The sequence below is a fragment of the Pelodiscus sinensis genome, chromosome 31 (genome assembly GCF_052426305.1).
Source record: "Pelodiscus sinensis isolate ZL-2025 chromosome 31, ASM5242630v1, whole genome shotgun sequence".
NCBI lineage: Eukaryota > Metazoa > Chordata > Testudines > Trionychidae > Pelodiscus > Pelodiscus sinensis.
The window spans coordinates 6,876,422-7,015,417 of record NC_143082.1 but is presented as its reverse complement, the minus strand read 5'-3'; the positions used below and the strand labels follow the sequence as shown (position 1 = coordinate 7,015,417).

The window sequence follows — 138,996 nt, the reverse complement described above, 5'->3', positions numbered from 1 at the left end:
CCTTCTCTCTTCCCCTCTCCCACTTCCTTTTCCCAGTCTCCCCAGAGGTTAATCTGCCCCCACCCCCAGTTTTGTTAAATAAAGAGAGTTTCTGTTTTTGAACACGTGTCCTTTATTTTGTACATGAGGAAGGGGGGCTAGGGAGGGGTAAGTGGAAGGAGGTGAGGGAGGAATGGGGAGTTTTTAGGTCTAGATGCACTAGTTTGAATTAGCTTAGTTCGAAATTCAAATTAAGTTAGTTCGAATTAGTGCTGTAGTGTAGACATACCCTTATTTCAAAACAGCTATTTTGAATTTGTCGTTATTCCTCGTGGAATGAGGTCTACCAAATTTGAAATAAACACTCCGCTATTTCAAATTAATTTTGAATAGTGGTTTGGCTGTGTAGACACTTGTAAAGTTATTTTGAAATAACGTTGCTGTGTAGACATACCCCAGGGGTCCTATTCTATGCTCAGGGCTAATGATTCCTTGTCTTCTTTTGCTTCTTCTCAGTTTGCTGAGTTTTCTGCGATTAGCCCGTATGCAGAGGGGAATGAGGTTTAGACAGTTATGGCCTAGCCCTTGTTCCCGTCCTGTCCCCAGCCTCAATGATCTTGGGAACTTTAATAACTGGCCGTAGGTGACGGTGCTATTGAATGGCAGGTTGGTATCCCGCAACAAAGCTAGCAGGCAAGATTCACTCCTGGATGCAGGGGCCAACCTGGCCTGTATCCCTGAGATCTGGCTGGGAAGGGAGGGAGGTGTTAACCTCTCCCAGTTCTGCCCATCTGGGTTCTTGGTCCAGCAACAGCCTGGACTTGACAGTTGGGCAGGGGGGGAAGGTGGGGGGGCAACTGTCTTTCAGGAGACCATCTCACTGGCCAGGGCCCTGGTCCAAGAGGTGCTAGATTTGAGTGTTTGTACCTGGTGTTGGGTGGCCGGGATAGGTTGGGTGTTCTGCTGGTGTACGGCCCGCCTCACTGCATGACAGATGCTCTGCTCAAGCCGAGGTGGTCTCGGATGTGGCGTTGAGGACCCCAAGGCCTTTGGTCTTGGGGGACTTTAATATTCACCAGAGTCCTGTCTGGTCTGGCTCGAGACTTGATGGCCACCATGACCACCTTAAGACTATCCCAAAAAACTGCCCCCATGCGTGTGGCAGGGCATACACTCAATCTAGTCTTTTGGACTAAGGAAAAAGCATGTGCTTGTGTATTAGAGCCAGTCACCCTTCCAGCGTGTGCTTGTGTATTACACCAAGCCAGTCACCCTTCCAGCGTGTGCTTGTGTATTACACCAAGCCAGTCACCCTTCCAGTGTGTGTTTGTGTATTAGAGCCAGTCACCCTTCCAGTGTGTGCTTGTGTATTACACCAAGCCAGGCAGCCCTCCAGTGTGTGCTTGTGTATTACACCAAGCCAGTCACCCTTCCAGTGTGTGCTTGTGTATTACACCAAGCCAGGCAGCCCTCCAGTGTGTGCTTGTGTATTACACCAAGCCAGTCACCCTTCCAGTGTGTGCTTGTGTATTACACCAAGCCAGGCAGCCCTCCAGTGTGTGCTTGTGTATTACACCAAGCCAGTCACCCTTCCAGTGTGTGCTTGTGTATTACACCAAGCCAGGCAGCCCTCCAGTGTGTGCTTTGTTGACATGGGTCAGTTTCAGCCAGTCCTGTGGTGCCTCATTCCTTCCACCCCAGGCAACTAGTGACACATGGCTCCTGCTTGGCCTCTTCTGCACCCACTGTCATTGCATGGAGGGAAACCGAGGCATGTGCAGGCATATGGAAAATTACAGAACATTCCCCTTCCTCACGAGGTTAGAGCAGGGGGCTGGGAGTCCTGGGCCCCATTTCCTGCTCGGCTGCAGGGTTCCTATTGCCACACTTCGATCTTACCTCTCGGGGCTATTTGTTTAACAGCAAGAACAGCAGTAACTAGACACCCTCTGTCAGGCCGGCAATACCTGCCCATGTGACCTGTGGAAGGCCCTGCCTCATCTTTCCTTTCCCTGTCTGGAGACAGTGTGGTCTAGTGGTTGGGACTCTGTTCCCTGTCGTGCCTCTTCCCTGCTGGGTGACCTTGCACCAGTCACTTCCCCGCTCTCTGCCTCAGTTTACCCTCTAGCCTTTTATCTCTTTGGACTGCCAGTTCTCTGGGGCTAGGTGAGGCTAGTTGCTACTGGGGGACCATCCATGATTCGTGCAGTGAGGCCTCGAGGCTGAAACCCGCAGGGTTGGGAGGGTGGCACCACAGTCCATGGCTGGTGGCTCTTGCTCCCACGTTCAGGGTTGTGAAGGAAGCTCCCCCAAGGGCTTGGCAGGGACCTTGGGGCTTTGCTTCTCCTGCAGCCTGGAGCGTGGGTCGCTGCTGGGACTCTCGGGCCTCTTCCCTGCCTTGCGGGGGCCCCGGTGGCACCTGGATGTGACCATGAGGGACACTGGGTGACGTCTGGCGGCCGGTGCTGCACAAACAGGCTGTTCTGAGGGTCCCTCTGGCTGGAGCTCAGGCCAGCACTGGTAGGGAGTGCAGAATGGTGGGCGCTGATTTCATCTGCCCTCTCTACCCAGCACCACACGGTGCCGATTCCTGCCGATGCCACGTCCCATCTCTGCCAGCTCCCTCCACACGCAGCCAGTGCAGGGACCGACTGAGCTCCCTGGCCAAGAGCCTGGGAGGTGAGATGGGCTGGCCAGGCAAATATGATCCTGTCCGGGACCCAGCGTATCCGCACGGGGCCCTCTCACCCGCTGCCCCTCCCTTGCTGTGCTGCTGTTTTTACTGTGCTCCTGACAGCAAATTAATTGCACCTCCAGCTGCAGCACAGCCTCCCCTTTGTCTCTTAATCTCCAAACCCAGGGCAGTCCTGCCTTCCAGGTGCCCCTTTACAAGCCTGGGGAATTCCCACCCGGGGGAGCCCCAGGCTGGCCAGGCCCTTGGAGACAGAGCCCATGCTGGCGTAACGCAGCCAAGATCCTGGAGTTACACCAGGGGAAATTTTGACCCTGGCACTGAGCACCTGGCAAGGGGCTGAGCAAACAGGGAAGTTGCAAAAGAAATGTTCTTTGTCAGGCGCAGCCCTGGAGTTTCCCCACACTTGTGGGCCGGGGGAGTCAACGAGCAACCTGGAGAAGCAGCCAATGGGGCGGCAGATTTTGCCACCTCACCCCCAGGAGGCTCCTATTTAACAGGGCAGCTTGTGAAGTGGGGAGCAGAATCTTGCAAGGTTGCACCGGAAGGTGAGTTTGCTCCATTGGACGGGTGGGATTCTCCAGGGCTGTGGGACAGGTTGTGCGGAACGACCGCTGTTTGTACCCAGCTCCCATGGGTGTACCCAGCTCCCTGTGACGTAACCAGCATGGCTGTGGTGGGACTGTCAGTGGCTCTCAAAACCGATGGAGTTAATCTGGTTCCAAGCACGGTGGGGAGGTTCTTAATCCAGTGGGAACGGAACTCTTGTCCGTTTAGCCAGGAATCGGCTCCGGAGAAAGTTTAAAAGAGCAACTAAGGGATCCAGGAGCCAGGGTGAGGTGCCTATGTGCAGCTCCAGATGCTTAATACCTTTGGCCATCTGGCCTTTAGGAGCCTCATCTCATTGAAAGTCAATTGGGCTACGTCTACACTGGCCCCTTCTCCGGAATAGCCATGCTAATTTAGAACTTTGGAATAGGGAAATCCGCGCGGGGATTTAAATATCCCCTGCGGGATTTAAATCAACATGGCCGCCGCTTTTTTTCCGGCTTGGGGAAAAGCCGGAAAAGAGCGTCCAGACTGGCGCGATCCTCTGGAATAAAGCCCTATTCCGGAGGATCTCTTATTCCTACTTTCTGGATGCTCTTTTCCAAGCCGGAAAAAAAGCGGCGGCCATGTTGATTTAAATCCCGCGGGGGATATTTAAATCCCCCACGGATTTCCCTATTTCAAAGTTCTAAATTAGCATGCCTATTCCGGAGAAGGGGCCAGTGTAGATGTAGCCTTGGAGTTAGAATCCTAAGTCACTTGAAAACGGATACCTGTAAAATGTATCAATGCACATTTGGTTTTAAACCTGTTCAGGGCTGGGCTAAACCCAGTTTTACACCAGTTTCACAGTATTGATGACTGAAAACTGGTCTCTCAAATGCTTTATAGCTGCATCACCCCAGGCGGGCGCGGTGCAAACTAGCTGGGTCTTTACCGGTTACCTTTGTGGGAAAACGGTGCATGTCAGTTTAGTTGAAATCGGTCCCTTAGCAAATGGTGGTTCCCTTTGAGCACGGCATGGCTTTCACCAGGCTAGTTGGTTACAGTCCTGCCCAGGGCGAAATAGCTGCAGCACGGAGCAGAGACAAGACACTGTGGGGAGGACTTCAATGTTTTGGGAAGGGTTGGGGGGAAGATCTCTAAGGAGCTAATTCAAAAGGTGTAAACCTTTCATGGGAACCCCCTCCAGGGTATGTGCGTGAACATGCACACGGTCCCCGCTGGCACTGTAAGGATGGGGGTGCCATTCCAGCCCTCCCCAAAAACCCCCCTTTCCATCCTGCCTGCCTCTCACTCACCCACCCCTGTCAGTCTCCTGCCCAAACCCTTCCTCTTTTCTCCTGTTACATTCCCCTCCCCTCTGTAGCCCTTCCAGCCTCCAACATGCCCTGCACCCTTGGGCCTGCCTGCCCCGCCTCCCCCAATTCTCACCCCCCTTCCCTGGCACTACAGTTTCCCTCGGGCCTGTGCCCCTCTGCTGCCTCGTGGCTGCTCAGTGCCTGCCCTGGGGCTCATGCGCTGGCCGGGTCTCTGCCCGCAGGTGGCTCTGCCCAGCGTGATGAAGGCTGCCGTGTTCCTGCTGCTCGCCCTCCTGGTGCCCGCATGGCACGCGGGGGCTCAGTGTATCATTGACAACGTGGTGGATCTGAAGGTGCAGGCGGCGATTAGCTCCATAGGTAACTGTCCGGGGCACCCGTGGGCGCCTCTCCCAGGGATGGGACTTTGCAGCGAAAGGTGCAGCTCTGCTCCGAGCCCCAGCCTGGGCGGGGGAGCTGGCTCCACAATGCGCCGTGTGCCGGGAGCTGCCCAAGCTGCCATTTCCCATCTAACCGGCTCCTTGACACTCTGCTGCACCTGTCTCCCCAGCCCCCTCAGCTTTGGCTTTTGGGAGTCCCTGGCGACGCTGCACGCGGACAGAGCAGCATTCTCTGTGCCCCACACTGTGTCCATGGCTCACGTGGTTTCTGCTGCCACCTCTGAGCTGGTGGCTTGGGGCTTTGATGGGAGCAGAAGAGGCTCCGGGGGTCCCAGGTTTGAGCCCTGCACCTGATGACCCACCCGGGTCAGCTCTCTCACTGCATAGTCCAGCCGGGCTCCCAGCCAGCGTGTGACTGGACCCCCTGGGGGAACGGGGCAGCTCCCACAGCTCTGCCTCTTGCCTTGCAGTGTCCACCACCCTGGCCAAAGCCAAGCTCCTCTGCCAGGATGTCTCGGCGCGTGGGGCCCTTGTCACCTGCCCAACAGGTAAGAGCACTTTCCTGGGTGCCCTGCAGGCCAAGGGGGGGCCTGGAGCACTGAGCCCCCTGGGCACCCTGGCTGGGTGTGGAGCTGGGACGGGGTGGATCACCAGCCTGCCTGGGCGGGGCCTCCTGCATGTGTTGCCCGCTGCCTGGAGCAAGGGTTCGCATGACTCCTGAGTCCCTGGGGCAGCGGATGTGCGGAGCAGGGACCCCTCGGCCAGGCCCTGGACGGCCTCCGCGGCCCCTCTCGTGTACTCAGGAGCTTGGCGCCACAGGGACATGCCCTGGGTGTGGGGGAGGAGCACAGGGCCCCACAACTCCCATCCTGCCCCAGTAACCCTCCCCACCTCTCCCCCACAGACTACAAGCCCACGGGCTGCGCCTGCGGAATGGGCTGCGGCTCCTGGGACATCCGCTCCGACTCCACCTGCCACTGCCAGTGCGGCGGCATCGACTGGACGGCCGCGCGCTGCTGCAAGATAGGGCTGCAGTGATGCCAAGCCGAGCCCCACAGGCCTGCTGCCCCATGGCGGCCTGCCCTGCCCCGAGCTCCGTCCCGTCCGTCACACCGGGAATAAACTTGAATGGGTCTGTGGAGGCTGCTCCGGCTCCGGCTCCCTTCTTCCCTGCAGGCCCTGGGACTCGGGGCCGGAACCCCGGGCAGGGGGTACAACTCCAATTCCCCAGGGAGGCCTCTGTCCCAGGCCAGGCCAGCTGCCCCTGCTGGCAGCTCCCCAATCGCTGTGGGGGTCCTGACAGGGAACTCCCCCTCCCCTCCCACGGGTGCTTCAGCTTCCCTGGCCTCAGGGGCTGCCGTGCTGGTGTGTCTCATGCCTCATTTCCCGGGCACTGGCTCCCTTACCCCTTGCCAGAAGTGGAGCCTCACGGCCCCTCCATCTTAGGCCCCAGGCCCAATACTGACCCCCAAGGGGGGGCCCTCCTTCTCCAGAGCGGCCCGACAGCATGGGCTGTCTGGGTTCCCCCGGGGCCAGGAGCGCACTGACCCTGCGCCCGGGATCCAGCCCCCTGCACCTCACTGAACAGAGCCCAGATTGGGAGCGACCAGCCCCTGCCCCGCGCTGCTCGCGATCTCACCCGTCCCATGGGAGTCGCTCGGGGCCGGTGTGAGTCCAGGGAGCTGGACCCCTCACCTCTTCGGGGCCCTTCAGCAGCTGCGGGGGGAAAGGGGGGAAAGGCCTGACCTAGATCCACCCCTGCCTCTCCCAGCCCAGCTGTCACCTGCCTCAACTGCCCTGGGCATCCCAGCCCGTGGGCCCAGCCCAGCCCTCCCCGGACAGCACCCTGGGAGCCGGGCCATTGGCTAGCGCCCGTCAGGGCCTCAGCCCTTTGCCTCGGGCCCCGAGCGTCCCTGCAGCAGAGAGTGGCGGGTCCCACCTGCCACAGGCAGCTTGCACGGAACGAGACAGCCAGTCCGTCCCCTCGTCCTGCAGCTCCCCCGCGGCTGCCCTCCCCTGCCTGGGCTCACACCGCCGGGGGTGCCTGCTGGTCACGGCCCGCGGGCCCAGGCAATGTGGGGGTGGAGCCGATTGCCCTAGGCATGGTGGGTGGGAAAGAGGCTGCATCCTTCGCTCCCCCAGAGCTCCCCCGGCAGCCACCTGGGAACCGCCTGCTCCCTGCTGGGCCAGGGCAGGGGATCTGGCCCCATTGACTCCCCAGCAGGGATCTGGTCCGTGGGTCTGCCCCACACTCTGCTATAAGGGTGTGACACACAGGGTGGGTCCCGGGGCACAGCCTGGATCAGGGTCATGAAACCCAGCTGCCCCCCATCTCCCAAGGCTGGGCCAGGACCCAAAGGCCACAGAGCCATGGGACAAGCCTGGCCCTAGCCACCTGAGCTCAGCCGGGGCCGGGCAGCAGCACAGATTGAGCTGCCTGGGGGCGGGCAGGGAGCTGGCAGGCTCAGGGACCAGACCAGAGACTCTCAAGGGCTTCACAGGAACAAGCACAAAGCAGGAGGGTGCTTGAAACCAGCACCCAGGGATATTGTGCAGACACGGCCTCCCCGCCCCCCTCCTCGCACTTGCGCTGAGCAGGGTGGCGGATTGATTTCCGAGTCTCTGTATGAGCCTTAACTACGCCAAATAGCCCATCGCCCATCTATTATCCTGCTGCCCCCCCGTACTGCCCTGTCCACCCCCTATACCCTGTACTGCCCTGTCCACCCCCCTGCACCCCGTACCACCCTGTCCAGCCTCTACACCCCGTACCGCCCTGTCCACCCCCCTGCACCCCGTACCACCCTGCCCAGCCTCTACACCCCGTACCGCCCTGTCCACCTCCCTCCACTCCATATCGTTCTGTTCATCCACCTACACCCTGTATCGCCCTATCTGCCCACTTACACCCCCATATCGCACTATACATCCCCCTACATCCTGTATCATCCTATCCGCCCCCTACACCTCATATCGCCCTATCCACCTCTCTCCACTCCATATTGTTCTATTCATCCACCTACACCCTGTATTGCCCTATCTGCCCACCTAAACCCCCCATATCGCACTATTCATTCCTCTACACCCTGTGTCACCCTATCCACCCCCTACACCCTCCGTATCGCACTATCCATTCCTCTACATCCAGTACTTCCCTATCTGCCCCCCCACATCCCGTATTGCCCTATCCGTCCCTCTACACACCCCGTATCACACTATCCATCCCCCTAAACCCCGTATCGTCCTATCCACCCTCCTACACACCCTGTATCACTTTATCTGTTCCCCTACACACCTGTATCCCTCTATCCATCACCCCTCACCACATCTATCTATCTATCTATCTATCTATCTATCTATCTATCTATCTATCTATCATCTCCATTTCTGCCCCACTCTGGCCCTTGTCCCTCCCCAGTGGTGCAGTGGTGTGTTGGGGTCAGCCCCACCCAGATCAGTGGGGTATGGACCTGGCCATTGGAACACGTCTCTGGCACCAGGCTGTGCTGTGGCTGTGCTGCTTCGCATCTGAGGCTTGGGCAGACTCCACCAACCAAGCCGGGCTGGCCCTGGTCAGCGCAGGGATGGGTGAGCTGCCTGGAGAACGGAAGCTCAGTTCAGGAGTCTGGTTCCTGCAGTGCCCAGAGGCTCGGTGCTGCAGGGGAGGGCTCAGTAGGGGCACTCTGCCTGGGCAGCCCATGCTGCCCGAATGCCCCAGCCCTAGGGGATGCAGAACTCCAGGGAGCGGAGCTGGGGGGTCGGAAGGGGGCACTTCATGCCCCTCCCAACTGCTCTCCAGGAGAACACTGCTGCGGCCCCCCGCCTGTCCTCCCCCCCTCCTACTTCAGCTTCTGCGGCACATGGACAAGGGCCAGAGTGTGGCCTGGTTCTCATCTGCCTGCACGTGCTCTGCCCAGAGATCCGGCATCCCACCCCTCTGATCTGAGGCAGCTCACACAGCTGCTTGTGGGAGAGGCGGTGTGGTGTGTGTGTCCGTGCGGTGTGTGTGTGTGTCCATGCAGTGTGTGTGTCTATGCAGGGGGTGTGTGTGTCCGTGCGGTGTGTGTGCATGTGCCCTATTCACTCCCCCTGCCCCCTGCAGAGCCCCAGCCCCCCCAGCTCTGCAGCAGCCTGGGCAGCGAATCGCGCTTTCGTAAGCGCCGTTATCTGCCAGCACAAGGCTCCGTCCTTTGTTCTGCCAGGAGCGGCTGGCAGCTGAGATGTGATTAGCCCCTCACAGCAGGAACAAAGCCTTCCCAGGAGGGGGGACCATTGTCTCTGTCCCCTCATTCATGGCTGACGCAGCAGGGCCACGTCAGCCCACTCAGCCCACAGTAATAGCCCGGTAACTGTGGGTATGTCTACACTAGAAAGTTAGTTCGAACTAACGGACGTTAGTTCGAACTAACTTTCCTATGCGCTACACTAGCGCTCCGCTAGTTCGAATTTGAATCGAACTAGCGGAGCGCTTAGTTCGAACTAGGAAAACCTCATTTTACGAGGACTAACGCCTAGTTCGAACTAGCTAGTTCGAACTAAGGGCTGTGTAGCCCTTTAGTTCGAACTAGTGGGAGGCTAGCCCTCCCCAGGTTTCCCTGGTGGCCACTCTGGCCAACACCAGGGAAACTCTATGCCCCCCTCCCGGCCCCGGACCCCTTAAAGGGGCACGGGCTGGCTACGGTGCCCGTGCCAGGTGCAAGCCTGCCAGCACCCAGCTAGCAGACCCTGCACCTGGCACGGCACAGAGCCACCCACCCGATGCCCCCCAGCCCTCCCCCTCTTGCCGGGACCAGGCTGGCGGCTCCCGGGAGCTTGCCCTGGACCGCAAGAGGCGGGCACCTTCCTGGGCTAGTGCGGACATCGTGGACCTCGTCCACGATCTCTGCACTAGGCACAGGAAAGTGGCCGTCTAGGGCAGGAGAGCTGCCAGCCTGGCCACCCAGGAGCAGGTGTGCATGAAAATCAAGGGGGTCCACTGAGACCCCCGACCCTGAGCCCTGAGCTTACAATGGCCGTCCTGGGTCAGACCAAAGGTCCATCTAGCCCAGTAGCCTGTCTGCCAACAGCGGCCAACCCTAGGGACCCTGGAGGGGATGGACCGAAGACAATGACCAAGCCATTTGTCTCGTGCCATCCCTCTCCAGCCTTCCACAAACTTTGGGCAGGGACACCACTCCTACCCTCTGGCTAATAGGACTCCATGGACCCAACCTCCATCACTTGATCTCACTTCCCTTTAAACTCTGTTCTAGTTGTAGCCTTCACAGCCTCCTGCAGCAAGGAGTTCCACAGGTTAACTATTTGCTTTGTCAAGAACAACAACTTTCTCTTACTAGTTTCAAGCCTGCTACCCAGTCCTTTCCTTTGGTGTCCTCTAGTCCTTCTTTATGGGAACTCATGAAGAACTTTTCTGAATGCACCCTCTCCACCCAACCCCTGCTTTTAGAGACCTCTATCCTGTCCCCCCTCCGTCTCCTCTTTTCTAAGCTGAACAGTCCCAGTCTCTGTAGCCTCTCTTCATCTGGGACCTGTTCCCAACCCCTGATCATGTTAGTTGCCCTCCCCTCTCCCAGCCTTTCTCTTCCCCTCTCCCACCTCCTTTTCCCAGTCTCCCCCAGTTTTTTTCAATAAAGACAGAGTCAATGTTGGAAGAAACATTAGCTTTATTTTGTACATCAATAAGAAGGGGGGCTAGGGAAGGGCAAGTGGAAGAAGGTGAGGGAGGAATGGGGCACGAGCCCCCGATGGGGAGGACTGGGCTGGCTCTGCGGGCTTCTGGGGGTGGAAGCTCTCCTGCAGCCCCCCAATTACTCCCTCTCCCCAGATGGCAGCCTGCGGCAAGTGCAGCCGGGCTGATGGCCGAGTGGTGTGATGTGCCCAGTGTGGGCACTCAGGGCACTCCAAGCCAGAACTTCTTTGCAAGCGGGGCACCCCTTAGAACTGTGTGTCCGGGGTGGGGGTCGGGACCCTTTAAGCGCAGCCCTCGGCTAGCCTGAGACAGTATCTCCATGCTCTAAGTCCTCCTTTTATGCCCTGCCAGCACTGCTTCCGGCCATCCTTAAGCCCTGTTCAGAGTCCACTCAATGTGGACTTACTAGTTCGAACTAGCAAAACGCTAGTTCGAACTAGTTTTTAGTTCTAGATGCGTTAGTTCGAACTAGCTTAGTTCGAATTAACTAATTCGAACTAAGTTAGTTCGAACTAGCGCTGTAGTGTAGACGTACCCTGTCTCTGGCCAGGCTGTGGTGGCGCTCAGCCTGCCGAAGGACAGGCGTTTGCAGCTCTCGCCTCTGCTGGGTGGAGCCCGTCTGCTGTTGGCAGGGCCTGGCTGGGCTCCTAGCAGCCCTTGGGCTGACTTTGGTCCAGGCCCCAGGCCTTGGGCTGGGCCCACGTGTCAGGCTCTGCCGACTCCAGGGGTATTTGGGACTTGGGGCGCGCTACCAGCTGCTGCAGCCCTCACTGCTCGCAGCCTCTCTCCTCCCAAAGGGGGCAGTTCTCGCCACCTCAGCCTGTGGCCATTTGCAGACCCCTTTGTCGCTATGGATACGGCCCTTTGCTGGGGACCCCTTAGACACAGGCCCACAGCTTGAGACCCGCTGCTCACAGAGACTCTCCGACAGGGCAGCGGCTCTCAAACGTTAGCAGCCTGAGGACCCCTGTTTTCATCTTCAGTTTTTTGTGGACCCCCACGTCCTGCTTCCATGCTCATTCCCACTCCACTCCTTTCCCTGTGGCACCCCCGTCGCCCTGCCTCTTCCCCGCTTCTTTCTGCCCCTCCCCTGAATGGCCCTTCGCTGACCCCCGCGTCTCCTGCACACTATAGAAAGGCAGGAGGTACTGGGAAGGCGGGAGAGGCATTGATCAGCAGGCCCGGTGGACCCCCTGGAGTACCCTCTCAGACCCCCAGGGATCCATGGACCCCAGTATGAGAAGCACTGAGACGGAGGACGCAGACTTGAACCCCAGAAACGAACCATCTCACAGTGCTCAAAACTTTCTCTTGAGCAATGCAAGCTCATGAATGCGTGCGCCCTTTTTTCAAGGGGCAGGGGACGTGCACCAGCCTTTGTAATCTGAGCAGCTTCCCCAAGGACATTAGACAGGCGCACTGGGAAGGATAAAGCATCACAGTAAGTTTAGCGCCTCTAGAAGGATGGATTTGAGGGGCTAAGTGGTCCTGGCATGGATGAGACGAGGTGATTACATAGGAAATAACAAGTAAGCCTGTAATCTAAATCCTAAATGATAGCAGCCTAAGCCGGATCGGAATCAAACTGGTTTTCTCACCTACAGGATGTTAGAGGCAGAATTTAGTTCACAGTCAGCGGCCTCCCACACAAAAGAAGTTCCCCGCCTCTGAGGTAGACAAAGCCTCAGGAATGGTTAGGAGGGGTGCACCAGGAGAGCATATTTTCCTTATTGGGCCATCAACACATGGCCGGCTAGTCCTGACTCAAATCTGTCTGGTGTGTGTGAGCTGCTCCTTTGTACCAGTGAAAGGCCAGCTGCGGCTCAGCCTTTTCCCCAGGAATTGAATTGGAGGGAGAAGGTGTACGGGGTGTGTGTGTCAAGATCAATGAGCCTGTGAGGGAAAAGGGGGTAGCACAGGGGTCTCCAACCTTTTTAAGCACGAGATCACTTTTTGAATTTAAGTGCAATCCAAGATCTACCTCAAACCCAAACACCCTTGCCTTGCCTCCTCTGTGCCACTTCTCCGACGCCCGCCCCTGCTCCCTCCCTCCTCTCTCACTTTCACCAGGCAGGGGCAGTGGGTTGGGGTGTAGGCTCTGGTCTTGGATTAAGGGATTTGCAGAGTGAGGGAGGCTCTGAGCTGATCTTAGGGCAGGTAGTTGGGGTGCCGGAGGGGGTTCTAGGTGCAGACTCTGACAGGGCATTTGGATGCAGGGGTGCTCGGGGCAAGGACGGGAGCTTGGGGCACAGGAGGGCGTTCATGACTGGGGAGGATTTCGAGATGTGGGTAACAACTGGGCCCTGCTTAGCCCAGGTGGCTCTTGGTTGGTGGTTCAGTGGGCTAAGGCAGGCTCACCCCTGCCCTGGCCCTAAAGCAGCCCGCAAACTCCCTCCCAAGTCCTGATCTGCCCCCTCTCTGCTCTGTGGAGATAGGATAGAGGGTGGGAGAGGAGGCACCTTTGACATCAGTGCCCCTCTTCTCCCTCCCCTGCCCTGCACAGAAAGCAGGAGGCTCCTGGGATTGGGGAGAGGCAGCTCCAATGCAAAGGGCAGATGTGCAGCAGTCGGGGGAGGGGCAGCTGGTGTACCTGCACTTGATCACTGGTTGGTGATCACTGGGGTAGTATAAGAAATGCAAAGCAGTGCACATTGGAAAGCACAATCTCAACGAGACATACAAAATGTTGGGGTGTAAATGAGCTGTCCCCACTCAAGAGAGAGATCTTGGCGTCACGTGGATAGTTCTCTGCAAATATCCACTCCATGTGCAGCGGCAGTCAGAAAAAGCTGTTGAGAGCTGTAAAGAAAGGCGAGACATAAGATATAATAAAACCACTATATAAATCCATGGGACACTCACATCTTGAATACTGTGCACAGTCTGCTCACTCCCGCCCCAATATATTGGAATCGGAAAAGGTCCAGAGACAGGCTGCTAAAATGATTATCGGTTTGGAACGGGGAGAGATTAAAATGACTGGGACTTCTCAGCTTGGAAAGGAGACAACTAAGTGTAGCTACAATAGAGGTCTATAAAATCTTGACTGGTGGGAAGAAAGTGAATCAGGAAATGTTATTTAATCCTTCACATAGCACAAGAACCAGGAGGAATCCTGTGGTACCTTAAAGATTAACAGCTTTATTTGGACATAAGTTTTCATGGGTGAAACTCACTTCGTCAGGCTGCAGGACTCCTTGGCTGTGTCTAGAGTGGCCAGTTTTTCCGGAAAATCAGCCGCTTTTCTGGAAAAACTTGCCAGCTATCTACACTAGCCGCTTGAATTTCTGCAAAAGCACGGACTTCCTACTGTAAGAAATCAGTGCTTCTTGCGGAAATACTATTCTGCTCCCGTTCAGGCAAAAGTCCCTTTTGCGCAAAGCTTTTGCGCAAAAGGGCCAGTGTAGACAGCTCAGATTTGATTTCTGCAAAAAAGCCCCGATTGCGAAAATTGCGATCAGGGCTTTTTTGTGGAAAAGCACATCTAGTTTGGCACAGACGCTTTTCCACAAAAAGTGCTTTTGCGGAAAAGCACCCGTGCCAATCTAGACGCTCTGTTCTGAAAATGCTTTTAACGGAAAACTTTTCAGTTAAAAGCATTTCCGGAAAATCGTGCCAATCTAGACGCAGCCCTTGTTTTTGCGGATACAGGCTAACACAGCTACCCCTGGGATCAGAACTGGGGCTCCCCAAATGAAATATCAACCACCATCCAAACCTGATCACTTGTGCAACACCATGATGTTACTAGTTGACACTTGAGGGGAGGTGTTGGGGAATTTCATGACAGGGGAGATCTGGGGAAATCCCTGCTGTGGGTATCTCCCAGGCTCACAGCAGAGGCACAGGTTCTAGCCTACCGTACAATGGCAATGTGTATAATTTTACAGGATAGTGATGGTCCGCAGATCAGGAGTTCTCAAATGATGCCTCCCAAGTCATCTTTGTCCAGAACAGATCCCTGTCCAAGGGGGAGATGTGCAAGGTGGCACTCTGAGGTACCCCTAGCTGCACTAGCTCTTCCCCACAATGTATTTCTAGAGCTGTCAGGTCTCCTCTCAGCCTTTTGCTAGGCCACACAACAGGAGCCGAGCCCTCTCAAAGCACATGGGGGTGAGGGGAGAGATTGCAGCTGGAGCTGGCGCACCCGAGTGAGCTTCCATCTAGCTTGCTCGGGTGTGGGAGCAGTGAAACCCCAGAGGTGTGGGCAGCAGCAAGGGCCAGCTGCCCGTGTGTTACCCAGGGGTCTTTACAGCTCATGTTGACACTCTCACCAGTACCCGAGCTAGCTAGGCCCAAGCTGGTGCGGGTCTGTCTACACCAGCCTGCAGTGGAGCCAGGCAGGGCGTCTCCCCCGGAGCTGGAGCTGGAGCTGAGCCGTACCCCTACAGTCCTGCTGACTCACGCCTGTTAAGGCTTTACAGTGTCCCAGCTCCAGAACACCCTTCAAGCCAGCAAACCACCCCCACAGATGGGTTTGCTTCAAATTCCTGCTGAGTTTATGACTCAAATGAGCTTGTGGGCCAGTGTTTCCGGCACAAAGGCGTTTTACACAGCAGCCTGGGAGAGACTGTATTCTCCTACCTGTTCTATCTAAATCCTAGCAACAGCTGGGACTGGGCCTGAGTGAAAGGGGGGGGGGTCTAACTGGCAGCACCAAGTGGGGGCTGTTGTGCTCAGGTCACTCATCTCCAAACAGCCGAAGTCTTGTGTTCTAAAAGCCGAAGTCTGTTCCAGTCCATCAGCTTTTAACACTTCGATTCCCCTTTGTAAAGCTCCCAGCCTTTGGCCACTGCCCTGTGCCAGCCAAGCTGGATGTCCCTGTGTCACCAACGTGCGGCAGTGAAAGGGAAAGAATTGAATTCCTGCATGAGGAGCGTGTGATATAAAAACCCTCTCCCCAAAGACAAAGTCCTAGCCAAGACACCAGCTAGTGTCGGACCAGTGGGCAGCTGTGGGGATCATTAATTAGTTGTATATGCCCACGCCCACATGCTGGGGGAGCTAGGGATGAGACCCTTACAATCTTCAGTCTCCTATCTTTACAGCCAGCCTGCTGCATAAGGAGGCATGAATGGGGGTGAAGACAATTCTGCATAGATGACAGTCCCTGTAGCAACTGCATGGGGCTTGGAGGGACAAGTCCAGGTTGCAGGAGGGAAGAGTTTGGAAGAGGCACTTGGAATTTAGTCTGGGTGCACATGGCTGGAATGTCACTGTAAATAGATCTCTCAATCCAAAGTCAGTTGAGTTTTTGGGAAACAATCCCCAGACACAATGAGCCTGCTGTGCTTAAGGTCTGTGGTGTTACTCCTGAGTGCTCTCCATGTGGAAAGCATGTCAGGTTCTGGGTCCCTTCGGTGCCCTTTGCTGGGAACCCCCTATCCATGCAGAAGCAGGCTGTTCCTGGCACTGGCTGCAAAGGAAATCACTCCATGTGATTGTTCTTGGCCCCTGGAGAGGGAGGTGTGTTTAATTAGTGCAATGTTCTCTCTTTGCTGTGGTGTGAGTGACAGCTATGCCCTTGGCTGCTGCTGTACAGGCATCCCCAGCCAGCTGTTCCCATTCCCTTGAGCCCCTTTGCACCAGGCACACTCCTCAAAAGGGGAGCCAGACAGGCTGGAGGGCAGTGTCAATCTGTCTTGTGTGGGTACCTTTCTGTTATTTCCGCAAGGACAGACTGGGGTTGGGCTTGGCTTGGGACAGCCCAGGCTGCTGCAGGGAGAGTAGAGGGGTGATGGAAGCTGCCTAAACTGTGCCCAAACCATGGCCCTGCCCCTTCACGCTGCCCCTTGCCCCCAACAGCCCAATCCTTTGTTACCCCTTCCTCCCACAGGTGCCTGGCTCCCCCGTTCTGGTGCCCAGTGCTGCACCCAGTGTCCCCAGCTGGCCCTAGGAGGTGTTGTGCTGCAGGGGAGGGGCTCTACGGGGATATGCTCCTCTTGGAACAGCGCTGATTAGAAATCTTTCTGGGCAGAGTGACAAACCATGAGCAGGGATCCAGGCTGTGGAGCATTTTGCAGCTCAGACTGGCTCTGCGTGCTCCCTTTTGGCCTTACTAGCTATGTCTGCACAGCAGCGTTATTCCGAAATAATGTTGTGCACATCTACACAGCAAGCCCATTATTTTGAAATAAATGTGAAACAACGGGCTTCTGACTCCCACTCCTGTAACCCATGTTGTACGTAAGGGAAGTCATGGAAGTCAGGGGAAAAGAGCTCTCTCTCAAAATGACTGCTGTGTAGACAGCGCCAAAAGGCAAAAGAAGCTATTTCGACTTCAGCTACACAATTAGCATAGCTCAAGTTGCATAGCATATTTTGAGTTTAGCCTTGCTGGGTAGATGGGCCCAGAGGGTCCAGTCCACATGTGGGACATACTGGTTTGAAACCAATTTAAATCAAACCAGTGCAACTTCTGCATGTAGCCAAACCAAAATTGACACCGGATTCCCGTGGAAATTCCCACTCTCCTTGGCTGCTCTGCCAGTCCCAGCAGGAAGGAACAACCCCTGGTCTATCTGGGAAGGCTGAGCCGCCTGCAACAGCTGGCCTCTGTGTTGCCTAGGACGGAGGAGGGAGACTTTCCACCTTGCTCATGATGTGGCTCTGCTGGCAGGCTGCTTCTGGGGCAGTTCCGTGGCATTCCCCGGTAGAGTTGCCCCTTCTGCACCCATAGGTGTGCTGCTTTAACTGCTAACGTGGTACCCTCTCCCCTAGTGCTGCTGAGCCTTGTGTTAGTACCTACCCTACACTGTCCCCAGTACCATCGGGCAACTCACCAGAGCCCTGCAATGAACGGGCTGGGGCTGGTGGGGAGACAGATTTGCACGCTGCTGATTTACAGAGTGTGCATGTTCCCATCTTGGCCCAGGATGAAATACTGCCAGGCGGGTGCCAGTGGAGCTGGGAATTAAAATGGGATCTGGATTGGCTGTGATTTGTGTGATTACTTTTATGGCTGGTATAATTTGTCAGAGGGGAGTGCTTGGTATCTGCCCCTGTCCATCTGTCCACATCTCCCCATGTGCGCCTGTCTCTCATACCCATCTCCTACACACCCTTCTAGCTGGGCATCTCTTGAGATTTCTTGTATTAGTACCTGTCACTGTAGCAGCTGATGGCTAAGAGGCATAAGAAAGGCTTTTCATCAGCAGAAGCCAGGACAAAAGCCTTCGAGAGCCTGCAGTGCCCATTAATTAATGAGGCAGGAGACAGAGTCAATAGGGGCCCCACAAGAGGGAGCTTCTGGACAACACACTGCAAATTGGCTATTGATAGAAGGCAGGTGACATTCACAGGCCCAGTTGGTGAGCCTCCAGGGGTGTGAATCCGCTAACAACCTCCTAGGCCTGGTGTTCTTCTTTGTGACAAAGCGAAGTGAAGTGCGGAAATGGGAAGCAGGGAGACCTGCCAGGGACGGCAGCGGGGCTGAGTACTGTCCCTAATAAAACCAAGGAACATGTTGTTTTATCAAAACAACCGGCCACGGGTAGGACATAAGGCAGGTGGATGAAGGAGTCCTGATGATGCCAGGCCATGCAGAGCCCCTCTTCTGGGATGAGGTTAAAGTGGCTGGAGATGGGAATATGACCAGGGTGAGCCATTTTGCTGTCAGCAGAGAAGTTGAATAGGTACGGCACTCCAAGCCCTAGGGAGTGCTGTGCTGCAGGGAGTGGGACGGGTGCTCAGCAGGGTGTGCTGTGGGTCAGGGAGCAGGGCGGGGGCTCTGCAGGGGGCGCTGTGGGTCAGGGAGCAGTGTGGGGGCTCTGCAGGGGGTGCTGTGGGGCAGGGAGCAGTGTGGGGGCTCTGCAGGGGGCGCTGTGGGGCAGGGAGCAGTGTGGGGGCTCTGCAGGGGGCGCTGTGGGGCAGGGAGTGGGATGGTGCTCAGCAGGGTGCGCTGTGGGGGCTCTGCAGGGGGCGCTGTGGGGCAGGGAGCAGTATGGGGGCTCTGCAGGGGGCGCTGTGGGGCAGGGAGTGGGATGGTGCTCAGCAGGGTGCGCTGTGGGGGCTCTGCAGGGGGCGCTGTGGGGCAGAGCAGGGAACAGGGTTGGGGGGAACAGCCCTGGTGCCCTGCTGCAGGAAGCTGGGTGGGGGGCCCAGCAGGGGGCCTGTGGGGCAGCGAGCAGGCGTTGCAGGCTGTTCCTCACGCTGACGAAGCTCCGAGCTGGGGGGGGATTTACGAACCGCTCCCACCCCCCATTTCTGCTCCGCTTGCTCCCCCCAGTGGAGCTGCTCGGCGAAGCCTGGCCAAGTGGCTCCTTCCGCGCTGTGGGCTCTGCCCCGCGCGGTGCCCGGCGCGTGGCTCGGTCCCCCGCGACACCCGTGGCAAGGGCCGGGGCGGGTTTTCTGCCCTGGGTCGCAAGGATTTCACCGCCTCTCTCCAGATGCCGCTCCCCCAGCGGAGCGCGCCGGCTCATTCCCAGCAAAGGCAGCAGCAGCCCTGGCTGGGAATAGAGCCCAGGAGCCCGGACACCCCCGCCGCTCTAACCACTAGTCCCCGCTCCGCTCCATACAGTTTGGCCCCAAGCTGCCACGTCTGCCGGCAGGAGCCGCGGGGAGCCCGTGGCAAAGCGCTCGTGGATCCCAGCCAGGCGAGGGGGCTCGTTCCTCCCCACTCCCGGGGGGGCCTGTGAAACCCCCGCCGGGAGGAGCCCCCCGCGCTGGCTCCCCTCCCTGTGCGGCCAGCCTCCGCCCCGCAGCCAATCAGACCTCGCCGCTCCTTCCCCCCATTAAGTTCAGCGGGAGTCAGGGAGCCGCTCCCCGCCTGGCTGCAGACCCGCGCTGGCAGCCTCGGGGATGGGAGAGCGCAGCCCAGCGCGCAGCCCGTCTGCCCGGCGCTAGCCCCCCCTTGCAGGACAGAGCAGGTGAGAGCTGCGGTGCCGGGGGGACTGGGAGCAGCTTGGGGGGAGGCTGAGCCCATCCACCCCAGCAGCAGCAGGAGTCCTGGCTCCCAGCCCCCGGCTCTAGCCACTAGACCATGTTCCCCTCCTCGAGCCAGGGATAGAATCCAGGAGACCTGGTGCCCAGCTCCTTCTACTATAACCACTAGGCCCTTTACCCCCAGAGTAGGAAATAGAACCCAGCGGCCCCTCCTCCCTCATTGCCATGAAGGGGACCCAGCAAGGGGCCAGCTCAGCACGGCACCCACTGGCTGGCCCAGGGAGCGGATGCCCTGCTGGGCTAGGAGGGGTGGCCAGGAGCTGATCACAGTGAGTGGAGTGAAGTGAATGGAGGCGGGGGTCCAACTCAGCAGGGGGGACATCTCGGGGTGATGGTTGTGGGACAAAACCAAGGCACTGGGAGCAGGCTGTTTCAGGGTGGGGGGGGAGGATGTTGCTGGGTCTGACTTCTCTGCCCCCTCTCAGCTGGATCAACTGCCATCCCCTGCCTCACTTTCCCCTGTTTACACGTTCTCCCCATAGCAAAGGAGCTGGGCAGGGCTGGCACATTCGGGTCCCAGCTCCAGTGCCCGCCTGCCCCAGGGCTCCGAGACATGGCAGACTCATTGAGGATGGACACAGAGCCCTCCCTGTCGGACAGCTGGCTGGACAACTGCTCTTGGGCACCAGTGCCCACTTCTGCCCTGCAGCTAGACATGGGAGCACTGGGGGACCCTGGCAGAAATGGGCTGTGGATCTTTAACAGCAGTGGGGAGGACATGTCCCCCCCTTTCCTGACGGATGCTTGGCTGGTGCCACTCTTCTATGCCCTTGTCATGCTGCTGGGGCTGGTGGGCAACTCGCTTGTCATCTACGTGGTGTCCAAGCACCGGCAGATGCGCACGGCCACCAACTTCTACATCGGTGAGCATCTCCCTTCCCCCGGCTGGTGCCTCAGCACCACATCCCCTGGCGCCACCCCTCTCCAGGGCTGGATGCCCCAAAACCAGCCTCCCCCATCACTGGCACCATCCCTCTCCCAGCTGGGTACCCCAGTGCCAGGCCTCCCCTCTAAGCACCATCCCTTCCCTGCCTAGGTGCCACCTTCCATTCCTGGACATCTTCCCTCCCTTGGCTGGGTGCCCCAAAGCCAGCCTCTCCCATCACCTGGCACCACCCTTCTCCCAGCTGGGTGCTCCAGTGTCAGTCGCTCCCTCGGACACCATCCTCCCCTGGCTGGGTGCCCCAGTGTCAGCCCCCATCTCTGGACACCATTCTTCATCCAGCTGGCTGCCTTTCTCCAGCCCTGGGCATCTTCTCTCCCCAGGCTGGGTGCCCCAGCTTCACCCCTCCCCCATTCTGGGCACCATTCTTCCTAGTGCTGCCCCCCCGCCACACACCTCTGGGCACCTTTCTTCCCCTGGCTGGTTGCCCCAACACCCCCCCCCCCAGTACCATCCCTCCCCTGGTGGTGTGCTCCAGCGCCAGCCTTCCAAGACTTTTGGGCACCTCCCCCCCCATCAGCTGGATGACCCAAGTGCCAGCCCCTCCTTTGGCGGCAGGCAGCATCCCTCCTACACCTAATTGCCCCAGTGCCAGCTCCACCTCACCCCCAAGCATCTTTCCTGCACTGTCTGGGTACTGCAATGCCAGTCCCCACTTTGTTCTCTATCCCCCTCCACCCCAGAGGGCCCCGCCTCAGCTCCAGCCTCCTGTTCCTGGGTGTCTCCCACCAACCCCCGAGCCTGGGTACCTCCACCCACTGCTGCCCCATGCCAGCCCCTGCACATCATTGCTGGCCTGAGCACCCCTGCCCACCCGCGATCATCACGGCGCAGCAACATGCAGTGCATGTGGTCCTGGGCTCCACCGGACAATGCACCTCAATCCTGACCCGCTGCCCCAGCCTAGGCCTCCCTCCTGGGAAGTGAGCCCCCATCCTCTGGCCATTCCACGCTTCAGCTCTGTTGCTTGATCCCAATCCCACTTCTGTTCCAGCAAACCTAGCGACCACGGACATCATCTTCCTGGTGTGCTGTGTGCCCTTCACCGCCACGCTCTACCCCCTGCCCAGCTGGGTCTTCGGCGACTTCATGTGCAAACTCGTCAACTACCTGCAGCAGGTGGGGCTGGCTGGGGAGGGGGCCGGGGGCCGGGGACCGGGGACCGGGGACCGGGGACCGGGGACCGGGTGGGAACATGTATGGGAGAGGGTGCTGGGGAGCGACGTGCAACAGCTGCTGGTCCTGGGGGTGCTGGATGGACCTGGGGCTATGCCCTGCAGGGAGGCAATGCTGGCAATGAGCCCAGGCCCCCCAACTGCCCCTTTGCCATTCGGGAGGGGGAGCCGTGGGTGGGGGTTGTGTCACTGGGTGCTTGTGTTCCCTGCAGGTGACGGCACAGGCCACCTGCATCACCCTGACAGCGATGAGCATGGACCGCTGCTACGCCACCCTCTACCCGCTGCAGTCGCTGCGCTACCGCACCCCCCGCATCGCCATGGGCGTCAGTGTGGCCATCTGGGTCGGTGAGTGGGACAGCGGGGCCGGGGGCCAGCAAAGAGCTGGGGAAGGGGCCTCCCGGGGGTGGTGAAAGGCGGGGATGGAGAACTGTGTCCCTGAACACGGGTCCAGGACACCAGCCCTCCACAGCTTTTGTAAAAGGCTTCTTAGAGATTCCTGGCCTGGCCCCAGCCAGTCCTAAACCCAGCCCCACAGCCCCATCCCAGCACAAGGGCTCCCCCAGCACCAATGAACGGAGGCAGAAGGAATTCATGGCTTTGCCTTGGGCTCTGATGGCTGATAGAAGCTTCCTCCTTCGGTTCTGATTCAACCCCCCCCCCCCCCCCCAGCACCCACAAATCTCGTAATTCACTTCAGTCTCAATCGGCAGCTCCAGCTCTGCCAGCCCTGGGCTCCCCACCTCCGCTCTGCTGGCCCCCTCAGTCTCAACCTGTGTCCCTGGGCTCCCCACCTCAGCTCTGCTTCTGCCCCTCCATTCCGACCCAGCCCCCCCGCTATTCTATGCTCGCTGAACAGCGAGGGATGCTAACTCCGGGCCCAACCATTCATGAACGGGGTGGGACGTGCCAGCCTAGTTCTCTGCCATGGCTGGGCCTCAGGTCTCCCCAGAGCACTGGCCTCGTCATGCCTTTCACCCCTTTGCCCTCCTGTCCCCAGGCTCCTTCCTCCTCTCGCTGCCCATCGCCATGTACCACCGCACTGAGGTGGGCTACTGGTACGGGCTGCGCACCTACTGCATCGAGGCCTTCACCAGCAAGAGCCAAGAGCGCAGCATCATCCTCTACACCTTCCTGGTGGTCTACCTGCTGCCCCTGCTCACCATCTGCCTCTGCTATTCTCTCATGCTCAAGCGGGTGGGGCGCCCTGTCGTGGAGCCCATTGACCACAACTACCAGGTGAGCCTGGCGCAGGAAATGGGGGTGTCTCTATATTGGGGCCCCCTCTGCCCAATACATCTGGGAGCCCCATCACCTCGCCCCAGGATTTTTCTCAATAGGGCATGGAGTCCCCCCCCACCCCCTTCCAGAGCCACGGATGGAACCCAGGAGTTCTGGCTCCAGCCCCCCTGCTTTAAACCTGGCCTTTCCGTTCCTGCTCTCCTCTCAGCAGGTGCCACACCTGTCGGAGCGCTCAGTCGCCATGAGGGCCAAGGTATCCAAGATGGTGGTGGTGATCGTGGTACTCTTCACCGTGTGCTGGGGCCCCATCCAGCTCTACCTCCTCTTCCAGGGCTTCTATGGTGGCTTCCAGGCTAACTATGAGACCTACAAGATCAAGACGTGGGCCAACTGCATGTCCTATGCCAACTCCTCCATCAACCCCATTGTCTACGCCTTCATGGGTGACAGCTTCAGGAAGTCCTTCAAGAAGGCTTTCCCCTTCCTCTTCCGGCGCCGGGTGCGAGATGGCACCGTCCTCTCCGGCTCTCGCAATGCTGAGATGAAGTTTGTCACTGAGGAGACCTAGTGCCAGCCCCGCCGGGGGTCTCTGAGGCCTCTCAGTTATGCCAGCCCTGCTCCTCCTGGCTGTGGACACTGAGGTGGTACATCCAATATGGCTGCCAGGCCACACTGACATTGCTCAGGGCAAGAGGCACCATTCAGTGGAAACTGGTGACCGGCTCTTCAGAATCTGTGGTTTGAAAGGGGCCAGTGATAGTCAGGGCCTGGGCTTCTTCCCAAAGTGCCTTCTTCTCTGAGGTCCTGCTGTGTTCAGGCTGAGGCAGCCACACAGTCCAAATACTGAGGCTACCAGAAAGGAGCAGACAATTTGGGAAATGTGGGTCCTGTTAGCCTCAAGCCAGACGCCCTCCCACCCCCCATCCTCCCGTACAGCAGACCCTGGCACATTATCGTAGCCATGAAGATCCCTTGGTGGCACCTCAGGGACCTGCCCTGAACATCTGGAAATAAAGCTCTTTGGTTTTGTAAGGAGAGACTGACCGGCTGTTTGTGGGGAGGCGTCTGGCATGGGGGGCTCCTATGCAGTGCTGGAGGATTGAGAGTGCAGCCTAGACTCTAAACAAGGGGGTACATTGCTTAATAACTCATCTGTGGGTCCCTGGCTAAGACCCTCTCCCAGATTCCTCTGCCCCATGGAGAGCAGCACCCTGTGGTCCCAAGAGCACAGGGATTGGCTGAATCTGGCCAATTTGCAGGTCCCCTTATAGCTCTTTGTTGCTCCCATCAGCTTCCCTGCTATCCCCTCCCCCCAGCTCCCTGCAGCCAATGCTGTTGAAAAACAAAGCAACTAGCCAGTGATGACAACCCTTCCAACCCTTGGGCTTGCTGGCTAATCCAAAGCTGTAGCTGAGCCAGTTGGGGTGCGGGATCTGTGTGAGGAGGGGTGGGACTGAAACAGACAATATGCACCCCCTCCCCAGTGGTCATCAAGGCCCTGGTGCTGTGGGACAGGGAGGGGTGGGCCAGATGTAGTGTGCCTGGGCCAGGAATTCTCCTTGAGCCTACTGCAGACCCTATTCCAGTGGGAGCTTCCCGTGCCACCGTCTTGGCAACATCCAAAGTTAAAGCCAGAGCTGCTGCACAGAGCGTGAGCTACAAAGGCCAGGCGGGAGCTGGCCCAGCTGCATGTCCTGTGCAGATCAAGCACAGAGAAGGCAGCCATCTTTCTGACAAAGACGCTGCAGATTGTTCCAGAGAGGAAACGCACACCCCATGCTCTCCCATCCATGTTCCGCGTCCTACAGAGCAGGGCTGGAGCCAGAGCCGGCTGCCTGACAGTTTGATCTGGCCCGTGGCCGACATCTGGCTGCTTTCTATTTATAGCCTGCTGCCCAGGCCACTGAATTTCCAGGTGGTGGTTCAGGCGGACGAGCCTACTTAAATTTTGTGGCGCTGCCCTGGTTGCGGTGCTACCCTGGCAGGGGCCAGAGCCTTGATCTCTTTAAATAGTCACAGCAACCCCAGGTGGCTGCCAGGCAGCACAGCAGGGCAGGGAGTTCCAGCTCCGCCCCTTCTGGGGGTGGAGCCGGCCCGTAACCATGTACCACAATTCAGTAAGTGGCCCCCCTGCAGAAATTACTGCTCACCCTTGCTCTAGAGTGCAAGCACCTAGCATGGGGAAACCCCACAACAGGCACACAATAAAAGCTTCCCAAATGACTCCCTTCATCCAACAGTTTCGGTGCCTGCTGGGGTGGAGATGGGATCATGGGCAGGATGGGCTGAGTGAGTAACCAGTTTGCAGTGAGCAACTGGGCCAGTTCGGTCTCCAGTCCCCTTGGGTGGCTGCTTCATATGTCCCCAGCAGTCAAAGGAGGCCTGCTGCCAGCAGAGAAACACTTGGATTGTCCTCACTTGTATTTAAACAGTGCCTGGTGTCCCCAAGCACTATGGCCCCCAGAATGCACCTGGGAGTGGGCAGTGCCAGCCCTGGTGCCGGTGAAAAGGGGCATGAAGAGGAGCCACAAGTGGGGAACAAATCTCAGAGCTGGCTGGAAAATGTTACCTGAAACAATGATCCATTAGAAAATGCCATATGGATTTTGACATTTCCCCCCGGCGTGTCTGGCGGGGGCGAGGGGAGCGGTGGAATTTAAAGGCCCAGCAACAAACCTTTTTTTTTTGCTCAACAAGTTTGGTCCCCTGGTTTTTGTTTTTTTATTGCTCAATCAATTTTTCCCCCCGTGTTTGGGATTTTTTGTGAAAGTATCTGGCAACCCTAACTTTGATTAGAACATTTGAAAATGTCGACAGTTGTGAAAATGTCAGAATTGTAACATTTTCAGGACAAAAAGCTTTGATTTTTGGTTTGGTTTTCATTTAGGATTTTATTTGGTTACATGTTAAAAAATCAAGGGTCAAAATCAAAATACAGGCAGTCCCCGGGTTACGTACAAGATAGGGACTGTAGGTTTGTTCTTAAGTTGAATTTGTATGTAAGTCGGAACTGGTACATATTGTAGGGGAAACTCTAGCCAAACATTTTTTTTAGTTTTGGATAGCATAGGGAAAGGTTAACTCCCCTCTAATGTTTGTTTTGCTGTCTGTTCCCCTGTTCAGAAGATTTCACATCTATTTCTGTCCCTGTGACAAACTCAGGACTAAAGGAGTAACTCATCAAATACCAAACAGCTCTGCACCATGCTTTGAGCTAATAGCTTTATTTCCACACACCACCCAGGGTTCTAGGAGGAGGGTCCTTTTTTTGCTAACACAATGAGGCCAGCACTTCGTTTGTTTTGGTGGAGTCTTTGTTTGCCCAGGGAGCCCAGCATGTATAGGGGGAGGAGGGGCGGAGAGGCTGCTTTTGTCTGCTGTTCGGCAGCCTGTTGCTCAGGGGAGGGGGCAGCCTGTTGCTGGCAGGGGGGGAGGGGGGAGGCGTGCAGGATGCGAGGCCGCGGGGGGTGGGGCAGCGGGCGTGGGGAGGCACTTTTCCTCTGCCCGGCAGCTCTGTGGGATCCCTGTCCCTGTGGCCAGCTGCTGCAGGCAGAGGCCAGTTGGAGCCGGCAGGCTGGAGGAGCTGGCCGAAGAGGAGGAGGAGGTGGATTCTAGGACCCAGGTGAGCGAGCCCCGGGGACGCTGCTGCGCTCCGGGAGCCCGGCATGTATAGAGGGGAGGAGGGGCAGAGAGGCTGCTTTTGTCTGTTCGGCAGCCTGTTGCTCAGGGGAGGGGGCAGCCTGTTGCTGGCAGGGGGTGGGGGGGCAGCGGGCGTGGGGAGGCACTTTTCCTCTGCCCGGCAGCTCTGCGGGACCCCAGTCGGAGCCGGCCCGAGGAGGAGGAGGAGGATCCTAGGACCCAGGTGAGCGAGCCCCGGGAATGCTGCTGCGCATGTGCGGGAGTTGCCTCACCCCGTTCGTATCTAGGGATCCGACGTAAGTCGGATCCACGTAAGTCGGGGACTGCCTGTACTTTGTATTTATCAAGATCAAAACAGTGGGATTGCTCTGAAACAAATTCCCCCCCCCCCGAGCTTCACTTAGTGAAAATTATTGAAATATCACTGTGATTCGGGACAGGTTATCTATTTATTTATTATTTTTCAGGTTGGAGAGTCCATTTTTTTTAACCATCTCTCCTCCACTGTACAGATCTACCCCATGGAAAGCCATGTGCCCTATTCCCCCATAGGGTACACCCTTCCCTTATGGCTGGGATGCTGGTACAAGATGCTGGTGCCTGCACGAGGGAGAGGTTTATTTTTAAATCAACCAGACACGCTGTGCTAACATTACAGCTGGCCTTGGCCATAGGAGGGCTTTTAGCATATTAGCAGCTACTGCACAGTTAAAATACATTTTTGCTTTCGGTGACAAGGGCAGAGGCACTGAGAGGAAGAAGGATGGTGCAAATGCACAAGTTTAGAAGCAGGACAACTTCCCTGATCTGCCACCCTGTTGGGCCTCAGTTTCATGGGGCATATGGTGTCATCCATGAATACACAATCTCATGCTAGCTTGTCCATGGGCCCCCTGCCTCATTCAGTGCACGGGATGGCCCATTCAAATGCTTGTTTTTGCCTTGATCAGTGGAGACCCCAGACTATGGACAGAACCTCATTCAAACCTTGCCCTCAAGACACAATTATTCATTTCTTCTCGGGCTTTTCTATAGTGCACATCACAATGCCCTCTGAGTGCCCCACAGCCATTAAAAGGAGGCATGGCCTCCGCCTCGCAGATGGGGGCTCTGTGGCACAAGGAGATTAAGGGCAAAAGTGTCTATTAATTGTGGGAGTCTAATGTGAGACACTTAGGACCTGGGTTTTGTTACACGGTCGAAGCTGCGTTCAAAGCACAGCCCCTACAGACTGTGGGTGCAGCTGCAAGCGCTCGGGGCAGGTGCCCACAAAATGAGGAACAGACCATCCGTGGTTGCCTGTGAAAAGGGCCACAGAACCTGCTGCTTTCAGTGCACAGGTTGGACTTGGTCTGGGGTTGTTCAGTGGGGACTGGGGACACTTCCTCCCCGGCACGCCAGAGCCGTGCAGAGACACCAACCCCCTCCCCACACACCGTTAGAACCCGGAGGTGACGCCTGCCTGCCACACGCCCTTGGAGGGAAACTGCAGCAGGAACCAGTCAGAGACTCCAGTAGCCAGGCTAGGAAACCTTCCCCCCTGTTTGCTCTGGGTTTCCCTGTTCCGTGCTGAGCAACCGCTTGCTGCACCCCACCCAGGCTCAATCCTTCAGTATCCCCCCTTGCCTTCTTCTCTGTCTGTTCCGTCCACCCCTCCTAGTTCACCTGCCCTACAAGCATGGGCTTGCTCTCCCGGTGGTCACGCTTCAGGGAGTCTGCCCCTCACCCTGCCCCTGGCTGCTGTAGATAGATTGGCAGCTCCTGCAGGCGGGAGCCAGTGGCTACTCTGTGTTTGCACAGCACAACGGGGTCACGCCTGGCTTGGCCCAAAGGCTCTACTGTAGTAAGTGTGGTTCAGAGCAACACTTTGGTTAGACGATAGGCCTGCCTTTCAGGGGCTTATGCTATGAACACTACGGAAGGAAACCGAGTCAGAGGTTTTTTCAGCAATTTCCTAACCTCAAGCAAGGTGCAAAGCCAATGGGCCCTAGCAGACTTCTCTTTCAAATGCCCTGCTAAATGCTGAGAACATTCAGTTTCTTGCCTGTTATCAGGGAGCTCTTCAACTTCCGTGGCTATGACTCATGGCAGAACGAAGCAGCATCTCGCTGTGCCCTGGGTACGTGTACACTACACGGCTTTTAGCAACAAGGCTGTTGACTTAGCCACTTCAGCCACCACATCAGAGGCTCGTCCACCTGCACATCCTGTAATGCAGGGGTTCTCAAACTTGTGATACCATGACCCCCCTCTCAGTTGCTCGTAACCCCCCTCTCCATTGCTGCAATCAGCCTCTCAGTTGCTCGTGACCCCCCTCTAAGTTGCTCGCGACCCCCCAGGGGGTTGGGACCCACAGTTTGAGAAACGCTGCTCTAATGTGATCTATGCCATCACGTGCCAGCAATGCCCCTCTGCCATGTACTTTGGCCAAACCAGACAGTCTCTGCGACAAAGGATAAATGGACACAAGTCAACATCAGAAGTGGCAACACACAGAAATCTGCAGGAGCACATTTTAACCTGCCTGGGCACTCTTTCGTGGGTCTAAAAATTGCCATTCTTCGACAAAGGAGAAAAACTGCAGAACTGGCCTTCAGATGCAAATTTGACACTATCTCTCATGGCCTGAACAGAGACATGAACTGGATGGGCCATTATATTCAATACCTAAAAGGCATCAAAAGCTAAATGTGGGACACTTCCAGTCTCAGAGCTACAGAAGATTGAGCTCATTAGCATTGGCATGACAATTGACAGGTTTTTTTCTCCCCTTCTCCCTTCTTTTTCTGTTATAAATTGGGAGGTTCCCCCTTTTTTCTCCACTCTTATCAGAGGAAGTGGGGTTTGCCCACAAAAGCTCATGATACTAGATATATTTTTGTTAGTCTCTAGGGGAATGTCTAGACTACAGGCTTTTGTCAACAGAAGTTTTGTCAACAGATATTGTCGACAAAGCTTCTGTCAACAAAGAGCATCTAGACTACAGCCAGTTCTGTCGACAAAGCAAGTCGCTTTGTCAACATGAGAGTGTAGACGCAAAGGACAGTGTAGATGCAATCATGCCTTCTATCGACAGAACTGTGTCGACAAAAGGCATTATTCCTCGTAGAATGAGGTTTACTGCCGTCAATAAAGCTGCTGAGTTCTGTCGACATTATGTATAGTTATGTAGAGGCAGGTATAGTTTTGTTGACAAAAGCCTGTAGTCTAGACACACCCTAAGGTGCTACAGGACCACTCGCTGGCTTTTTTTTGCTAAAAGTCAGCACGTGTGATCACTCTTTGTGGGCAAAATACTTCCTCCCTCTCCGAGTGGCTGGCGCTTTGTTGGCAGGAGAGCTCTCCTATCTATAAAGCTGAAGTTTGCACTTGCACCTGCTGCCGCAAAACTTTGTCATTCTTGGGGGGGAGGACGGTTAAATACCTGTGAATGACAAAAGTTTTGTCAGTCAAGTGCAAGTGTAGACCCAGCTGGGGTGGTGGTGTAGCCATGCTAGGTGTGGGAGATTAGCTCTGTTATTGAATCGACTGCTGCTGGTGAGAGAGAGACAAGCTTTCAAGCCACACAGAACCCTTCTTTAGGTCTGAGAAACTTGGGCCATGTCTACACTCCCTCAATCTTCTGTAGCTCAGGGTGTGCTCTGAGACTCAGCGCCGTGGCTTTTAAATGGAGACAAACGGAGCGTTAGTATTATCAGACAGCCGGAAGCAAGCTAAAAGAAGTGGCTGAGCTGCTGTCAGTTAATTAAGAAGAGGTCCCAGGTTCAAATCTACCTAGTGGTGGTTATACACAGTTGCCTTGTTTCTGAAATAGAGCTACCTGTGCCCAGGTTGGGAGGGATTTATCTGTCAGGCTAGGAGCTGCAGCCCTCCCAGGAAGGTAGGGGAGGGTCTTAGCTAAGTAGGGCCTGGCTGCAGTGGTGACTGGCTGCCCTGGCCTGTGGTAAGCTGACACTGGGTGTCCAGTCAGTTGCTCTGACCATACATTGCCAGCTCCTCCTTTGGAAAGTCTGGTTTAAAAATGGGGACCTGGTCACTCCAGTGGTGGGCTAGGAGTGGGGGTTTGTGGGTAGCAGGGCAGGTGCTCTGCAGTGGAGCCACCAGCCTCAGCGGGCAGGGGCAGGAGCTAACCCCAGGCTGGGAAGCGAGTCCCCAGCCATTCAAGTCTGTTTTGCCAATCATGGGGGAAGCAGCTGACCCTTCCAGTTCCTCCCTGTTCCTTGGACTGGTCTCAGGGCACAGCAGTGGCCTCTCCAGCTTCCAGGTCCTGCTCTCCCTACCCCCCACAGAGGCAGATGTGCAGTTTCCAGGGAATACTGGCTCCCAGGACGGACATGCAGGGGACAAAAACACAAATCAGCCCCCTGGATAAAAGAGGCCTCCCCTTCTCCCCCCCCCACCTGCTGTTAGGTTCTGTGGGAAGGGGCGTGTCTGCCAATGCAGGGGCCAGGGTGTATTGCTTGGAGGCGGAAGCTGCACAGAGTGCTGGGCTGCCTTAGGACAGTGTTGTTGGCAATATGAAAGAAGCAAGTGTGGGGTGATATGGGTGTAGCAATATTCCCTCTAATCATTTCCATCCAAGTGTGGATTTTTCCATCCATGTGTGGAATAAATTTGACGTTCCCTAAGTCATGTGCGAATGGGCACCATCTGGAGAAATACAAAGCTAGTTGTGGATGCTCTACTAATCAGTGGGGCAGGAGATGAATCCCTCCTGAGAGGCCACTTGAGCACCCAGCTTCCAGAGATCTCTGGGGGGCAGCGAGCCCAGGCCCTGTGGCTTTGGACTCACATGCCTCTCCTGAGGGATAAGAGCCGGCACTAGTTGACTGGCTGCAGCAAGCTCACAGCCATCTCGGTGCAGCGCCTCGGTGTGGTGGGGGCAGGGTTGCCAATCGTCAGTACATTCACGGGCAGCCTGTAGAAATGAGCTCAGATTGCACCTGTCTGTAAAATCCACCAGAACATCTCCATCTCAGAAAACAGCAGTGAGCTTGGCAGTGGCGCCGCTGCCCTTGGCCATGGGGCAAGTGCCGGGCTGCGGGGCAGCTCCAGGGATGCTCCAGTTCCCAGGGCAGGAGCAGTGAGGGGAATTCTCCGGCCAGGGGCTCCCACCAACGCGCTGCCGGCTGGCAGGGCTGCTCTTCTCTGCCTCTGGCCTGAGCCCTTCTTCAGCCTCACTAGCCTCAGCACAGCAGCAGCTTTTGCTGGACTTGCCTGCAGCACCCTCTGCAGGGCCCTGTGGCTGGGGAGGGGATGGGGACGGGGAACAGTGGGCCAGGCCTAGCAGCCTCCCATAGGCTCCCAGCTGGTAAGTTGCAGCAGGGCAGTCACTGGTGATGGCCCCCAGTCCCAGCCAGGCAAGTGGCTCCTGGGTGCCCCTCCTGAGGGCGGCGTGATGGTTTGGGCCGTAGGAGGCTGTAATAGGAATAGGATTGGGTCCTCATGCCTGGCCAACATGCTACAGGCTCAGCTGCCTGGTTGTGGACTCCCTCCATCCCCCAGTGGCCTGCCTGCCGCCCGGCTCAGTTTGCCAGCTGGGCTGGCGTTTCACAGATGCGGTGACTGTCAGCTTAGCTGAAAGGCAGGAGGGTTGTGCTGTAGGAATAAAACCATTGCCTGCTGCTCACTTTTCTCCTTCTGCGCCACTGGTACCTCACCCACGAATGTGCCCGTGCACGTTTGGAGTCTGGAATTGTTTTCTACACTGTCCGTGCAAATCGTTTTCAGCGTTTGGCAGCCTGAGTAGGGGCAGGTGGCACAAGCAATGTGGGCGACTTTCTACATTACAAAGGCATCTAGGTGCCTAAAGATGCAGATAGGCACCTCATATCTTTTACACAAGCACCTAAGTGAATTAGGCACTTAACAGGCCTTATGGAGCACATTCTGGACTGGAAGGGTGGAAATACGGCCTCTAGTCCCAGCTTTATAAGCTGATGGCAAGTCTGTTTCCTGCTCTGTGCCTTTCCTTCACCCTTTGCAAGACAGGGATAACGTTCACCTGCTTTGGAACGCACTTCAGGATTGACTGATGGCGAAGGTTATAGAACAGCTAGGAATTATTAATAGGGCTGTCAAGTGATTAAAACATTTAATTGTGATTAAACACACGATTAATCGCATGTGCCTCCCCTTTGAAACACCGCAGCAGCGTTTCAACAGGGCAGCACTGCATGGAGCCCGGGATCAGCTGGAGTCCCCAGCTGACCCTGGGCTCCATGCAGAGCTGTCCCTTGGAAGCCCAGTGGCAGCATTTCCATGCCCCGCGGCAGCACATTAGGAGCCTGGGATCAGCTGGGCACTCCAGCTGATCCCCGGCTCCACGTTGCAAAGCCCCTTTGAAGTGCTGCTCCAGCTCTTCAAAGGGGCTCCGCTTGTGCTGCCCCTTTGAAGCGCTAGAGCGTCACTTCAAAGGGGCAGTGCAGCATTAGTGCCTGAGATTAACACGTTTAAAAAATTAACACGTTAATCCTGTCCTGTGTTAATCGCAGGAGTTAACACAGGTCAATTGACAGCCCTAATTATTATTAATTAATTATTACTTTTATTCATTATTTTTAAATCTGGTGTGTTCCCCTTTGCTTGTTTCTCTGTTTGAAGGCATTGGGTGGGGTGGGGTTCTGATGTCACCTTGCACTGTCACTGAATCAGTCTTCCTGGTGTTCCTTTTGATATTGAAACAGCGCATGGTTGTCCATGTTCCATCTGCGCTGCAGCGTTTTCCTATTAACACCTCACTGCGTTGTAGCTGTCAGGGGAGAAGTTGGATGTTCCTAGCATCTGGCTGGGGCTTTTGAGATTCAGGGGGAAGCAGTTGGCAATTGTGGCATGAATAATATGGCTGAAGTTGCAATCCTTCTGGAGTTTTCCTTCCTGTAGCAGACAAAGGCAGAAAGAGATCTGACAGCTGGGACGTGAAGGGAGAGAGGCTAGAAAAAAGATGCAAGTTTCTAATGTGGGAGCTGAGCACTGGAATGGATTAGTCCAGGGTGTGTTGCATTGGATCAGTTGGGTAAAGACCACACTTTTGTAGCTCTTGGGTTTGTCTGAACCGGAAGGTTTTTCTGGCAAAAGTTCTGCTGGCCGAGTTCAACTAGCAAAACAATTTCTAGTGCAGAACCTTTTGCAAGCCAATTTCAAACACTGCTGAAAATGAGAGTGCCCCATGGAACACATTGCCTTGCTTGTCCCTTTAAAGACACGACAAACCATTTTTGTTGTGTGGGTTTTTTTAATATGTGCCAAGCTATAATCTTAAGGCGCAGGCGACTGAGGGTGAGCAGACAATAGAACTGAGCAAATAATGGATTTAAAAAAAAACCCAAGGCCCATCTGAAGTGATTGTTTTTCTAATATTGCATGAAACCTAAAAACTCAGATCCTTTTTGTTTCATAGCAACTGAAACATTTTTGAATGGATTCAACATAATTATATTTTGGTTTTTATTTATTTCAAGTGGAATGAAATGGTTTGGTCAACTGGAATTGAACCCCCCTCATTTTAATTTGATTCGTTTGGAGGTTTTCACCCCTTATTGATTTTTGTTTTAATTGTTTTGGTTTTGCCTGTTCCAAGCCGTCTTTCCCATAGCTGAAACTGCTCATGGAATTCAACCCAGATTCAATGAATAGTTTCTAAACCTCCCCACGTGGATTTTTTTTCCAAACTCCCCCTCCCCCAACAGTTTGTGGAAAAATGTGGCAAGTGACTGCAGAGGTTGCATTGTTAGAGCTATTCAGAGGACACGCCGGAGCGGGCGATTGTGCATTGAGTGTAACTCCTAAGAACAAGCTGAGCACCTAGGACAGCCAGCTGCAGCCTCACAACGTTTGGATGCCAAAGACCACACTCTTGGAGTCATGTAATGAGCTCACCCCAACCCCCAGCACTCCGCAGTGCCCAGAGGCCAGGATACAGGGTGCCCCGACTATAGAGATCCCAGTGGTGATTGCCATCTGGAACGTGCAAACCTCGCTCCCTGTCAGTCGGTGGGGGACCAAGTTCACCTTGATCAAAGGGTCCTTCTTAACTAGTACAACGTCCCAACCAAGCGAGAAGCATCGCAACTCAAACCAGGGTCCGGTTTACACTCTCACAGGGTTCAAAAAAGAGCTCGATAAATTCCTGGAGGGCAGGTCCATCAATGGCTATTAGCTGGGCTGGTGTCTGGAGCCCATAGCTTGCAGGGGGGGCTCCGGAGGGGAGCCTGTGATCTGTGTCTTTTCCACAGTCAGTCTGCAAAGAGCTAGTGTGGAGGAGGGGGGGTGGTGTCGTGCGCTTTGTCTCTTGCTGGTTTTGGCTCCTGTGTTTTATCATTTGGCAATCTAAGAAATATAGTTATGCCTCTAAGCTGGGGGAGAGGTAGATACGCTGGAGGGCAGGGATAGGGTCCAGAGTGACCTGGACAGATTAGAGGATTGGGCCAAAAGAAATCTGATGATGTTCAACAAGGACAAGTGCAGAGTCCTGCACATGGTACAGAAGAATCCCAAGCATTGTTACAGGCTGGGGACCGAATGGCTAAGTAGCAGTTCTGCAGAAAAGGACCTGGGGATTACACTGGATGAGAAGCTGGATATGAGTCAACAGTGTGCCCTTGTAGCCAAGAAGGCTAATGGCATATTAGGTTGAGTTAGGAAGAGCATTGCCAGCGGATCTAGAGAAGTGATTATTCCCCTTTATTCGGCTCCGGTGAGGCCACATCTGGAGTATTGTGTCCAGTTCTGGGCCCCCCACTATAGAAAGGATGTGGACACATTGGGGAGGGTCCAGCGGAAGGTGACCAAAATGATTAGGGGGCTATACCACATGACCTATGAGCAGGGCTCGCTGAACCGCGGCGAGCCCCGCTCGCCAGCTGCGCTATCCAGTGATCTGCACACGCACAGATCACCTGAACCCGGCTCTTCCAGGTTACACTCTATTCGCCCGTGGCGAGTAGATTGTATTATTTGTCGAGCCCTGCCTATGCAGAGAGGCTGAGGGATTTGGGTTTGTTTAGACTGCAGAAGAGAAGAGTGTGGCAGACCGGGCTGTGTCTGGGCCCAGCTGAGGGCGTCCGCTCAGGGTGAATTGCTCAAATCCGGGGCTCCTTACAGCCCCCAGACTGGTGACCTCTCCGAACAGGCCACAAACCAGTGCCACAGAGCACTTCAGCTGCCTGCCTGAAGCCTCACGAGCAAAACCCCTCTGATACCCCAGCAATATCCATGCCTCAGATGGCCCCGGGCCTCATACACAGGTGGAGGGTCATAGCACCCAATCCCACCTACCCCGAACAAGTTCTGTCCGGTTCCAAGAAACCAGCCACAGATCCCTGGTCAATTTACCCTTTGGACCGTACCCACAAATCACAATCCTTTAGCATCTACATCTAAAGGTTTATTATCACAAGAAAGAAAAGCATGAGAGTAAGGTTGTTAAAGGAATAGTACGTTACATGCACTGAATCCCCCAGTCCTCGATGCAGGCTCTAGCAGAGATGTTGCAGCTGCTGGTTTAAAAGTTCTTATTGCACATCCTAGCATCAGGATGGGTTCACAGGTCTTCCGGGCTCTTCGATCCCTGCAATGCTGCCTCTGGGATGAAGTGCTGAGCTGAGAACCAAAATGGCGTCGACCACATGGCCTCTTTATACCTCCTCTCTGGCCTCTTCTTGTATGCAGCAGGTCACCTGGTCCTCAGCCTCTCTCTGCTGGCAGCTCTTAGGTCTCCGCCCTCATGCTTTAGGTGTGTCCTTGGCCCATCAAGTGCCATTGTCCCACAGGGCCTGGCTAGTCAGCCTGTCCAAAGTAATGCTCAACCACATTCAGAGAAATATTCAGCTTCCACACAGATTACAGATTCCTACCTACACACACAGACATTATACACTCACATAAATAGTGTACACAGGATCAGCAAACAATAAGCTCCCATTCAATACCTCACATGGCCCCCTTTTATACCATTTTTGGGGCCAACACCTCCACCTATGGGTGCAGCAGCGATCTGGCTGCTACCCTCAAATTTGGTAACGTGACAAAGAATGAGGGGGGATCTGATAGCAGCCTTCAAATCCCTGAAGGGAGGTTCCAAAGAGGATGGAGAGAGGCTGTTCGCAGTGGTGGCAGGTGGCAGAACAAGGAGCAATGGTCTCAAGTTGCAGTGGGGAAGGTCTAGGTTGGATATTAGAAAAAAGCTATTTCCCTATGTGGGTGCGGAAGCGCTGGGCTGGGTTCCCTAGGGAGGGGGTGGAATCTCCATCCCTAGAGGTTTTTAAGTCTTGGCTTGACAAAGCCCTGGCTGGGATGATTGAGCTGGGATTGGTCCTGATTTGGGCAGGGGGCTGGACTTGATGACCTCCTGAGGTCTCTTTCAGCCCTATGAGTCTATGATTCAGAGGGGCAGGCGTGGTACATTGCAACAGGCTAGCACATGTTGAGTCTAAGAGGTTGGCACATGTTGCCTTGTTGATTTTTATTTGGAGGACAACCTTGATAGAATCAAATGCCTGCCAATCAGCTTTCTTTCTCCCCCTTCCTGATCAGGGCGGATGTCAATTTCTTGGCTCAGCTAAACATTTTGATCAACTTCTCTTTGCTCTCCCTTGATCATTGTTTGGGCTTTTGCCCATGCATGAGGCTGCATACATTTGGCTTTAGAGTGGCTCATTTTCAGTGTGACTTGGCTGGTTTTTGCATCGAGCTCCTGCAGCATGTTCTGTCATTAGATGGTGATTTTGGCAATCAACACGGCATTGTCTGCCAAGCTGGGGTGGTTTCATGGCTCTCCATTGACGCTGATCAATTTGGTGCTGAAAAATCAACAGGCTGTCAATGAAATCTCTGGCTCCTTTCCATCAATCAAGACTCGCTGGCTCTTTCTAAAAGCCCAGTTCTTGCTGGGCAGGAAGCTAATGGACTGACTGGACGCTGGAACGACCAGGCCCGGGAGGCTGAGCCCAGACGAACTTAATGGGACATTTGAGCCTTCAAATCAACAAGTGGCTGGTATTGGAGGGGCCACGCACCTCACAGCACAATCAGCGTGAACCCATTGGCCTCCCTGCCACGGAGCTGCCAACCGGGCCCAGCTGGCATCTCTCCACAGTTAGCAAAGGGAAAACGTGACACACATCACCAGTGGGGCCCAGGATGCAAAGCAGCTGCAGGGATTGTGGGTAGTGGTCCCGGAGCTCATTTCCATGGCGATGGGCTCAGCTGGGACTCTGCTATCGAGAAGGGCAGCAGCAATTATACTCGGGACTCGGACGCACCCGGCACTGCTGGCAGCAGACAGTGGCAGGAGCTCGGAGCTGGCAGGTCGCAGGAGGTTATGGGGAGCAGCCACAGCCCCGCTCTCAGCCTGAACAACAAGGAGTCCTGTGGCACCTTATAGACCAACAGATGTATGTATGAGAGCATAAGCTTTCGTGGGCAAAGACCCACTTCGTCAGATGCATGTAGAGGAAATTCTAGGGGCAGGTATAAATATACAGGCATCTGACAAAGTGGGTCTTTGCCCACGAAAGCTTATGCTCCAATACATCTGTTAGTCTATAAGGTGCCACAGGACTCCTTGTCGCTTTTGCAGATCCAGACTAACACGGCGACCCCTCTGATACTTGGCTCTCAGCCTGGGCGTGTCTGGGGGGGCCACAGCAGTAGCTGGGGCTGTGGGGCAGCCTCTGCCATCAGCTCCCAGATAAGGATGTCAAATCCCGTTTAATTGGTTAACTGATTAAAAGGGCACAGGCGGGGGGCCACTCCAGCCCAGCTGGGCTGACGTGGCTCCCCCACCTTCCCGCCCCCCTGCCTGCCACACGCCCCATGGCTGGGAGCAGCCTCCTGTCCATGGTGAGTGGGGAGCTGCTGCAGCCCCCACCAGTTACCTGGAACCTCTAAGCATCAGCTGCTAAGGGTGGCTAACCTGCTAACCTGTTAACCTTTCACACCCCAACCCCTGGCAGGGTGCAGGAAGAGGGGACACTGGTTCCAAGAGCTGCTAGGCTGCAAACCAAGCCCTGAGGGCCCACATCCTCTGTTTCCCTCCCCACCCCCAGCAGCCCCTCCTGCAGCTCCGTGCACCCCCCGCCCCACCAGCCCCATAGAGGGGGCACTGAGGGTAGCCAGGCAGTGCTGGGGAGAGCTCCCCCCATCACCAGTGGGCTCCTGTATCCAGCACTGAAGAGGCATAAGAGGGGTGGGGACGTAGATGCTGGAGCTGTTCCGGGGACAGTCTCTGGGGCTCTCAGCCCAGCTGCTGCAGCCGGCAGGTAATGGCCATGTGGGAACCCAGCTGGTGCAGGGTGGAAATGCTGTCACTGCAGGGGGTGGGGCACTTACTGGCCCAGGGGATTGGGGTGGGGAGGCTCAGACAGCTCCTGGGAGGGCGTGCCAGGCCAGGGGCTGCCAATCAAACCTCTGGCTCCCCAGGGTGAGTTTACTGCGGGCTGGCAATGGGGGTCAGCTGGAGGGGGATTGGGGCTGGGCGTGAAGAAGCAGGGGGAGCGCAGTGCAGCAGACACGCTCCGTACAGGACACACACATGCCCTGACCCAGGCCCGCATCCTCCTCCCCAAGGCAAATTTATTTCCAGCAGCTCCCCCAAATTTGGCTCCCCCCAAGAACATTAACTTCCCACAGGGCGCCTGAATCCCAGTACCCACCCCTGCAGCTCCACTAAGTATGGCCCCTCCGTGGGAACAATCCGTCCTGACATAGGACGGCAGGGAGCTAATGGTGAAGAGTCTCTGTGGCAGATGGAGAGCAGGGTTGGAGTGGCAAGCTGCCCCCAGGCTGTGGGGGTGAAAGAGGGGGGGGGGGGTTGGTTCTGTAGCTTGCAGGTGGGTTCCTGGAGGCGGGGGGGGGGGGGGAGCCTGTGATCTGCATCTTTTCCACAGTCAGTCAGCAATGAGCTTGCCTGTGTCTAGACTGGCCAGTTTTTCCGGAAAATCAGCTGCTTTTCCGGAAAAACTTGCCAGCTGCCTACACTGGCCGCTTGAATTTCCGCAAAAGCACTGACTTCCTACTGTAAGAAATCAGTACTTCTTGCGGAAATACTATGCTGCTCCCATTTGGGCAAAAGTCCCTTTAGCGCAAAGCTTTTGCGCAAAAGGGCCAGTGTAGACAGCTCAGATTTGTTTTCTGCAAAAAAGCCCCGATCGCGAAAATGGCGATCGGGGCTTTTTTGTGGAAAAGCGTGTCTAGATTGGCCACGGACGCTTTTCCGCAAAAAGTGCTTTTGCGGAAAAGCGTCTGTGCCAATCTAGACGCTCTGTTCCGAAAATGCTTTTAACGGAAAACTTTTCCGTTAAAAGTATTTCCGGAAAATCATTCCAGTCTAGACGTAGCCCTAGTGTGGAGGAGGGTGGGTGGTGTCATGTGCTTTGTCTCTTGCTGGTTTCGGTTCCTGTGTTTTATCATTTGGCATTCTAAGAAATCGAGTTGTGCTCCATTGCCTCAGAGGGGCAGACGTGGCACATTGCACCAGGCTAGCAAGAGGGCGTGTGTCCGTATCTGACTTCTCAGTGTGTGGCTGGGACATCCCTCCAAGTACGATCTGAGCTGCTGGACAGCAGTGTCCCCTCAGGACTGCAGCCTGGGGTGCCTTCTGCACTGCTTTGCTGTGAGAACCCCTACTCCTGGCCAAGCGGCAGCTTCTAGCTTGCAAAATCACTCCAAGCTACATTACATGAATGCTCTGGACAGGCACTCGCGAATCACATAGGCTGTATGTAGACTACACCTCGCTGTTGACAGAGAGATGTCGGCTGGGCACGTCGAAATTGCTAATGAAGCAGGGATTTAAATACCCTGCACTTCATTAGCATAAACATGGCTGCCACTTTTTTTGAAATGGAGCTTTTTCGAAACTCCCCCCCCCCCCCCCAAAAAAATCTGGCAGGCTAGACGCAGATCTGTCGAAAATAAACCCCTTTTTGACAGATCCTGTAAACCTAATTTTTTGAGGAATACAGGATCTGTCAAAAAAGGGTTTATTTTCGACAGATCCCCATCTAGACTGCCATTTTTTTAAAAAAAGCTCCATTTCGAAAAAAAGCAGCGGCCATGTTTATGCTAATGAAGCACGGGATATTTAAATCCCTGCTTCATTAGCAATGTTGATGTGCTTGATTTGCATCCCTCTGTCGACAGAAGGATTCAGTCTAGACATAGCCATACAGGGCAACCGGGTAATGCACGCTCATGGAAAGTTTGTCATTTCATCAGTGGAAAATAATCTGCACAGACTCTTTTATCTCAAATGGAGGTTCCCAAACACACTGGTCTAGATAAAACAAGAAAACAAGTTTGTTACCCACAGAAAGAGAGATTTAAATGACTATAAGCAACCAGGCCCCCCAGTCAGAATTGGTTATAAAGAAAATAAAAAAGATAAGCTGCAAACTGATTCCTAATTTAACACAATAAGTGAGGTTAAAAGCAAAGGGGATTCTCACCAAATGAGCACAGCAGTCTGGCTGGATTGATTCAGCCAGGGCCCCTCCCCCAGCTCAAAGATGTTTCCTTTGTCTCTCAAGCATTGTGACTGCTGTGAGTGGGGAGGGGTAGAGAAGTATTTTGTGTTATGTGTGTCCCTCTTTCTTATACTATTCTCCCCTCTTTGAGGATATCCTCCACCTGGGGCTCAGGTGACAGGCAGTCCGTTTACATGAGTGTCAATAAGTAAAGTTCTTTCTCACACCCTTTCTCTTGCCACCAAATGGCTACTTAACTGACCTTGTCTACACTGACACGTTTTATCACCAAAAATTGCCTTTTGGCAACAAAACAGTGAGAGCATTTACCTTGCAATGTGACTTTCGTCAAGAAAAATACCCAGTTTTGGTGACAAAAAGCTTCTACCCCTGTGAGAGACTTTTGTCTTTTCCTCTCCCTTTATTGTTGACAAAGAGCCAGAGTGGACTCTGCTGCTTGTTTTGTCCAGAAAACTTGGCTTCCACCAATATCCCACAATGCCTGCCCTGATGGCTGTGCTCAGTGTTTTGTGATCTCTGCTGCCCTGCAGGCATGCATCCCTCCCTTCTCAAAGCTCCAGGAAGCATCTGTTAGCTGAGTGAGCTGCTCTGTTTGGGGAACAAACAAAGAGCAAATCATTGGAATGCTCCTGTTCTGCTCTGCTCGGAACACAGCTGCAGGCAGACGGCTGCTGCAGGGGAAAGGCTGCTGTGCTGTTTTGGCTTTCCTCAGCATGGAGAGCTCACAGAGCTACAGGGGAATCCCAGGAAGCGCAGAGATCAGCTCTGCCTTCCCACCACACTACATTGTGGGATGCTTACCCACAATGCTTTGCTGTCTGTTAACAGGGTGCTAGCAATGTGGCCATGAAATATTGACAATGGGAGGCAGAAAAACCAGTTGGACCAGTTTTCATTTGCACGTTGACAGCACTTTCATCACCAAGACTTTCCAGTGTAGACATAGCCTGGGTGATAGTCTATCACACCTTATTATGCTGATACCTAGCTGGGGCACCAGTGTGCTCTCTATCTTGGAAAACTGGTTTGGGCCTGCCTGTCTAACTTTGGATCATTTTACAACGTTATACATTTGAATCTTATAACTGGATATATACTGTTGCCAAACATATATTAACATGACAATAATATTCAGCAGATTATGAATTTCCAAATGATACCTTACAAGGCATACAAAACTGATCATACTCTTATAAAAGCAATGGTCATAGGAATACAGTCCATTACCATGACTGCTATGAACATAGATTCTCTTGGCCTTCTGCATTTTGCATTGACAAAAACTGATTTGACAAAATCAGATTCTGTTACTCAGAGACTCATAGACTTTGAGGTCAGAAGGAACCATTATGATCATCTAGTCTGACCCCCTGCACAGTGCAGGCCACAGAATCTCACCCACCCCTCTTAGAATAATCCTCTCACCTAGATCTCAGATATTGAAGCCTTCAAATACTTTGAAGACCCCAAGATGCTGAGAATCCTCCAGCTGTGATCTGTACCCCATGCTACAGAGGAAGGTGAAAAACCTCCAGAGTCTCTGCCAATCTACCCTGGAGGAAAATTCCTTCCCGACCCCAAATATGGCGATCAGCTAAACCCTGAGCATGTGGGCAAGACTCACCAGCCAGACACCCAGAAAGTTCTCTATAGTAACTGTTGCTGGAATGTGTCAATTCTGTCAAATGTTTCTGAGGAAAAGCTAGCTCAAGTATCTCTTTTTATAACATCAGAGCCATCACCACCGATGGGGCAGTGGGGTGAGAGAAAAAGGGGGCAATTGCCCCACAGCTTGGCAATTGCAACCACCATCACTACCACAGCTGCAGCAGCAGAGCCCTGGGACCTTTGAATTGCCACCGGAGCTGGAGCCACTTGGGCCCAGGCGGTACCAGTGCACAGCTGGTGACAGCACCAAGACGGCGAGGGATGGCGCTTGGACAAGAGCAGAGCTTGCCCCTGGAGCGGGCTGGGTTCTGTGGAGGAAGGTACGTGATAGGGTTGCTTAGCCCGTGGGCTGCACAGCCTGGAGCTCAGCCAAATGGATTACCGAGCGATTTCTGCTTGGGGGAAACCACAGCAACGATACTGGAGCAGCTCTAGCTGTTTGGTGTGGGCCTCTGGGGCAGCACTGAGAGACCAGGGTTCTCCTCCGCATCCCCAAGGCAGGGGATGTACAAGGCCATAGAAAGGGCTGCCAAGCCCACAGGCTGAGCCGGTGTCAGGCTGCGGAAGCCTCTCTTCCTGGTAAAGACATTATTCGATGTTCAGTTGGGGAAGGAGTGGCCTAAAGGTTGGTCACCTGGCCGGAGGGCTGAGAGCCCAGCCAGAGTGTCAGAGCGACTATCATGAGGTGCTAGGAAGCTGTGAGACCAGGCCTGGCCTGGGCCTAGCGGTGAGTGACTCTGTTCCGAGCCTGGCTCCATTATGGAAACACCCTGGTGATGGAGAGTGGTGCAAGACCCGGCTACACGCGGCACGGAGTCCACACTAGGGGGGATTTAAAAATGGCGGCGCCCGGCAAGATGCAAATGAAGCCCGGGATATTTACATCCCGGGCTTCATTTGCAACTTCGAATGCCTACATTAGCCACCTTAGGTCGAACTAGGGTGGCAGTGTAGACATGTCTATACGTCTATAGATTGGCTATAGATTGTATCATGAGCTTTCATGGGCAAAACCCACTTCCTCAGGTGAGCAAGGCAGAGGAAAAAGGGGGAGCCCCCAATATAACAAACACAAATGAGCTGTGTTCCTGGAGCACAGGCCCTACAATGGTTACTAGCTCAGACAGTCAGGGAAACAGCCCTGTGCCTAGCCTCTGACAGCCCTGAAACATCTGGCACCAGCCCCTCTCAGAGCTGGGGTACTGGGCTGGAGGGACCATTGGGCTGACCCAGGCTGACTCTTATGCTCTTACCTGAACTGAGGGCAGCTATGGCTTCAGCCCCTGCAGAGGACAGGGATACAGGGAGGTGGGAGCCATTCTGAAAGGGAACAAAAGGGATAGGACTCTGTGCTTGTTCTTCATTCAGGAGAATCCTAAACCCCCACCCCAAAATCCCAGGCCTAGGGAGAATAGCGTGATCCAACGCGCTGGTTGGGGACGTAGGCTGCATGGGGGCAGGCAGGGGAGCACAGCCCAGAGGGGCTGGAGGAGAAGAGAGATGGGTCAGGTGGATGGTGGGGAGCAGAGGGGGTTCCAGCGAGGGGTGACTCCCAGAAACACAAACGCAGCTACTGTGGCTAGTTCCCCCGCCCGCCATGTCACTTCCCTTGCTCAGTACACAGCTCGTTGTGTAACCGGCGCTGTGCTGCTTCCTGGGCCCTTGCACCACCGTCCGCCGATGGGGCAACTGGCGCTGGCTCTTGCAAGCTGAGGGGAACCACAGACCTGCGTGAGGAGTCTGGGGAAGCTGGGGCCTCGTATGGCACCAAAAGCAGGATGTGAGGCTCTGCCTTGGGGAGAGGCACAAGGGGATGGACACAGCTTTGAAGTTCCACCCCTTCCCTGCCAGTCAGGGATGGGATTTCCAGGGGCCCGGTGAGAGCTCTGTGCTGCTATTCGACATGCGCAGGGTAGGGCCAAAGAGCCCAGGCTCCTAGCTCCAGAGCTGAAGGAGAATTCTCGTTAGCAGTACGGGGCCTCTGACACACAGCAGAGGGCAGTGGTGACATACGCCTGACAGCACATTAGGCTGGATGAACCTGCTTCCTAAGTCATGAGTCAGGAATAGATCCCAGGAGTCCTCTGCAACTCCACCAGCCCATGCCACAATGAGGCCTGCTTCTCGCAGAGGCAGGATTGTCCTGACCCCAGGCCTAGCAGACACACGGAGGCTGCGGAGAGTGTTTATGGGGGCAGGGTAGAGAGAGACAAGGCTGGGACTGAAGGGCTCCATCTGGCTTAGGACTTCCCCCAAAGCACAGTCGTGGCTGGGTCTGCTGCTCTGCTGTGTCCCAGGCGTACGGCAGCATGGCCTAGTGGTGGGGAGGCAGTGTGGCTTAGTGCCTAGAGCACTGGATTGGGACTCGGACAACTGGGTTTCCATTCTGGCTCTCCTGGCTCCTTCTGTGCCTCAGTTTCCCCAGCTGCAAAATGGGGACAACGATTCCAACCTCCTTTGTGAGGTACCGATGGGAAGTGCAGGGTGGGCACCAGGGAGTAGCGCTGCTCCCGCCCAGGTTCACTTGCTGACCGCAGTGGACTCACTCCTGGTTGCCAGGGTGTGAGCGAGGAGGGGAGCAGGCCTGAGTCCCTGCCCAGGGTGCTCAGGATCCTCGGAGGCTCTTGGAGGAGAGGCCAGGGTATTTTCTCAGCCCAGCCTGCAGGGACCCTCCTGTCCCACCCCTGAGTATCTGCCGTGGCTTTCTCTCCCGCCCCCGGTTTGAACCAGGAGAAGCTGTGGGAACCCTTTGCTCTTGGGCCCGGCCGTGGCGGCCCGGCGAGGCAGCCCCATTGGCTGCGCCTGGCTCTGATGCTGTCGGGCATTACGCCACAGGGCCCCGCGCTGTTGCAATAAGATGCTCCGTTGCGTTACCCAGATCAGAGCCGGGCAGAGAGCTGCCAGAGCGGGACCTGTGCGGGACCCACCTGCAGGACAGGCCATGGAAATGAGCAACGTCCGCATGAACCACGTGGCTGAGGAGAGGTCGCCGGGCAGGAAGGTGAAAAGCAGCAGTCCCAAGCCAGCGAGGCACGAAGGTAAAATCCAGGCCAGTCGCCAGGGTTGTCCCTACCAGTGTTGGTGCCTTATGTAGCCCAGCACTGCACTGCGGAGGGGGAGGAGGGTTGCCAGAGTCCCCGAGCTGAGCCCGTGGGGGGTGCCTGGGGGATGGTGCTGCCAGCTCTCTAAGCAGCATAGGGCACCTCTACATCTGGGACACCAACAGCAGCTGCATTTGCGGCATATGCCTAAGGACGGCCCTGCCCGTCGCTATCTCACGCTCAAGCAGCATGCAAGCAAGCAACACATAGTGCAGCGCCTGTCCCGACTACACACCACCCTCAGTAACAGCCTGTGGCTGCTACAGCTCATGTGGAAAAGGAGACGGGGCGGCCTGTCCATATAGGTGAACTAGGTGGTCGCCTAGTTAAGTGGGGTGCCAAATGGTGGCGCAATATCATTGAGGGGTTTGGAGGTGGGGGCGCCAATTGCATGGTTCACCTAGGGTGCCAGGTGCTGGCAGCTAGTCTAGGGCCACCCCTGAAAGGAGACAACAATCCTCAGACAACCGCTAGCTGTCCACAGGCCACAGCTCGGGGACTTCTGGCCTAGCTAGCTCCACAGAGCAGCACTGCAGCCAACGTTTGATCACCTTGCAGCTAGGGTTGCTAGGTGTCCGGCCTTGGCCCGGACAGTCTGGTATTAGCGGCCTCTTTCCTGTAAAAAAACCAGAAAATACTGGACATGTAAAATGTGCAGTATTTTCTGTTTTCCTCAGACAGAAGGCCACTCGGGAGACTCTTCCCCTGCTGCATCTGGCGGCATCTGGCGGGGTTGGGGAGAGTGGGGAGCATGGGGATTTAAAGGTGCAGTGACTTTTTTTTGTGGGGGGGTTTTCTCACCAACTTTGCCCCCCCCCTTTGGGGGGGGTGGTCCAACGAGTTTGGTCTCTTTTTATTTTTTTTTTTTTGCTCAACCAATTTTTTCCCTGCCATGTTCGGTATTTTTTGTGAAAGTATCTGGCAACCTAGTTGCAGGGGGCTGATGGTATCACAGTCAGGAAAAGCAACGGACAGATCCATGGCTGAGCAGCTTTGAACCAGTGCTAGCAGGGAAGCACAGAGCTCCCAGAGAGCAGCAGTCTGGATGGCAGCTCTGGCATAGAGACACCAGTCAGCTAATGACCAGATCATACCAGAAAATTATGTATTCACCCTGCAGAAAAAATTCAGCATCAATAGATTTCTTCCATCGTATTTTTTCTAAGATATTTGGGCTTCTTCAGAAAATAAACATTTCCAGTTAACCAAAACCCCCAAAATATTTTTGGCATTTTCCCACAAGGCTTTGGGTGAAAACTGAAAAAAAAGGTCCATTTTGCAACCAGGTGAATAAAATTACACACGTACACTCATAGAAAAAATATCCATTTTCAGCTTTGTCAATGACAACTCTAAAGTAGCCAAAGGCTGAATTTCTTCTGGTTTGAAATATTTTTTTTAAACCTGCCTGTTTTACAGCAGCGGCGTTTTCTGATGAAGACATGCCTGATTATGAAAATATAACAGTGACAACCGCCACGAATCACCAGCCTCCATCAGAAATGCCTCCCCCACGTAAGTCAGAACTGCGTAACATCGGCACCACCACTCTAGAAGTGGCTGCATTCTACTGCTGGGTGAAGGATCTCAAAAACACTTTATACTGCTCACATAGAAAGGGATCAGATATCCCATGCTGAAATGCAGTCACTTCTGGGGTGGGATATAGTGACCTTTTAACAGCTGCACAGCAGTGCTGCATGAAGATCACTCATGCACTGCTAAAATGCAGCCACTTCTGAGGTGGAGGCAAAGCGGCTGTTTAACAACTGCGTAGGACAGGAAGTGAAGAGGAAGCCTGCATCCTGAAGGGTGGCAAAATGGAATTGCTCCCATGGACATATGGCCTGGACCTTGGGATAAGAGGGAGTAAAATGTCTATGGGAGCTGGAGGGAGGGAAAAATCCCTTAGTCGAGCAATGACCTCCTTGCCTTCTCCATTCCTCAGGGCTTGCCTCCTGAGAGTAGCTGTGCAAGGATTCTTGCTGGGGAGCCATCTCCCTGGAAAGTTGTGAGGGGCTGGTCCCTGGGCTGAGACAGCTGCTGTCAGTTACACCAGCCCAGTGAGCTGCAGGCACCGCCAGGACTGGGGCAAACTCTGCATTCTTCCGGAACCGTTTGGGAGAGATGCTGGGGTACAGACCATTCCCACCTCTCAGGGGTGAACAGCCTTTGCCATCTGGAAAAGAAACCACAGCATGGGGATTTTAATAGCCAGGGCCTCAGATTTATGTCTCATCTGGGAGAGAGCATCTCTAGCAGCAAAGCGTCTGTAATGCCACACTGGGGCACGGAGATTAGCACTGATTGCATGGTGAGAGCGCCCCCTGCTGAGACTGACGCCCTGCTCCCTGCAGCACAGCGCCCCCTAGTGCCACACGGGGCATTGTGGTGAGCACTGTTGGCATGACGCCCCCTACTGTGCCCCCACCTTGCTCCCTGCAGCACAGTGCCCCCTAGCGCCACACGGGGCATTGTGGTGAGCACTGTTGGCATGACGCCCCCTACTGTGCCCCCACCTTGCTCCCTGCAGCACAGCGCCCCCTAGCGCCACACGGGGCATTGTGGTGAGTACTGTTGGCATGACGCCCCCTACTGTGCCCCCACCTTGCTCCCTGCAGCACAGCGCCCCCTAGCGCCACACGGGGCATTGTGGTGAGTACTGTTGGCATGACTCCCCCTACTGTACCCCCACCTTGCTCCCTGCAGCACAGCACCCCCTAGTGCCACACGGAGCATTGTGGTGAGCACTGTTGGCATGACTCCCCCTACTGTACCCCCACCTTGCTCCCTGCAGCACAGCACCCCCTAGTGCCACACGGGGCATTGTGGTGAGCACTGTTGGCATGACTCCCTCTACTGTGCCCCCACCTTGCTCCCTGCAGCACAGCGCCCCCTAGTGCCACACGGGGCATTGTGGTGAGCACTGTTGGCATGACGCCCCCTACTGTGCCCCCACCTTGCTCCCTGCAGCACAGCGCCCCCTAGTGCCACACGGAGCATTGTGGTGAGCCCTGATGGCATGGTGCCCTGTTCTCATCTCCTTCCCTGCAGCACCGCATGGAGTTCTCGCCACCGGGGAGCTTGGGTTGTTTGGGAAGGTCACCCAGCTACTTCCAGGCCCAGCTCTAGGCATGGGTAGCATGGCAGCTGGCCATGGAATCATGGAGGCAGCCAGGCCTTGGTATCTGGGGGCAGAAACCCCTGTTACTCCAGGCATTACTGTGATGTATGGTCCCAGAGGCAGACTAAGATTTACTGGGGTCCTAGGCACACAGAACATTTGGGCTCTCCACACCCTTGGGGCCCAGGGACACCTGAACTGGGGGGGGGGGGACTTTTAACAATGAGGGGCCATGCCTGAGCCCTTTTTAACATGGGCTAAGGCGCCTCAGGCAGGCATGGCTCCTCCACTATGCAGCACAGCTCCTGCTAGAAGCAACAACCCCTTTGTGGTGTGTGGGGGAGGGGGAGCCAAGATGGGCCTTAGCTCCTCCTCCCCACAGGGCCCTATCTTCTGTTGGCTCTGCCCCCTGGCCAGGCAGGAAGACAGTGCCAGCTCTGATAAGAGCTGCCCAGGGCGATGCACCCCAGGGGGCAGAGATATGGGAGGGGGCTGCTTTTGGGCCCCCTGCCCCCTGCCCCCTGCCCAGGGCAGATGGAAGGTCCAGGGTACTCCCAGCACCCTAGGCTCTCTGGGTGGCTCTTACCATGGCACAACTCTGGCTTCAAGCCTGGCCAGGGGGTAGGGCCTGGGGAGAAGGGGAAAAGCAGGGGGCATGGACCAGTTGGGCTCCCCACATTTCTACACAATTGGCTGGGCCATGTGTTGCTCCCCACTGTGTGTGGCACAGGCATTAGCACATATGGAACACACCCAGAACCTGCTCAAATGTAACAGCAGCTGTTTTCCCATCCCTGCAGCTCCGTCCATCCCCCCACCAGCCGAAGTGAGACCCCGGGAGCAGAAACACATCCCCTGGCTGTTCCTCCCGATGGCCATTTGCTTCCTCACATGGATCATTCTCCTCACGCTCATAATGCTGAATGGTGAGTCTGGCCCCAGGCGGTCGGGTGAAGGGTTCAGGCAGAGCCACCAAGTCCCGTGACTATTTGAGGTCTGGCGCCCCGACGGGCGAGTGAGACACGGGCTCTCAGAGAAGGTTAAGAGGGGTCGAGGGATCTAGGAACCGCCTCCGGGGCGAGCAGTCTCCGGGGCGAGCAGCCTCCACAGCAGGGCCAGAAAGGATCCCCCGCAAACTCAGGCTGTGCAAACACCAAACGCCATCCTGGAGCATTGCATGTAGGACTCAGGAGCTAATGGGAGTCTTGAAGGGAACCTGGAGCCCAGTTTTACATGCCACACTTTACAAAAGATGTGACCAAACTGGAGCATGCACAAGACAGCCACCCACACAGTCAGGGGTTGGCAGAATTGGGAACCATTAGCCTAGAGAAGGGAAGGTGGGCAGGGCTGGGGACACTGAGGATGGTCTCCAGGGAGAGGGATCCATTGTTCCCCGTGCCCCATCCTTGAAGGAGGCATTTAGGCTGGATATTAGTTAAGCACTGGACCAGGCGGCCAAAGGAGAGTGTGGAATCCCTGGCATTGGACGTTTCTAAGAGCAGGTTGGTCAAACCCCTGGAGGGACGCTAGGTACACAAGCCCCTGGGAGGAATGTTAGATACACAAGCTCCTGGAGGGATGCTAGATGTACATACAAGCCCCTGGAGGGACGCTGGACGCACAAGCTCTGTGGAGGGACGCTGGATGTACAAGCCCCCGGCAGTGGTTCTCAACTCGTTTCAGTCCTCAGACCACCAGGCCAATCAAAAAATTTTCATGGACTTTGGACAATGTTCCTGTGGACCACCGAAAAAGTCACCATGGACCACCAGTTGAGAACCACAGCGAGGGATGCTGGATGTACAAGCACATGGAGGGATGCTGGATGTACCGGTCCTACTTCAGAGCAGGAGGTTGGAGTAGGTCCTTTCTGCTCTGCATTTTTCTGGCAGCTGTGGGGCTCTTTAATCTGACGGGCCCTGGAGCTAGGAGCCAGTTCAGACTACTGTATAAGGTACATATTTTGGACAGAGTGGGGAATTAACCCCTGGGACAGCTGAGCTAGAGGTGGGGTCAATACTCCTGCACTTTGGCTGCTCTCAGTTCTTGCTATAAAACCCATTCCCACTCCTCTGTCAGTCCCTGGGCTCCTCTCTCTGTTCACTGTGTGGACTGCACTGGATTCTATTGGGCCTTTCTGGCACAGAACGGAGGCCTGGCCCCGTGGGCATCAGTGGCGCAACAGTCAGGATATCAAGGCACCTGTGAATCAGACGGTGACAATCAGGGGAGACCTGAGACCCTGTTGAACATAAGAAAATAGGAATGGCCCTGCTGGGTCAGAGCAAAGGTTCATCTAGCCCAGACTCCAGTCTTCTGAGGGTGGCCAATGCCAGGTGCCCCCAGAGGGAGTGAACAGAAATAGAGAATCATCAAGTGATTCCCTCCCCTGTCACCCATTTCCAGCCCCTGACAAACAGAGGCGAGGGACACCATTCCTACCCATCCTGGCTAATAAGTATCTATGGACCTAATCTCCATTATCTAGCTCTTTTTTGAACCCTGTTAAAGTTCTGGTCTTCACAACATCCTCTGGCAGGGAGTTCCACAGGCTGACTGTGTGCTGTATGAAGAATAACTTCCCTTTGTTTATTTCATTACCTATTCATTTCATATGGTGACCCCCTAGTTCTTATGTTATGCTTGGGGTCAGGCTACGGGAGCTACTGAGAGGGGGGAGTTTTACTGTGGATGTTTAGGGTGGGGGGAAAGCCCTCATCCCAGGGAAAGACCCTTCGATCCCCATACATCTCTGTTGTGGGCCTGATCATGGGAGTCTGTCCATAGACCTTGCTGAACTCTGGATCAGGCCCCAAGTCTGCCTGCACGGGATCCTAGCAGTCCAGCAGAAAGTGAGGTGCTCCTGAGACAGATACCAATGGACTGCAGAGTGCTATTGACCCCAACAGAGATCAGGGCTCCTTTGTGCCAGGCCCTGCCCCAAAGGGTGTATGAACTAAGGAGGCAAAGGATGGGAAACTGAGGCACAGACTGAGAAAATGACTTGCCCAAGATCACCCAGCAGGTCAGTGACAGAGTCAGGAACAGAATGCGGGTCTCCCAAGGACAGCGCCCTACCCACTCAATGGCAGGGATGTGAATCGTTAACCCATCAGTCGGTTAACCGGAAACCTCACCCTTAATGGTGAGACTTACCAGCTACAGTTAACCAGCAGGGGCTGGAGCAGCTCCCCACCTGTCCTAGGCAGACGGCTGCTCCAGCCCCGCGGGGCCCACCCTAGGCAGGGGCTGCTCTGGCTGGCTGGAACAGCCCCTGTCCATGGTGGGCCCATGCAACAACACCCCCCTCCTGCAGGTTACATGTTGAGTCCCCGGGAGCTGGGCTGGCAGGGCTGCTGGACCCGCTCCGCGGGAAGCGTCACTGCAGGCTCTGAGGCATAAAGCTTATTGAAGCGCATACAGCAGAGCCCGCAGGGTGTGTGGCCTGTTGCCAGTAACCGTGGTTACACTGGAAACGCCTGTCTACATCCCTCTCAATGGTGCTGTTTGCCCAGTTTTGCTGGGGCTGCCCCACTACACGCCAGCCAGACTGTCTACGCTCCATGTTTCTCAAGACATCACAGCTCAAAGCACTTTCCCAAGCAATGGCTAAAGATATTAACCAATCCTAGGCAAATCAGATAGCAAAGCCCAGGACTGTTTAGAGTCACGGCTCTGTGCTAAGATGAAATGCGAGTTTCTCTGCACTGGGACTGGTGTGTTTGTGGTTTCCCTGTGGGCTGTGCTAGGGCTTTGGAAATGTTGTGCTAGGTCAGTTCATTAGTGTCACTTCGTGACTCTTTGCTATTGTACAAAATTGGAGTTTGTGTTGGAATAGACGAGTGCAGGGAATAGGATGGCTACATAAATACGTGCTAATTCAGGTTGTACCTCAGTAACCTGGGACTCTTTTGTCCAGGAACATCCATGGTCCAATTAACCCCGGGGAAGTAGGGCCAGCAGCTGAGAGCCCCGTGCATGGTGAGGCTAGTGATAGTGGGGCCAGAGCCTCAGCAGTCTGGCAGTGGTAGCGGGGCCGTGGTAGCGGGGTAGGGGCAGCCTGGCAACCCAGCGAGGGCTAGGCCAGTCCGTGTGTGCCGGTCTAGCACTGGGGTTGTGCCACAGCAGTCTGAGTGGGATTGCGTGCCAGCCCAGCAGGGGGACAGAGCCGTGGCAGCCTGGTTGGTAGTAAGGCTGGGACGCAGCAGCCCAGCAAGGGAAGCCTGTCTGGGGCTCCGGCAGTGGAGCCACGGCAACCCAGTTGGGGCTGCGGCAGGTCAGGGCATGGGCTTCACCAGCAGAGGGGCTGCAGCAGCAGTTATGGCAGCGGGATTGGGGCAGCCGAGTCGCCCAGCCAGCAGCAGGGCCGAAGGAGCCAGTGGAGGGAAGGGGCGGCAGGCTGAATAGGTCGGTGCCAGGGGACCCTCCATGGTCCGGCAAATTCCCTCATCTGGGACGGCTCAGGTGCCAAGGGTGCTGGAGCAGGGCGGTCCAACCTGTACCAATGATGGATGAGTGCCGATGGATGGATGGACTGAAGGATGGGTATGTATGCGGACGGAGGGATGGACAGAAGGATGGTTATGTATGCGGATGGATGGATGGACAGAAGGATGGGTATGTATGCGGATGGAGGGATGGACGGAAGGATGGGTATGTATGCGGATAGATGGATAGACAGAAGGATGGGTATGTATGTGGATAGATGGATAGACAGAAGGATGGGTATGTATGCGGATAGATGGATGGACAGAAGGATGGGTATGTATGCGGATGGATGGATGGACAGAAGGATGGGTATGTATGCGGATGGAGGGATGGACAGAAGGATGGTTATGTATGCGGATGAATGGATGGACAGAAGGATGGGTATGTATGCGGATGGAGGGATGGACGGAAGGATGGGTATGTATGCGGATAGATGGATAGACAGAAGGATGGGTATGTATGCGGATAGATGGATAGACAGAAGGATGGGTATGTATGCGGATAGATGGATGGACAGAAGGATGGGTATGTATGCGGATGGATGGATGGACAGAAGGATGGGTATGTATGCGGATGGAGGGATGGACGGAAGGATGGGTATGTATGCGGATAGATGGATAGACAGAAGGATGGGTATGTATGCGGATAGATGGATAGACAGAAGGATGGGTATGTATGCGGATGGATGGATGGATGGATGGAAGGATGGGTATGTATGCGGATAGATGGATAGACAGAAGGATGGGTATGTATATGGATGGACGGAAGGATGGGTATGTATGCGGATAGATGGATAGACAGAAGGATGGGTATGTATGCGGATGGAGGGATGGACGGAAGGATGGGTATGTATGCGGATAGATGGATAGACAGAAGGATGGGTATGTATGCGGATGGAGGGATGGATGGAAGGATGGGTATGTATGCGGATGGACGGAAGGATGGGTATGTATGCGGATAGATGGATGGACGGAAGGATGGGTATGTATGCGGATGGACGGATGGACGGAAGGATGGGTATGTATGCGGATGGACGGATGTACTGAAGGATGGGTATGTATGCGGATAGATGGATGGACGGAAGGATGGGTATGTATGCGGATGGACGGATGGACGGAAGGATGGGTATGTATGCGAATAGATGGATAGACAGAAGGATGGGTATGTATGCGGATGGATGGATGGACAGAAGGATGGGTATGTATGTGGATAGAGGGATGGACAGAAGGATGGGTATGTATGCGGATGGACGGAAGGATGGGTATGTATGCGGATGGAGGGATGGACAGAAGGATGGGTATGTATGCGGATGGACGGAAGGATGGCTATGTATGCGGATGGATGGATGGACAGAAGGATGGGTATGTATGCGGATGGATGGAAGAATGGCTATGTATGCGGATGGATGGATGGACAGAACGATGGGTATGTATGCGGATAGAGGGATGGACAGAAGGATGGGTATGTATGCGGATGGAGGAATGGACAGAAGGATGGGTATGTATGCGGATGGACGGAAGGATGGCTATGTATGCGGATGGATGGATGGACAGAAGGATGGGTATGTATGCGGATGGATGGATGGACAGAAGGATGGGTATGTATGCGGATGGATGGATGGACGGAAGGATGGGTATGTATGCGGATGGATGGATGGACGGAAGGATGGGTATGTATGCGGATGAAGGGATGGATGGAAGGATGGGTATGTATGCGGATGGATGGATGGACGGATGGGTATGTATGCGGATGGATGGATGGACGGAAGGATGGGTATGTATGCGGATGGATGGATGGACGGAAGGTTGGGTATGTATGCGGATGGATGGATGGACGGAAGGATGGGTATGTATGCGGATGGATGGATGGATGGACGGAAGGATGGGTATGTATGCGGATGGAGGGATGGACAGAAGGATGGGTATGTATGCGAATAGATGGATGGACAGAAGGATGGCTATGTATGCAGATGGACAGAAGGATGGGTATGTATGCGAATAGATGGATGGACAGAAGGATGGGTATGTATGCGGATGGAGGGATGGATAGAAGGATGGGTATGTATGCGGATAGATGGATGGACTGAAGGATGGGTATGTATGCGGATGGAGGGATGGACTGAAGGATGGCTAGGTATGCGGATGGAGGGATGGACAGAAGGATGTCTATGTATGAGGATGGAGGGATGGACAGAAGGATGGGTATGTATGCGGATGGAGGGATGGACAGAAGGATGTCTATGTATGCGGATGGAGGGATGGACGGAAGGATGGGTATGTATGCGGATGGAGGGATGGACAGAAGGATGTCTATGTATGCGGATGGAGGGATGGACGGAAGGATGGGTATGTATGCGGATGGAGGGATGGACAGAAGGATGGGTATGTATGCGGATAGATGGATGGACTGAAGGATGGGTATGTATGCGGATGGAGGGATGGACTGAAGGATGGCTAGGTATGCGGATGGAGGGTGGACAGAAGGATGTCTATGTATGAGGATGGAGGGACGGACAGAAGGATGGGTATGTATGCGGATGGAGGGATGGACAGAAGGATGTCTATGTATGCGGATGGAGGGATGGACGGAAGGATGGGTATGTATGCGGATGGAGGGATGGACGGAAGGATGGGTATGTATACGAGGCGTGGATAGATGGAGCGTCTGTATGCGGATGGATGGACGGATGCCCGTGTGCACTGATGGCGCTATGTGTGTTCATGCTGGTGGGTGGAAGTGCACAGATGTTGATGGCGAGGCGGATGGGTGGCGGACGTGTATGCGGAGGGGAGAGCAGCCAGAGGAGCATGCCTGCCGAGGGAAGGGAAGGTTCGTGTGCATACTGAAGGGTAAAGGATGGTGGGAAGTTTGGGCAGAAGGTAAAGGCCCATCTGGGGAAGGCAAGCCCAAGGCCCCGCCCCTTCCCAGCCCTCACCCCAGGCTACTGCCCCTAGCCCCAGAGGGTGGCTTGGCCTCACCCTTCTCATGTGGCCAGAGTGCCTGGGGCAGCCGTGCAGCAGCCCAACCTTCCTGGCTGGCCAGAGAGCGGAGCACTGGCACCGTGGCCCCAGCTGATCCAGGCGGCCAGCAGAGGGCATAGGCCGTTTTGGGAAGGCAATGCCCTCCCTTGCCTATGCTACCCTGCGTCCATAGATGGACGTGTATATACGCCCATGGATGGCCAGATGTGTATGTCGCTGTGTGTATGCACAGAGAGATCCCTCCTCAGCTATCCCCAGCCTGCTGTGAGACTGTCCAGACTCACATCAAGGAGCGTGTCAAGCTGCATTGCGAACAAGGCCTGTTTGCCATTTTGTTGTTGTTGCTTTCAGACAAGAAGATGACTGAGAAATTAGAGAAGATGAACAATACCCTTTATGACATGATAAACGAAGGTACGTGTGTTTCCTGTCTAGACTGCAGAACCAATATTCCTAAGTCAGCAGGACTCACTGATAAAGTTGGAGCATCATCCATCACACTCGGGCTGTAAAGAGGAGTCATGGACTTCGGGGGCATGGGCATGGAGTGGGGCGCAGCTCCTGGGCATTCTCCATCGTTCTGTGAACATGAGGCCAGGAGAGTTATCCAGGCCTAAGATGCAGAGGATAGGGCTGGTGGGAAATTTTCCATCAAAACCTTTATCTAACAGAAAATTGGGCTCTTGACTGAACTAATTTGTGCAGAACGTGCCTGCCTCCTGCAAATAGTTTTGATTTTTCATCAACCCCCCCCCCCCCAAAAACCACGTAAAAAACAATTTTTTTTGGCCCAAATTGAATTTGTTGTACATTTTTGGGCAGCTTTCAGCTGCTCAACAAGAAAAATGTGTGGGTTTTCTGGTGAAAAAAATTGAATTTTGGCAGATACGATTGTACCCCACCCCTGCCGTTTTGTTGACATTCCACAGCTGGGGATCTGCGGGCTAGGAATCCTTACGGTCTGAATTACAGTAGCAGTGAAAATCCCCACCTATGGAGCTCATGTGCTGGATGCTGTGCATTATTAGATGTATTCTGGTAGTGCCTCAGAGTCCCAGACTTGGCCCAGGCCCTGTGCTGCTGGGTGTATCACAGTAAGCCTGGGAGTCCCCCTGAGCCGTGCTAGGCGCTGCACAAACAGAACAGCAAGAGGGTCCAGTCTAAGTAGGGGCCGTTACCGGTCGCTGCAGGGAGCGGCCGCCAGACTGAAATTTTCTGGCTGTGCTGAGATCAGCTGTCTCTTCCTTGTGCCGACAGTGTCTATGGAGGTGAAGAAAGCCAGTGAGGCAATGCTTGGGTGGGACCCTTCATCTGGCCCTGTCCCTGGTCACCAGCTTCTGGGAGTCCCCGTCACATACCAGGCCCCTCTTGTGGGTGGCTTTGCGGTGATGGGCCCTTCCCAGTCCCCACCGGGAGGGCTCTGGGTGGCGAGAGGAGGGGAGAGAAGAGGGTGCAGGAAGAGAAGATCTTGGCTGCCATGGGAGGGGTTGGGGAACTGGCTCCAGGCATGGGGCCCAGCTGAGCAGGGATGTTTCTGTCTCATTTCCAGCCATCCGGAGAATTAACATAACTCGAAGCTCCAGAGGCTAGCCTGGGGAGCGTGTGCTGGAGGCCAAATGGGCACCTCAGCCCAGCCAGCAGGGGCACCTTCCGGGGCGTCGACAGCCCCCATCTCCACAGTCCACTGAGCCCTAGGCATCTCTGCTAAGCTGAGACTCTCACCAGGCAGCCACCAGGCAGGCACCAAGGCCGCAACCAAAAAGTGCTCACCTGCTGTAGATGCGAAAGGCTCCAGTTCCCTCGCTGGACATCGCTGTCCAATGGAGACACAGGGAGGCACATTCCAGTGGGAAGTGTGAATCCAGCATGGCTTCCCTTGCACCTCCCCGGGGCTGGCTGAGAGCTGGCGTGCAGCTATCTCCAGGAAGAGACAGGCTCACCGACAGGAGGCGCAGATAGAGCAGGTAGAATTGACCTGCTGCATTTTTTCCAAACGCTTGAGGTGGGATTTTCAAGCCCCTCTGGGTAATATTTGTAAAAGCCCTTGCATGAGTTAAGAGTCGATAAGGATTTCTTAGTGCACAGGTGAATGCAAAAAAATCAGGGTGGGGCAGGGGAGAGCGAGAACAGTCTGGGGTTGAATACAAAATGAAATGTTCCAGATTTGTTGGTGAATCAAAGTTTTCACAAAATTGTGTTGGGCTCAATTGAAATCAAATTTGGTGGAATTTTTCAGTGAATTGAAAAACAAAATGAAACAACAACCCCTCCCCCACACCCTGATTGCATTCAATTCATTTGTAGTTCAAGCACTTTTGAGTGTGTTTGATTTTTTAAAAATTAAATTAGACGTTCAAAGCAAAACCTAGATTTGAACAAGAAAATCAAATTGTTTCCATTTCTTCTGGAGTTTTTGGAGGGGTTTTGTTTGGTTTTGGTTCAGCGAAAATCAGAGAAATCATCGTGGATCTGAGGAATGTTTCTGTGGAAAAATGGTTTTGGGTGAAAATTTTTCTCCAGCTCTTCTTAGGAGTCCAAGTCTTTGAAAATCAGTAATCCCCCCTCATTGTCAAAGAGACGTGGACTCCGAAGGGCCAGATTCTCAGAGGCTCCTAATTCCCAGTGATTCCAGTGGGAGTTAACACCTAATTCCCTTGGAGGAGTTGGGCCTGTGTAGCCCATATTCATTCTCCCACAGCCAGCAGGTATGTCTACAGTGCAGAGTTTTTTTGGAAAAATTATACTTACGTCCACGCTGCTATTGCATTCTTTTGACAGAAAGTTGAAAGAACGGAGGGTTTTTTCCGACGGTGATAAGCTTTTTCAGAAAAAGGCCAGTGTGGATGCAGAAGAGGGCGTTTTTTGAAAGAAGAGGCCACTAGGAAAAAGCACAGGTGCCCTGGTGGCCACTCCGTCCACAGTAATCACAGCTTACATGCGAAATAGCATCCAATCAATGTGGATGCTATCTTTCGAAAAAACAGATTGCTTTTTCGTTGTGCTTTGACAGCGTGGACACTCTCTTTTGGAAGAAGTTTTTCCGGAAGATCTCTTCTCGAAAAGCTTCTTCCGAAAGAAGCCTGCAGTCTAGACGGAGTCACCGCTAAACCTGCAAGAGATCCCTGCTAAACCAGCTGCCTCTAGGCCTCATGGTGCATTTCACCCGCATCCGGGACTCTGGTCTGTTGCACGGCTGCTTTGCTGCATCTCTGAGGTTGTAATGGGAATCCTCAGCAGAGTAGCTGATGAGATCTGTTCCTTCTCTTGCCTTTATGCTCCCTCCTCACCCCACCCCTAATTTAAATGCTGGCCAACCAGCCATTGGGGAAAACCCTCATTAAAGGGAAAAGATTTTCCTTGGGAAATGTGGGCTCATTTCATTTCTCTATGGCTCGTATTGGAAGCTGCCTGGGGCAGGGCCCCTAGGAAAGAGTGGGCATGGAGCTCCCGACCTCCAATTCCCACAAGACATCGTGGTACCTACTGCAGAGTCTGCTCCGCAAATTCCCAGCCTGGGTCTCCTCTCCATTGTCCTTGACTGTGCAGTCCTGGAAGATCAATCCCTCCCCCCCCCCCTTGATCTAGGCCGCTTGTCTCTTGGATCCATCAGTTGGCCCTGTCTCAGCAGGAACTTTATAAACACTTCCTGGAGTCTCCCTGTTCCTGAGAGCCCCTCCAGATGCCCAGCACAAAGCCACCTGTCTAGTCATCCCCTTGCAAATCAGTTATCAGCGGCCCATGACTTCAGTCAAGCTAGATGCACAGGCAATAAAAAAAGACGACAAAAATCTCGCCTCTTTAACAGCATCACCAGCCCCAAACATCAAAAATAATGAACCCAGCCCCTGCAAAATCAGGAGACTGGCTGAAAATCATTAACCCCCCCTCCCACTTTGGGGTCCCTTCTTCCGTTCTGGATTCTGAGCCTTGCCAAGGCCTATTTTCCAGCTGGTCTCTGCTAGGGAAGAAACAAAAAGCCAAGATTCTCCTTTAATCCCATGACTCCTGGAGCTGGGTCCTCCCTCCACAGCCCATTGTCCTCCCACTGGCCAGAGCCAGCTGTCTCCAAGTCACTAGGCCTCCAGTTGCTGGGGGCTCCAGTTCTATGTGGCTCCCTGTAACAACAAAATCCCTCCCCTCCAGCTCGGGGCTCTGGCTGGGAGAGACCAGCGGGGCTGGCCCAGCAGGACCAGGCAGTGAGAAGCCCCAGAGAGCAGGAAGTTCAGTGGCTATGTCAGCACTCGGTGAAGCCCCCGCAAGGGGTCTCCTGTGACCTCACCCCATTGCAGCTCTCTTCTGCTCCTTCCCTTGGAAGTCTCTGGCACTGGGCACTGTTGGAAGACAGGAGGCTGGGACAGAAGGACCATGGGGCTGGCTCAGTGTGGCCGTTCTTATGTTAACCTCTGAATGTTCCGCTGCGGCAGCGGAGAGGTGGCAAGGGCAGCAAAGACAGCAGCCACGGAAGTCTGGTTTGTCTGGCACCAGAGGGCGAGCGGGCCGAAAGGGGCCTGTCGGTGGGGCTGAAATAACTAGTCTGGCAGTGCGCACTGGTGACGGGTTTGCTGGACTCTTATGAGCGAGCGCACCACCAGCATGCGGCACACAGCCAGTTCCTGGCCTTCTGGCCCGAGACAGACGCTCTGTGGCAGTATGACAATAACAGGTGCATTGTGAATCCTAAACCGGCCTTATCTGCGCATGGAGGTGGGAGCGTCTCGGGGAGGTCGGCTCTGCTGTCCAATCACTTGGTAAGCAGGGCTCATCCGAGCGGCGTGTTCCAATAAAACCAGAGGCAAAGTGGTGCAGCCAGGAACAAAAAATGTACAGGAGGGACAATTGTACCTTGGCAAGCCCTGAAAGGGACATGGGTTCACGGTGGGAACCAGCTGATGGAGAGCTGGGGCTAACAAGGTTAATGCCACCCAGGTCTGTGTAAGCAGGGAGATCTCAGTCATCGGGGGGGAGGGCGGGTGTTCCTCTGGATACGGCACTAGTGAGGCCATTGTAGGATACTGGGTCCGGTTCCAGGGACTGCACTGCAAATAGGAAGGTGTCAAATTGACAAGACCTCAAAAGAGTCTAGTGTTGGGAAACCTGCTTAGGCTACGTCTACATTAAACCCCAAAGTCAGCAAAACAAAAATTGTCAGAGGGTGCTCACGCCTGCGCCCTCTGTCAACAGATTATGTCCATGCTCCGGTCGCCATCACTGACACTGTGAACAATGCACTATGGGTATGTATCCTGCAGTGCCGTGGTGTGGGAAGGCAGAGCCGAGTCCAGGGCATCGTGGGATTCTTTCCGAGTTCTCCCACAGCCTCCTCAGCTGCTGGGAACTGCATCATGAGTAGCTCTGAACTCTCCCTGCAGGGGAAAGTCAAAGCAGCACCACGTCTTTCCCAAACCCATGCAGCAGCATCCTGCCTGCCGCTGTCTTCCTAGTGCAGAACAGAGGCACTCCCGTGATTTGCTCTTTGACTGTTTCCAAAAGGGAGTAGCTTACTCAGCTGTCAGTTAGTTCCCATATTTATGAAAGGGGAGGGGCACATGCCTGCAGGGCAGCAGAGATCACAAAACACAGAGCACAGCCATTGTGGGATATCGATGGAAGCCAGTTCTGTCAACAAAACAAACTGCAGAGTCTACACTGGCTCTGTTGACAATAAAAGGAGGGGAAAAGAAAAAAAGTGTCTTCTAGGGGTGGAAGTTTTGTCACCAAAACAGGGCGTTTTCCCCAACAGAAGTCTCATTGTAGTGTGTACACTCTCGCTGTTTCGTCGAGAAAAGGCAGCCTTGGGTGACACAACTTGGTAGTCCAGATGTAGTGGAACTCAGTCGGTTCTGTTTCTCTGTGAGAAGGTTCAGAGCTGCCCAGGTCCCTGGCTGTACTCACCCCCACGGAGAGGTGGTTTCTAGGCAAACCAAGGGAGAGTGAGATGCCAGGGCCACCAGCCTTACATTCACCTACTCACCATGCTGTCCTGGGATAAGAGGGAAGGTCCTTGTGGATCAGTAACTGATTAAAGTAGGCAACAGGGGGTAGGAATAAGTGGTCGGTATTCAGAAGGGTGAGAGGTAAATAGTGTTGGGTCCAAGAGAGTCTATTGGACCAATGCTCTTCAGAATATTCATAAATGGCAGCATGCTTTTCACTCACTTTCTTGGTCAAAGTTTGCAGATGGTGCAAAGTTGCTCAAGACAGTTAAATCCAAAGCAGCCTGCAAAGAAATCTTACAAAACTGTGTGACTGGGACTCAAAATGTCAGCTGAAATTCAATGTCATTAATGCACATTGAAAAGCCTAATCCCACTTGTACACATAAAATGATGGGCTCTAAATTACCTGTTACCACTCAAAGATATTGGAGCCATCCTGGATAGTTCTCAGAACCCATCCGCTCAATGTGCAGTTATAACAGACTATCAGGCACCATTAGGAAAGGAATAGATAATAAGAGAGAAAAGATCATAAAGCCCCTTTATATATCTATGGTACGTACACTCACACCTTGACTACAGAATCCAGAGCTGATTACCCCATCTCAAAAAAGGTTCATTTAGAAATGGAAACGGTGCAGAGAAGGGGAACAGCCTTGGGAAGAGCTTCTGTATGAGGAGAGATTAAAAAGACAGGGACTATTCATTTGAGAGAAGAGATGATTACGGTGACAGAGGTTTATAATACTATGAATGGGGTGAAGAAAGTGACTAGGGGAGTGTTACTGACCCTTTCACATAACACAAGAACCAGAGTTCACCCAACAAAATTAATAAGCACCCGGTTTATTTTAAACCCAAGGAAGTTCTTCCCAGTGCAGATCTACTAGGGAGGGACCTGGAGCCGCTGGGGGTTCCTTGACCATGGTGCACAGAACGCCCCCTACCCTCCTAGGCAGAGTCCTCTGGGCTGCAGATTTAAACACCGGGGCGGCCAATTTGTGGGGCACCCTGAGGACTGCACCTAGTGGGAAGGAGGGACCCTGGGAGCAGTGGGGGCAGCAGAGGGACTGTGGGTCTCCTCTTGCCAGGGGCTGACCCTGTCCTACATTAGCAGGTTACGAAAAGAATGACGTGTGTTCCTAGAGAATAGGGCCATGACAAGTGACGATGGTTGGGGACATGCTCTGGGTGTCCCTAGACCTCAGAGGGGGTTAGAGGGGATGGCTCACTCCATGATTCCCTGGCTCTGTTGTCGACAGACAGGACCCTGAGTTAGCTGGGCCATTGCTCTGACCCCAACATGGCCATTCTTGGGTCCTTACTCGGAGTCTTTAAATGAAACATGGCCATCTCTTTCTAGAGCGATGGTCCTGTTGACCAGAAGTTCTGGCCTGGGTACCAGGACCCCTGGTGCCCACCTCTGGCCTGCCGTGCAGGACGTCGGGTGGGAGGGCCTCCCTTCTCACTCACCGAATATGGGTGATGTTGTCAATACCTGTTGACACTCCTCACAGCGTGCTCCGCCCCAGCTGCCAGTCTTCCGGTGGCTCTGTGAATGGTCTAGCACGTGGGGCTGGTGTCACAAGCTGGTGCACGATTTTTACTCCTTGTCACCTGGGCTCTGCCCCCTCAGCTGGGTGATGAGACATTAGAAAGCCTCAAAACAACCATCCCCCCGCCCCCCATCAAGAGCACCGTTTCATTAAGATTTCAGGGTTTTTTTATTGGTTTCGCATTGTTTTAAATACAGTCCAAGGACGGGTGTAACCAAAAAGTCATTTCCAACAGCCAGGACCAACCGTTTCAACTTTTGCCTCCGTCTCCCCCCTGAAGCCAGCTGTGCAGTGAAACGACTCAGATTTGCCCAATGGGCTCTTCAGTGTTGCTGGATCTTCCGTTTTGCCAGAAAAAAAAAGATTTGTCTGGAAAATGTCCCTTTGCTCCAGTTGACAGCGAAGGGGGGCAGCCTGATGTGCTAAGGGGGCCTCAGGGGTGGGATGCAAAGAGCAGCAGGCTGGGAAGATGGTTCTTCTGAAGATGAGGATTCCAGGGTCTTCAGGCCCATGTCAGGTGTGGCCCTGCTGAGCAGAGCTGGGAATTCATTCTGCAGCTGCCTCTTCTCCCCCCCCCCGCCCCCTGCCTAGCCCCACTCCTGGAGTAACAGCGCCACCATGTGGTCACTCCCTTTAACAGCGCCCTTGCTCCATTCTCCTCCACACACTGTGCTCCTCAGAGTGCCAGGTGTCGGGGGGCCTCCAGGTGCAGGCAAATGGACAGAGACAGGTGGGCTCAGCACAAGGCAAGATGTGCGAGCAGAGTCAGGCATCCTGGATTCACTCCCCAGTACGGGGAGGGGAGTGGCGTCTAGTAGTTAGAGCACGGCTGGGTATCTAGATTCACTTGCTGTGGGACTTCAGGTGGGTGATTCCCGCCGACGCCAAAGAGCCTGATCCTGTCTGTGCAGCTAGTTCTGGGCAGCCCCTGGCCGGAGGGACGTGGGGTCAGGGCCTGGCAGGTGGAGCGGAGAGGGCCCAGGATCACACACTGGAGCGGAAGAGGGATTTCTGCAGAGCTCTGAGTGCCCAGCAAGCTGAACCCAGATGTCTCTCTCCACCGGCGAGGGACGTGTGCCTGGAGCTACCGGGGGATCCCTGCCCTCCGTGCACAGAACACCCCCTACCCTCCTAGACTGAGTCCTCTGGGCGGCAGATTTAAACGCTAGGGCGGCCAATTTGTGGGCACCCTGGGGACTGCACCTAGTGGGAAGGAGGGATCCTGGGAGCAATGGGGGCAGCAGAAGGACTGTGGCAGGGCGCTGACCATGTCTGATTTCAGTGGCAGCCAATGGTGCTGCACACCTGGCCTGGATCTTACATGAGCGGGATCACACAGCTGGTGCAGAGCTCTGCACACGACCCAGGGAGTTTGTTTGGCTAGGAGGGAGGTGGACAGTTTAAAGTCCTCTAGATCTCTCCGTATTCAGTAGCTCTGACTCGGCCCGGCTCAGCGCGGGGCGCTCGCCCACAAAGGCACCCAGGGCTCTCTTGACTTTTATTGGCTGCTGAACGAAAATAAGCCTCAGAACAGCAAAATGTTTCCAAAGGTGCAAATTAGGTGCACAAAGGCCCAGCTCGTTCACAAATGTACTTATAGGGAGTGCCACACGGCTCAGCTTTCCACACGCCTCTGTCCTCGCCTGTGAGATGGGCACATTTTTTCGGAGTGCCTACACTGGGGGATCCCGCAGGCCAATATCTGAAAGAGACGAGGGGAATATCTCTGCTCCAGAAGAAACACTGGAGTCAGGAAGCAACTTATCCTGACAGCAGAGAGAGAAGACAGTGACATCTCTCCATATCATCCGTCCGTCCACCCATCACCCTGGGCACTCCCACCTCTCAGTCCTAGCACACAGGTCCCTGATCACCCCATGCACTCCCATCTGTCCCCATTCACAACTTCTCTGTGCCCACACGCTCCCCTCAACCCTGGCCACCTCAGGCCTGGGCAGTCAGGTCCCAGCCCCAAGCTCTGGGCTGCCAGCTGGAGCCAAGTCCCCGCTGGCTTCAGGGGACAGCGGGTGTGAGTAGGTGGCCTCAGAGCAGAGAGTGGGAGGGGCTGTGGCTGGGGTTAGGTTGGCCTCCCCGGCCTCTTAAACCCATTGTCCATCATCCCATCGACCTTCCATCCACCAGCTGCACCTACCAAGAACATAGAATCCTAGGGCTGGAAGAGACCTCAGGAGTCATCGAATCCAGCTCCCTGCCCAAGGCAGGACCAATCCCAACTCAATCATCCCGGCCAGGGCTTTGTCAAGCCAAGACTGAAACACCTCTAGGGATGGAGACTCCACCCCCTCCCTAGGGAACCCAGCCCAGCGCTTCCCCACCCGCCTAGAGAAATAGCGTTTCCTAATATCCAACCTAGACCTCCCCCACTGAAACTTGAGACCATCGCTCCTCATTCTGCCACCTGCCACCACTGCAAACAGCCTCGCTCCAGCCACTTTCAGGTAGAAGAGAAAAGTGACGGGGGATTTGGTAGCAGCCTTCAACTACCTGAAAGTGGCTGGAGCGAGGCTGTTCGCAGTGGTGGCAGGTGGCAGAATGAGGAGCAATGGTCTCAAGTTGCAATGGGGGAGGTCTAGGTTGGATATTATAAGACCAGTGCCCCTGCATCCCTCGTCCCCACGAGCCCTGGGAGCCTCCACACCCTCCATAACAGTATTTATGTGTTTGGAGCAGAAGAGTAAATGGGATGGTGCAGAATTCTTCCTGCACTAAAAGGCTCTTACATTGCGCTAGGTATGTATGACCATGTTCCTCCTGGCTCTGTAACTCTCCTGCTACACAGCCCTAGGAAATCCACCTCTGCGAGGGGCTTAGTCCACACAGTCCAGACATGGCAGTGGCTTGGCTTGCATTGCCTGGGGGGCTGCCAGCGGGGCGGACGGGTGGAGCCGTGACACTGAGCTGCTGTGAAATTGAGCAGGGCGGGGGCGTTCCAGCTAAGAAGGCCAGCTGGAGCCCTGCTCTCTGGCAGTGACAGCCGGGGGGGGGGACCCCACAGCTGGAGTCTGGCCACCTGCCGTGCTCCGGGTGAGGACGCTTGCGATCGGCAGAAGGCAGCGTGGACACAGGGGGCTCTACATAGACCTAGCATAGGTCCACTCGGTCTTACTCACTCGTATGACACTGGTGAGTTGTCCACCCAGGACCAATGGCTTTCCTGGTCTCTGACACTTAGGCCGATCCAGTGCTCAGTGGAATTGATCCCACCTGCCAGGAAGGCCTATGGGGGATGAGAGAGAAGCACAAAGCAGCAGTTACTTCTCTCCTACCTGGGTTCTGAAAATCGCCAGGGACCTCTGCCCCCCCCCCCCCCCCGGCCTGCCCAGCCCCCCATCACCTGCCGTTTCCAGGGGCTACGCTGAGAGCACCCCCCACCCACAGGCACAGACCAGACTGCAGGCCAAGGTGGAAGCGAGGCCGGTGCCACTGGGAAGGGGCCACGAGATGGGGTGGGACTGGGTTACGGATTTACACTGGTGTAAACGAGAGCAGGATCCGGTCACAGGGCGTTGCCTGGACCCCGGCAGGGTCTCGGGACAACAATGGGCATCAAGGCTGCTCTGTTCTGGCCACACACACCCTGCAGAGCTGGGCGGCAAGGCTGGGGGCTGGCGCTGCATCGGCAGGGCGGGAGCGATTGGTGCGGGGCCTGCAAGGGAAGCCGTGTCTCGTCTGGGCTTGCAGGGGCCGGGGCAGGGCTGGTGGGGATTTCAGTGGCCCTGGGAGGGACAGGGGCTTGCAAGGGGCGGGGGTGGGCAGGTGCTCCTGGGCTTTGTGGCAGAAATCTCTAGAGCGGGTCCCTGCTGATTTCTCTAGTGCTCGGCCTGCTCTGCCCAGGGGAGCTGAGGCAGGGAAGGAGGGTCCCTGGAGCGTTCCCACAGCGCAGGGCCCAGGGTCAAGCAGGGCAGCTGCCTGGCTGGTAGACACACTCACACTCACACTGCATGAGCATGTCTACCAGCCACGCAGGATATGCAACTGTAGAGAGGAGGGGGCGGGGCCGGGGCGGGATGGAATCCCCGGAGCTGGACTCGCCTGTGATCCTCCGGGACTGTGCGTGGGACAGGCAGCGCCCCGGGACCTGCGTGCGCCTGGATCAGCCCTGCTCCCTGCCGGCCAGTTCCCCCCCCGGCCAGCCCCCCTCTCCCCAATCCCCTCCTGGCCACCCCTGCTTCCCGCCAGCCAGTTCTCCCGCTCCCCCCATCTTCCCCGGCCAGCCCCCCTCTCCCAAATCCCCTCCTGGCCAGCCCTGCTTCCCGCCGGCCAGTTCTCCCGCTCCCCCCATCTTCCCCGGCCAGCCCCCCTCTCCCAAATCCCCTCCTGGCCAGCCCTGCTTCCCGCCGGCCAGTTCTCCCGCTCCCCCCATCTCCCCCAGCCAGCCCCCCTCTCCCAAATCCCCTCCTGGCCAGCCCTGCTTCCCGCCGGCCAGTTCTCCCGCTCCCCCCCATCTCCCCCGGCCAGCCCCCCTCTCCCCAATCCCCTTCTGGCCAGCCCTGCTTCCCGCCGGCCAGTTCTCCTGCTCCCCCCCATCTCCCCCAGCCAGCTCGGCTCTCCACCAGCCAGTTCTTCCCCGGCCAGCCCCGCTCCCCCCGACTCCCTCCCGGCCAGCCCTGCTCCCCCGTGGCCAGTTCTCCCCCCGCTCCAATCTCCCTCAGCCAGCTCCCCTCCCCCGGACTTCCTCCCGGCTAGCCCCGATCCCCTCCCAGCCGGTTCCCCCCCTGCATCTGAGATCAAGTGTGTCTGGTATTTTATTTTAAGCCACCTGGTAACCCTTGCCGTGAGTGGGCCCAGCAGGAGGGGGCAGCTGAGGGCAAGCGTGGGGATAAGAGTACAGCCTGGGCTGGGAGGAGGAGGATCCCGGGCATATGGCCTGGTCCTGGATCTTTCCCAGGGCAGGAGCAGGGGACCCACCTGCTCCCACTGGTTGCGGATGACAGCCAGGTGTGCGCTGTAGCTGATGCAGGAGTTCTGAGCTGCACCCCAGGAGGTCTTGTTGGGGGACAAAAAGTAGCATTTCTTCTGGAACTCCACCCAGCCCTGCGGGCAGCAGGGGATCCCTGCAACACAGGCTGTGGCTCAGTCCAGCACACTGTAACCCGCGCTGGTAACACCCGCCGGGCCTGCATCCTAGCCCAGGCTGGCCCTGGGGGCTGTGCTGGCCAGCTGCTCGTGCCCAGCCAAGGAGGCTGTAGGACAGGGACCGACCCTGTGGCTCTGCTGCTCCCAGTTCATGCCGCCCACTCTCACCAGCTGGGCCTCCCCCCTCCTGGCCGGATGCAGCCGATTGTGCCGCTGCGGTGCCAGGGCCAGCCGGGAAACAGGCTGCGCTGAGCGGAAAGTTTTGGCATTTGTTTTCATTCCAGTGCACAGGGAAGCCAAGGCTGGCCCCAGCAACTCAGCCCAGCCGAGAGGGCACCAGCCAGTGGCACGGGAAAGCCAGGACAAAGCCTCTAACTCTGGGAAAGCAGAGCCTGGCACCTTGGTCCCCACCACTCTGGCGTGTGCCCTGCATGCCCACTGTTCCGCTGCATGCCTGGGGGGAGGGTGGTAGGCCCATGAGTGAGTGAGGCTAAGACCTCCCCCAGCTCTCCTAAGTCTGCATCCCTGCTATGCCTGGTTTGGTCGCCTTAGAGCCGGTCCTAGGGGTGGGGAAGCTGGGCGGCAGCCCAGGACCGCCATTTTCAAGGGGCCACCGACAGAGCCGGCCTGAGGAGCCGTCGACTGCATTTCGGCCCGATCTCCTAAATCCTGCCCCCAGGTTTCCCTGGTTACTCAACCCTTCCCCCCCCCCCCTTTCTTTTGCGTAACAAATTTTTGCCGGTATTTTTTTTTAAACCATCTGACAACCCTACAGGTGAACTGGGTGGTTGCCCGGGGCCGCCAGTTGGTTAGGACTGGCCCTGGGTCTCCTGCATCACAGCTGAGCCAGAATGGGGCGGGACTTCCTGTTGCGGGTCCTGAGCAGGGCTTCCACCTCGGCTCAGACAGACTTTCCCCACGAACGATTAGTCAAAACGGACCCATTTCCTACCCCTGCCCCCGATCGCCGCCCGGACACGTTTGTTCCTGTTTTGCATCAATCGGCTCTTGAAGCAAGGAAGCAGAAAAACAAGAAGCTGACACCGTGAGAAACCGGCTCGGCTGGAGCCAAGCCAGGAAGCCTTTGTCACCCTGACCCCCAGCTCCGTCCCAAGAAGGGAAAGGGATGCCCCCGCTGTGTGCAATGGTCACAGCTGCAGTTGAACCCGCTGCCACGAGCACCCTGCTCCAGCCCTGGGAGGTAAAGAAGCAGCTCCCTTAGCTGGGGGCAGAATAGGCTGGTCTCCTCTATGCACTGTAGGTGCTGGGGCAGTGACAGTCAAGCACAAAGCAAATCAGCCTCAGTCTAAGCCCCCTGCAGGTCTGGACTATGTGAAAGTTTGGATCCGGATCTAGATCCCACTTGGGGTCCATCTCGAGGCCGCCGGTCCTCCCTCTGCAGCACCGGCTGCGGGAGGTTCTGCTCAGTCCCCTCCTGGCTCTCCCGGGTGCAGGGCTGGCTGCCTGGAGCCTCTATGCAGACCCCGGGGGCACGGGCCCTGGGCCGGCACTTACATTTCAGGAGCGTGAGCACAAAGGCGGCTGTCGACAGCAGCAGACACACCCCCAGCAGAATGCCCAAGGACTTTCTCCCGCAGCCTCTCTGCTCCGATGCCTTCTGGGTGGAGGCAGCTGCAAAGAATCACAAGGGCAGCTGCTAGAGCCCGAGCCAGCCCCGCCCGGCTGCTGACAGGAGGGTTGATCCGAGTATGAGGAGAAGGGGCTGGGTGCTACCCTGAGCTCTGGGAGGGGGTGGGGCGCAGTCGCAGGTGGGAGCCAGGACTCTGGGTTCTCTTCCCAGCTCTAGGAGGGGAGTAGAGTCCAGTGGGTGCCCAGCAGAGCCCCTAGGCCTGGGGGGAAGGAGAAGGAAACTGCTTTCTTTGTCCCCAAGACCGTCACCCTGGTGTTTGGGCTAGTTTGCCTCCCAAAGACTCCTACTCTCCACACCAGGCTCCCCCGGTGCCTCTGACCTTCTTCCCCCCAAACCAGGGTCCCTCATTTCCTCCCATGCCAGCATCCCCCACTTACACTCTGTGTGCCTTCTCCCCCCTCCTCCATTCTCCCCCACACCAGGGACCTCTTGTGCTTCCCATTTTCCCCTCCCCCCATATAAGGATCCATTCGCCCCCCCCATGCCAAGGGGTCTCTGAGCTCCCCACTCCCCTGTATCATATGGGGCAGCTGTTCCCTTTCTCCTCCTTCGGTCCCTGCAAGCCCATGGCTGACAGCTGCATTTAAGACTTGGGCATTCCGTGTGTTACCCTGGCAGCCACGACTGCAAAGGACTCCCCCGATGGATTCCTGGCGGGGCAGACCCTGGGGCGGACACACCAGCAGGGACGGAGGCCGATGTCACTGGATAAGCCCCACCTAAGGTCCAGATAATGCCACTGGCCCCGTTTGGAGATCTACGGATGAAATCTCTCCAGGTGTCCTGGGCATGAACCCTCTGGGGAGATCCCCCTCCCTCTGCAATCCATAGAGTGACACCCACCGGGGCACCGGGCACATAGGCTGGCCATGCGCTACCCTGAGGCCAGGCCCCCGGTGGTGCCCAGGTCTCTGCCTTGGCCGGCTGGGGCTGGCTGACCTGCCTGCTACAGGGATTCAGAGTGGCTGGTGCGGGGGCCACACACCCAGAGCGTGGGGGCTGGGAGTACGGGTGCAGGACATACCAGGGCTGGCCCAGCGGCTGGAACAGTAGGGCCGCGAGCACAGCTGCACACCACACCAGGGCTGGCTGCAGTGCAGTGGCCCGGCACACCAAGCTGGCAATGCTACCTGGCTGCCTGGAGCACCAGGCTGGAGCCTTGCCCCTGGCTACCCAGTGCTGGGGCCAGTGCCACGGTGGGGGGTGCTCTGGGCTCCTATGGGGAGTGAAAGAGAAAGCAGAAGGGGAGGGGCGTGGCTTTGGGCACAAGGGGAGGAGCCAGGAGCTAGCCTCCTCCAATGGCTGGGTCACCGACTCCCCGTGCACTCACCTCCACAGCCCTGGGTGTGCATTGGCTTGTTTGTCGTGTGTGCGTGTGTGTGTGTGGGGGGGGAGGGGGTCACTTTACTTCCACAGCCCTGGGTGTGCATTGGCTTGTTTGTCGTGTGTGCGTGTGTGTGGGGGGGGGGGAGGGGGTCACTTTACTTCCACAGCCCTGGGTGTGCATTGGCTTGTTTGTCGTGTGTGCGTGTGTGTGTGGGGGGGGAGGGGGTCACTTTACTTCCACAGCCCTGGGTGTGCATTGGCTTGTTTGTCGTGTGTGCGTGTGTGTGTGGGGGGGGGAGGGGGTCACTTTACTTCCACAGCCCTGGGTGTGCATTGGCTTGTTTGTTGTGTGTGTGTGAGTCATTCTAACAGGACCGTTTCCCTGGTACCAGGTTGTTTGTGTCCCGCCCTGTCGCAACCCAAATCATCTGCACTACTCTCTAGAAGCTGTGGCTGGGCCACGGCCCTTTGTACGCAGCACCCCTGGAAGTGGCGGCAGGTTTTGGCCCTGTTGCATCATGCACCAAAACCTGCAACCAAACCGCTGGGATTCCCCACGGGCACCTAATTCCCATTGGCGGTGCAGGGGGAGTCAGGCACCCGCTGCTCATGCTGCCATTGAACCAGTCCCCTTTGGTGGACCCAGGGGCTGGGTGTAACAGACGCAGGGAGGCTGCCCGAGGCTGCAGAGAGCCTGAGCCTCTTCCACTGCGGCTTCACATGAATGCGTTTCCCTTTGCCAAACCCATGCGTTAAGCCCGGCTGTGCTGAGGGCCCCTCCACCCCGCTGTGAGATGCAGCCCAAGAAAGTCTCCCACCTGGCTTTGCCTTCGCTGACCCCTGTGGCTGCAGCTGAGGCTGGGAGGGCTGCTGGCAGGGGTTGACGTTCACGTAATCTCGCTCGTCCTCCTCAAAACTGTCCATGGAACCTAGAGGCGGAGACGGGCTTTCTAGAGCAGCCATGGAGCAGGTCCATTGTCTGCTCTGGATCACAAAGGGTTACAAACTCCCACTCCTCCCCAGGCCTGGATGCTGGCGCCGGCCACTTCCCAGCCCGGCTTTGGCATCCAGTCTCCTGATGCAGCTGCACGGCTGGAGCGTCCGGGAGCCCCAGCCCAGGACCCCGAACTAAATGGATGATCCTGCCCCAAAGAGCTTCAAGTCTCAGTCACTCAAATGCTCACAATCCAGAGTCGACCACCGATTGTTGGGCGGGGCTGAGAGAGTGGCTGCAGCTGCAGGGATATTTGTGGGGATCACCAGCTAAATCCTCCTTCTCAGGGCTGAACAATTGCTCTAACGATTTACTTCCCCTCCCCCCAACCAAACCCTTCGCCGGTGCTGTCTGGAGCTTGTCATTCTAGTTGCATGAAACAGGTATTGATCTACCCATGCCCAGCCACTCTGTCCGTCTGTCCGTCCACATGCACGCTCTCTAGCTAGCTCGCTATAAGCAGGGTCTGAATGAGCCACCACTGGCATCTAGTGATGAACTAGGGGAAAGGCGGAAGGAACAGGCTGCGTTTGCATAGACATGCCTGCTCTCCGGGAGCGCTCTGCTCTCACACCATTTCACTTCTGGCTGGTGCTGGGTTGCTTTTCACTTTACTGTGGAGTGCAGGGATAATGACAGAGTTCTTCTCCTTACTGTATGAATGAAGGGCAGCCGGACTGTCCTTAGCCTGGCCTGGGCGGGCTCACCCTAAGCTGAACCTCATTTGCTAGGTGTGGGGTAGAGATGACCAAACCTTGTGAAGGGGGGTAGGAGCTGGAAGCTCTCTAGGGTTCAGAGCAGTGGCAGGCAGCCTGTGGTTTATAGGGAGTTTACTATGGTCCACCGGCCAAGCCTCTACAAATTCTCTGGGCTGCCTCAGAGCAGCGGTTCTCACACTTCCTGGCTCTGTGCCCGTTGGAGAACAAAAATATCCCTGAGCAGGATGGGGGGAGGGGAGCCTGAGCCCCACAGATCTGGGCTAAAGCCCTCACACTCCCACCCTGGGCCCCAGTGAATCTAATGCTGACCCCGGAAACCCCGTTAAAATGGGATTGTGACCCCCTTTGGGGCCCTACCTAGTTTTTTCTCATGACCCAGTTGAAGAAAATAGGTGCCGTGACCCAACAGAATTTGACTAGTGTGGGCTCCGGGTCAGGGCTGAGGACAGAGCTTTGAGGTAGGGCAGGGGACTCTGGTTTTGGTGGGGGGGTCAGGCTGGAGCGGGAGGGGTTTACCTCAAGCGGTTTCCGGTCAGTGATGCAGTAGCCCGGCTCAGGAAGCTGCCATGCTGCCCACAGAAGCGGCCCGCAGCAGGTTCCCAGCCGGTGGGAGTGCAGGGCTAGTGCTCGGGGCAGGGCAGGGCAGGGCAGTGCATGGAGCGCTGTGCGCTCTCCCCCTCCACACCCCGCCTGTGGCCGGCTGCTTCTGGGGCGCAGTGCAGTCTGAGGGGCCAGGCCAGGCAGGGAGCTGCCTTAGTGCCCCGCGGGTCCCCCACCCGTCATTCCCCACCCGTCCCAGGGCGCGACCCGTCCTTTGGGAACGGCTGCCTTCGCGGGAAGAGCTAGAAGTTACCTGGCCTCTTGTGAGACATCTTGGTCAGAGGCAGCTCCATGGAGTAGTGCTGGTACCCGCAGCGACTGACCGCTCTGCATCGCGCTGGGAAGCAGCTTCCTCCCACGTGGTGGCGTTGCCACCACGGGCTTGCAACACACCACAGCCTCTTCCTCTGCTTCAGACGTCTCCCACCCTTAACCCCTTCCCTGCCATGAGTCGGTGCCGGCCCTATAAAATGCTGGCTGGTGGCGGGGGGAGCCGTTGAACCCCCCTGGGGTCGAGACGCCCTTCTTGCAGGAGACAGGGGGAATTGTTAGGTGAGGCGGCGACATCACCCACAAGCGGAAATCATGTGCGCTTGGAGGGGGCAGCCCAGCATCCCCCCAAGAGAACAGCACTTCTCAGATTTAGGGGCTGCTGCAGCCCAGATCCCACCAAGCTCAGGGCCTGAGAGCACCAGTTACTGCCCAGCCCTCCACTGAGATCAGGGCCTCGTGTGCACATCCCCAGGCAGGGCCGGTCCTTGTCCCTCCTTCACAGGGCCACTGGAGACCAGGCAGATAAAGTGACCAGTCAAGTGACAATGCGCAGAACTGGGAACGGAACTTTTAGGCCCTGCTGTAAGCACAAAGCCAGCCAGATCCCTGAGCATTGTGTCTCCTCGCTGCAGCACGGCACCAGGGGCCGGGGAAGTGTGTGCGTTTGGGGGGGGGGGCATGTGCTGGAGCAAACAAGGCACTTCTGGAGCCTCCCTTAGTTGTGGGGACTGGCTGTGACTCTCAGTAATTGGGGAAGTGCCTGGGGTCATGGAGAAGTGCTGAGATAAAATGAAGAATTTCCTCTTCCTCAGACATTCCCTTGGTGCTTTCTTATTAACTCTGGGATCTTGGCCTGGGTGGGGGGGGGGAGAAGGGGAAGGTGGCTGTCAGGCTCTCTCAAGCAGTTCACACACAGGGCAGACCTCTCAGAGCTCTGGTCTGCTCTCTAATTAGCTTTCACCAAGTCAGTAACAACTGCTTCAAAGAGACTTTAACTCCAGACTTCAAGGAGAAGCTTCAGAATTGTCATTCATGCTTAAATTTGACACTCTATGTATGGGTTTAAACAAAGACTCTAATTATCTCACCCATTACAAAGATAGATTCCCCAGTTATCACCCCAATGTCATTATCTCACAGAAATTTCCCCTATTATCTATGTCGTTACCTCACAGACACTAACTTCCCCTCACGCCCACTCTGTTCTAAAATTTGATTTGTCAATTTCACATGCGTTTATTTTTTGGATTGTATCACTTTGGTCTATATGGTTGAGCTGAGTTTCTTCCACATATTGATCTGAGGAAGTGGGTCTGGCTCATGAAAGCTCATCACCTAATAAACCATCTTGTTAGTCTTTAAAGTGCTGCATAGTCCTGTTTTTTGTTTCAGTAACAACTGTGAACTCCTGGGTCAATAGACCAGTGTTACCATGCAGTCCCAGTCTCCCGTCTGACCTGCCACTGGTGGTGCAAGCGACATCTCCTCCCTACCAACATCACACCACATTCAGGTTGTTTCCAGGCCCAGGACACCAGCCACCTACCCCAGAGCCATCGGCACCTAGGTCCTGCATCAGAGTGGTGCCTGCAGGCAGCCCTGGCTAAGGGGTTAGTAACTAGGGGAAGGGTCCAGGTAAAGCAAGCAAACACCTGTGAGCAGGGCTGGCGGGAGAGTGGGGCTCAAAAGGGGCAGTTGTTGCAGGGCCTGGTGTTTTAAAAGGGCCTGGGGTGCTGCTACACAGGGAGCTGCAATGGCTGGAGCTCCAAGCCCTTTAAAGTGCCCCTGGAGCCCTGCCCTGCCGTGGCGTGGGCAGGACTGGACTGGACTGGGCTGGGCTGAAGGAGGCTAGTTTCCACCCTGCCCCCTGTGCCTGAGGCCTTGCCTCTTCCGGGGACCAGAGCCAACCGCTCCCTGCCCATGTCCTGGGTCCCAGCAATTCTATCAGCAGCCCTGCCACTGAGTTACCATCTAATTCCCCGGAGTGACCTGTTCAGGGACGCCCCAGCAAGCAGTCCCCGGGGATCTCTGGCTTCCTACTAGAGTCTCTGGCCCTTCCCAGTTCAAAAAAAGGTGCCATTTCTTCCTGCCAGGCATTTTCATTCCCTTCCCCCAGAGTCCAAGATGGTGGAACGAGTTCATGGCCCGTCTCCTCGTCATGGGGGCGGGATGTGAGGGGGTGGAAACAATCTGTAAAACCTTTTGTCCTTTGATCCTTTGTTGTGCCCCAACCATTTCTCTGGTGTAGGCCCTTAAAAAACAACCAGTGGTCCTGCAGCTGTAACTCCAACACTGAGTGGGTGTGGTCCACTGTCTAATGTAGTGGCACTTAGACCACTTACAGCAAGAGCTAAGAATGATTTCTACAGCCTGAACTGAGAGCCCCGGCTTTATAGCTTCAACTCTTACACTAAGCTCCAGAGGTCCCAGGTTTGAATCTTCTCTGTGGTGGTTACAGAGCACCTTAGGGTACGTCTACACTACAACGTTAATTCGAACTAAGCTAATTTGAACTAACGGATCCAGACTAAAAAACTAGTTCGAATTAGCGTTTTGCTAATTCGAACTAGCATGTCCACATTAAGTGGACCCTGAACCAGGCTTAAGGATGGCCGGAAGCAGTGCCGGCAGGGCATCAGGAGGAGGACTTAGAGCGTGGAGATGCTGTCTCAGGCTAGCCGAGGGCTGTGCTTAAAGGGTCCCAACCCCCACCCCGGACAGACAGTTCTCAGGGGTGCCCCGCTTGCAAAGCAGTCCTGGCTTGGATTGCCCGGAGTACCCACACTGGGCACATCACAGCACTCGGCCATCAGACTGGCTGCACTTGCCGCAGGCTGCCATCTGGGGAGAGCGGGCAATTGGGGGGCTGCAGGAGAGCTTCCACCCCCAGAAGTCCGCAGAGCCAGCCCAGTCCTCCCCATCGGGGGCGCGTACTCCATTCCTCCCTCACCTCCTTCCACTTACCCTTCCCTAGCCCCTCTTGTTGATGTACAAAATAAAGGACAATTGTGTTCAAAAATGGAATCTGTCTTTATTGAACAAAACTGGGGGAGACTGGGAAAAGGAGGTGGGAGAGGGGAAGAGAGAGGGTGGGAGAGGGAAGGGCAACTACAATGATCAGGGGTTGGGAACAGGTCCCATATGAAGAGAGGCTAAAGAGACTGGGACTTTTCAGCTTAGAAAAGAGGAGACGGAGGGGGGACAGGATAGAGGTCTATAAAAGCAGGAGTTGGGTGGAGAGGGTGCATACAGAAAAGTTCTTCATTAGTTCCCATAAAGAAGGATTAGAGGACACCAAAGGAAAGGAATGGGTAGCAGGCTTCAAACTAGTAACAGAAAGTTGTTCTTCACAAAGCAAAGAGTCAACCTGTGGAACTCCTTGCTGCAGGAGGCTGTGAAGGCTACAACTAGAACAGAGTTTAAAGGGACGTGAGATCAAGTCATGGAGGTTGGGTCCATGGAGTGCTATTAGCCAGGGGGTAGGAGTGGTGTCCCTGCCCAAGGTTTGTGGAAGGCTGGAGAGGGATGGCACGAGACAAATGGCTTGGTCACTGTCTTTGGTCCATCCCCTCCAGGGTCCCTAGGGTTGGCCGCTGTCGGCAGACAGGCTACTGGGCTAGATGGACCTTTGGTCTGACCCAGTACGGCCATTGTAAGCTCAGGGCTCAGGGTCGGGGGTCTCAGTGGACCACCTTGATTTTCATGCACACCTGCTCCTGAGTGGCCAGGCTGGCAGCTCTCCTGCCCTAGCCAGCCACTTTCCTGTGCCTAGTGCGGAGGTCGTGGACGAGGTCCACGATGTTTGCACTAGCCCAGGCGGGTGCCCGCCTCTTGCAGTCCCAGGAAAGCTCCCAGGAGCCGCCAGCCTGGTCCCGGGAAGAGGGGGAGGGCTGGGGGGCATCAGGTGGGTGGCTCGAGCCGTGCCAGGTGCAGGGTCTGCTAGCTGGGTGCTGGCAGGCTTGCACCTGACGCGGGCACCGTAGCCAGCCCGTGCCCCTGTAAGGGGTCCGGGGCCGGGAGGGGGGCAGTAGAGTTTCCCTGGTATTGGCCAGAGTGGCCTCCAGGGAAGCCTGGGGAGGGCTAGCCTCCCACTAGTTCGAACTAAGGGTCTACACAGCCCTTAATTCAAACTAGTAAGTTTGAACTAGGCTTAATCCTTGTGGAATGAGGATTACCTAGTTCGAACTAAGCGCTCCGTTAGTTCGAATTAAATTCGAACTAACGGAGCGCTAGTGTAGCGCCTAGGGGTACGTCTACACTACAGCGCTAGTTCGAACTAACTTAGTTCGAATTAGTTAATTCGAACTAAGCTAATTCGAACTAACGCATCTAGAACTAAAAACTAGTTCGAACTAGCATTTTGCTAGTTCGAACTAGCGCGTCCACACTGATTGGACGCAGGGGCGCATTTAAGGGCAGCTGAAACCGGTTCTGGCAGGGCATCAGGTCAGCAGTTACCTTGTGTGGCTGCTGTCTGAGGCTATCTGAGGCTCGTGCTTAAAGGGACCCCCCTGGACAGCCGGTTCTCAGCTTTTCCTGCTTGCTTGCCAACCTCGCCAAGGGACAGCAAAGCGTCGGTCTCTGTGCCCGTCTGTGTCGGTGCTTCCCTTCGGGGGGGCCGCCGCAGGTGGCAACATGGAGCCACGGCTCGCCCTGCACCTTCTGGTGCACGTTCTGGACTTGCTGCTGCAAGCCTGCCAGCAATGGCTCGAGGCTGCCTGGCACCACCTGGGGAACGTCAGCCCCCTGCCTCTCCGCCTGGCCGCCCTGGGGGCCGTGGAGGAGCCGCGGCGGCGCCCCGGCACCGGCGTGCCCCGCCGCGTCTGGCGTCTGGACACCAGCAGCGACTGGTGGGACCGCATCGTCCTGGAGCGCTGGGACGACCGACAGTGGACCCACAACTTCAGGATGAGGAGGGACACCTTCCTGGAGCTCTGCGAGTGGCTCGCCCCTGCCCTGCAAAGAAGGGACACTCGCATGAGACCCGCCATCCCCCTCCAGAAGCGGGTGGCCATCGCCCTCTGGAAGCTCTCCACACCGGACAGCTACCGATCCGTCGGGAACCAGTTCGGCGTGGGGAGATCCACCGTCGGAGCGGTGCTCATGCAGGTACGGCGCTCGTCGGCCACCGAGCCGGGGGGGAGGGGGGCTGCGAGGAGGGGATGGGCCGCCCCAGGGACAAAGGGGGGGGCGGGAGGAGGCGAAAGCGCCCCGCACCGGAGGGGTCGGTCTGTCCCGGCCGTACTACACGCCGCCAGGGGGGTTGCTTCCGGGAGTGGGGCGCGGGGCACTGCCAGGGCACGCACGCTCCCAGCCACCCGGGCGCCCCACTGATTGGCGCTTTGCTGTGTCTCTCTCCGCAGGTGGTCAAGGCCATCAACCGGGTGCTGCTCCGCAGGGTGGTCCGCCTCGCTGACCCGGACGCCGTCATCCGGGGATTCGGCGCCCTCGGCTTCCCCAACTGCGGGGGGGCCATCGACGGGACGCACATCCCCATCCGTGCCCCGGAACACCAGGCATCCCGGTACGTCAACAGAAAGGGGTACTTCTCCGTCATCCTGCAGGCCGTGTGTGACCACCGGGGACAGTTCACGGACATAAATGTGGGCTGGTCCGGCAAAGCACACGACGCACGGGTGTACCGGAACTCCTCCGTGTGCCAGCGGCTGCAGGACGGGACCTTCTTCCGCGACCGCCACATCAGGGTCGGGGACATGGACATGCCCGTCTGCCTGGTGGGGGATGCCGCCTACCCACTGCAGCCGTGGCTCATGAAGCCCTACACGGGGCACCTCAATCCCTCCCGCCAGGCCTTCAATGCCAGGCTCACCAGGGCCCGCATTGTGGTGGAGGGGGCCTTCGGGCGACTGAAAGCCCGCTTTCGATGCCTCCTCACCCGTCTGGACCTGGCCGATCACAACATCCCTCCCGTGGTGGCGGCATGTTGTGTGCTCCACAATTTGTGTGAGCGGAAGGGGGAGGCTTTCCTGCCAGCCTGGATGGCTGAGGCTGACCGCATGGCTGGACACTACGGTCAGCCCCGCACCACCGCCATCCGGGAAGCCCAGCGGGGGGCCATCCGGATCCGGGAAGCCCTGCGGGAGAGCTTCCAGGTGGAGGAGGAGGAGGACTGACCTCTCCCTGCATGCCCCACCGGGGCCTTCTTCCACCCTACCCCCCTTCCCCTTTCCCCTCCCTACCTACTGTCAAATAAAGACACCTGTTATTCAAACATAAACGTCTGTTTATTTCACAGAACTGGGGTGGGGGGAGGGAGGAATGAAGGTGGGAGAAGGGAGGGGGAAACCTGGGATGAGGGAGCTGGAAGGGAAGGGGAGGGAAGGGAGGAAGGGAAAGGAAAGCTCAGGGGTGGGAGTCCGGCTGCCTCTCCCGTCTCGCCACACTGCGGGTCCGGGGGCGTCGGTGGGGAATGGTTGTGGGGGGGGGCAGAGGGGACAGGGGGTGTGGAGGAAGCAGGAGCGGAAGCAGGAGCGGAAGCAGGAGGAGCAGGGGGAGCAAGAGGGGGAGCAAGAGGGTGAGCAGGGGGAGGAGGAAATGGAAAGCGGTCCAGCAGGCTCTGGAGGTGGCCTCGCAGGGCACGGCCCTGCTCCTCCAGGGCCTCCAGATTCCTCCCGCGCAGCCTGAGGTCCTCCTGGACCCAGTGGTCCTGGAGACGGAGCTGTCGGTCCAGGAACCGGAGGTGCCGCCTCTGGTAGTCCTCCTGGTTCCTGGCTGTCCTGCTTGCCCGGGCGCGGGCGGCTGCTGCAGGCGGGGTGGTGCGTCCTGCAGGCCCAGGTGCTGCAGCTGTGGTGCAAGAAGACCAGTGGTCAATTTCCCCAGGGGCCCAGGTGTGTGAAACCCAGCTCCCCTCTGCAAGGCCAGGGCCCCTGCAGGATCCCCAGCTGCTGCTCCGTGGTGGGCAAGGCCCAGGCGCACGGTCCCTGGGCTCCCTCTCGCCCCAGCCCCCCGTACACATAAGGGGAACATGAGGGTACTCACAGGTGGACGCCTCCCCGGCCTCAGACGACACAGGCGAGCGGGTCTGTGGCGTGCCTCGGGGGTCCCGGGTCCTGGGCAGGCTGGCGGCAGGCTCCTGGCTCTCAGAGCCCTCTTCCTCCTCCTCCGTGTCCAGGAGCGGTCCCTCTGCCCCGGGGTCAATCACGTCCCGGGGGGCAGGGATGGCATGAGGCCCCAGGATGTGGTCCAGGGCATGGAAGTGGGGGCAGGCCTCCGGGTCGGCCCCTGGCAGGCAAGCCCGGGAGTAGGACTGCCGCAAGTCCTTAATTTTGCAGCACACCTGCTCCCGGCTGTGCTGGTGGCCCCTGGCGGCCAGGCTGGCAGCCATGCGTCCGTAGACGGCTGCGTTCCGGTGGCTAGTGCGGAGATCGTGGACATTGGAGGCTTCCCCCCAAACCTCGATGAGGTCCACGATCTCCGCACTTGACCAGGCGGGCGCCCGCCTTTTGCGCCCCCGGGCAGGCTCCCGGGAGCCGCCAGGCTGGTCCTGGGGAGCAGTGGAGGGCTGGGAGCCCTCGGATGGCTGGTTCATTGTGTGGCAGGTGCAGGCTGTGCAGGCACGGGTGCTTGCAGCCTTGCAACTGGCACAAAGTGAGTAGCCAGCCCGTGGCCCTTTAAGGGGTCCGGGGCCGGGAGGGGGGCAATAGAGTTTCCCTGGTGTTGGCCAGAGTGGCCACCAGGGAAACCTGGGAAGACTTAGCCTCCCACTAGTTCGAACTAAAGGGCTACACAGCCCTTAGTTCGAACTAGCTAGTTCGAACTAGGCGTTAGTCCTCGTAAAATGAGGTTTACCTAGTTCGAACTAAGCGCTCCGTTAGTTCGAATTAAGTTCGAACTAACGGAGCGCTAGTGTAGCGCATAGGAAAGTTAGTTCGAACTAACGGAGCGCTAGTGTAGCGCCTATGAAAGTTAGTTCGAACTAACGTCTGTTAGTTCGAACTAACTTTGTAGTGTAGACGTACCCTTAAAGAGTTCATGATTCTAAAGAATGGTGGAAGGGAGAATAGCAAAATAGAGACAATGGATTTCAGAGAAGCAGATTTTGGTAAGCTCAGAGAGCTGGTAGGTAAGGTCCCATGGGAAGCAAGACTAAAGGGAAAAATAACTGAAGGGAGTTGGCAGTTTTTCAAAGGGACATTATTAAAGGCCCAAAAGCAAGCTATCCCGCTGTGTAGGAAAGATAGAAAGAATGGCAAAATACTGCCTTGGCTTAACCAGAAGATCTTGCATCATCTAAAAATCAAAAAGGAGTCATAATAAAAAGTGGAAAGTAGGACAAATTACAAAGGATGAATATAATCAAACAATACAGGTCTGCAGGGGCAAGATTAGAAAGGCAAAGGCACAAAATGAGCTCAAACTAGCTACAGACATAAAGGGAAACAAGAAGACATTCTATAAATATATTAAAAGCAAGAGGAAGACCAAGGACAGTGTGACGGGGCCCCACAACCCTGCACTAAAACCCCTGCAGCGAAAGCCCTATTCGGGCGGCGGGGAAGCGCGCACCGATGTTGTGTTGGGTGTGCCCGTGCCGCGGACCAGCTGACAGCCTCAGGCGCGGCGGCTGCGGCATGGACGCTGCGGGAGGGGTGGAGCTAGCCGGTGACGTCAGGATGATGTCCCCCTCCGGCTCCGGGTGCAGCGGGAGTTTTAAATGCTGCCCCGGGCTGTGAGAGGAGGGGAGGGGTGTGGAGGAAGACAAACGGTGGGGATTGGAGCCGGCGAGGGCAAGCGCCAGCAGCTGCGGAAGGCGAGACATCACGGGCACCCGTGGAGCAATGGGGTCCAGAAGGTCATCTGGAGCGACGAGCGGCTGGCCCACAGAGGGCTGGGTAAGAGGCAGCAGGGGAAGGAGATGGAACGGAGAGGAACTAGCCCAGGGAAGGGCCATGTCAAAACTCCGCAGATTGGCAGGTTTCGGCAGGACACCCCTGTCAGGAGGACCCGGACCAAAACCGGTCCGTGTCCTTCAGGGCCCTGGGCTGGGGCCCGGAAGTGAGGGTGGGCCCGGGCCCCCCTCTCCTCTCTCTACCCTTCCCCCCCCTCTCGGACCAGCTACAAAAGAAACTCCCAGGGAAGCAACCAAAGGGCGTTTTAGACTTGTGCCGCCGGGAACAGGCAGGAAAAGCACGTCATAGGGAGAAACGATAAGGGCGTGGAACAAGGGGGCCCCAGACTATTCCGCCCGCACTCGGATGCCCCGAACTATCCCCGGAAGGGGTAAAGCCCAGGCTGTGTGGGCACTGTCGGAGGACAGTGGCCTGAATAGAATAGTGCCACCGCTGTCAAAGTCAATTCCCCCAAAACCGATGACGGGCAGTGCTATAGGGGGAGTCAGAATCCCTACAGACAGGATAGGTCCAATGCTCAGTGAGGAGAGAGAAACCATAACAGGAAACTTGGAAATGGCAGAGGTGCTTAATGACTTCTTTGTTTCGGTCTTCACCAAGAAGTCTGATGATGAAGGAATACCTAACATAGTGAATGCTAGTGGGAAGGAGGTAGGTTTAAAAGATAAATAAAAAAAGAACAAGTTAAAAATCACTTAGAAAAATTAGATGTCTGCAAATCATCAGGCTTGATGAAATGCATCCTAGAATACTCAAGGAGTTGATAGAGGAGGTATCCGAGCCTTTAGCTATCATCTTTGAAAAATCATGAAAGACAGGAGAGATTCCAGAAGACTGGAAAAGGGCAAATATAGTGCCCATCTATAAAAAGGGAAGTAAGAACAATTCAGGAAACTACAGACCAGTTAGTTTAACTTCTGTGCCAGGAAAGATAATGGAACAAGTAATTAAGGAATTAATCTGCAAACACCTGGAAGATAATAAAGTGAGAGGTAACAGCCAGCATGGATTTGTAAAAAACAAATCATGTCATACCAATCTGATAGCTGTCTTTGATAGGGTAACGAGCCTTATAGATAAGGGAGAAGTGGTGGGTGTGGCATACCTAGACTTTAAAAGGCATTTGATACGGTCTCACATGATATTTTTACCAATAAACTACGCAAATACAACTTACATGGGGCTACTATAAGGTGGATGCATAACTGGCTGGATAACCATTCTCAAAGAGTAGTTATTGACGGTTCACAATCCTGCTGGAAGGGCATAACAAGTGGGGTTCTGCAGGGGTCTGTTTTGGGACCCGTTCTGTTCAATATCTTCATCAACTATTTAGATGTTGGCAGAGAGAGAACGCTCATTAAGTTTGCAGATGATATCAAGCTGGGAGAGGTCGCATCTGCTTTGGAGGATAGGGTCATAATTCAAAATGATCATCAAAATGATCAGCTGCTAGAAGTGGGCCTCATCCTCCCTGATTGAAATTACCTTGATATCTCTAGCCTGATTCTTGCCTGCGTATTTATACTTGCCTCTGGAAATTTCCACTACATGCATCTAACGAAGTGGGTCTTTGCCCACGAAAGCTTATGCTCCAATACATCTGTTAGTCAAAAAGGTGCTACAGGACTCCTTGTCGCTTTTGCAGATCCAGACTAACACAGCTACCCCTCTGGTACATGTTCCCCTTGTTCACATGCATAATTTCCCTTTACAGAAACCAAGTTGACTTTTCCTCAACAAATTAATTTCATCTACATGTCTGACAATTTTATTCTTTACTATAGTTTCAACTAATTTGCCCGGTACTGATGTTAGACTTACTGGTCTGTAATTGCCAAGATCATCTCTAGAGCCCTTTTTAAATATTGGTGTCACATTAGCTATCTTCCAGTCATGAGGCACACAAGCTGATTTAAAGGACAGGTTACAAACCACAGTTGTTAGTTTCACAATTTCCCATTTGAGTTCTTTCAGAACTCTTGGATGAATGCCATCTGGTCCCGGGGACTTATTACTGTTCAGTTTATCAATTTTTTCCAAAGCCTCCTCTAATGACACCTCGATCTGAGACAATTTCTCAGATTTGTCACCTGCAAAGAATGGCTCAGTTTGGGAATTTCCCTCACATCCTCAGCTGTGAAGACCAAAGCAAAGAATTTATTTAGCTTCTCCACAATAACCTTATCATCTTTGAGTGCTCCTTTAGCATCTCGATCATCGTTTAGCAGGCTTCCTGTTTCTGGTGTACTTAAAAACATTTTGCTTTTACTTTTTGAGTTTTTGATTAGCTCTTCTTCAAACTCCTTTTTGGCTTTCCTTATTATATTTTTACACTTAATTTGTCAGACTGATCATATTTTGTAACTACAGAGCTTTGGGCAGCAACTTTCCTGGAAATATGTACTGAGCTGGACCCTACACTGTGTTGCAAGGACACCCGAATGAGAGCTGCTCTCTGGGTAGGGAAGCGTGTTGCCATTGCTTTGTTGGAGCTGGCAATTCCTGATGGACATTGCTCGGTCACAAATCAATCCGGAGTGGGGAAGTCTACCATCGGGGCAGCACTTCTGCAAGTGTGCTGCCCGACAATAAAGCACATTTTGCTGCAGAAGACGATGGCTCTGGGAAATGTGGCTGGCTTTGCTGACGTGGGCTTTCCAAATGGTGGGGGGGATGACAATGGATGGCACACATACTCCCACTCTGGTGCCACCCCACCTAGTCTCTGAGCACATCAAAGGAAAGGGTACTTCTCCATGGCACTTCAAGAGCTTCTGGATCATGGTGCATGTTTCACAGACAGAAATGGGGGGTGGTTTGGAAAGGTACATGATGCACACGCATGTTCAGGAACAGTGGCCTGTACAGGAAGCTGCAGGCTGGCACTTTCTTTCCAGACCAGAAATGTACAGTGGGGGATGTGGAAATGCCCATAGTCTTTGGGGACACAGCCTACCCCTTGTAGCCCTGGCTCATGAAGCCTGACCGGGGCAGCTGAACAGCAATAAGTAGGGTTGCTGGTGTCTGGTTTTCACCCAGACTGTCCATTATTCGGGTCCCCTGTCCAGTAAAAAAAACCCAGAAAATACCGGACATGTGAAATGTCCGTTTTTTCCTGTTTCCCTCAGACAGAAACCTGGGCTAGAACTTAGTTTCAAAGAAAAAAACCCACTTAACAAGTTCAGACATTATTTCCAAATCCACAAACAAGGAAAACAACAAATCCTGACGGACTATCTAAACTTTTCCCTACTTACACATTTTATGAAGTCCGTTCCTGGAGAGAGAAGTGTCTCCCATCTCCCTCAGTCTTGGAAGAAACTGCTCTGTCTCTCAAACACAGAAGAGAGAGAAAAACGCCTTTCTCCCATTTTGAAATGCCTACCTGCAGTGTTATTGGCTGACCACTGGATACCTGGATAGGTACAGGAGACATTAGTTAACCCTTTATTCACCAGTACTCCTGATTATGATCATCCCAGACCCCACGCCCCCTCCTGCACCCCAGTCCCCTGCCAAGAGCTCCCCCCGCACTGAAACTCCATCCCAGACCCCGCACCCGCTCCATTAATATCATAGAAAAGTGTGACCATTTACCAAAATTCTTTGTGTGGCCCGCCTGTGAAAATTATTGCCCACCCCTGTTCTAAGGGCAGGAGGGACCATTGTGATTGGCCAGTTTGAATAGCCCAGAGCAAAACAGCCATGCTTGATTTTAAAATGGCCAGAGATGGGGAATCAACCACAGGCCCTGGGTCGGTTGTTCATATATATACATACAAAGTCACCCCTGTTTGATCAGTTACATAAATTAAGCTCCTTCACTGCAAACAAACCTAGTCTCTCCTGTCCCAGTGGCTGCTGTCACAGGCAACGTGTGTGTGGGGGGCGGGGGGGGGCCGGGGTGTGTGAATCATATGGGATCATGAATCCCCTGTCCCCAATTTCTGCACTCCTCTCTGTTTTATTTCCAAACGGAAAGCAGACAAGTGGCAATGTTTACTAGACAGCAATAGTTTTGCAATGACTCCATAATCCACAAGTTCTGCCTTTGTGCTTGATGACAGTCATGGGTGTTGCAGAATTGGAGAAGCAACAGCTGAGAACAGCCACCACATAATAATCTCTTTGCTAACTCAGAAGGGCTCCTCACGGTTCACAGTCAAGTGTCTTTTCCAGGTCATCTCTAAAGGGAAGAACCAGCCCCAGTCTCTTAGGGTATGTCTACACTACAGCACTAATTCGAACTAACTTAATTCGATTTAGTTAATTGGAACTAAGCTAATTCAAATTAGTGCATCTAGACCTAAAAACTAATTCGAATTAGCGTTTTGCTAATTCGAAATAGCATGTCCACATTGAGTGGACCCTGAACCGAAGTTAAGGCTGGCCAGAACCAGTGCCGGCAGGGCATCAGGTTAGGACTTAAGAGTGTGGAGCTGCTGCCTCAGGCTAGCCAAGGGCTGTGCTTAAAGAGACCCGACCCCCACCCCGGACAGACAGTTCTCTGGGTTCCCCGCTTGCTTGTCTAACTCAATGAGGGACAGAAAAGCAGTCCTGTCTTGGAGTGCCCTGAGTGCCCACACTCGGCACATCACAGCACTCGCCCATCAGCCCAGCTGCACTTTCCGCAGGCTGCCATCCGGGGGGAACAATCGGAGGACTGTCAGGATCCAGGAGGCCCTGCAGGAGGGCTTCCACCCCGAGGAGCCCGCAGAGCCACCCCAGTCCTCCCCATCGGGGGCTTGTGTGCCATAACTCCCTCACCTCCTTCCACTTACCCCTCCCTAGCCCCCCTTCCTGATGTAAAAAATAAAGGACACATGTGTTCAAAAATAGAAACTCTCTTTATTTAACAAAACTGGGGGGGGAGATTAACCTCTGGGGAGACTGGGAAAAGGAGGTGGGAGAGGGGAAGAGAGAGGGTGGGAAAGGGGAGGGGGAAACCTGGGAGGAGGGAGCTAGAAGGAGGAAGCCAGGGGAAGAAGGAGGAGGGGAAGTATAAAACTATGGTACGCCATATCTTCAGTATTGTGTACAGATGTGGTCTCCTCACCGCAAAAAAGATATTTTGGCCTTGGAAAGGGTTCAGAAAAGGGCAACTAAAATGATCAGGGGTTTGGAACAGATCCCATATGAAGAGAGGCTAAAGAGACTGGGACTTTTCAGCTTAGAAAAGAGGAGACTGAGGGGGGATATGATAGAGGTCTATAAAATCATGAGTGGTGTGGAGAGGGTGAATAAAGAAAAGTTCTTCATTAGTTCCCATAATATAAGGACTAGAGGACACCAAATGAAATTGATGGGCAGCAGGTTTAAAACTAATAAGCGAAAGTTGTTCTTCACACAGCACATAGTCAACCTGTGGAACTCCTTGCCACAGGAGGCTGTGAAGGCTAGAACTAGAACAGAGTTTAAAGAGAAGTTAGATAAATTCATGGAGGTTGGGTCCATGGAGTGCTATTAGCCAGGGGGTAGGAACGGTGTCCCTGGCCTCTGTTTGTGGAAGGCTGGAGATGGATGGCACGAGACAAATCGCTTGGTCATTGTCTTCGATCCATCCCTTCCGGGGTACCTGGTGCTGGCCACTGTTGGCAGACAGGCTACTGGGCTAAATGGACTTTTGGTCTGACCCAGTACGGCCATTCTTATGTTCTAAGCTCAGGGCTCAGGGTTGGGGGTCTCACTGGACCAACTTGATTTTCATGCAAACCTGCTCCTGGGTTCGCATGTGGCCTTTGGTGGCCAGGCTGGCAGCTATACTGCCCTAGATGGCTGCATTCTTGTGCCTAGTGCGGAGATCGTGGACCTTAGAGGCCTCCCCCCAAATCTCGATGAGGTCCACGATCTCCGCACTAGATCAGGCGTGCGCCCGCCTCTTGTGGCCCCAGGCAGGCTCCTGGGAGCTGCCAGCCTGGTCCTGGGAAGAGGTGGAGGGCTGGGTGGCAGCAGGTGGCTCATGCTGTGCCAGGTGCAGGGTCTGCTTGCTGGGTGCTGGCAGGCTTGCAACTGGCACAAGCACTGTAGCCAGACCGTGCCCCTTTAAGGGCTCAGGGGCTGGGAGTGGGGGCAGAAGAGTTTCCCTGGTTTGGCCCAGAATGGCCACCAGGGCAACCTGGGAAGGGCTAGCCTCTAACTAGTTCGAATTAAGTGGCTACACAGCCCTTAATTCAAACTACTTAATTCGAACTAGGCATTACTGCTCGTAGAATGAGGTTTACTTAGTTCGAATTAAGCGCTCCGCTAGTTCGATTTAAATTTGAACTAGCGGTTTGTATGTGTAGCCCCTATTAAAGTTAATTCGAACTAACAGCTGTTAGTTCGAATTAACTTTGTAGTGTAGACATACCCTTAAACCGAACTATTGACCCCATTCCCTCCCACAGCTGAGAGCCCAGAAGTCATGTTTTCAAATTTGTGTGATCTAACCACTAGTATCCACTCCCATCCAAGAGCTAGACACTGAATCCTAGAGTCCTGGGCCCCTCCCATGTGTTAACTACTGAACCCCACTCCTCTCCCAGAACTGGGGCCTAAATCCCAGAGCCCTGGCTCCACTCCCATGTGTTAATCACAGCGCATGCTACTACACCCCTGACGGGTGTATAGGGCAAGAGAGAAATCAATTTTCCAATATTTTTATTCTTAAAGCAAGTTTGGTTTTTAAAAAGCCACAGCTGTGTAGCTGACTCAAGGTGTAACAATGTAGCTGAGCCATGATGTAACTGACAAACAGTGTAGGTAGGTGACACATGGCCAGTGACACATGTGGGGCTCCCTCCATGGGGACACATGGAGAAACTGACACACAATGTGTAATAGGCAGAGTTTTGCTGTTGCAGCCAGGAGAGATGCCCATTCCTCTGGCCCCTAGGGACTTCCCCAGGCTAAGGGTGCCCCTTTAACAAAGCCCCTGTGTTCTGGGTCAGCTCTTCACTGCACACTGTTGTTCCTCCCTTATGCTCCCCCAACTGGAGCCATGGCGCTGTGAGCACTGGAAGCTCTGTTCCTGCACTTCCTCCACCTGGAAGCTTGACACCCACAACTCCTCCCATGGACATAAACAAAGTAGAGGGAACACTGCACACATGGTGCAGATGACACACAGATTGTAGCTGACATACAAGTTGTAGCTGACACATGCTGTAGGTGACACACAAGTTGTAGCTGACACATGCTGTAGGTGACACACAAGGTGTAGCTGACAAAGTGTAGGTGACACACAGGGTATAGGTGACACACAGTAACTGATTCATAAAGTGTAGCTGACACATAAAGTGTAAATAACACACAATTTGTAGGTGACACACAGTACTTATGACACCCATGCAGGTGACACACAAGGGGTAGCTGACACACATGATGCAGGTGACACACAAGGTGTAGGTAACAAACAGGGTCTAGGTGATACACAGTGCAGATGACACACCTGGTGTAGCTCTCACACAAGCTGTAGCAGAAACTCAAGGTGCAGCTGATACACACTGTAGGAGACACAGAGTTCAAGTGACACACTGGTTATAGTTCTCACAGTGCAGTACAGTTCTCAAGTGACACACATAGTGCAGGTCACACACAGGGTACAGGTGACACTGTAGCTAACACACAAGGTGTAGCTGACACACAAGGGGTAGGTGATGCATAAAGTGTGGCTGACACACACACATGGCTGGTGACACACATGCTGTAGGTGACACACCCACTGTAGGTGACATATAAAGTGTAGCTGATATACACTGTGGGTAACAGTGCAGGTGACACACTGAAGTTGACACACACACAAGGTGTAGCTGACACACAGGCTGTGGGTGACACATGGTGTAGCTGACACACAGGCTGTAGGTGACACACACACACGGTGTAGCTGACACACAGGCTGTGGGTGACACACATGGTGTAGCTGACACACAGGCTGTGGGTGACACACACACACGCTGTAGCTGACACACAGGCTGTAGGTGACACACACATGGTGTAGGTGACACACACACGGTGTAGGTGACACACACACGGTGTAGCTGACACACACACGGTGTAGCTGACACACAGGCTGTGGGTGACACACACACGGTGTAGCTGACACACAGGCTGTAGGTGACACACACACACGGTGTAGCTGACACACAGGCTGTAGGTGACACACACACGGTGTAGGTGACACACACACGGTGTAGCTGACACACAGGCTATAGGTGACACACACACGGTGTAGCTGACACACAGGCTGTAGGACACACACGGTGTAGCTGACACACAGGCTGTAGGACACACACACACACGGTGTAGCTGACACACAGGCTGTGGGTGACACACATGGTGTAGCTGACACACAGGCTGTGGGTGACATACACACACACGGTGTAGCTGACACACAGGCTGTAGGTGACACACACATGGTGTAGCTGACACACACATGGTGTAGGTGACACACACACGGTGTAGCTGACACACAGGCTGTGGGTGACACACACACACGGTGTAGCTGACACACAGGCTGTAGGTGACACACACACGGTGTAGCTGACACACAGGCTGTAGGTGACACACACACACGGTGTAGCTGACACACAGGCTATAGGTGACACACACACACGGTGTAGCTGACACACAGGCTGTAGGACACACACGGTGTAGCTGACACACAGGCTGTAGGACACACACACACACACGGTGTAGCTGACACACAGGCTGTGGGTGACACACATGGTGTAGCTGACACACAGGCTGTGGGTGACACACACGGTGTAGCTGACACACAGGCTGTAGGTGACACACACACGGTGTAGCTGACACACAGGCTGTAGGACACACACACACACACGGTGTAGCTGACACACAGGCTGTGGGTGACACACATGGTGTAGCTGACACACAGGCTGTGGGTGACACAGACGGTGTAGCTGACACACAGGCTGTAGGTGACACACACACGGTGTAGCTGACACACAGGCTGTAGGTGACACACACACACGGTGTAGCTGACACACAGGCTGTGGGTGACACACACACACACGGTGTAGCTGACACACAGGCTGTAGGTGACACACACACACACGGTGTAGCTGACACACAGGCTGTAGGTGACACACACACACACGGTGTAGCTGACACACAGGCTGTAGGTGACACACACACGGTGTAGCTGACACACAGGCTGTAGGTGACACACACACACGGTGTAGCTGACACACAGGCTGTAGGTGACACACACACACGGTGTAGCTGACACACAGGCTGTAGGTGACACACACACACACACACGGTGTAGCTGACACACAGGCTGTAGGTGACACACACATGGTGTAGCTGACACACACACGGTGTAGGTGACACACACACGGTGTAGGTGACACACACACGGTGTAGGTGACACACAGGCTGTGGGTGACACACACACACGGTGTAGCTGACACACAGGCTGTAGGTGACACACACACACGGTGTAGCTGACACACAGGCTGTAGGTGACACACACACGGTGTAGCTGACACACAGGCTGTAGGACACACACGGTGTAGCTGACACACAGGCTGTAGGACACACACACACACGGTGTAGCTGACACACAGGCTGTGGGTGACACACACACACGGTGTAGCTGACACACAGGCTGTAGGTGACACACACATGGTGTAGCTGACACACACATGGTGTAGGTGACACACACACGGTGTAGCTGACACACAGGCTGTGGGTGACACACACACACGGTGTAGCTGACACACAGGCTGTAGGTGACACACACACACACGGTGTAGCTGACACACAGGCTGTAGGTGACACACACACGGTGTAGCTGACACACAGGCTGTAGGTGACACACACACACGGTGTAGCTGACACACAGGCTGTAGGTGACACACACACACGGTGTAGCTGACACACAGGCTATAGGTGACACACACACACGGTGTAGCTGACACACAGGCTGTAGGACACACACGGTGTAGCTGACACACAGGCTGTAGGACACACACACACACACGGTGTAGCTGACACACAGGCTGTGGGTGACACACATGGTGTAGCTGACACACAGGCTGTGGGTGACACACATGGTGTAGCTGACACACAGGCTGTAGGTGACACACACACGGTGTAGCTGACACACAGGCTGTGGGTGACACACACACGGTGTAGCTGACACACAGGCTGTGGGTGACACACACACACACGGTGTAGCTGACACACAGGCTGTGGGTGACACACACACACGGTGTAGCTGACACACAGGCTGTAGGTGACACACACACACGGTGTAGCTGACACACAGGCTGTAGGTGACACACACACACGGTGTAGCTGACACACAGGCTGTAGGTGACACACACACACACACGGTGTAGCTGACACACAGGCTGTAGGTCACACACACACACACACACACACACACACACACACACACACACACACGGTGTAGCTGACACACAGGCTGTAGGTGACACACACACACACACACACACACACACACACACACGAGGCGATGGCTGCCAGAGAGGACCGGGATTGGGTCCCTCAGCAGCTCCTCGAGCCACGCCCCCCGGCAGGAAGCCACCGCCCTTAGGCCACGCCTCCACGGATAGTCCCGCCTGCTCCCGGGTGCCTGGCTGCCCTCTAGGCCACGCCTCTCCCCCATCTGCTCACCCTGTTCCTACGTCACCGCTGCCCCTCCCTCACCGAGTCCCGGTTGCTGTAGTGACCAGGCCCCGCCTCCCTGCGGCCTTTTCCGCTGGCCTACAGTTGCGGCGCGTTCCTTTGCAGCAGCGGCGGCCGTAAAGCGCGGAGCGGGCCGGGGACTGCGGCGGCTCCTTGGCTTCTTCTCGCTGCTGGGGAGAAGCGCCCCGCCCCCTCCGCGCGTGAGTGGCACGCCGGACCCTGGGTCGGGAGAGTAGGGGGCGGGGTCAGGGGTCACGGCAGGGGCGGGGCGGGGCGGGGCGGCAGCCGCATCCGGTGAGCCCGGTGCTGGGCCCTGAGCCTGGCAAGGGCGTCGGCAGGGGGCGGAGGGGACACACATGGGGGGGTTGTGGGGGTAAGGGGTCAGTGAGGTGGGGGGCAGGCACTGGGGTGGGTTTATTGTGGTGGATAAGAGGGGAGGTGGGGGACACATTGGGGGGGTTGTGGGCAAGCGGGCGGAGGGGTGGGGGCACACTGGGGGGTTGTGTTGGGTAAGGGGGCGGGGGCACACTGGGGGGTTGTGTTGGGTAAGGGGGCGGGGGCACACTGGGGGGTTGTGTTGGGTAAGGGGGCAGGGGGCACACTGGGGGGTTGTGTTGGGTAAGGGGGCGGGGGCACACTGGGGGGTTGTGTTGGGTAAGGGGGCAGGGGGCACACTGGGGGGTTGTGTTGGGTAAGGGGGCGGGGGCACACTGGGGGGTTGTGTTGGGTAAGGGGGCAGGGGGCACACTGGGGGGTTGTGTTGGGTAAGGGGGCGGGGGCACACTGGGGGGTTGTGTTGGGTAAGGGGGCAGGGGGCACACTGGGGGGTTGTGTTGGGTAAGGGGGCAGGGGGCACACTGGGGGGTTGTGTTGGGTAAGGGGGCAGGGGGCACACTGGGGGGTTGTAGGTAAGGGGGCACACTGGGGGGTTGTGGGTAAGGGGGCAGGGGGCACACATTGGGGGTTGTAGGTAAGGGGGCAGGGGGCACACTGGGGGGTTGTGTTGGGTAAGGGGGCGGGGGCACACTGGGGGGTTGTTGTGGTGGGTAAGGGGGCAGGGGGCACACTGGGGGGTTGTGTTGGGTAAGGGGGCAGGGGGCACACTGGGGGGTTGTAGGTAAGGGGGCAGGGGGCACACTGGGGGGTTGTAGGTAAGGGGGCACACTGGGGGGTTGTGGGTAAGGGGGCAGGGGGCACACTGGGGGGTTGTGGGTAAGGGGGCAGGGGGCACACATTGGGGGTTGTGGGTAAGGGGGCAGGGGGCACACTGGGGGGTTGTAGGTAAGGGGGCAGGGGGCACCCTGGGGGGTTGTTGTGGTGGGTAAGGAGGCAGGGGCACACACTGGGGTGCGTTTGTGGCACCTGTGGGTGGGGTGATGGAGTTGAGTCGCAGGGAGGTTTGTGTTTTAAGCACCATGAAGCAATGTGAGGCTCTCAGCAGCCTTCCAAGATCCTTGGCAACCGTATGAATAGTAGGACAGTCCCCCTGTGTCCCAGCTGCATCCAGGCTCTAGCATTAACTTTTAGCTCCCCAAATTCAAATTCAGTTGGATTCTGGCTCCTTCATTTCTGGTGTTGCCCCACAGCCTCTGAGCCCAACCCTAAGCTTGGCTGCATCTCCGTGCTAGACTAGAAGCCCCCTGTGTTAGCAGCTGCCCCATCCCAGAGGTGATTGCATTGCCTCTCAGCACTGTACGAGGGATCCCTACTGGTATATTGTTTGTAAAGCATTCGGGAATGGAAGGTGCTATAGAAACATGATTTCTTTCTTTTATTTTAATTATTATGTGTAACCCAGTGACGCTTCACAGCCTGAGCTGTAGTCAGGACCCCAGAGTCCCAGGTGCTGCACTGATGCTTCAGGAAAGAGCGTCTCTATTCCACAGAATTGAAACTGCTTTTTTCTTTTAGGACAATGGATTCACGCTTCACTCGTGGGAAATCTGCCATCCTGGAGCGGTCTCTGACCCGACCAAAAATGGAGGTCAGCCTGAGCGCGTTCTCTCTGCTATTCTCAGAGATAGTGCAGTACTGTCAGAACCGGGTCTACTCAGTCTCCGAGCTCCAGAACAAACTCTCAGAGCTGGGCCAGCAGGTGGGAGCTCGCATCTTGGATGTGCTGGTCATGCGGGAGAAAAACGGCAAGCGGGAGACCAAGGTCATCAACATCCTCCTTTTCATCAAGGTGACGGTGTGGAAGGCCTTGTTTGGGAAGGAGGCGGACAAGCTGGAGCAGGCCAATGATGATGACAAGACCTACTACATCATCGAGAAAGAGCCACTGATCAACACCTTCATCTCGGTGCCCAAGGAGAACAGCACGCTCAACTGCGCCTCCTTCACAGCTGGCATCGTGGAGGCCATCCTCACCTACAGCGGCTTCCCCGCCAAGGTGACGGCCCACTGGCACAAGGGCACCACCCTCATGATCAAATTTGATGAGTCTGTCATAGCGCGAGACAAAGCTCTGGACGGCCGCTGAGTGCCCGGCGGGGGGAGCTGACGTGCTGCTCTTGTCCATGTGCACCGTGTAACTAAACGGACTGTACCGGAAGGGGTGGCATGGCTTGTCTGGGGCAGGCTGTCTGTAAATCAGAATGAACCTGTGTGAGGCAGAGGGGGCCTCAGCCCAGTTCCAGTGGAATGTGTCTCCCCATCATATTAATTGCCCCTTCCTTTCCCTCCCCCCATTCAATTCTTGGCTTCGGCCAAGGCTGACAACAGACATACATCTGCCCTGTAGTTGTCTTTTCCAGCTCTGGTGGGGATACACAGGCTAGGTGTGGCTGAGCTAACTCAATGTAGCGTGGTGGCTGAGACTAGTCACCCTGTAGGATCTCAGGCAGACTTGTGCTCAGGCAGCTAACTCGAGCTGCAGAACATGACCCCATCTGCGCTCCTAGGTAGGTACTCAGCTAGTCAGCCCTTGCTGCTGCTACTTCTGATATTCCAGCTTGAACAGAGCTAGTGTGTGCATTGCCCCCTGTGTGGGAACAACTCCCTGCTTTGTGTAGATGCACTCAGACTCTGAACTCACTCTGGCCTAACAGGTGGGCCTCTGCTTTGTGTAGAGCTGAAGTGTGTTGGTGGGGCAGCATGGGGAAGCTCATTTCCCATGTGCCCAACCCCCTACCCACAGAGCTGATGGGAATCAAGTCAGAAGGGCTGGCCCTGGGGCTGCAGCATCTCTGTGCTAGGCTGCTGCTTCTGCTCTGCCTCTTTCAGCAGTCACTGGTGTCTACTTTCTGTCCCCTTGTGTGTGTGAGGCTTAGTGTGGTTCTCAGTGGGACAGGTCTCCTCCCCCCCAGAACCATTCACTCAACCAGCTGCAGGTGACTGGCAGCCAGGCAGCTCTAGCCAAGCCCTTCTGCCTTCTGGAGTGGATCCCTCCAGCGCAGGTTTGAGGCACATTGATGGGGAGGGACGGGGACAGAGTCGGTGTCAGAAGCTTCCTCTTCGGCTGCTCATGAAGTAGGCTCTGAGTGGATCGCTTAGTCTGAGGGTAAAAATGAGGCTTTTTGTGAGGCCCAAACCAAGCTTCTCCTGCCAAAGCGTAGCGTGCTTGCACACTCTAACTGTGGCATGGACGTGCAGTGCCCTGTGACACTAGAAAGCAGGAGGGCTCTTTGCCATGCCAACCCAGACAGATTTAACATGCTGCTTGCCTGGAAGTGACCTGCCAGAGGGGAGAGGGATGTATTTGCTGCTGCTGCTGCTGCTGCTGCTGCTGCTGCTGCTGGTGGTTTACAGTGTATGAAGGAGATAGAAATGTGGGGGCATCTTACTCAAAAACTTGATGCTTTGTTTAATCTTACAGAACAGCTCAGAGATGATGTCTGGCAGCCCCTGCTCTTGCGAGAGGTGTGGCCCCCTAAACATTCACAGCAATGAGCTGATCTACCTTATTCCACCCCCCACAGGGCAAGCTTAATGACAGGGACGTGACCGGCTTGAAAATAAATCCCGCAAAAAAACGCTGTGTGTGATAGTTGCAAGCAACTCCTGAGATCACTCTGGTGGGAAGCCCTCAGCACATTCTTCCTTTCAGCTCCTGTCCTTTGCTGAGCTCTTCCATGCCATACGTTTCGCTGTTCTATTGTCAGGGTTGCTGAAAAAGGCATTGAAAGCAACAACTGAGAGGCAGGCTTTCCCTATCCTCGCTCCTTTTTTTTTTTTTTTTTAATAAAGAAACTCAAGTTACAATGGAAATATTCAGGATATTACACAATGGGAGGGTCTATCAAAACCTGGAATTTCAAAATCCTCCCATTGACAGTGACCCCCTTTAACCAGAGAGTTGGATCCTTTGGATCTTTTCCAAGCTGATCATTTTTCCTAGTTAAATTAAAATGTTGTGTAGTTAACTGGCCTCTTTTCATTTCTCTCTGTCAGGTTGTTACCCCTCTGCCCCCCATCTCCATTGCAAGCTAATCACTCATCCCTTTGCATCCCATGGTTCACATTCAGAATGGTTGCATTCTGTGTGGTGCTGGTTTTATGGATCACTTTTCTATTGTACATGCTCTTGGGGAATAGGTGCTGTATATAATCTTGGGAAAGCCTCATCATACTTGTCTAACTCTGCAAATAAAATCCGTTTATACCCTGCCTGCATGTGCATGTCTCTTCAAAGCTTAAATCTCAAAGTAAGGTTTTATGCCAGGCACCATTAGGTACAGTACCCAGTGGGGTCACCCACTTGCAGATTGTATGGATTGTCTCTTGAAAGTGAGAGTGTCACATTAATATTTCCTTCTATTCTAGTTCTTATTCTGACCTTATCCCCAGATAACTGAGCACCTTCTGTTCATGACTGCGTGCACTGACAGCTCCAGCCCGACCACCTGCCTTCTCTGTACACATGCCATTGCTGTGAATTGTATACATGGACACTTCATGTTAGGGATTTAGCTGTATTTTGTACAGTGTGAACCTCTGTTACAGTGCCAGTTACCAATGTCCAGAGTCTGGAAAGCAGATCCTGCTGTTGTGTAGGCAGCCCAAGGAGCACCTCAGAGTCCATTGCCTGCAGTAGATTGGGGCTGCTTTGGGCTGGGCCTGGCTGGTGTACAGAGCTTGCCTTCACTGAAATTGACACTGCTGCAGTCAATGCAGCAGTTTTGAAATAGGTTCTGCCTCTCATTGAGGTAGATAAATTATGTGGCTGGGTTTTTTATACCCGAGTGAGGTAACTTACGCAGTTTTTTAGACAAAGCCACAGTGAGAGACAGCACCTACCCCAGAAAGTTCAGGTGGAAGAGGACAGGGGAAAGGTAAGAGGGAGATGACTTTCCAAGGTCACACAGCAGCTTGGCAGCAGAGCCTGAAGAAGGATTCTGATTGCCTGATTCCTATCCCAGCTGCACACTGGAGTTAGGAGGTAGTTAGCCACCTGCCCCAGGGTGTTCTGTTCAACCACAGAGAGGAGTGGATTGATCAGGCAGCATAAACTGCTTACAGCTTGGGTTTAGGCACCTAGGTTCTAGTTTCTGGCTTTGCCAATCCACAAAATGGCTGACCTGTGAGGTGCCGCAGCTCATTGGTGTCTTTACATTTTCAGTATAAAGGTTCCCCTGGCACTTGTGTTTCTACCTCTGGGCTGGTGCTTGCAGCCTCTAGCCTCCTGGTTGCGCGCTTCCTGCCCGTGCCCCATTCATAGACACACAAACTTTAAGGTCAGAAGGGACTATTATGATCATCTAGTCTGACCCCCTGCACAATGCAGGCCACAGAATCTCACCCACCCACTCCTGGAATAATCTTCTCACCTATATCTCAGACATTGAAGTTCTCAAATGATGGTTTGAAGACTCCAAGATGCAGAGAATCCTCCAGCAAGTGATCCGTGCCCCACGCTCCAGAGGAAGGCGAGGCTTCCCACTATGTTGCAGTTGAGGCCTGTGTTGTTAGGATGCTCACGTGCTGCCCGCTGTATTGGATCCCCCCCAAATCCACCTGTGGGAGGAAGTGGTGCTGCCCACTTACTCGCTGTGAGCCAGGGGTTAGTGCTTATCTGCACCATGGGAGGCCCTGGTTCGAGGCCCTGTACTCAGGGGAAATTTGAACAAGAGCCTGCTACCTCTCAGCAGTGTGAGCTACCCCCTGAGTGACAGGATAATCGAATGTGGGGCTCCCTCCATGGGGACTAAATCATGGAAGTGTGGCTGGAGCAGGGGGCCTGGCCCCTGGGCCTCCCCTCTCCCAGGTGGGTGTGTGAACCTCTGGACTCTTGTTGCGTTTAACCCCAGTGCAATCTGTGAGAGCAAGAGCCAGTGAAGGTGGCTGCCGTCCTGTGGTTGGGACACTCACCTGGGGGGCCAGACCCCTTCCTCCAGTAACTCTTTGATCAGTTAGCCTCAGCTTCAACAGGAGAGCCTGAGGGTCCCTCCCGACTGAGCAGCCCAGTGACTAGAGCAGGCCTTGTCCGAATGGATTCTCCCCTCTGCCAGGGAAGGGGAATAGAACGGGAGCTCCCTGGTCCCAGGTGTGTGCTCCAGCTGCTGGGCTGCTAGTTGGGTGTGAGCAGCAGCATCTCTCTGGCTGGTTTTGGGTGAAGCAAGGTAGGGGCCAAACTCGTTCCCATGGGAACCTGCGGAGGTGCCCAAGCTGGCTGCATGCAGAGAGCTGGGGCCTCCCTGTAGTCTGGGCTTCATTGCCTACCTCAGGGTGTGTCTAGACTACAGAGTTTTGTCGACAAAAGTGGACTTTTGTGGACAAAACTATACCCGCGTCTACACTACCGCTGAGTTCTTTCGACATAACGTCGACAGAACTCAGCAGTTTTGTCAACGCTGGTAAACCTCATTTTACGAGGCATAACGCCTTCTGTCGACAGAAGGCGTTATTGAATGTAAACTGTCCTTGCGTCTACACTGCCATGTCGACAAAGCAGCTTGCTTTGTCGACAGAACTGAATGTAGTGTAGACGCTCTTTGTCGACAGAAGCTTTGTCGACAGTATCTGTCGACAAAACTTCTGTCGACAAAACTCTGTAGTCTAGACGTACCCTCAGGGAGGTGGGACTTAGGCCAAACTTGCATCTCCTTATTGGCTAGCATAGGTGGCTCCTGGCCATGTGCTTTGCATGCTATGCTGACCCCCAGCCTGCTCCCCCTTCCTTCCCTCCGCCCCCCCATCCCCGCTCAGCCTTGTACATGGCAGGGGATGCCTGTGACTTGCTAGCACCATGCTGCTCAGTGCCCAGGCCCCTTGTGGAGCTGAGCCAAAGTGCCACTTGAGTCTCTGCAAGGGCACTGGCCACAGGGGGACCTGAGCTGGCACTTGGGTGAGAATAACAATCGCACGGCTCTTTCCATGATGCATACTGCCGGCAAGGGCGGGTTTTCTCAGTGCTGCCAGCCTGCCTTGGCCCCTTGCTAGGGTTTCAGACGTGCTCTTCGTGCTGTACGGTCTCAGCACAGCCAGTGCCTTGTCTGCCTTTGGACTTGTGCACTGGGCCCCCATTGCTGGCCATCACGCTCTCATTGCTGCCCCCCTATAGTTAGCCTGGATGCACTTTGGGGGCAGGAACTGTGTCTGCTCTATGGCACCCCACACAAAGGGGCTTGGCCCCAGTCTGGGACTCCTGGGCACTGCTGTAAGACGCCTAATGACTAATGTGCAGCACCTCTCACCATGGGGGCCTGGCCCTTTGGCACTGCTGTAATGCCAGTGGGTCCAAGTCATTGTGGTGACATTGAACCTTAGACCTTAGGAGCTAAAGCCAGGAGCCTCAACCACAAGAGCTGGAAGCCAGCCGGCTGGTCACGAAGGGTATGTCTACACTAGCCCCCTAGTTCGAACTGGGGTGGCTAATGTAGGCATTCGAACTTGCAAATGAAGCCCGGGATTTAAATATCCTGGGCTTCATTTGCATGTTCCTGGGCGGGCGCCATTTTCAAATCCCCTTAGTTCGAACTGACTGCCCACGGCTACATGCAGCAGTCAGAAGTGAATGCGAACTAAGTCCTTAGTTTGGATTAACTGTTACTCCTCCTGCAATGAGGTGTAACAGTTAATCCGAACTAAGGACTTGTGCTTTTGGCAGAAACGTAATAATGACACAGTGTCACTCTAGGCCGGGGGTGGGCAAAATTATAGAATCCCGGGGCTGGAAGAGACCTCAGGAGGCCATCAAGTCCAGCCCCCTGCCCAAAGCAGGACCCATCCCAACTAAATCATCCCAGCCAGGGCTTTGTCCAGCCGAGACTTAAAAACCTCCAAGGATGGAGATTCCACCCCCTCCCTAGGGAACCCATCCCAGTGCTTCCCCATCCTTCTAGTGAAATAGTTTTTCCTAATGTCGAATCTAGACCTCCCCCACTGCAGCTTGAGACCATTGCTCCTTGTTCTGCCATCTGTCACTACTGAGAACAGCCTCTCTCCATCCTCTTTGGAACCCCCTTCAGGAAGTTGAAGGCTGCTACCAAATCCCCCCTCACTCTTCTCTTCTGCAGACTAAATAAGCCCAAATCCCTCAGCCTCTCCTTGTAGGCCATGTGCTCCAGTCCCCTAATCATTTTGGTTGCCCACCGCTGGACCGTCTCCAAATGCTTTTGCGCAAGAGGGCCAGTGTAGACAGCTAAAAACTGTTTTGCACAAAAAAGCCCCGATGGTGAAAAAAGCCCCGATGGCGGGACCTTCTTGCACAAAACCTCATCTAGATTGGCACGGACGCTTTTCCGCAAAACATCCGTGCCAATCTAGACGCTCTTTTCCGCAAATGCTTTTAACAGAAAAAGTTTTCCGTTAAAAGCATTTGTGGAAAATCATGCCAGTCTAGATGTAGCCCAGGGCTATATCTACACTGGCCAGTCTTGTGCAAGAACATATGCAAATGAGATGTGGTGATGAATATTGCTGCACCGCATTTGCATACTTAATGAGCTGCCATATTTGTGCAAGGGGCTTTTGTGGAAGAAGAAGCAGTCTACTCTGCTCCTTCTTGTGCAAAAACCCCTCTTGCACAAGAGCCATTCTGCCTGAAAATCAGAGCAGAACAGCTCTTGCGCAAGAGGGGGTTTTGCGCAGGAAGGAGCACTGCAGACTGCTCCTTCTTAAGCAAAAGCCCTTTGCGCAAAAATGGTGGCTCATTTGCATATGTTCTTGTGCAAGACTGGCCAGTGTAGACATAGCCCCAGGTGTGGCCTCACTAGTTCCAAATAAAGGGGAATAATCACTTCTCTGGATCTGCTGTCAATGCTCCTCCTAATGCATCCTAATATGCCATTTGCCCTCTTGGCTACAAGGGCTCACTGTTGACTCCTATCCAGCTTCTCATCCGCTGTAATCCCCAGGTCCTTTTCTGCAGAACTGCTACTTAGCCATTCAGTCCCCAGCCTGTACCAATGCTTGGGATTCTTCCGTCCCAAGTGCAGGACTCTACACGTGTCCTTGTTAAACCTCATGAGATTTCAAAAGGGCCTCCATGGGCCAGATCTGGCCTGCCAAGTTGGTTGATCCGGCCCATGGGGGTCCCACTGCTCCACCGCCCCCAGGCCAATCAGGGCCAAAGGACGGGGGAGCACGTGGTGCTTAGAGTCAACCCTGCTTCGAAGTGCCACATGCTCCTTGCAGGATGGGGGCTGGGTGGGAGGAGACTTTGTGTAGTCCCTTCACCCCCAAGCCCTGATTGACCTGGGGACAGAGGGAGGAGCATGCAAAGTCTCCTCCCACTGCCTAGAGGGAAAGGCCAGCTGTTCAGAACAGTGGTTCTCTGGGGGAGGGGAGGAGGAAGTCAGGGTCTGTGGGCGGGGAAGTATGGAAGTGTCCTGGCCTCACCCCTTCCTCCTGAGGCCCCGCCCCTTCCAAGGCAGCCCAGGGCCAGTTCAAACATTTCTGAAGTGGTGCCTGGTCAAAAATTATTGTCCACTCCTGCTCTAGCCACTGTGCTTGGTTATGTCACCACAAAAGGCCTCCAGAAGGCATCCCATGATGCCCTTCCTGACCGCTCTAGTCAGCCTTTCAACCTCTGCTGCTCTGCTCCCAGATACGCAGGTTTCTGCTCTTCCCCTTTTACAGACCTGGGAAGTTTTGAAATTCCACTTCCTGTTTGTGGGGGGTGAGGAGCTCTGCCCCTTGCAGCACACCTGAGTTGCTGGATCCCCTTGCCCTGTGGGGTGAGAGGACTGCAGGCTCAGCTCAGCTCCCGCTGTAGAACTTCGATTCCTCTAGCCAGGCTTGTTAAGGGCCATGACCGGGACACATGTCAGCGCCGTGCGAAGATGAAGGAGCTGAGGCAGGGACACCAGATGGCAAGGGAGTCAAACCGTCGCTCTGCTGCTGCACTAAAGACATGCTGCTCCTTTAAGGAGCTGGACGCCATACTCAGTGGTGACCCCACTTCCACTGTCAAGGGCCCCACGGGTGCTTCTCAGGGGCTTAAGGCTGCAGCAATGGACTCATGAAGGATGAAGTGGAGGATGAGGAAGTGCAGTAGGAGGATGAGACGGGACCGGCGACCGGATCATCCAGTACCACGGGGAACCAGGGCCTCTTCTCGACCCCAGAGAGTCTGGTCCAGTCCCAGCACATTGTGTGTGGTGCTCACAATGCAGCCGAGAGCAGCTCTGGCAAGTCACCGTTTGAGCGGATACTGCTAGGTTAAGTGAGGCAGGGCTGTGTCCTTTGAGTGGTATAGGGAAGAAGTAGGTTAGTTGTGTTGGCATCTGCTTCACATTTCCCTTTGGAGCTATGCAGTGGGGCTAGTGCACCTCGGGATTTCACAGCCATCCTCAGGAGAGAGCTCTAGGGAGAACCAGCCCTCTGCTGTGGGTTCCTGCCACGCTGTAGGAAACTTTCCCACACCAGTCGGCAGCCACTCGCACAGGGACCAAAGGGGCGTGCAGGCGAGCAGCACAGGGAGCCACACGAATGCCGGAGATGTACCCTTGCTTACCCTCAGAACTCAAATCTCACAGTGACTGAAGTTACATTGTTGTCCCCAGTCAGTTGAAGCAATCCCTTGAATTAAGCACCAAGACCTTTTGCCCCATCATAGAATCATAGAATACTAGGACTGGAAGGGACCTCGAGAGGTCATCGAGTCCAGTACCCTGCCCCCTTGGCAGGACCAAATACTGTCTAGACCATCCCTGATAGACATTTATCTAACCTGCTCTTAAATATCTCCAGAGATGGGGATTCCACAACCTCCCTGGGCAATTTATTTCAGTGCTTAACTACCCTGACAGTTAGGAACTTTTTCCTAACATCCAACCTAAACCTCCCTTGCTGCAGTTTAAGCCCATTGCTTCTTGTTCTATCCTCAGAGGCCAAGATGAACAAGTTTTCTCCCTCCTCCTTATGACACCCTTTTAGATACCTGAAAACGGCTATCATGTCCCCCCTCAATCTTCTTTTTTCTAAACTAAACAGACCCAATTCTTTCGGCCTTCCTTCATAGGTCATGTTCTCTAGACCTTTAATCATTTTTGTTGCTCTTCTCTGGACCCTCTTCAATTTCTCCAGCTTTCTTGAAATGCGGTGCCCAGAACTGGACACAATACTCCAACTGAGGCTTAGCCAGCACAGAGTAGGGTGGAAGAATGACTTCTCCTGTCTTGCTCACAACACACCTGTTAATGATCCCAGAATCATGTTTGCTTTTTTTGCAACAGCATCACACTATTGTCTCATATTCAGCTTGTGGTCCCCTATAGCCCTAGATCCCTTTCTGCCGTACTCCTTCCTAGACAGTCGCTTCCCATTCTGTATGTGTGAAACTGATTGTTCCTTCCTAAGCGGAGCACTTTGCATTTCTTTATTAAACTTCATCCTGTTTACCTCAGACCATTTCTCCAATTTGTCCAGATCATTTGGATTATGATCTTATCCTCCAGAGCAGTTGCAACCCCTCCCAGCTTGGTATCATCTGCAAACTTAATAAGCATACTTTTTATACCAATATCTAAATCGTTGGTGAAGATATTGAACAGAGCTGGTCCCAAAACAGACCCCTGCAGAACCCCACTTGTTATACCTTTCCAGCAGGACTGTGAACCATTAATAACTACTCTCTGAGTACGGTTATCCAGCCAGTTATGCACCCACCTTATAGTAGCCCCATCTAGGTTGTATTTACCTAGTTTATTGATAAGAATATCATGCGAGACCGTATCAAATGCCTTACTAAAGTCTAGGTATACCACATCCACCGCTTCTCCCTTATCTACAAGACTTGTTATCCTATCAAAGAAAGCTATCAGATTGGTTTGACATAATTTATTCTTTACAAATCCATGCTGGCTGTTCCCTTTCACCTTGCCACCTTCCAAGTATTTACAGATGATTTCCTTAATTACTTGCTCCATTATCTTCCCTGGCACAGAAGTTAAACTGGTCTGTAGTTTCATGGATTGTTCTTATTTTCCTTTTTATAAATGGGCACTATATTTTCCCTTTTCCAGTCCTCTGGAATCTCTCCTGTCTCCCATGATTTTCCAAAGATGATAGCTAGAGGCTCAGATACTTCCTCTATGAGCTCCTTGAGTATTCTAGGATGCATTTCATCAGGCTCTGGTCACTTGCAGGCATCTAACATTTCTAGGTGATTTTTAACTTGTTCTTTTTTTATTTTATCTTCTAAACCTCCCCCCTTCCTCCTAGCATTCACTATGTTAGGCATCCCTTCAGACTTCTCGGTGAAGTCATTAAGCATCTCTGCCATTTCCAAGTTTCCTGTTACTGTTTCTCCCTCCTCACTGACCAGTGGGCCTTACCCTGTCCTTGGTCTTTGTCTTGCTTCTAATGTATTTATAAAAAGTCTTCTTGTTTCCCTTTATTCCCGTAGCTAGTTTAAGTTCATTTTGCGCCTTTGCCTTTCTAATCTTGCCCCTGCATTCCTGTGTTGTTTGCCTATATTCATTCTTTGTAATTTTTCCTACCTTCCATTTTTTATATGACTCCTTTTCTATTTTTAGATCATGCAAGATCTCGTGGTTAAGCCAAGGCGGTCTTTTGCCATATTTTCTATCTTTCTGATGAAGCGGAATAGCTTGCTTTTGGGCCCTTAACAATGTCCCTTTGAAAAACTGCCAATTCTCCTCAGTTGTTTTTCCCTTCAGTCTTGATTCCCGTGGGATCTTACCTATCAGCTGTCTGAGCTTACCAAAATCCGCCTTCCTGAAATCCATTGTCTCTATTTTGCTGTTCTCCAGTCTACCCTTCCTTAGAATTGTGAACTCTATGATTTCACGATCACTTTCACCCAAGCTGCCTTCCACTTTCAAATTCTTAACCAGTTCTTCCCTATTTGCTAGGATCAAATCTAGAACAGCTTCCCCCCAGTAGCTTTTTCAACCTTCTGAAATAAAAAGTTGTCTCCAATGCAGTCCAAGAACTTATTGGATTGTCTGTGCCCCGCTGTGTTATTTTCCCAACATATATCAGGATAGTTGAAGTCCTCCATGACACCACTCCTGTGGGTTGAGCTCACCGATTTAGGGTGTTGGCCCAGCGGGGTCCTTGCCAAGTGCCAGGGAGAAAGAGCTGTGATTTACTATTCTGTCTCAATGCTGTGTGTGCATTAACACTCATGTTTCTGCAGGCCCGGCCAAAGAGTTTGTGGGGCCCAAGGCAACCGCCTTGCTCACCTTGCCTGTGGAGGGACCCTTTGGGCATGTGACCCCACACCAGGACTGCTTGAAGAGGGAGCCTGGAAGGGGCTGACCAGGGTACTGTGATAGGCCCTGCTCCATTGATTGATGAGCAAGCCCAGGGACAGGGCTGCAGCTTGAGGGACCTTACAGGGGTCCCTGAGAGAGACCCCCAGAAAAGATTTTGATTGTGTCCCATCTGCAGACTGTGTGACTCGACCAAAGGGCTGAGTCGTGAAGACCCATCCCAAACCGAGAGGGCCGGCAGACCCTGAGACGGGGCACTCGTGGGAGGTGAGCGCACCCCATTGCAGTTGGACTTCAGGAAAAACTTCCCAGCCATCAGGGTGGGTCAGCACAGGAATAAATTGCCTGGAGAGGTTTGTGGAATCTCCAGCATTGAAGGTTAAGCCAGGTTAGACCACTCTTGTCAGGGATGGTCCAAACAATGCTCAGTCCTGCCAGGAGTGCAGGGGACTGGACTAAATGATGCTCAAGGTCCCTTCTAGTCCCTGATCCTATGATTACAAGGAAAACATCCAAGGGAAGAGCTGGGGCGGGGGGGAGGAGGTGGCTGAGGACTGGGCTGCCCCCTTCTGCCCGCGGCCCTGCCCCTTCTGGGAGCGCGGAGCTGGACTCCACTCCACGCCTTGCCCAGAGGCCAGGCTGTTGCCTCCCCTGCAGCCATCATTGACCAGTGGGTCTATATCATAGGCACCAACGTCGCCTCTATCCAGGGGGTGCTAGGCACTCCCCCTGCCCTGGCCCTGCCTCCTCCCCCTCCCTCCTGAGGGGGCCCAAACACTGTGAACCAGCTGGGAGGGGGAGGAGTTGATCAGTGGGACCACTTGGAGGTGAGAGGCTCTGGGGGTGGGGTGGGGGAGAGGTGGGAGCTTGGCCGCCAATGGGTGCACCCAGAGTCAGTGCCTCTGGCCTACACATCAGAGCCCCTGTCGTACCTCGGTGTTCGGTACCTCGGTACCTTCGGTGGTCTGAACTGTCAGTGTCAGCGTTGTCTGGTCCGGATCGTCCTGGCGCTCCTGACAGGGCCTCTACTCCGTCGGTGATGATAAACTTTCAGCTGCGTGCGTAACAATTGGTGCTCCTTTTATCTAGAGTGTTAGACCCTGTGCACTTGGGTCAACACAAGAGATCTCGGAGAGGCCCCGGAAACGACAGATGCAGGCAAGGTTTGAAATCAATCGAACAGGTTTATTGTCAAATGCGAAGTTCTACCAGTTGGTAACAGAGATCCTACAACGTTACACCAATGGGCACTATGGCCCGCGCTGACAAGGTACCAACACCGGGCAGGCCTATTGCCATAGATCAGATATTAACAGCAGTTAGTCAGAGTTAAGCTACTTTGCATTATATAAGTTCAGGCAATGACACCTGCCGTTCAGGAGCCTAGTGCGCCCCCCCCCAGGTCGGCCAGAGAGCACCCTCTGCAGTGTCCTTTTATAGACAGGTACAAACAACTTACATCACTTCTTTACTTCTTGCCACCCTCTATTGCCTAGATACCACCCCTCACTTTATGCAAGGGGGTATAAACCTTCTGTTCATCATCTTGTCAGTTCCGACCTGGTCCTGAACCTAGGTCGGTATGTACATTAGTTTTTGGGGAGTCTTTGTACCAAGACATTTCTTATTAAGATGTTCCGCTACTCCCCTGTGGCTTACAGTCTGTACCCAGTGCCTCCCTATGTCCTTCCATGCTCTACCTAACTTAGGGTACGTCTACACTACAGAGTTAGTTCGAACTAACTTAGTTCGAATTAGTTAATTCGAACTAAGCTAATTCGAACTAACGCATCTAAAACTAAAAACTAGTTCGAATTAGCGTTTTGCTAATTCGAACTAGCATGTCCACATTGAGTGGACCCTGAACAGGGCTTAAGGCTGGCCGGAAGCAGTGCCGGCAGGACTTAGAGCGTGGAGCTGCTGTCTCAGGCTAGCTGAGGGCTGCGCTTAAAGGGACCCGACCCCCACCCCGGACAGACAGTTCTCAGGGGTGCCCCGCTTGAAAACCAGTCCTGGCTTGGAGTGCCCGGAGTGCCCACACTGGGCACATCACACCACTCGGCCATCAGCCCAGCTGCACTTGCCGCAGGCTTCCATCTGGGGAGAGGGGGCAATCGGGGGGCTGCAGGAGAGCTTCCACCCCCAGAAGCCCGCAAAGCCAGCCCAGTCCTCCCCATCGGGGGCTCGTACCCCATTCCTCCCTCACCTCCTTCCACTTACCCTTCCCTAGCCCCCCTTCCTGATGTACAAAATAAAGATAACGTTTCTTCCAACATTGACTCTGTCTTTATTGAACAAAACTGGGGGAGACTGGGAAAAGGAGGTGGGAGAGGGGAAGAGAAAGGCTGGGAGAGGGGAGGGCAACTAACATGATCAGGGGTTGGGAACAGGTCCCAGATGAAGAGAGGCTACAGAGACTGGGACTGTTCAGCTTAGACAAGAGGAGATGGAGTGGGGACAGGATAGAGGTCTCTAAAAGCAGGGGTTGGGTGGAGAGGGTGCATTCAGAAAAGTTCTTCCTGAGTTCCCATAAAGAAGGACTAGAGGACACCAAAGGAAAGGAATGGGTATCAGGCTTGAAACTAGTAAGAGAAAGTTGTTGTTCTTCCCAAAGCAAATAGTTAACCTGTGGAACTCCTTGCTGCAGGAGGCGGTGAAGGCTACAACTAGAACAGAGTTTAAAGGGAAGTGAGATCAAGTCATGGAGGCTGGGTCCATGGAGTGCTATTAGCCAGGGGGTAGGAGTGGTGTCCCTGCCCAAAGTTTGTGGAAGGCTGGAGATGGATGGCATGAGACAAATGGCTTGGTCACTGTCTTCGGTCCATCCCCTCCAGGGTCCCTAGTGTTGGCCGCTGTCGGCAGACAGGCTACTGGGCTAGATGGACCATTGGTCTGACCCAGTACGGCCATTGTAAGCTCAGGGCTCAGGGTCGGGGGTCTCAGTGGACCCCCTTGATTTTCATGCACACCTGCTCCTGGGTGGCCAGACTGGCATCTCTCCTGCCCTAGCCAGCCACTTTCCTGTGCCTAGTGCGGAGATCGTGGACGAGGTCCACGATGTCCACACTAGCCCAGGAAGGTGCCCGCCTCTTGCGGTCCCGGGCAAGCTCCCGGGAGCCGCCAGCCCGGTCCCGGGAAGAGGGGGAGGGCTGGGGGACATCGGGTGGGTGGCTCTGTGCCGTGCCAGGTGCAGGGTCTGCTGGCTGGGTGCTGGCAGGCTTGCACCTGGCACGGGCACCGTAGCCAGCCCGTGCCCCTTTAAGGGGTCCGGGGCCGGGAGGGGGGCATAGAGTTTCCCTGGTGTTGGCCAGAGTGGCCACCAGGGAAACCTGGGGAGGGCTAGCCTCCCACTAGTTCGAATTAAGGGGCTACACACCCCTTAATTCGAACTAGTAAGTTCGAACTAGGCTTAATCCTCATAAAATGAGGTTTTCCTAGTTCGAACTAAGCGCTCCGCTAGTTCGATTTAAATTCGAACTAACGGAGCGCTAGTGTAGCGCCTATGAATGTTAGTTCGAACTAACATCCGTTAGTTCGAACTAACATTGTAGTGTAGACATACCCTTCCACAGTTACTGTTATCAGTAGGGCCTCTTTCTTGGCTCCTGTGTTACTGAACCAAAGTCTTGCTCACTAGATTGAAGGCCTGTTGCTGTTTTCATGTTACAGGCCTCTATTTAGGCCTGCTGACTCCATGTTACTGACCCTCAACTTACTACACCCCTTATTGGGCACTGCCCTAAATACTCTGGGATGGGAGCGGGGGGGCTTGCTCAATTGAAAGCTTCTTTTCTCCACACACAGACTCAGGGCTTGCAAGAGGATGATGCTTCAGTAGGGCCAATATCATCAGACTGAAGGCAGCTGTGAGTTCGGGCAGAATAATTTCACCAGAACATTGTGAATCATAACTGGGCATCACTTAAGCACATCTTAGTGGATGTTCCAAAAAAAGCCACCACAGAGGAAGAAAGCTGAGCTGGTGGAAAAAGCCGGTTTGACTTAGGGCGGAAGTTAGGGCAACTCTAAAAACATTTTTTTTTTTTAAAGGGAGAAGTTGATGATAATGCTTCTAAATCAGAAGTTAGTAATTGTTAAAAAAGAACCCTGACAATGGTGTTATTCCATTGCCAGATGGAAACGGTTCTCAATACTCATGCAGAAAAGGCACAATACATAATTCTGTTCTGTGTTTCGGGAGATTATACGGTGAGACTATATAACACTCCTTCCGTTGCACTAGAATCTCCAGAGGATGTTAAACAGAAGCTACTAAAACTATATGTTTTACTTCAGCATGTCCAGACAAGTGGCACCCAAGAGTTTCCAAAAGTTCAGGAGCTCACTGGTCTGTGATGATTTTCAAAGTCTTGGCGCAATGGGGCAATTCTAGAACAGGCAGGAAGCTACTGTTTGGCCAGCATTTCAAAAGGGGGAATGGAATTATGGATCTTTCAGCCCAAGCCTGATTCCAGGCAACCTAAAGAGGCAGCTGAAGTAAGACTTAATTAATAAAGAACTAAAGGACCTAATGTAATTAATGAAAATCAACATGGACTTATGGCAAATAGATCCTGTCAAATTACCTTCCTTTGTTTATGGGTGCGCAAGTATGGTAACTAAAGTTGATAGCATTGGTGTGATAGGCTTCTGCAGGGTGTTTTACTTGGAATTTCATGGCATTTTTAATTAAAAAGTAGAACATGTAAAATTAACACGGCTTAACATTTAAAAGGATTAAAAATGGGCTAATGGGTACATCTCAAAACCTACCTATAAACAGTGCAGCGTCACTGAGCAGGTCTGTTTCCAACAGGGTCAGTTTCTGTCCCTCTTCTATTGCACATTTTCATCAATGATCTAAAACAGGGGTCTCCAAACTACGGCCCGGGGGCCGGATGCGGCCCGCGAGGCCCTCTCATCCGGCCCGTGGAGACCTTTTTGGATTCAAAGGCAGAAGAAGTGAGATTGTTTCAAAACCCATTTGAAGCAGATGTGGCCAGTTGCCCAGATGAACTGCAGCTGGAAGTCATTGAGTTGCAAGCAAATGACCTCTTTAGGGACAAGTTCAAAATAGGACTGGTGGGTTTTTACCAGTTTTTGCTCAAGGAAGACTTTCCTAATGTCAAAACTTTTGCATCAAGGTACCTTTCAATCTTTGGAACAACATACCTGTGTGAACAAACATTTTCAAGAATGAAATACGTGAAGAACAATTTGAGAACAAACTTGTCCGATGATAATCTCAGGTCACTGTTGATGTTAGGGACAACAAATCTAAAGGCAGAAATGTCTGCTATTTTGGCATCCAGGAAACAATTTCACCATTCACACTAATACAGGTGTTCATGTGTAGTGTATGAATGTGTTATTAAATAATAACTGAATAAAATAATATTAAATAAATAATTAAAAACAACATCCATGTTTTGATTGTTTTTTATTTGGACCTCAAGTGTGTAGTCGGCCCCCGAACTGCTGTTTGATAGTTAATGCGGCCCTCGGGCTGAAAAGTTTGGAGACCCCTGATCTAGAAGGAAAGAAAATCTTACACATGAACTTTGCAGAAGACACCCACACTGAGGGAGTGGTATCTGGTAAAGAGGACAGGCCACTGACACAGCACAAGCAAACAGCAAGCATCAGCAAATAATGTGTATTTTCATCCAGCTACATGTAAATGTTCCTCCAAGGACAAGGACTGTTGGCTGTGCTGAGAGAAGGGGGGACTCACTCCTGGGAAGCAGAGACTCTGGAAAAGAGTTGAGGATTGTGCATGATAAGCAGCTGAGCCCCCAGAGCGATGTTGGGGGTCAGGGGATCCTGGGATTGATAAACAGGGCAATCTTGAGCAGGAGCAGAGAGGTTATTTTACCTCTGCATTTGGCGTGGGTGCGATGGCTGCTGGAATCCTGTGCCCAGCTCTGGTGCTGCATTTCAAGAAGGGTGTTAATAAATTGGAGCAGGGGGAAAGAAGAGACACAAGGACTCTAACGCTTTGTTTCCACTGCCAAGTTGTTGTTGACAACAGCTGCCTTTTGGAGACAAAACAGTGAGAGAGTAGACACCGCAAAGCGACGTTTGTTGGGAAAACGCCTGGTTTCAGCACCAAAAAACTTCCACCCCTAGGAGAGTAACAATGTGAAACTCTGTTACTCATGATTCCGCTCCCAGCAGTGGAAGTGGTTGTGGCAGAACTTAGGGGGAATCCCGAGATGCCCAGGGATCAGTTCTGCCTTCCTGCAACACGGCACTGTGGGATACATACCCATAGTGCATTACTCACAGTGTTGATGATGGTGCCCGCAGTGGGGACATGATCTGTCAACAGAGGGAACAAAGATGAACATCCTCTGGCAATTTTTTTCAACTTTTGGATGTTGGCACGTTTTGTCGATAAAACTTGATAGTGTAGACAAAGCCTAAGGTTTTGTCTGGCAATTGATTGACAAAACGACTATTGTTCACAGGGACTTAAGCCTCCCTCACTCCCCTACAAACTACAAAAGTTTTGCTGAAGCACATGCACAAGTGTAAGGCTGTGTCTACATTGGGAAAGTTTGGCGACAAAAGTGCTGTTGACATGTGTAAGCAGGGGCTGAACTGCTGCTTGCTGTCAGCCAGCTGAAAGGAGGGGTGGGTGTGCCCACTACAGGGCTACGTCTACACTGGCCCCTTTTCCGGAAGGGGCATGTAAATTTCACCAGTCGTCGTAGGGAAATCCGCGGGGGATTTAAATATCCCCCGCGGCATTTAAATAAAAATGTCCGCCGCTTTTTTCCGGCTTTTAAAAAAGCCGGAAAAGAGCGTCTAGACTGGCCCCGATCCTCCGGAAAAAGTGCCCTTTTCCGGAGGCTCTTATTCCTACTTCTTATTCCCCAGCACAGGAACCATACCTGTGTACGGTGACCGGCAACATCCAGAGCCCCAAACCCCAGAAGGCCACTCTCTTACTGGTGCGCCCGCCCCCGTGTGGTCATTCTGCAGCGTAACTATCCCTGCTAGTAGACCCCGCCCTGTGTGTTTTGTGAGAAACCATCATATTCCAGGCACATCCCAATGTGCTGGCAATCCAAAGCCTTCCCGTGTTTTAAGTTAAGGCCTTGGGGCACAACATGGGTAGGGGCATGGCCTGCGTCAGGTGAGCTTAGCCTGCCCTGGCCTGTGATACCCCTGGCCCATGCAAGTAGGTTTTTCCAATCAACACAGCTACCACCTCTCAGGGAGGGGGTACCTATGCTGACAGCAGAGCTTCTCCTGTTGGCATGGGAAGCGTCTTCACTAACACAGCAGCAGTGCCCCTCTCTGTGCAGCGCGGTGGACGTGTAGCCAAGCCCAAAGAGCACACAGCCAACACGGAAGTGATGTATCACAGTGCTGCTGCTTTTGCTTATCAAAGAGAACTCTGGCTACCCTCAGCCAGGACCTGCCACCCTACTCAGCCTAGTGCAGGAGTCGGCAACCTTTCCGAAGTGCTGTGCCAAGATTTAACCCTCCTGCCCTGGGCTGTGCCGCTCTCTTGGGAGGGGCTCTCTCTACTGTGCACCCCATGGGCCACCTGGGTCAATGCAAACCTTTCCCTGCACTACCAGTTGCCAATGGAAACTCATTGTTAATTACATAATTACAGCCAGTGCTGCAGCTGGGGAGAACAGTGTAAATTAAATTATTAAACAGATTAAACGTTTTAACTTTCTCTTGTTAGTTTATCAAACTTCATTTTAAATGAAGTAAAATATGATGTCCAACACAAAAGGGTTCAAAGTTTTCTTAATTTATGGCAGGGATGGGGAACCTTTTTTGGGTCAGTGGTCACTGATCTACAGAAAAATCATTTGGGGGTCCATACAAGTGAGAAGCAAAAAACCTCCCCAAACCCCCAACCCTCACTGATGTGGCCCCAACTGAGACACCTCACTCTTCTGGCAGTCCAGTCCCCACAGGGTGAGGCGAGGGGCCAGGGAGGATTGAGGTTCAGAGCTTCCCATAGGCCAGATTTACTTTTCTGGGGTTCCACAGTTAGTGGATTTTGTGGACCCCCTTAGGCTCTGGGGTGGAAACAAAAATGAGAGGCTCAATGTGTGGAACAGGGCTGCCAGTGAGTGGGATAGGGATGCAGGATCTGGGCAGGAGGTGGGGTGCAGGACGGGGGGGGGGGAGGGGAGGGTCTGGAAGGGAATTTGGGGGAAGGAAGGGGTTGGGGCAGTAATACAGAAAAGGTGAGAGAGTGAGAATGCAGCCAAATAGCTAATTGGGGTGGGAGGCAAAGAAACGGGTAGTAAAGGAAAGTGCAGCTTCTGCAAAGTAAACTTATATCCCCCCCCCCATCTTCCCTCTGCTCCAGCCTCGTTTCCCTCAACCCCATGTTCCCTGCAGCCTGATCCCTGCATTGCCCCAGGCCCCACAGTGCAATCCCTCCGGATGCCACAGAGGGAAGAGAGACCATGGGGATCCTGAGACCACAAGCCATGGAGCAGCAGGTTGGAAGCATCCTGGGAAATCTTTGCAGGACAGGATTGTAGAACCTGAGACCAGCTTGATGTGTTTTGGCTGGATCCTTGCCAAGCCGGTGATGAGCAACCCCACCAAGGGCAGGGCCCTGGGTTGGGACCCAGTGGAGAGAGAGGGCCCCGTCCCCCTACTCTGGCTACTGCCCACCTGGGGTTGTGGCTCCCCTCACCTCCCTGACTGGCCATTGGACCGCATCGCCCTGATTGTGAGGGCAGCGCTATTGCCTCTGGCTGTTAAGCCATACTACTCTGTGACCCAGAGATGTTACACAGGCCTATAGTGACCCCTGTCCCAACCCGAAAGGGGATGTGGTGTGCACGATCTGTCACTGACTTCCTGTGGGAACTGGGCAAGTCACTGCTGCCCAGGTCCTCAAAGGTATTTTGGCACCAGGAATAAATTCAAAATGGCTGCTCAGCTCAGCTGCCGCCTAACTCGTCAGGCGCCTCAGGCTTGGGGGCCGGCTGTCAGCAGCTGCCTGAGCGCTGACCCTGCTCTGCATGCCGTGCAGCGCTTCCCACTCACGTCTAAATCCTGGAGACCCCAGAGGGTTCTCAGACAAGCCCCCTGCTCCCCCAGCACCACTTACCCTGCCATGGGCCGAGCTTGCCTACCCTGCACAAAGCAGAGGGGTATGACCCTTCCCTCTAGGGGTTTGGGCACTGAAAGGAGATGTGGCCAACCAGGCGCCAGTTAGGGCTGCCAGATAGTTTCAACAAAAATAGCGGACACACTTGACAGTACATCACAGTCTACATTACAGCTTATTGAGAAAACATCGGACAGGTCGATTTTCTCAATTCTATTGTCTCAATTTGTTTCCCAAACAGAAAGCTCAAATACTGAACTGTCCAGTTCAAAACCGGACACCTGGTAACCTTAGCGCCAGTCCCCACTTCATTTAATTAGTTATGCAAAGAGGAACAGCTCCAGCAGGAGAAACTGAGACATTGGTGGTGTCCTGAGACCGGTGTTAGAACTGTCACCTGTCACTCAGTGCCATGTGTGCCTTGCCCCTGTCCCGCCTGCACTCTGCGGGTTTGTAAGGAAGCAAACTGGGCCTAGGCAGCCTAGGGAAAGATGGGAGCTGCCCCCTCTGTCCTAGGGAGCTGCTTGCTTGGTCTCCGTCCGCTTTTCTTCTAGGGTGTTTTGAATTCTGACTTTTGTTTGTGCCCTGACTGCAGCAAAACCACCCAGACTACCGTCACCATGACGATCAGGGCACCCACCTGAGGAGGGGGGAATGTGGAATCTATCTGAGTGGAGATGGGTCCCCACCACCTTTGAGGACTTGGGGTTAAGCCGGGTCCCTTTTCCTTCAGCATTTCATGCCTGGCTTGATTCGGACAATTTTATACAAGTGAAACTTTTGATTTCTCACACTACTTGTCTCGTTCTCCCCAGATTTCTCCGTAGACAGACCGGCACAGGTGGATGCTTTGAGAGGTGTGTGTGTGTTTTGGCCAAGTTAGCAGGGGAGGAAAATTTGCCCTAAACCAGAAAGTTGACCCCATTCCTTGCTCTAGAGAAGTGACCAGTTGATGGTCATTGGTGGCTTCTAAAATGTGAGTCCTGATGCAGTGAGGAGCCTGTCCCCTCTCCATAAACACTGAGAAGAGGAATATAGTTCAGGGGGGGTAGCTGGATCTTCCATCCAATACATTGCAAGGTGTGAAGGAGTCAGTTCTGTCTGATACAGGGGTGTGGAACCTCAGGACCAGGGGCCAGATGCAGCCCCCCCCAGCTTACCTGGATCCAGCCCCTGAGGCTCAGGGCTCTCCTCCCCCTCCGCGCTATTTGGGAGCCTGCACGGGTGCTTCAGTCGTCTCCCCCCCCCCCCCCCCGCCGTCTCCCCTGCCATCCACAAAATCTACTAGCCTGGGCCCACCTAGGCTCTGGTGTGCAAGAGGAATGTGGGAAGCGTCTGTCTCCTTCTCAGCTGGGGACCACGACCGTAAAGGCTGGTTTTTGTTTTGTTTCTTGCTTGCTTAGTCCCCAGCTAATTTTTCTGAGGCTCAGCAGCCCCCGACCCAAAAACGGTTCCCCACCCCGGTCTAATCGTTAGAGGAGGGGGCTGGGACTCAGGACACTGAGGAACTATTCCAGGCTGGGAGTGGAATGGGAGCTGGGTTAGAGCAGGGATGCTGGGGTTCTACCCTGGCTCTTGGAGGGGAGGGTGGTTCAGCAGCCTGTTTCCAGCCATGTAGAAGACTGCAGGATTACAAGAGCGGGGTCTGGAGCTGGGTAAGTCTCTGTCTCTCAGTTTCCCCACTGTAAAGTGGCACCTTGTGCCCAAGAGCAGAGTGGGTAAGGTGGGTGAGGTTTAAGGCAATGGAGTTTACAAAGAGCTGGCAGCACATGGAAGGGGCCAGAGGGGAGCAGGAAGACGCGCTGCCTACGTCGTGTTCCTCCCGAACAGCTAACAAGTCCATTTCTTTTCACAGATCCAGCCTTCCTCACTGGCTGCACACGGCATGTCGTTCCACTTCCCATCTCTGAACATCATCACGCAGTCCTCTCCACCACCGTAATCGTTGGGTTCCCCTCGATTCCAGTTGCTGGGGATCAAAGAACAGCAGACTCAACCGGGCATTTGCGGGGAGAAATTCCCCTTGAGCCTCCAGAAGAAGATCCTCCCCCACTCTTCGAAAGATGGTTTGGGGCTGATGGGTGCAGGGCAGTGGATAAGAGCCAAGTGTAATAGCATAAGGCCTCTGTGCTACTCCAGTTTTAAACTGGTTTTGCTGTTACCTTCACTAGCATTTACACGGGTGTAAATCTGGGCTAATGCAATGGTGGCTCAGGGCTGAACCATTACGGTGAGCTACCCACAGTCTTTCAAGGGCTTTTCCTGAATGGCTGGGCCCTGACTGGGTTTGGGCACGCTGCATCCTTAGTGCTGTGGTGCACGGTCTCTCTGGCGAGCCCCTGTTCCCAGGCTGACTCTGCATGGAGTCGGTTCTTGGGGCAGCGTCACTTCCTGGGAGATTTCTACAAGAGGGGACTGAGCTGGGTGCTGGTGGTGACCCCTCTGTCCCAGGACTAGCGCCAAGAAACACGACACTACAAATCCTCCGGTTTCTGCTCAAATGGGAACTGGCCCATAAGCCCCCAAAAGCTGCTATTGCCTGGCCCAAGGGGACAATTTAAAGCCAATTGTCACCCACCATTTTATTCTCTCCCCCACTAGCTGTGCTTCCCTCTGGGGAGACCCTGGATGACTTAGGGTATGTCTACACTGCCACCCTAGTTCGAGCTAGGGTGGCTAATGTAGTCATTCAAACTCCTCATTGCAGGAGGAGTAACGGTAGTCCGAATTAGGGGCTTTAGTTTGAACTACCTAGCCCGTGCCACGTGTAGCCATGGGCAGGGAGTCCGAAGTACTGAGCATTTATAAATGGCGGCGCCCGGGAACATGCAAATAAAGCCCGGGATATTATAATCCCAGGCTTCATTTGCAAGTTCGAATGACTACATTAGCCACCCTAGTTCGAACTAGTGTGGCAGTGTAGACATGATAGAGAGATGAGCGCGCGGTGTCTGGAGAACAGCCATTGGCCGGCTGTACCTTCCCACATGCACCCGTGCGTGGGATTGGGCTGACCTGTACGAGAGAGGATTGTTGTCAACCCATATGAACGTCCCTTCGTTGTTAATGTCGTGCAGGCCGATCCAGTACTGCTTCCCTTTGGCGTTCTTCGCCAAAAACTCCTGAGACAAGAAAACCAATGGACTGCAGTGACGTCCAAGGCCCCAGCTTCACACAGCCCCTCCCCCATGTTGGCTGGGAGATATTCTCCCGGTGCTGAGGTGTGGCCCATTGGATTATTAGAATTTGAGTAGCAGCTACAGGCTGAGAGTGAGGCCGCATTACATCCACTGCTGCATAGACACCTAGTGAAAGACATTCCCTGCCCCCCAAGAGCTTACAGATACAACCAATATTGGGAGGGGAAACTGAGGCACAGTGATTTGCCCAAGGTCACATAGAAGGTCAGTGGTAGAGCAGGGCCCAGCTGTCCTGGCTCCCAGGCTAGTTCCTGCACCACTAGAGCAGGCGGCTCCCCTTGCAGAGGCCCTGCTGAGGGGCTGTTGCTTTGGATGGATGTGGAGGCTAGCTGGGAACTCTCAGGGAGCTCCTAAGGGCCCCTGATCTGGACCCCAGTTCTTGGCCAGGTGCTGAGTCTCCACAGCCTGGTTTTCTGCTCCATCCCGAGCCAATAGATGGCGCCAAATACATGTAGCACGGTCCCTGGGTAGCCTGGGATGGACACAATGCCTTGTCACTGCAAATGCCTTCATAAGAACAGCCGCACGGTGTCAGCCAAAGGAAGGCCTGTCTAGTCAGTATCTCCTCCAGCCATAGTGGACAGAGCCAGGCAGCGCCCGGTACAGAGCAGGGCAATTAGCGGGTGATCCATCCCTGGAGGTCCATTACCAGCTTCGGGCAGTCTGAGTTTTGGGACACCCTAAAGCGTTGGGTTTGCATCCCTGGCCACCTTGGCTAGCAGTCCTGGATGTAGCTGTTTTCTGGGACTGTATCGAGTTCTCCTTTGAACCCAGTTAACCTTCTGGCATTCCCAGCATCCCGTGGCAGGGAGTTCCCCAGGCTGACTGTGCCGTGGGATGAAATACCTCCCTCAGTTTCATTAAATCTGCTGTCTCCGAATGCCGCGGGTTGAGCCCTAGTTCTTGTGTCATGTGAAGAGGGAGCTAAGGGCACGTGTGCACATCAGGGGCTTAATTCCAACTAAGCGACGCAAATGGAGTGACGTCAGTTGTGTCGCTTATTCCGAAATAACTTATTTCGAGTTTTGGTGCTGTCTACACAGCACTTATTTCGAAGTAGAGCGCTCGCCCCCCGACTTCTCTTGCGCCTCGCACAATGAGGTTACAGGAGTCAGAATAAGAAGTCCTCCAGCTTGACAGTATTTTGACATGAGGGTGCAATAAGTGCCGGCTGTGTAAGCGCGGACTATGTTATTTCAAAATAATGTTGCTGTGTAGACAGAGCCTAACACTCCCTACTCACTTTCCCCACCCCAATGGTGATTTTATAGCCTCTCTCCTATCCCCCTTCGCTGTCTCTTTTCCACAGTCCTGGGCTTTTTCATCGCCTGTGCCTGGAAACTCTTTCAGCCCCCTGACCTTTTTTGTGCCCTTCTTGTGCACACACCCTTACCTCCATGTGTAATGTGTTCCCTAGGCACAACGCAGAGAGACACCAGCTCCTAGCCTGTCCCCAGGCATCGCACTCACCCCAAGAGCCACCCGCCCACCTGGACACCTTCCCCACCCCCTTTCCAGGCTGGCTGGACTCAGCACTTGACTTACCTGCTCCTGTTCGTTATCAATGATAATCAGCTGGCCCCCTTGGTCAGTGCAGGCCTGCTTAGCATAGGACCAGTGTTTACGCTCCGTGGAGAAGTAGTAACAGGTCCCTGCATACAGCAGCCAGTTGGCCGGGCAAATGCTGCAGTTGGAGTCTGCAGGACAGAGCAGGCAGATGTCAGTCTCCACACTGGACTGCATAGCGTATGCCCACAGCCCCTTCCCCCAGGGCCGCAAAGCACTCAGCAAAGGTGGGGGGAAACTGAGGCACCGAGCGGTGCAGTAACTTGCTCAAAATCATTCCCAAGCCGGGAAGAGAACCCAGGAGTCCTGATTTCCAGCCTCACCTGCTCTAACTGCCAGAGCAACAGATATCAGCCTTTTTTCATGGATGGACCCCTAGCCCATTTCTAATGGTGGTGTGGACCCCTTTGGAGATCCTACACATTGTCTGCAGCGCGGGTGCAGACCGCAGCCTGAAAGCCACGGGGCTAGATACCACTGGCCTCCGAGGAGCTGGGCGTAGAAGCCAGGAGTCCTAGCCCTCTGCTCTAACCATTAGACCTCATAGCCCTCCTAAAGGTGGGACTAGAGTCCAGGTGTCCCGTTGTGACATAGTGCGGAGGGAGGGGGGAGCTGTACACTCTGGGGTGTGCTGTCTGCTCTTGTGGCCCTGCGTCCACTCTGGTTGCTGTGTGTGCTGTGGGTGACCCCTACTGGCCTCTGTCTGTACGCACTGCCCAGTGGGGGTCACCCCTGAGCATAAGCACATAGGCAATGGCCAGCAGCTTCTCGCCTGGCCATGAGAAGGGTGTAAACAAAGGAAGGGGGAAGAGTGCTCTGCGGTTTCGAGAAGAGGCAGGTTGACTGGGCAAACATGAAGAGAAGGGACTAAACCGAGTACTGGGGGTTCAGGGGCCTGTGTACCCCTACCCCAAGGGGTCTAAGGCTGCCTGCCCCCTTACTCCGATGTCCACATCGAACCCGGGCCATGCTGTATCGGAGAAGCAATAAACCCTCCCTATTCTACTGGCTGGCGGAGTCACATCTTGCTGCGGACGGGGGTGCAGGGGCGGGGGTCCCCGCTGCGCTGTCACACCTGTGTTCTAGTCCCCTGCTCTCACCATTAGACAAAACTGACTCCTTCACAACCAAGCAGTTTATTCAGGGGAGATCTCAGCTAAGCCCCCTGAGCGATATTAATCCACTAGAAGATTTACCTGGCGTTGTTCAGGTAAACAATTAACTCAGTTCACTTATTTTTCTTCATTGAAGTCATGGCTCTGGGGTAGGCTGGGGAGGAGGGGGTCAGTATTCAGGCTGCCCTGGGGAGATAGGATTACCCCAGCCCTGTCTCACTGCAGCAGCCTGGGACCAGGTGAGACCCGCCTCTGCATGGCTGCTGCAGCTCCAGTGGGCACACCTGGGGGGTGGGGTGCACATCTCCTGGCTGGGGCAGGGCCAAGTTCATCTGCCCCCTGCATCCCCCAGCGAGACTGTGCAGCAAATGCAGCAGCAAACTGTGCACTTTCCCCTCGTTCTCTGATGAAGGGGACCAGCCAGCAACATTCCCGTACCAATCGGGGTCGGGGGGGCTTCAGCCCTCCCCTGGCTTCCCTAAAGGGTGCTTTGGGCATGGGAGGCTTGGGGCTGGAGCAGTCCTGGAGGGTGCACCCCCAGCCAGCCCCTTCCACCTGCCTAGTGATTGTCTCTTTTCTTTATGGTTCTATTAGATGCAGTCCCATTCTAGGCACAGCCCATTGTCCTGGCACAACCAAATCCTTACCTGCTTTAAGTTAGGATAAGAGGAAGCTACCAAACATGGTGGTCGTAGCTCTTACCTTTTGGGAGGAGTTCTTGAACCAAGGGACTTGCAGACAGACACACAGACAGACGGACTCACAGACAGACACACAGAGTACGTATCTCTAACATACAGAGAGAGATGTGTATTATGCAGCACCTTAGCTGCCCCAGGCACAGAGGCAGAACAGAAAGACAGTCCCTGCCATGAAGGGCTGAGAGTCTTAGCCCTCCCGGCAGCTCTCTTACTTTTCCCTTTCTGGATAGTATCCAGAATCTGGTAGGCTTGGGCCCTGATGTCATCTCTGTCGCTTTTCCCTTTGGCCAGATCCTCCGTCACTGCAAACAGAGCTCACCGTCAGAGGTAGGACCAGGGCTGTGTCCCTGTGCAGTCTGTGACGCTCCCCGCAGCCTGCACTTTACAAGCCAGCCAGAGCGCACGCAGCTAGGCCGGGTGTGTCTGCGCACGGATTGTAACCACCGGGGCCTGGTTCTGGCACTGAAATGGGCCCCTTTCCCAGACCAGGAGGCACAAGGCTTGTTACGCAGTTCATGGGAGATGGTCATTAGGGACTGGAAACCTGGCTGGAATCACTAGCTGAACCTGAACCAAAATCAGTCAGCTAAAGCCAGGTCCCCTCCCCAAACCCCCCAAGAACCCTGCCCTCCCCTCACATCCATGCACACGTCCCTGCCCCCTAGATCCCTACCTCTGGCTGCCTTCTGCCCAGCCCTGGAATGTATCCCCCTCTCTGCAGCCCCTAATGAGTCCCCATCCCCCCCAACCTCCCCCGCTTCAAAAACTCCCACTCCCTCTCCTATTTGTCCCACGTGAATAGCGGGAGAAAGAGACACCCAGATCCTCCATCTCGTGTAACAGCCCAGCCCAGCCCAGCCCAGCCCAGCACATGCCAGTCCCTAAAGGCCCAAGGAGCCTGCCACCCTGCGGTGACCAGAATCCCTGGAACAGAAGGATGAACGGGCTTCCCCAGTTAGAATCACACAATGACCCTGACGTGGGACCCCGGAGTGTAGAGGCTCCGTCCCGGGTTTCTGGCCTCGGCGGCTGGACCTTGGATGCTGCTTTCTCAGACTGACCCGGGGGGGGGGGCGGGTGTCCAAAATCACTATGGGAACCGGATGCTGGGATTCTCCACCCCCAACCCTGCTTATTTCTATTCTTCCCCACCCTTTCCTCTGAGCCCTGCCCCCACCTCCTGTCTCAGGCTCTCACCTTCTTTTTTCATCAGGGCCTGGTCCGACTGCAGCCTCTTCAGATCGATGGCCAGCTCTGCCTCTGAGAGACAAACAGTCCTTGCTTGATGTGACTGCACAGCCGGGTAGGCTGTTGCCTGGAGGCCTCTCAGCCAAACCCTCTGGTGCAGCAGCATGGCTAATGGAGGTTCCCTTACCTATCTGCATGTCCCAAGTGAGGGAGGGAAGAAGGGAGGGGGGGAGGAGGAGGGTGTGTGTGTGTGTGAGTGAATGAGAGAGAGAGAGAGAGAGAGAGAAAGAGACTCTGCAACTCCCATTGACCAGGACCTGCTGCCAATGGGAGCTGCAGGGGTGGTGCCTGTGGGCAGCAGTGCGGAGAAACACACGCTGCCTAGTAGCCACTGCCAGAAGGGTATGCCAGCTGTTTTCAGGAGCCACTTGAAGTAAGTGTCGCCCCCTCACCTCCTCCCACTCCATCCCCCCGCACCACACACCCAAGCTCCCTCCCAGAGCCTGTCCTCTGCACCCCCAACCTCTGCCGCAGCCTGGCGGAAGTGAGTGAGGGTGGGAGAGAGGAGGGTGGAGTGAATGGGAAGCGGGGCCTCAGAGAAGAAGCAGGGCAGGGGCGTGGCCTCAGGGAAGGGGGCAGGCAGGGGTCGGGGTCTTTGGGTTTGTGTCATTAGATCATTGTCAAACCCTGCTCCTGGGAGAGCGTATCCTGGGGCCCCGGGGCTCGGTGGGAAGTGGGCAGGGAATGGGGCTGTCGGGGGAGGAGGGAGATGACTGGGGTGCGGGGGCTCACACACAGAGGGGATGCTGGCTGGCGGCTTTGTAGGGCTCCGGTACGTACCAATGCTGTGCATGGCGGACTGGTTGAAATGGAGCATCTGCAGTTGCTTTGCTGCCTTGGAGCCTGGAAGAGACAGAGGCGATGAGCTGGGAGCTTCCCTTCCCTGCTCATCTCCTGAGGCCAGGCCGTGTTCTCTAGCAGAGGGGGTCTGTCAGGTATGGGGGCCTCCCAGGGCTGGTTTCCTTCCCAGGGAAGAGACTGCTCAGGTGGATTTGCCTTAGCCTGCCCCTTGGCCAGGATGATCCATGAGCTCTAAGATGGAGAGCAACTTAACCTAGGCCAGGTAGCGAGGCAAGATTAGAACTTGGGGCTCCAAGAGTCTCTACCTTGGGCTCACGCCTTCAGACCCAGCGGCCAGCCCCCTTGGGGAGAGCTTGTGAATGAGTTTAGTTACAGCCGCTCGCCTGGGGAAATTTCTCCTGGAGTCACTGTGGACTGGAGCAGCACGGCACAGGCCACCAGGGGTAGACCCCTTGGTGTGAATGCTGCTTTGCACCAACCCAGCATGTCGACACTAGCCGCTTGCATTGGCATTCATGCAACAGGACAAGGGCTGTAGCAAAGGGGCAGGTTCTGCACCCGGAGCCAAGGCATGCCAAGCACCCACTTTCGACACAGCAAGAGGCGCAATCAAGCACCTTGAAGTAAGGAGCGAGCTGCAGACAATGGAACTGACCGCCTAAGGCACCAGCTGCATGGTGGGAAAGGGCCCCGTGGGCTGAGTGGGGCCCTGGGTGCAGTCCCAGGGGCTCAGAGAAGCCAGAGCATGCGGAGGGTGAAAGGAGTTTGTGGGTGTGTGGCTGGTGAGTCTTGCCCACATGCTCAGGGTTTAGCTGATCGCCATATTTGGGGTCGGGAAGGAATTTTCCTCCAGGGTAGATTGGCAGAGGCCCTGGAGGTTTTTCGCCTTCCTCTGTAGCCTGGGGTACAGATCACAGCTGGAGGATTCTCTGCATTTTGGGGTCTTCAAAGTATTTGAAAGCTTCAATATCTGAGATATAGGTGAGAGGATTATTCTAGGAGGGGTGGGTGAGATTCTGTGGCCTGCACTGTGCAGGGGATCAGACTAGATGATCATAATGGTTCCTTCTGACCTCAAAGTCTATGAGTTGTGAGTGTGACTGTGGCAGGAAGCAGAGATGGAATTTCTCGGGCACAGAAGCCCCGGGAGGGGCAGACAGGGGATTTCCAAGAGAGGAGCCAGTCTGTGGCTGTTTGTTCCTGCCCTGTGCTGGGGAACTTTGTACCATTCTTACTGTGGGCCGGAGCAAAACGGAGGAGGGATTTAAACAAGGTCACCCTGAGAAAAGGTCCGATGGGGAGCAGTGACTGCTCCCCCAAAGGAGCAAACCGTCAAGGCCTCAGATTTTGGTTTCCATCAAAGGGCCAACAACAGTAAACAGCTCCACCGAGAGCCACGAGGAAGCTGAATTGCTACCGTTGCCTCTCAGCAGGGATTGATCAGTCCGCAACTGCTCCAGCTCCTTGGACATCTCCGAGCCTAGACAGGAGAACAGACACCAGCTGCTGTTGATACGGCTTGGGGAGCAGAGTTGTCAGAGAGAAATGCTGCATCTCTACTCTCCAGCTTCCCCCCGCTTGCTGGTGCCCGCCGGAGCGACGTGGGTGCTGCAATTAGCTGAGCATCACGGCGCCGGGAAATCCCAGGCTCACCCACAACGCCAAGTGCCCAAGCTCCTATACAACGAATGGGGAGAACAACCCAACTGGGAGTGCAATCCACAAAGCCCAGCAGGCTGGTGGGAGCTGCACAAGCTAGCCAATGGGGGACACTGGTGAGCCTTGCCCCCCGCTTTTCCCCGCAGAGCTAGGCACCCCAGTCCAGGCTACAGGAATAGAAGGATCTAGGCACCCCTCTCCAGGCATAGGTATCCAGCTAGTATCTTGTGGGAACGAGTTAGGCCCTAGCTAGGCAGGGGCAGAAATGCTGCTGCCACCGTGTAACTTTTAGCCCAAGATTACAGCACTCGCCTGGGATACAGGAGACCGAGATTCCAAAAATAATGAACTTTCTTTTCCTTTTCCTTGCCTTCTGGGTTCTGAACCATCACGTCACTTTCCCCAGCTGTTCTCTGCAACTAGCATCCGTCCCCACATTCTCAAAGGGGAGCTCAGCATCTCACCTAATCACAAGACTGCTGGAGCTGGAGCTGGAGCTTTCATTCAAGCACCACCTAGAGTTGGCAGCACTGAGGCTGTTTTGTGTGACCACCCCCCACACAGGCTCCTCAGCACAACGTGAATCCCAGCCCTCTACTGTACACACCTCTTGAGTGACAGGAGCAACTCCATCAGCTAGCAGGAGTAGATGGGCCGTTATCCTATGTAGAGTGGCTGCTAAAGGGCCCCTCCGCATACGCTGTGTTCACTTGTTGCACATGGGGACACATTCCATCACCCAACACCCCACGTCCCTGCTCATGCGGCAGGCCCTGGGAAGGAGCCGTGTCACCACTGCGAACTAGATGGGAAGTGGCCTGGGACTCACGGGCTGAGATCCCGACCCGGCTGAAGGCAGTAAGCATTTGACAGCGACTATGGAGTGAGGATTTCACCCCTCGGCTTTTCCCCAGGGCCATTCCTACGGGATGCTCCCAAAGATACTCTGGCTACTTACTCTTGGCAACCAGCACGGCCAGGAGGATGGCCCACAGCACGAACGACATGGCGTGCACAGCATAAAGGGCTAAGACAGACCTTGACTCCCCAGCCAGGCCCGTACCGCACTGCTGCAAGGAACTCCCTGGAAGGCAGCAGCAGAGACAGGTGGGGTTAGAGCCGGAGTCCCTGCCCGCTGGGGATCCGGTGCTGGGAGAGGGTCCCAGGGGAGGAGAGCTCAGAGCCTCGTGGGGAATTCACTGTTAGCATTTGTAAATAAATAGTGATGGAAACGCTGCTGGGCCAAGAATCTCTGCACAGGGCAAGTGGGGGGCTCACACCGAGAGGCTGGGAAATCAAGTTAGGGTATGTCTACCCCACTCATTCCACGAGGAGTAACAGTTGTTCGAATTAGGATCTTTAATTCGAACTACCTACTCCATGCCGGGTGTAGCCGCAGGCTCGGAGTTCGGACTAAGGGGGATTTAAAAATGGTGGCACCTGGGCACATGCAAATGAAGCCCAGGATATTTAAATCCCGGGCTTCATTTGCAACTCCGCTTGCCCTCATTACCCTACCTAGCTCGAACTAATGAGCTAGAGTAGCCGTACCCTTAGAATGTTAACATCTAATCTCGCTCTCTAGATCCCTATCTACCCCGTAGCTATACTGTCTCCCCTCCATCCTATTGATCTATCTATCTATCTATCTATCTATCTATCTATCTATCTATCCCCATACTCCCCATCTATCTATCTATCCCCATACTCCCCATACTCCCCATCTATCTATCTATCCCCATACTCCCCATACTCCCCATCTATCTATCTATCTATCTATCTATCTATCTATCTATCTATCTATCTATCTATCTATCTATCTATCTCCATATGCCCCAGCCCCAGCAATAAGAGAGCCCTGTTTTCTGGGAGTCCCATCTGTTTCCCAAGGACCCTTGGGGGAGCCAGGCTGTGAGATCCATGCGAGATGCTGGGAAGATTCCCGGGGGTTCCATCCTCCCACCTTCCTCTCTCTGCTTTGACTGCCTGCCACCATCAGGACCCAGCTCCATGGCTGCAGCCCCTGCCTGCCTCTCCCCCCCCCCTCCCTGTGTGATCCACGCTGCCCCCCATGGCTCGCTGTGCCCTGCGCTGCCCAAGGTTCCGTTCTCTCCCTCCCAGCTGCTGACATGGATGCCATGAAGTCTCCCAGGCAGTCCCCCTTCATGCAGCCTCCTCTAGGCAGGGAGCAGCCCTTGGTCTAGGAGAGCTCTATGACCTGCGCGGTACCCGGTACTCCCCAGCCTACCCCTGCCCCTGCCCCCACCCACGGTGCTGCTGTCAGCAGGGGGCTGGGGAGCAAAAGGAAGTAGCTGTGTCCCCAACCCCCACATCTCACAGCATCCCCCCCTTCCCCCCATCACTGTCCAGGACAATAAAAAAGAGGAAGCAGAGAAGCCAAATCTGCTGCAAGTGCAGAACTGCACGAGGCTGTTCCTATTGTGCAATGCCAGGATGTGCTGCCTGGTCAGCAGTGTCCTGGATCTGAAACAGCTCTCGTACAGCTTCCACCCCCGGCCTGGGACGGGCACCGGGCCAGGGCTCCTGCTAACCTAACCTGGAATTGTGTAGGACAGCTCCACTGCCTGGCAACTCGTGCATCATGGACAGTATCCCTGGGTGCAGAACGGGTGCAAAATCTATTTATCCATCCAATCCAATAGACACGGTCCATTCCCACTCACCCCACTCATCCATCCCCACACCCCGACCCATCCATCCACCCATCCCACCCATACACAGCTATCTAGCCATCCATCCCTACACCTCGACCCATCCATCCATCCGTCCCCACTCACCCCATCCTTCCAGCCATCTATCCATCTGTCTCTACGATAACTCAATACACAGCATAGGAAAGTGATTGTTCACTTTTATTTAGCTTTGGTGAGGCCACATCTGGAGTATCGCATCCACGCACCCATTACAGAAAGGATGTGGATGAATTGGAAAGAGTCCAGCAGGGGAAAATAAAAATGATGAGGGGGCTGGAGCACTTGACTTATGAGGAGACGTTGAGGGATTTGGGTTTGTTTAGTCTGCAGAAGAGAAGAGTGAGGGGGGATTTGATAGCAGCCTTCAACTACCCAAAGGAAGGTTCCAAAGAGGCTGGAGAGAGGCTGTTCACAGAGGTGGCAGGTGGCAGAACAAGGAGCAATGGGCTCAAGTTACAGTGGGGGAGGTCTAGGTTGGACATTAGGAAAAACTGTTTCCCTAGGAGGGTGGGGAAGCACTGGGATGGGTTCCCTAGGGAGGGGGTGGAATCTCCATCCCTGGAGGTGTTTAAGTCTCTGCTTCTTTGGCTGGGTTGATTTAGTTGGGATGGATCCTGCTTTGGGCAGGGGGCTGGACTCAATCTTCGGAGGTCTCTTCCAGCTCCAGGTTCTACGATTCTGTACATCCTCATCCATCTCCATCTCCACACAGATCTGGCCATCCATATCTAGCTATCCCTAGACAGTCCCCCTACAGCCCCCCGACTCTCCCGCACACTGGTGCAATCCCCTCAGTGCTGCAGTATCCGAGCCCCAGACAGAAACATCTGAAAACGCTCCCGAGAGAAGCCTGGAATTGTCATCTTGGCTCTGCCCAGCACCCCCTGCTGTGAGCAGTGGAGACACCAGCTCCCAGCCAGCATGTCTCCATTCCCACTGCGCAGCTGAGCACTAGGCAGTTTCAGACGTAGGGCCCAGTCCTGACCAACCCTTGTTTTCACAGGTGGGGGGAGGGGGCTGCAGGATCAGGGCCAGCTGATAAGGGGCGAGCTGATAGCAGGGAATGGCTGTGCACTCTCCCACTCGGGCAGCCCGCAGGGTTACCTGCTCTCCCCAGCGCCATGTCTGCCTCCTGGACCGTGAGCGTCTCTTGGTCGGACTCTTCGTACTTTCGGTAAATGCTGCCCGAAGGCATCACGTGGAGCCTCTTCCCCCAGCTGCTCCTGCGGATCTTGTATCAACTGCGCCTCCGAGCAGCGTTTCTGGAGAAGGAAGCTGTGCAGAGCCGCCCTTCCTCTCCTCAGAACAATGAGATCATAGAATCCTAGAGCTGGAAGAGACCTCAGGAGTCATCAAGTCCAGCCCTCTACCAAGGCAGGACCAATCCCAACTCAATCAACCCAGCCAGGGCTTTGTCAAGCCGAGACTTAAAAACCTCTTCTAGGGATGGTTTTCCACCACCTCCCTAGGGAACCCATCCCAGTGCTTCCCCACCCTCCCAGGGAAACAGTTTTTCCTAATATCCAACCTAGACCTCCCCCACTGTAACTTGAGACCATTGCTCCTTGTTCTGCCATCCATCACTACTGAGAACAGCCTGTCTTCCCTTCAGGAAGTTGAAGGCTGCTGTCAAATCCCCCCACTCTTCTCTTCTTCAGACTAAACAAACCCAAATCCCTCAGTGTCTCCTCATAGCTCATGTGCTCCAGCCCTCTAATAATTTTGGTTGCCCTCCACTGGACCCTCTCCGATGTGTTCACATCCTTTCTATAGAGGGGGGCCCAGAACTGGACACAATATTCCAGATGTGGCCTCACCAGAGCTGAATAAAGGGGAATAATCACTTCTCTGGATCTGCTGGCAATGCTCCTCCTCATGCAACCTAATATGCCATTAGCCTTCTTGGCTACAAGGGCTCACTGTTGACTCATATCCAGCTTCTCATCCACTGTAATCCCCAGGTCCTTTTCTGCAGAACTACTGAGCCATTCAGTCCCCAGCCTGTAACCATGCTTGGGATTCTTCCATCCCGAGTGCAGAACTTTACACTTGTCCTTGTTGAACCTCATCAGATTTCTTTTGGCCCAATCCTCTAACCTGTCTCGGTCACTCTGGACCCTATCCCTGCCATCCAGCGTATCTACCTCTCCCCCTATCTTAGTGTCATCTGTGAACTTGCTGAGGGTGCAATCTATCCCCTCATCCAGGTCATTAATAATGATGTTGAACAAAACCAGCCCAAGAACCGATCCTTGGGGCACTCCGTCAATCTGACATCGAGCTGTTGATCACTACCTGACAGACTAGCCAGCTTTCTATCCACCTTACTGTCCATTTATCCAATTCATATTCCCTTAACTTGCTGGCAAGAATATTGTGGGAGACTGTATCAAAAGCCTTGCTAAAGTCAAGGTATATCACATCCACTGATTTCCCCATATCCACAGAGCCAGTTACCTCATCATAGAGACAGGCTGTGTTCCTGCTGCCTTCGGCTAGCACCTCCTCCACCCCCGTACAATCAGAGCTTGTGGTACAGCCGAAAAATAACAGCTCCACCGCCAGGGACCCCGTGGAACATCGTGCGGAGGGAATGTTTGACCCTGCCCAATGAGCTTCTCTTGTCCTAACAACTATTACCAATCGATCCGTCCGTACGTCCATCCATTTGCCTGCACTCCCATTCAGCCAGACATACCCAGAGACACCCACCCACACACCCTCATACCCACCACACACTCCCAGAGACACCCATCCATCCTCCCCTAGAGATACCCACCAACCCATCCTCATGCACACCACACACCCCCAGAGATACCCATACCAATCCTCATACACACCACACACCCCCAGAGACACCCTGTCATGGCTCCTTCCCCACTCTGGCATGATAAATGCAGAAGTGGGGGCCAGCACTGTACCCCAAAGCCTTATCTAACAGGCTTTGGTATAAAACTTCCCCCGAAATCTTAAAAACCTAGATCTTGGGAATAAAACTTCCGCTGCCACCACCCAAATATTGATAAAGAAATCAGGGGAAAGATCATTTGGGAAATCTCACCCCTAAAATAAAAATCAGGACACACAAGTAACCACTGCCAGTTTAATAAAAAGAAAAGAAAGAACTTTTATTATTACAACAATATTCCTGTGCAGGCATAATGACTAGATAGGAAGGTAACAAAATATACTCATGGAGAAACTCCATGGGCCTAGAACTTAGTTACAAAGAAAAGCCAAAACATCTTTTAAACAGTGCCAGACATCAGATCCCATACCCAACCCTTAAAACAATAAAGCCTAACGAAACTACCTAAACTTTACCCTACTTACAGAAAATGAGGAATGGTGTCTTGGAGAGAGAGAGAAACATGCTTGTCCCTCTCTGTAGCTGCAGAGAACTCCCCCAGAGAGACAAAAGGGAGAAAGAAAAAAACCCAAATTCCTTTGTCCCAGTTTGAAAGTCCCACCTACATTCCTACTGGTCACTCCACCTGGCTAGGTGTAGTTAACCCCTTAATCCCCAGGCTGCTGGCTAACCCTCATAATCATGACACACCCATCCACCCACCCCTAGGGACACCCACCCACCCATCCTCATACGCACCACACACCCCCAGAGACACCTATTCACCAACCCCTAGAGACATCCATCCACCCACTCCCAGAGATACTCATCCACCCACTCACCCACCCCCAGAGGCATCCACCCTCAGAGACAGTCACCCACCCACCCAGATACGTTGTTACGCTTTGTAGAACTAAAACCAGCAGAATCTTAGGGGAGACGGTGATGTGTCGTACTTATCGTGATGTCAGAATTCATTTCCAGTCCCTAGCTACTAAAGTTATCCACCCCACACACACTCATTCACACTCAGTTCTAGGGATGGGATACAATCACCAGCTGCTGTTGCTCACACTAGCCCATTGGCCAGGTGGTCTAGACCGGAGGAGGGGAGCGGGCTTGTGTCAGTGGCACTGATGCTGCCAGAGAACGACTGTAGAATCAAAAGACCCAGCTCTACAGTCTTGCACCCATCTTTGTGTACGATTCCTTACCCTGTCCCACTGCCCCAGGACACTGTCTGACCATGAGTCTTCATGTCTTGATGGGGCCTTTGTCTCACTTTCTTGGGTGGGGTCTTTCGCAGGGCTCACCTGCATTGTTCTTCGGCGACTTGGCAGCAGGTCGCCCAGACAGGCTGGCTTCGGGGACTGATTCCGTCACACACACACACCCCACATTTACATTCACGCTTTCCATAGACACACACCAAGCTTTAAACAGAGCTAAGGCAGCACAGGGTTTGAAATGGAGTTTCAGTTACAAATGTAAAAAAAATACAAAAAAGTGACAACAGGAGATTCTCCAAGAGCAATTCTCAACAAACAGGTTACTAACAAATTAATCCAAATCCCATTTACAAAAACTGGGCCGCGGTTCATGCGGTTACCTAATGTCACATTGGTACACACAATTCATTAAGAGGGCAATTTCATTCATCAACCCTACACTGTACACCCACCATCTCATATACACCCATTCATCTCCACATACACCCCTCCAGCCTGCCAGCCATCCTGAGACAGCCATCCATCCATCTGTCCACCCCCGTGCACACCCATCCCTCCATCCCTGCATTCCAACCCTCCCACCTTCCATATAAATATCTATGCTCCTACATCCCCAACCAGCCTTATGCACTTCTATTCATCTCCATCCCCATGAGGCATTTGGGCTTATTTAGTCTGCAGAAGAGAAGAGTGAGGGGGGATTTGATAGCAGCCTTCAACTTCCTGAAGGGAGGTTCCAAAGAGGATGGAGAGAGGCTGTTCACAGTAGTGGTGGATGGCAGAACAAGGAGCAATGGTCTCAAGTTGCAATGGGGGAGGTCTAGGTTGGATATTATGAAAAACTATTTCCCTAGGAGGGTGGGGAAGCACTGGGATGGGTTACCTAGGGAGAGGGTGGACTCTCCATCCCTAGAGGTTTTTAAGTCTCTTCTTGACAAAGCCCTGGCTGGGTTGATTTAGTTGGGATTGGTCCTGTCTAGAGCAGGGGGCTGGACTCAATGACTCCTGAGGTCTCTTCCAGCTCTATGGTTCTATGATCCATCAATCCCCGTGCACCTCTATGTCCATACACATTCAACCATCTACCCAATCCCTCCGCACCTATCCGCCCTGCCCGCACACACATCTACCTCGTACTTGTGTATGCATGACGTAACATTGTTTTCTTAAAATAGCCTATTCAAATCTCCAGGAGGGCTGGTGATACCCATTTATGCAGTTGATACACCTTTCATAGTCAGGTTTCCCTGTAGTTTGTGATGCTCTGGGAGGGGAAAACAAGGGAAACGTGACTGTAAAACTACAAAAATTGGCAGGACGACCCAGGGGAGGGGCAGCAGCTCATCTAATTAAAATCATAGCGGGATATTTTCAAAAGCACCTAAGGGGACGTCTGCAACCATAACAAAGCCCTGTGGCTGGGCCGCAGCTGGATCACCCGACTCAGGCTTGTGAGACTCAGCCTGCGGTGCTAACAATGGCTGTGTAGATGTTCGGGTTTGGGTGGCAGCCTGGGGTTTGGGACTCTCCCCTTTACGGGGTTTCAGAGCTGGGCTCCAACCCAAGCCCAAAAGTCTACACTGTGATTTTTAGCCCCACAGCACAAGCCCTGCAAGTCCATTGACCCCTGTCTGAGACTCAGAGTGGTGGATTTTTATCTCAGAGTAGATGAACCCTACGTAATTTAGAGCCCTAAATCCCAGTTTCAAAGGCTCCTCGAGCTGCAAGGTCAGCTGTCCATCTCAGTGACTGTAACAGGGACCTGTGTCTCAGGGCGCTCTGCTCTGACTCAAATTCTTAAGGAAGGGGATGAGGATTTGAATTCTGGTCCATGACCAGGGCTCCTCGGTGCTACTGAAAGAGAACTAATAATGTTCTGTTCCTCAAGGCCCAGCTCTAATCTCCACACAGCTAACTCAAAAGCCCAGAGCACTCAGGTTGGAGACACTGACAGAGACAGAGGGGCTGGACACGTCTGAGAAGTGGGAGGAGAGGGGAGCCCAGCAGAGGGAGAGGAAAGGAAGAGCTCACCTGGCCAGCAAGTAAATGATTGGCATAGCTCAGCCTCCTTTCTCTTGACTGCTGTTTGAGTTTGGCTGTAGTCACACCCGTGTGGCAGCGTTAGCTTCGGCAGAGTTATGTAAGCACCTTTCCACCATTACAATGGTGTCCATGCCAGAATCCTAGAATACTAAAACTGGAAGGGACCTCGAGAGGTCATCAAGTCCAGTCCCCTGCCCTCACGGCAGAACCAAGCACAGTCTAGACAGGTGTTTAACTAACCTGCTCTTAAATATCTCCAAAGATGGAGATTCTACAACTTCCCTGGGGAATTTATTCCAGTGCTTAACCACCCCTACATCAAGGAACTTTTTCCTAGTGTTCAACCTAAACCACCCCTGATTCAATTTAAGCCCATTGCTTCTTGTCCTTTCATCAGAGGTCAAGGAGAATAATTTTACTCCCACCTCCTCTTAACACCCTTTTAGGTACTTGAAAACTGCTATCACGTCCCCTCTCAGGGTATGTCTACGCATCAAAGTTAATTCGGAATAACAGCGATTATTCTGAATTAACTACACAAGCAAACCACTATTTTGAATTAAATTCAAAATAGCGGGGCACTTAATTTGAGTTAGTTAAACCTCATTCTACAAGGAATAATGCCTAACTCGATTTAGCTAATTTGGAATAAGCGCTGTATAGACGCTTATTCTGAAATAGGGGGCCTCCAGCCTTCCCTGTTTCCCCTGGTGGCCACTCTGGCCCAAACCAGGAAAACTCTTTTCCCTTCCCCCAGTCCTGGAGCCCTTAAAGGGGTAGACTCTGGCCACAGTGCCTATGCCATCTCCAAGCCTGCCGGCCCAGAGCCACCAGTCACTGCCCCAACCTAGTGGCCCAAAAACATGAGCCAGAAAGCCACTGGCAGCCAGCCCTCCACTGCATCCCAGGAGCAGTCTGCCAGCTCCCAGGAGCCTGCCAGGACCCAGAGAAGGTGTCACATTACTGAATTTGAGGGAAGCAGCCAGATCACTGCTGCACCCATAGGTGGGGTTGTGGTCCCAAAAATGGTATAAAAGGGGGCCATGTGGGGTGTTGAATAGAAGCTTACTGTCTGCTAATCCTATGTACCATAGTCATGTGATTGTATATGAATATGATTGTACTGAATATTTCTCTGCATGTGGTTGAGCAGTGGGCAGAGCCTGGCCTATGGACATGCTAATCAGCGAGGCCCTGTGGAACAATGGCACTCAATGGGCCAAAGACACACCTAAAGAATGAGTGGTGACTCATACCTAAGGGCTACCAGCAGGGAACACAGGAATAAGCCGTGGGCCAGGTGACCTGCTGTAGCCAAGTAGAGATCAGAAAGGAGGGATAAATAGGCCATGTGGTGGACTCCGTCTTGGTCTTCAGCTCAGCACTTCATCCCAGAGGCAGCATTGCAGGGATCGAAGAGCCAGGAAGAACTGTGGACCCATCCAGACTCTAGGATGTGAAACAAGGACTCTTAAGCCAGCAGCTGTAACATCTCTGCTAGAGCCTGCATCGAGGACTGGGAGATTCGGTGCATGTAATGTATGATACTTTAGCAACCTTACTCTCATGCTTTTCTTTCTTGTGGTAATAAACCTTTAGATGTTAGATGCTAAAGGATTGGCCCAGCGTGATTTGTGGGTAAGGTCCAGAGGGTAAACTGCCCAGGGATCTGTGGCTGGTTTCTTGGAACTGGACAGAACTTGTTCGGGGTAGGTGGGATTGGGTGCTAAGACCCCCCACCTGTGTATGAGGCCCGGGGCCACCTGGGGCACGGATATTGCTGGGGTGTCGGAGGGGTTTTGCTTGTGAGGCTTCAGGCAGGCTGCTGAAGCGCTCTGTGGGACTGGTTTGTGGCCTGTTTGGGAAGGTCACCAGTCTGGGGGCTGTAAGGAGCCCCGGATTTGAGCAATTCGCCCTGAGCGGACGCCCTCAGCGGTGCCCAGACCGGCCCGGTCCGTCACAGAAGGCAGGCGCCTTCCTGGTCCAGGGCAGAGATCATGTTTGCTTTTTTTGCAACAGTGTCACGCTGTTAACTCATATTTAGCTTGTCCGCTATTACCCCTAGATCCCTTTCTGCAGTACTCCTTCCTAGATAGTCACTTCCCATTTTAAACTTAAAAAACAACAAATGTCTGGTAGCACTTTAAAGACTAACAAAACATGTAGATCCGTGTTCCTTAAACTATGTTCCACGGAACAACAACTCACGGGTGTGCCTCGACCTCATCTTTTTTTTGTTACTTCTTTGTTTTTGTCTTTTTTTGTCTGACAACAATTTTCTTTTTTGAAGAAAACTTTCATAGGCGTTCCGAATAAAAAAATGTTATTGTTTGTGTTCCGTGGTCTCAAAAAGCTTAAGAAACACTGATGTAGATGGTATCATGCGCTTTCATGGGCACAGCCCACTTCTTCAGAAGGGCTGTGCCCATGAAAGCTCATGATTCCATCTACGTGTTTTGTTAGTCTTTAAAGTGCTACCAGACTATTTGTTGTTTTTTTCAGTTTATCCTGTACAGACTAACTCGGCTACCCCTCTGAGACCTCTCATTTTGTATGTGTGAAACTAATCGAGGAGTACTTTGCTTTTGTCCTTACTAAAGGTCAACCTCTTTACCTGAGACCATTTCTCCAGTGTGTCCAGATCATTTTGAATTATATGGAGGATAGGGTCATAATTCAAAATGATCTGGACAACTTGGAGAAATAGTCTGAGGTAAACAGTATGAAGTTTAATAAAGACAAATGCAAAGTGCTCCACGTAGGAAGGAACAATCAATTTCACACATACAGAATGGGAAGTGACTGTCTAGGAAGGAGTATGGCAGGAAGGGATCTAGGGGTTATAGTGGACCACAAACTAAATATGAGTCAACAGTGTGATGCTGTTGCAAAAAAAAAGCAACATGATTCTGGGATGCATTAACAGGTGTGTTGTGGGCAAGACAGGAGAAGTCATTCTTCCACCCTACTCTGTGCTGGCTAAGCCTCAGTTGGAGTATTGTGTCCAGTTCTGGGCACCGCATTTCAAGAAAAATGTGGAGAAATTGGAGAGGGTCCAGAGAAGAACA

General features: G+C 54.3%; 6 protein-coding genes across 10 annotated transcripts; 4 read left to right on the top strand and 2 right to left on the bottom strand.

Moving 5' to 3' along the window:
• Positions 1 to 3,079: 3,079 nt before the first annotated feature.
• Positions 3,080 to 6,071, top strand: RETN (resistin). Its single transcript, XM_006132041.5, has 4 exons — positions 3,080 to 3,219; positions 4,764 to 4,899; positions 5,390 to 5,467; positions 5,824 to 6,071. The coding sequence occupies exons 2-4, from the start codon at positions 4,782 to 4,784 to the stop codon at positions 5,955 to 5,957; spliced, it is 330 nt and encodes a 109-aa protein (XP_006132103.2). The 5' UTR covers positions 3,080 to 3,219; positions 4,764 to 4,781; the 3' UTR covers positions 5,958 to 6,071.
• Positions 6,072 to 18,647: 12,576 nt separating this feature from the next.
• Positions 18,648 to 23,932, top strand: LOC102461499 (G protein-coupled receptor 54-like). The gene is made up of 6 exons (XM_014578028.4): positions 18,648 to 19,475; positions 20,034 to 20,414; positions 21,489 to 21,613; positions 21,882 to 22,017; positions 22,670 to 22,908; positions 23,120 to 23,932. The coding sequence occupies exons 2-6, from the start codon at positions 20,105 to 20,107 to the stop codon at positions 23,477 to 23,479; spliced, it is 1,170 nt and encodes a 389-aa protein (XP_014433514.3). The 5' UTR covers positions 18,648 to 19,475; positions 20,034 to 20,104; the 3' UTR covers positions 23,480 to 23,932.
• Positions 23,933 to 42,772: 18,840 nt separating this feature from the next.
• Positions 42,773 to 61,339, top strand: LOC149520919 (uncharacterized). 2 transcript variants are annotated; one of them, XM_089774670.1, is made up of 6 exons: positions 42,773 to 43,024; positions 45,583 to 45,742; positions 47,225 to 47,320; positions 49,730 to 49,855; positions 56,753 to 56,815; positions 57,951 to 61,339. In XM_089774670.1, the coding sequence occupies exons 2-6, from the start codon at positions 45,646 to 45,648 to the stop codon at positions 57,989 to 57,991; spliced, it is 423 nt and encodes a 140-aa protein (XP_089630796.1). In that variant the 5' UTR covers positions 42,773 to 43,024; positions 45,583 to 45,645; the 3' UTR covers positions 57,992 to 61,339. The 2 variants fall into 2 exon arrangements, with proteins under 2 accessions (XP_089630796.1, XP_089630795.1); XM_089774669.1 differs by lacking the exon at positions 57,951 to 61,339 and having other exon boundaries at positions 56,753 to 57,926.
• Positions 61,340 to 61,341: 2 nt separating this feature from the next.
• On the bottom strand, positions 61,342 to 74,688 carry LOC102461100 (C-type lectin domain family 4 member E-like). The gene is made up of 6 exons (XM_075902178.2): positions 74,534 to 74,688; positions 72,786 to 72,896; positions 70,506 to 70,622; positions 68,823 to 68,968; positions 67,025 to 67,131; positions 61,342 to 65,595 (listed from the first exon to the last, which is right to left on the bottom strand). Exons 1-6 carry the CDS (start codon positions 74,571 to 74,573, stop codon positions 65,451 to 65,453), a joined length of 666 nt encoding a protein of 221 aa, XP_075758293.2. The 5' UTR covers positions 74,574 to 74,688; the 3' UTR covers positions 61,342 to 65,450.
• Positions 74,689 to 94,123: 19,435 nt separating this feature from the next.
• TRAPPC5 (trafficking protein particle complex subunit 5) lies at positions 94,124 to 98,690 on the top strand. 3 transcript variants are annotated; one of them, XM_006132026.4, is made up of 2 exons: positions 94,124 to 94,282; positions 95,994 to 98,690. In XM_006132026.4, the coding sequence occupies exon 2, from the start codon at positions 95,998 to 96,000 to the stop codon at positions 96,562 to 96,564; it is 567 nt and encodes a 188-aa protein (XP_006132088.1). In that variant the 5' UTR covers positions 94,124 to 94,282; positions 95,994 to 95,997; the 3' UTR covers positions 96,565 to 98,690. The 3 variants fall into 3 exon arrangements, with proteins under 3 accessions (XP_006132088.1, XP_075758295.1, XP_006132089.1); XM_075902180.2 differs by lacking the exon at positions 94,124 to 94,282 and adding an exon at positions 94,302 to 94,376; XM_006132027.5 differs by lacking the exon at positions 94,124 to 94,282 and adding an exon at positions 95,415 to 95,750.
• Positions 98,691 to 115,382: 16,692 nt separating this feature from the next.
• LOC102460285 (C-type lectin domain family 4 member G) lies at positions 115,383 to 131,130 on the bottom strand. Of its 2 annotated transcripts, XM_006132024.5 has the most exons (9): positions 130,913 to 131,129; positions 128,053 to 128,178; positions 126,853 to 126,915; positions 125,415 to 125,477; positions 124,584 to 124,646; positions 123,599 to 123,688; positions 121,550 to 121,701; positions 119,820 to 119,926; positions 115,383 to 118,773 (listed from the first exon to the last, which is right to left on the bottom strand). In XM_006132024.5, exons 1-9 carry the CDS (start codon positions 131,001 to 131,003, stop codon positions 118,635 to 118,637), a joined length of 894 nt encoding a protein of 297 aa, XP_006132086.3. In that variant the 5' UTR covers positions 131,004 to 131,129; the 3' UTR covers positions 115,383 to 118,634. The 2 variants fall into 2 exon arrangements, with proteins under 2 accessions (XP_006132086.3, XP_089630754.1); XM_089774628.1 differs by lacking the exons at positions 126,853 to 126,915; positions 128,053 to 128,178 and having other exon boundaries at positions 130,913 to 131,130.
• Positions 131,131 to 138,996: the final 7,866 nt, after the last annotated feature.

What these genes read in the sequence shown, in the direction of transcription:
- RETN (XM_006132041.5), top strand. Translation starts at nt 4,782, where the DNA reads ATGAAGGCTGCCGTGTTCCTGCTGCTCGCCCTCCTGGTGCCCGCATGG. An exon ending in GGCGGCGATTAGCTCCATAG is followed by an intron (nt 4,900 to 5,389) that starts GTAACTGTCCGG and finishes CTTGCCTTGCAG; the next exon opens with TGTCCACCACCCTGGCCAAA. An exon ending in CCTTGTCACCTGCCCAACAG is followed by an intron (nt 5,468 to 5,823) that starts GTAAGAGCACTT and finishes TCTCCCCCACAG; the next exon opens with ACTACAAGCCCACGGGCTGC.
- LOC102461499 (XM_014578028.4), top strand. Translation starts at nt 20,105, where the DNA reads ATGGCAGACTCATTGAGGATGGACACAGAGCCCTCCCTGTCGGACAGC. An exon ending in CAGTGTGGCCATCTGGGTCG is followed by an intron (nt 22,018 to 22,669) that starts GTGAGTGGGACA and finishes TCCTGTCCCCAG; the next exon opens with GCTCCTTCCTCCTCTCGCTG. An exon ending in CCATTGACCACAACTACCAG is followed by an intron (nt 22,909 to 23,119) that starts GTGAGCCTGGCG and finishes CTCTCCTCTCAG; the next exon opens with CAGGTGCCACACCTGTCGGA.
- LOC149520919 (XM_089774669.1), top strand. Translation starts at nt 45,646, where the DNA reads ATGGAAATGAGCAACGTCCGCATGAACCACGTGGCTGAGGAGAGGTCG. An exon ending in ATCAGAAATGCCTCCCCCAC is followed by an intron (nt 47,321 to 49,729) that starts GTAAGTCAGAAC and finishes CCATCCCTGCAG; the next exon opens with CTCCGTCCATCCCCCCACCA. An exon ending in CACGCTCATAATGCTGAATG is followed by an intron (nt 49,856 to 56,752) that starts GTGAGTCTGGCC and finishes TGTTGCTTTCAG; the next exon opens with ACAAGAAGATGACTGAGAAA.
- LOC102461100 (XM_075902178.2), bottom strand. Translation starts at nt 74,573, where the DNA reads ATGGAGCTGCCTCTGACCAAGATGTCTCACAAGAGGCCAG. An exon ending in GATGTCTCACAAGAGGCCAG is followed by an intron (nt 72,897 to 74,533) that starts GTAACTTCTAGC and finishes CTCCGCCTCTAG; the next exon opens with GTTCCATGGACAGTTTTGAG. An exon ending in TCCGCAACCAGTGGGAGCAG is followed by an intron (nt 67,132 to 68,822) that starts GTGGGTCCCCTG and finishes CATCCCCCATAG; the next exon opens with GCCTTCCTGGCAGGTGGGAT.
- TRAPPC5 (XM_006132026.4), top strand. Translation starts at nt 95,998, where the DNA reads ATGGATTCACGCTTCACTCGTGGGAAATCTGCCATCCTGGAGCGGTCT.
- LOC102460285 (XM_006132024.5), bottom strand. Translation starts at nt 131,003, where the DNA reads ATGCCTTCGGGCAGCATTTACCGAAAGTACGAAGAGTCCGACCAAGAG. An exon ending in TTGATAACGAACAGGAGCAG is followed by an intron (nt 119,927 to 121,549) that starts GTAAGTCAAGTG and finishes TTCTTGTCTCAG; the next exon opens with GAGTTTTTGGCGAAGAACGC. An exon ending in AACAATCCTCTCTCGTACAG is followed by an intron (nt 118,774 to 119,819) that starts GTCAGCCCAATC and finishes TTTGATCCCCAG; the next exon opens with CAACTGGAATCGAGGGGAAC.